Raw genomic sequence first — 144179 nt, 5'->3', positions numbered from 1 at the left:
TTTATGAAGTGTTTTCAGATTCTAGATTTGCGGTTCAAAGATCAAGAACACACAGCACTGTTCTAATAATTCTGTGTGCCCACACAAAAACGATTATACAATCACCTTTCCCTTTAGATATACCGTACATTAAGTTTCTAAATGAAATAGAAAATATCCTAGTTTATTAATTTAAATAAAAATACTAAAAATAAAAATATAAATCAACTGCTTACTTTTTAGGATTTTAAATTGGTTGTTGAAAAGCCAACATCTTGCTCTTCATCCCTGCAAAAATGACTGTAAAATGTAATTTTTAATCCAGTAAATAAAAAAAAATTAAAAATCACACACGTTACCCCTGAATATTTGAATGTAATGTATTAATCCATTTGTACATTTTGCAGAGGGAAAGTTTAGTTATTGTGAAACATACTGAAATTTATTTAATGGACTTTGTGTTTTGAAGATATTTAGTTCATGATTGCATGCCATAACAGTATTTAAAACATTCTATAAGTATAGTTTATAATACTCATTTTCATGACTTGTTTGAGCTGTGTTTGTATTTCGCCATCATATCACATGATGTTAAGGGGCCAACACTATTCTTTACCTGGCGATACTGTTCACACTTCAACAAAATGCAAAACTGAAAATTGTAAAGTGACATCGATTGAAAAAGTCCTACAATAGTTTTGATGATAATGTATTGATGCATTCACTTTAAAGAACAAATAAAATATGTATTATACAATACATCTGTGCTAAACATAGAAAGTTTTATTTTGTGTGGTTTAATTTAATGCTTCATTCAAGTCAGATCATGAACAAGCAAGTTTGTTTCACATTTTATTTAATCACTTCACACGATCTATATATATATATATATATATATATATATATATATATATATATGTAGTTGTTTTCCTTATTTGTTTTACTAAAATATTAATGTTTTTTTGCAGGTGCCATTCTTTACTGCATTGGGACATATATACACAATTCATTGGAACTTTTATATCTTTAGGTTTAACTTAAAACTTTTTTTTATTTCAAACACACAATGCAACTATAAAGAGAATGGTGGCAACTAACTTTATTTTTGCAATATTTGTGAATACATTTTGAAAGTGTCTTGATAGATATATATATAATTTCTTTTAATGATTGCTAAATTACAAAATAAATTAATTTCAGAAAAGAAAACTTGTAATGATGGACTTGTCATATGCACAAAATTCAAGTCTGCTACATTACATTTCTATTTAGAGTAGTATTATTGGCAGTTTTGCTTAAAATATATGTTTTAAAATGAATATTGTTCGATAAAAAGTAACCATATGTTCATATACGTACATTATATTTTATGTTGATATCATGTTGAGCCTTCTAACATTAGCTTCCTTGTACTTCTCACTTAAAAACCAAGATTGTCATCATGCTAAAAATACACTCAATTCAGGAATAAATCTAGACTCTGCATGTATGGTTATAGAGGTGCAAAGTTCAACTTTAAAAATCAAGTCCTGTGGGTATCAACAGTAAAGTGATGCGATTATTTTCACAATGGCTAAAGATATAATTTAGTTATCAGTAATAAAACTAATTAAATGAAAAATGCCACCTGCATTCAGGCTTTTTTTTTTGTTTCCAAATAAATGCAGCTTATATGTGCCACACTCACAGTGTGTAGTAAACATATGTAGTGGTTAGAATTAGTTTGGCTCCTTTTGTTCCTGTATCATTAAAATTGAGCACCAATTACATAAGAAAAAGAGGAAAATGTATTATATATTAACTTCAGTGAATATATACCGGCTTTTGTAAAAATTACAGATTGTAGTAATCTCTTGTAGTTTCGGCCGAAATGCTTTAGACTTGATAAAAGGTAGGATCTTCGCGAAGATTGGTTTTCCAAAATTCTGTTAGTCAAAAAAGTAAATAAAAGATAAGATAAAGATACAATAAACCGTTATATTACATCTGCATCACTAGACCAACGGCTACTCTGTCAACATTAATACAATTGTATTATAAGGAATCCACAGGTATACCATAAAATGCTCTTTTATTAAATATTTGTGATAGTCACGGGTTTATGTGTATATTTTTTTATAAATCAACAATGTTTAAGTTGGTTTGATGTTATAAAAAATATATATATTTGTGCTCATGGAGCATGTTTTGACTATTGCACTGTTTATCAAATATACTGACCCTGTGAAGCTTATTTTTTTAATCTTAACACTGATCATTACTAAACATATATAATGTACTTTCTTTGTCTCCTGCGATTATGATCATATACTACAAACAAAAACACATTTTAAGCCATAGAAACTGCAGTGGGACTTTAAGGGGGACATCATCACATCTCTAGAAATTACTTTGAAAAACACAATATGTGTAGTCTAGGCACAGTCAGGGCACACTTTGCAAATGAGGTGGGGAAATAGAAACATTATTTAATTTCCCTTTTTTTCTGTAGGTGTAATGATAGATCTTAAATCATAAATTGACAGGGAGCAAAGAAGGAGATGCCCAGTTGTAGTATAAAAACATGTTGATTTCTACATTTAATTTTATTTTTCACCCTTTACAAATGCATGTGTTAAATGTCGGCATAAGTAAATATAATAACTTCCTTTTTAAAACATACTAACATTCTTATTTGTTGTACATAAACTGTAGGTAATAAAAGAGAAACGCATACAGTCATGACTGACAAAAAATGTTATGATTCAGAAATTTATCTAATGCTTAACAGTAATTATGTTACCCCGTTTCTGTGTTGCCCAATGAAGCAAATAAGAATTTACCAAAACTCTTAGAACATCAAAATGGGTCTGTCACCCGGAAGAAAAACAAACAAACAAACAACACTGTTCGAGAATCAAACAATTGTCATACTCCTTGCACAACTTTTAACATTCAGGAAATAAAACACAATATGTGTACATTATCTGTCTAGCACTTAGAACTAATAAATATACACGTAAGAATCGCTTACAGATTGGCAGTTGTTTTCTACTGCTTTCGAGTTTTGTTGATTGCATCATAATTTGATTAAAACAACAAACAAACGCATAGCAAATGTTATTTAGTTCAAGACTATCACATTGTTAAGTAAAAATGTGTTATATATGTTTCTATTAACATAAAGTTTTTGTTTGGTTTTAATGTCAAACACACTTTAACATGCCACTGTAACAAACATTATTTAGCTCTGATTGTGGGAGCGGGGGAGAGGGTGCGGGGGGTTATTTACTAACAGCAAATTTTTTTGAATTGAAAACTAAATTTGGAAACAAATAGCCAGTTTGGTAATGCAGTTGGAGTTTTGCTGTTTAAATACTACATTTTTATTTCTGTATTCAGTCAGGCATATATTAGTGTTTAGCAACTGAAATTGTGTTCGCAGTACTTTACATAATTGGATGGTCCGTGGCAGCCTTATAAATACAAACAAAGCACCAAAGCAAGTCCTAATTAAATTCTTGTAAATTATGATTTATGTTTGTTATCTGAGTAATTCTGTATAACTACTCATTTATTTCATTGGCGATATTAGCTCTGGGTTTATCTGACTAGAATGTCATCATAAACAAAGCTTTCTGATTTACTTTACTAAAACAATACTATTGTTTGATATGGCTAAATCCATACCTCCCATGCTGGCCTTATTTATAGGGTTACTCAGAGAACCATGAGCACTTCATTAATTTGAAGTGATCATGGTGCCCGTAGTCTCTATGTAAAGCATTTTGCTTTGAAGTGCTGCACATACGGAGCTTAGCCCCCTTAGTTCCCGTAGATGTTACACCTCTGGCAGTGTCCTTAGCCGACCCAGAACAATGTTCCGGTCTGGCTAATGTAAGTTCTGTGCAAAATTGGCATTTGTGCCAAATAGCCAATGATAGAATGCCCCACGCCACCCAGACCACCATTGTCCTCCCCTCAGTTCACCCTCCCTGATCTCCCTCTCTTTTCGGACAGGGGGAGGATGTCAACCAAGATGGGTAGGACTGAGGGGTTAACTTTGACTTTTTCATGGAATTAACGTGAGTTTTAGAATTGTTTCTAAACCCTTTCTGAGGGGGGGAAACCAACTCATAAAGGGTTTTATTTAAACACTCTTTTTTGTTGTTTTGTTGGAGTAACTCTTTTTTTGAAACAAAAATACCACTTACTTTCCTGCTCTGGCTCTGGTGTTCATCATTTCTAGGACCTCATAATGTATGATACAATTGTAAAGCTCACCGGAATATGTTGGGGCTACAGTGCTCAACAGTCCTAAAAATTAACAGTATGTGTGCTTATGCTGTCAAAATGTTCGTTTGCAACACATAATATTTTTAAATATTTTTTTTCTTCCTTCTAAATAACTTGTTTAAATTACTATTAAGTCATTTCTGTCTTACCAGCAATAATATCTTTCTCCATGACCTCAGTCCTTCAAGCCTAAGTCTTCCGCTTTAGCCATATATATTAGGATATATGGTTCGTTGTGTTAGTTAGTACAACAAAGTAAAGCAAAGTTAAGCTGAATAAACATTATTGATGGTGTGGACATAGATAAAAATGGCAAAATAATGTACGGGTCTAAGCTGATTTCAAGAACACCAACAGAGAATGGATTTACGCTGTATGGGTATGTGGGTATCCACTGACAACACAGACGTAATTGAGTAAAATCCTTAAGTCTAGGTCAGGGCTGTCCAACCTGCGGCCCCTCAGATGTTGCTGAACTACAACTCCCATGATTCCCTGGCTATCTTTTTAATTGAAAGAATCATGGGAGTTGTAGTTCAGCAACATCTGGGGGGCCGCAGGTTGGACAGCCCTGGTCTAGGTGAAGAAGAAAAAAAAAAACTCCACTTGTTAAAAGCACCACTACTTTCTATTTTAACCCACTATACACCCTCGCAAGCTTTGATCATATAATTACAAATCTAGGTATTGTATACACTAACCTGTTAAAAATCATGCCGAATTTAAAAAAAATCACTATTTAGGATATATTACCTCAATGAACGTATGCATTTTTAATGCACATATTAATTGGGGGTACATCTTAAAACCGCTTGCAAAAGCTGCAGTGCTTATGAATTGCAGCCTTTGCAAGCCCTCCTCTTTTTCCCTGGAAGAGACTAACAGGCTCTAAATGAGGAAGTAACCAATCAGAGGCTTCTTATTGAGAAGCTTTTTAAGCCTCTCCCCCAACGCGTGTGCCTCCACGTGTGCACACGCAAAAACTTCACAGCATTAAGAACTCAAATATGAGGTCTGAGAAGGAGGTATACCTCAAGTAGAGCGCGCCTGCAACTTCCGTGAGCCTTCCTCGCTGTTTGACAGTTACAGGGGTGCTCCATTTTTTTTTAATAATAAAAGTGACAATTTCTCATGGAAATTCAGCACTTTAATAAAGTACCTTTTTAATGGGATATTCCTCACCCGCAAAGCATTTCAGCAAGCTGAAATACTTTATGGGTGTGAAGTGATACTTTATGGAGCAGTTATATAGGTTGTATATCCTAGTGGTTAAAGCAGTCAACTCAACCTTTACGAGGTTCATAAAACGAGCACTTTTAACTTGGTTGTAAGAAGAACTATTATTTACCCTTTCCTGGTTTAATACTTGTTCATAATGACATTAAAGATCATAACTGGTATTGAGGCATCCTGTCAGACTCATGTAGTTTTACCAAGGCTAGTTACATCTGCTTATGTTACATAATTAGGACATTCATTACTGGCATTGAGTATTTAAGACTTTGTTGGCATTTATTTTTAAAAGGGAACCATCACCCTACTTGAAATTACACCATTAAATAAAACATTAAAAAACATCTTGAACCTTTTTTTTTTCAAATGATGCTCCATCTATTAAAGATGTAACAAAATACATCAGTGTATGCATAGCCAGGGCACACAGTGTATTGGAGGAAAATAAATAAAATTGTACCATTACATAAAACATTAAAAACCACCGATAACCATTTTTTTCATGTGATGCTCAAACTATTAAAGATTTAACAAATACATCAGTCTAGGCCAGGGATAGGCAACCTTCGGCTCTCCAGATGTTGTGGACTACATCCCCCATAATGCTCTTACACACATAATGCTGGCAAAGCATCATGGGAGGTGTAGTCCAAAACATCTGGAGAGCCGAAGGTTGCCACCCCTGGTCTAGGCACAGCCCGGGCACACATTTTATTGGAAAGAGAAAAATTAAACAAATTCAGGTCATGTATGCAAAATTGTCACATTTGCTTTTTCAAGTGTAGCTCAAAATACACAGATATACCTTAAATCTAGTATAGAGCTAGAAAGGTTAGAAGACTGTAAACAGGTGTGAGTGGAAGGAGAAGGGAGGGAGAGATCAATAGGGGTATCTCAGTACTAGAGGTAGAGTTTACACAGATAAAGAGTAGCGATAACAGATCCCAATAACAACTGTCAGTCACCCCCACCCTCTAGAAATCTCAAGGGAGTATAAAACTCTTACCAATAAACATGAACCCCCCTCCACACACACAAACAGGAAGCCCAATATTGGGTATAGGTGGATACAGGTGATAACAGCCTCACCTCAAAAATAAGGAAAGTTAGCCCTAGTAGTACTGGAGTACCTAGAAGAGCTGTACTAGACCGACAGGACCCACAAATCCCCCCTGTACCTGCAGGCATATTAGGCATCCTGTTTGGGTGTGTGGAGGGGGGTTCATCTTTATGGGTAGGAGTTTTATTTTTATACTCCCTTGAGATTTCTAGAGGGTGGGGGTGACTGACAGTTGTTATTGGGATCTGTTATCTCTACTCTTTATCTGTCTATACCCTCCCTCACGTACTGAGATACCCCTATTGATCTCCCCCCTCCTTCCACTCACACCTGTTTACAGTCTTCTATCCTTTCTAGCTATATACTAGATTCAAGGTATATCTGTGCATTTTGAGCTACACTTTAGGATCCCATTTTTTCAAGGGTCTCCTCTCTTTTCTCTTGTACTATAATTGGGTTTCCCCCTTCTTTGTAGCTCAACGTTAGGCTCTTTTTAGGACCCTTCTGATATTCCCACGATTTCCTTGTGGCTATACAGGTTGTCCCTATTTCTATTCTTTTTATTCTACATTTGCTCTCTCGTTTGTTGTCAGCTAATTCTAGTTTATGATCTATAAAACTCCCCACCCTTCCTTACACTTTATATGTCGCTTTCAGATTTGTGTCCCTTTTTTCCTGATGATTTTCGCATTGACTATATTCACAAAATAGTGTACATTTTCATTATTACTAGGGAAAAAAGCCACATTAGCAATTTGAAGGATTTTTGTTATTGTAGGAAGACGGTAAAAGCTGCTTACTTGTCACTGAAACTGTGCCACTAGCAGTGGTGGAAACATTTCATGGAAAGAACAGGAATATGTTCTCATTATTTTTATTTTATACATTGGAAGTGACAAATTTGTGGGGAAAGAAAGAAAATGGAACGGAAAATAAAATAACAGTAGAAGTGCAGTAAGGAATATTCTGGCATAAATGAGGGAATAAATAGGCATAAGTAGATAACGCGCCATGACCCTCATATTTTGATAAGTCCATTTTATTTACTTTCTCTATGCTTAGAGCTGCCATATCTATCAATGTTTGCTGGACAAACACAATTTCATCATGTTGATTGGCAGCACATGAAAATGCTGCCATGTATTCTGGATAATGTACAAAACACAGTATTCCTGATTGATTTACCGCCCGATTTACTACATTTAGCGTGTGACTTCTACTTACTGCAGGGCAGCACTTTCTGTATGTTGCCCATCAATTTGCATAAAAGATATGTGTCCTGGAAACATGGTGGCTATAGTATTGATATGACTATGCTGTATGTCAGGTGCAAAGAACAGGTCCATATCAGTGCATCTTAACAACATTATGGGCCCCTGGGCAAAGCAGTGAACTTGGGCCCTGCCTACACAACCACTCACAGGAATAAAAATGTAAATTATCGGTAAAATTAAGCTTATATTTATTGGTACTTCCAACAAATGCAATACATTCAAACAATACAAACACACGGACTGCTGAATAGACACACACAGAATGCAGAAGACACACAGGCTCCTGAATGCATACACAGAGACAAATGCATACACAGACTGCTGAATACACGCACACAGACTGCGGAACATATAAACGCAGAGATTGCTGAATACACACAGACAGACAGCTGTGTGGGGTGCCGTGTGTGTGTGTGAGGGGTGCAGTGTGTGTGTCAGGGGTACTGTGTGTATGTGAGGAGTGCAGTGTATGTGTCAGTGGTGCTGTGTGTGTGTGAGAGGTGCAGTGTGTGTGTGAGGGGTGCTCTGTGTGTATGTGAAGAGTACTATGTGTGTACCTTTTGTGAAGGTGTGTGTGTGTGGGAAACTGCAAGCCCTGGTGGTGAGTAGTGAGAGGTAGGTCGTTAGTGAGAGGTAGAACCTGGGAGGCAGTTTCTTCCACGAGCATGCTGGTCAGAGTGTTGCTGCGGCAATGTTCTAACACAGCATTATGCTCGCGGGAGGAGTCAGCCTGCAGTTCCTCTGGTTGCGAGAGGGCCCATAGCAAGTGAGCAGGGCCGGCTCCCTCAAAGGATCTCCCCTGTCGGCCCCAGCATATGGGCAAAGATGTGGGGCACACATGCTTGTGCATGTCCCTACGGCTTCTTAATGTAAACACTGTCTTATCAGAGAAAAGGCAGTGTTTACATTGCTGCCTAGGAACATCTCCAGTTGTAGTGACTCAGACAGCCATTACAGGTGCTTTCTGGGTCAGTGCTGCACATCGTTCAGTGTCTCCAGGTGCTAAATGTTCCTCATAGAGATGCATTGATTCAATGCACCTGAATAAGGAAATGTTGATTGTGGCATTTTGTCTCTCAATGCATTCCTACTGTAAAGCATTGGATTGGCTGAGATCAACAAATATGATGATCTCTCAGCCAAGGATGCGAGCCAGTCATGACAAGACCAGTGCAGCGCTGGAAAAAGGTAAGTAAATCACTTTAGTAACAGGGGGTAATGGTTGCTGGCCTCCTAAACTGCACTTTCAGATCTACAGTGTCAATAATACAGGTTTGTATAACACTCCAAGCACCATAAACACTACAGCATGCTATAGAGGCCATGGTGGTAGAAGTGGCCTTCCAGGGTAAGTAGTCAAACTGTTCGATTACAAGGAGCTTCTGTTGGCACCACAGCGCTAAGTCCTTCCATTCAGGGCTGGCTCATTAACCAAGAACATCAGATGATTGCTCTTAGCCAATAAACACCTCCCAACAGTGTTGAGCTTAGAACAATGCAGGGAGCTTTTTGCTCGAGAGGATAGGACAGAGGCACTCAGTGAGGTATAGTGGTTATGGTGCTTTGATTGTTTGTAAAACTTAGCAGATAAGTAAACATAATAATAAAAATCGTGGGAAGTGACAATTTCACTTTAAGAAATTAGGGAAAGGATTTTAGCAGGATTTTGACAAAGAAACAGAGGACTCTTTACTTCAAATAAACATTAATCTTATGCGGCGGCGGGTGGGGGGCCATAAAAAAAATGTCCCCCCCAGGTGACTAGGGGTCCCCAAACCCCTAGTCACCCCCTCCCCGCAAATACAACTTATCCCCCTACCTATCCCCCTCACCCTAAAAACTAATGAGGGGGGGACCTTTAACGAAGTACCTGTAAAAAAAAAAAAAAAAACTTACCATTCAATGTTTTCTTTCTTCTAAAATCTTCTTTTTTCAGCCCCAAAAAAGGCCAAATAAAAAACCATAATAACCGACGCAATTATAAAAAAAAAAAAACAGCGCAAAAAAAAAATTAGCCATCTTCACCCATGGAGGGCTCCGCGCAGACTGAGCTCTGCAGGGCGGGGGAAGGCTTTTAGGCTCAGAGCACTCTGATTGGTGGGTTTAGCCATCCAATCAGAGTGCTCTGACAGGTAAGTCTCTACATTTACCTGTCACAGCACTCTGATTGGTTGGTTTGAAATCCACCAATCAGAGTGCTCTGTGTCATTTTACACAGCGTGGGAAAGTTCTTTGGAATTTTCCCACGCTGTGTAATTTGACTCATAACTCTCTGATTGGTTACTTAATCCACCAAAAAAATAATCCATCTTCAACCATGGAGGGCTCCGCGCAGACTGAGCTCAGCAGGGCGGGGGAAGGCTTATAAAGCCTTGCCCCGGCCTGCAATTAGGCTCAGAGCACTCTGATTGGTGGGTTTAGCCATCCAATCAGAGTGCTCTCACAGGTAAATGAAGAGACTGACAGGTAAGGTTCGCTGGCGAATAGTTCCTGGCGAACATCGCGTGCTCGCGTTCACCACGGACGGCGAACATATGCGATGTTCGGTCCGCTCCCTATTCGTCATCATTGAGTAAACTTTGATCCTGTACCTCACAGTCAGCAGACACATTCCAGCCAATCAGCAGCAGACCCTCCCTCCCAGACCCTCCCACCTCCTAGACAGCATACAATTTAAATTAATTCTGAAGCTGCATTCATTTTTTTTTTATTTTTTTTTGTGGTCTTTCAGCCAAATTTACTAATACTAAGTAAAAATTACTTAGTATTAGTAAATTGTGACCCTACTCGCAATACTCCGAGTAGGGGCATGTCTATTAAACAGTGAGCAGCCTGTGGCTGCTCACTGTTAAAAAAAAAAAAAAGAAAAAGAAAGGGTCCTAAAGTAAAAAAAGGGGACTTTGGGGACCCCTAGTCACCTGGGGGGGACATTTTTTTAGGGCCCCCACCCGCCGCTCAGGGGTGGGGGCCGGGGAGGAGGACAATAGGTCCCCCCTCTATTGGTATTTAGGGCCCCCACCTGCCGCTCAGGGGTGGGGGCCGGGGGGAGGACAATAGGTCCCCCCTATTGGTATTTAGGGCCCCCACCCGCCGCTCAGGGGTGGGGGCTGGGGGGGTGGACAATAGGTCCCCCCTATTGGTATTTAGGGCCCCCGTCCGCCGCTCAGGGGTGGGGGCCAGGGGGGAGGACAATAGGTCCCCCCCTATTGGTATTTAGGGCCCCCACCCACCGCTCAGGGGTGGGGGCCGGGGGGGAGGACAATAGGTCACCCCCCCTATCGGTATTTACGGCCACCACCCGCCATTCAGGTGTGGGGGCCGGGTGGGAGGACAATAGGTCCCCCCTTATTGGTATTTAGGGCCCCCACCTGCCGCTCAGGGGTGGGGGCCAGGGGGAAGACATTAGGTCCCCCCTATTGGTATTTAGGGCCCCCACCCGCCGCTCAGGGGTGGGGGCCGGGGGGGAGGACAATAGGTCCCCCCCTATTGGTATTTAGGGCCCCCACCCGCCACTCAGGGGTGGGGGCCGGGGGGGAGGACAATAGCCCCCCCTATTGGTAGTTAGGGCCCCCACCCGCCGCTCAGGGGTGGAGGCCAGAGGGGAGGACAAGAGGTCCCCTCCCCCTATTGGTAATTAGGGCCCCCTCCCGCCGCTCAGGGGTGGGGGCCGTGGGGGAGGACAATAGGTCCCCCCCCTATTGGTATTTAGGGCCCCCACCCGCCACTCAGGGGTGGGGGCCGGGGGGAGGACAATAGCCCCCCCTATTGGTAGTTAGGGCCCCCACCCGCCGCTCAGGGGTGGAGGCCAGAGGGAGGACATTAGGTCCCCCCCCAATTTGTGTTTAGGGCCCCCACCCACCGCTCAGGGGTGGGGGCCAGGGGGGAGGACATTAGGTCCTCCCTTATTCTTGTTTAGGGCCCCCACTCACCGCTCAGGTGGGTGGGGGCCCATCACTATTGTGGCCAGAAAGAGTCCCTGTGGGTTTTAAAATTCGCCTGCTATTGAAGTCTATGGCGGTTCGCCCGTTCGCGAACATTTGCGGAAGTTGCGTACTTCAGCAACTTCGGAACTTCGGCACTTCAGCACTTTGGAACTTCGGCACTTCAGCATTTCGACACTTCGGAAATTCTGTAATTTCGGAACTTCGGGACCTCGACAATTCGGCAATTCGGAAGTACCCGAATGTCCGAAATTCGTCCGAATTCCTATTCGGACCAAAACGAATTGCACATGTCTACATTACACTGAGCTCTGCAGGGCGGGGGAAGGCTTATAAAGCCTTGCCCCGGCCTGCAATTAGGCTCAGAGCACTCTGATTGGTGGGTTTAGCCATCCAATCAGAGTGCTCTCACAGGTAAATGAAGAGACTGACAGGTAAGGTTCGCTGGCGAATAGTTCCTGGCGAACATCGCGTGTTCGCGTTCACCACGGACGGCGAACATATGCGATGTTCGGTCCGCTCCCTATTCGCCATCATTGAGTAAACTTTGATCCTGTACCTCACAGTCAGCAGACACATTCCAGCCAATCAGCAGCAGACCCTCCCTCCGAGACCCTCCCACCTCCTAGACAGCATACAATTTAAATTAATTCTGAAGCTGCATTCATTTTTTTTTTTTTTTTTTTTGTGGTCTTTCAGCCAAATTTACTAATACTAAGTAAAAATTACTTAGTATTAGTAAATTGTGCCCCTACTCGCAATACTCCGAGTAGGGGCATGTCTATTAAACAGTGAGCAGCCTGTGGCTGCTCACTGTTAAAAAAAAAAAAAGAAAAAGAAAGGGTCCTAAAGTAAAAAAAGGGGGGTTTGGGGACCCCTAGTCACCTGGGGGGGACATTTTTTTAGGGCCCCCACCCGCCGCTCAGAGGTGGGGGCCGGGGAGGAGGACAATAGGTCCCCCCTCTATTGGTATTTAGGGCCCCCACCTGCCGCTCAGGGGTGGGGGCCGGGGGGAGGACAATAGGTCCCCCCCCTATTGGTATTTAGGGCCCCCACCCGCCGCTCAGGGGTGGGGGCTGGGGGGGTGGACAATAGGTCCCCCCTTATTGGTATTTAGGGCCCCACCTGCCGCTCAGGGGTGGGGGCCGGGGGGAAGACATTAGGTCCCCCCTATTGGTATTTAGGGCCCCCACCCGCCGCTCAGGGGTGGGGGCCGGGGGGAGGACAAGAGGTCCCCTCCCCCTATTGGTATTTAGGGCCCCCTCCCGCCGCTCAGGGGTGGGGGCCGTGGGGGAGGACAATAGGTCCCCCCCTATTGGTATTTAGGGCCCCCACCCGCCACTCAGGGGTGGGGGCCGGGGGGAGGACAATAGCCCCCCCTATTGGTATTTAGGGCCCCCACCCGCCGCTCAGGGGTGGAGGCCAGAGGGGAGGACATTAGGTCCCCCCCCAATTTGTGTTTAGGGCCCCCACCCACCGCTCAGGGGTGGGGGCCAGGGGGGAGGACATTAGGTCCCCCCCTATTCTTGTTTAGGGCCCCCACTCACCGCTCAGGTGGGTGGGGGCCCATCACTATTGTGGCCAGAAAGAGTCCCTGTGGGTTTTAAAATTCGCCTGCTATTGAAGTCTATGGCGGTTCGCCGGGTTCGCCCGTTCGCGAACATTTGCGGAAGTTGCGAACTTCAGCAACTTCGGAACTTCGGCACTTCAGCACTTTGGAACTTCGGCACTTCAGCATTTCGACACTTCGGAAATTCTGTAATTTCGGAACTTCGGGACCTCGACAATACGGCAATTCGGAAGTACCCGAATGTCCGAAATTCGTCCGAATTCCTATTCGGAACAAAACGAATTGCACATGTCTACATTACACTGAGCTCTGCAGGGCGGGGGAAGGCTTATAAAGCCTTGCCCCGGCCTGCAATTAGGCTCAGAGCACTCTGATTGGTGGGTTTAGCCATCCAATCAGAGTGCTCTCACAGGTAAATGAAGAGACTGACAGGTAAGGTTCGCTGGCGAATAGTTCCTGGCGAACATCGCGTGTTCGCGTTCACCACGGATGGCGAACATATGCGATGTTCGGTCCGCTCCCTATTCGTCATCATTGAGTAAACTTTGATCCTGTACCTCACACTCAGCAGACACATTCCAGCCAATCAGCAGCAGACCCTCCCTCCCAGACCCTCCCACCTCCTAGACAGCATACAATTTAAATTAATTCTGAAGCTGCATTCATTTTTTTTACATTTTTTTTTGTGGTCTTTCAGCCAAATTTACTAATACTAAGTAAAAATTACTTAGTATTAGTAAATTGTGCCCCTACTCGCAATACTCCGAGTAGGGGCATGTCTATTAAACAGTGAGCAGCCTGTGGCTGCTCACTGTTAAAAAAAAAAGAAAAAGAAAGGGTCCTAAAGTAAAAAAGGGGGGTTTGGGGACCCCTAGTCACCTGGGGGGGGACATTTTTTTAGGGCCCCCACCCGCCGCTAAGAGGTGCGGGCCGGGGAGGAGGACAATAGGTCCCCCCTCTATTGGTATTTAGGGCCCCCACCTGCCGCTCAGGGGTGGGGGCCGGGGGGAAGACAATAGGTTCCCCCCCCTATTGGTATTTAGGGCCCCCACCCGCCGCTCAGGGGTGGGGGCTGGGGGGGTGGACAATAGGTCCCCCCCCTATTGGTATTTAGGGCCCCCGTCCGCCGCTCAGGGGTGGGGGCCAGGGGGGAGGACAATAGGTCCCCCCCTATTGGTATTTAGGGCCCCCACCCGCCGCTCAGGGGTGGGGGCTAGGGGGGAGGACAATAGGTCACCCCCCTATTGGTATTTAGGGCCACCACCCACCGTTCAGGTGTGGGGGCCGGGTGGGAGGACAATAGGTCCCCCCTTATTGGTATTTAGGGACCCCACCTGCCGCTCAGGGGTGGGGGCCGAGGGGAAGACATTAGGTCCCCCCTATTGGTATTTAGGGCCCCCACCCGCCGCTCAGGGGTGGGGGCCGGGGGGAGGACAAGAGGTCCCCTCCCCCTATTGGTATTTAGGGCCCCCTCCCGCCGCTCAGGGGTGGGGGCCATGGGGGAGGACAATAGGTCCCCCCCCTATTGGTATTTAGGGCCCCCACCCACCACTCAGGGGTTGGGGCCGGGGGGGAGGACAATAGCCCCCCCTATTGGTATTTATGGCCCCCACCCGCCGCTCAGGGGTGGAGGCCAGAGGGGAGGACATTAGGTCCCCCCCAATTTGTGTTTAGGGCCCCCACCCACCGCTCAGGGGTGGGGGCCAGGGGGGAGGACATTAGGTCCCCCCCTATTCTTGTTTAGGGCCCCCACTCACCGCTCAGGTGGGTGGGGGCCCATCACTATTGTGGCCAGAAAGAGTCCCTGTGGGTTTTAAAATTCGCCTGCTATTGAAGTCTATGGCGGTTCGCCGGGTTCGCCCGTTCGCGAAAATTTGCGGAAGTTGCGAACTTCAGCAACTTCGGAACTTCGGCACTTCAGCACTTTGGAACTTCGGCACTTCAGCATTTCGACACTTCGGAAATTCTGTAATTTCGGAACTTCGGGACCTTGACAATTCGGCAATTCGGGACTTCGGCAATTCGGAAGTACCCGAATGTCCGAAATTCGTCCGAATTCCTATTCGGACCAAAACGAATTGCACATGTCTACATTACACTATAGCGCCAGTAAATGCCGCAGCGCTGTACAGATATGCAACCTAGAAATTTTGATTTGGGGTGCCTTGGAAAAATACAGAAATATTAAGGGCACTTTAAGTTAAGTTTGGGAACCACTGCATTAACCCCTTAAGGACAAAGGCTATTGTACACTGCTCAAAACAAAACATAAACAAAACCTGGAATGTCTGTTCAACCATAATTTCACCTCTTTCATGTGAAGTGCATCTACACTTATATATTATGTTGTTAAGGAGAAACAAATTGGGAACATTACTGTTATACTCAAGAGATTTTGCTGTGTTTCAAACAGTTAAATGTATCACAACAATAACATCTTCAGTTTCGAAAAATTAAGGGGGGAAAACGGCACTTACACTGACAATATCAACGTTCTGATAAGTATTACTGTTTTGAAACACTAATATTTGTGTTCAACAAAGTCTCCTGAGTATAACAGCACCCAACATGTACAGGTTTTATGGTGTCTTGGAAGGTTACAGGGTTAAATGTAGTGCTTCCGAACTAAATTCTCTGGACTTTCTGCTTGGGTTGTCAGGCAGGTCCGTCAAATTGTAATTGATAAAATGACATAATTATATAAAAATATTACATAAATATATATGTAGAATTTAAATATATATATATATATATTTAAAACTTAATTATAAATGTATTTTGATATCAATATATATTTTAATATCACAATATAGTTAGAATGAACTTACATGTGTAAATACTTTTTTAAATATATATATATATATAATAGATATTAATCTTAAAATACACTTAGAATGATAGTGTGTGTATGTGTATGTGCATATAAAAGCACTTATATATATATACATATATATACAGGGAGTGCAGAATTATTAGGCAAGTTGTATTTTTGAGGATTAATTTTATTATTGAACAACAACCATGTTCTCAATGAACCCAAAAAACTCATTAATATCAAAGCTGAATATTTTTGGAAGTAGTTTTTAGTTTGTTTTTAGTTATAGCTATTTTAGGGGGATATATGTGTGTGCAGGTGACTATTACTGTGCATAATTATTAGGCAACTTAACAAAAAACAAATATATACCCATTTCAATTATTTATTTTTACCAGTGAAACCAATATAACATCTCAACATTCACAAATATACATTTCTGACATTCAAAAACATAACAAAAACAAATCAGTGACCAATATAGCCACCTTTCTTTGCAAGGACACTCAAAAGCCTGCCATCCATGGATTCTGTCAGTGTTTTGATCTGTTCACCATCAACATTGCGTGCAGCAGCAACCACAGCCTCCCAGACACTGTTCAGAGAGGTGTACTGTTTTCCCTCCTTGTAAATCTCACATTTGATGATGGACCACAGGTTCTCAATGGGGTTCAGATCAGGTGAACAAGGAGGCCATGTCATTAGATTTTCTTCTTTTATACCCTTTCTTGCCAGCCACGCTGTGGAGTACTTGGACGCGTGTGATGGAGCATTGTCCTGCATGAAAATCATGTTTTTCTTGAAGGATGCAGACTTCTTCCTGTACCACTGCTTGAAGAAGGTGTCTTCCAGAAACTGTGAGTTGAGCTTGACTCCATCCTCAACCCGAAAAGGCCCCACAAGCTCATCTTTGATGATACCAGCCCAAACCAGTACTCCACCTCTACCTTGCTGGCGTCTGAGTCGGACTGGAGCTCTCTGCCCTTTACCAATCCATCTATCTGGCCCATCAAGACTCACTCTCATTTCATCAGTCCATAAAACCTTAGAAAAATCAGTCTTGAGATATTTCTTGGCCCAGTCTTGACGTTTCAGCTTGTGTGTCTTGTTCAGTGGTGGTCGTCTTTCAGCCTTTCTTACCTTGGCCATGTCTCTGAGTATTGCACACCTTGTGCTTTCGGGCACTCCAGTGATGTTGCAGCTCTGAAATATGTCCAAACTGGTGGCAAGTGGCATCTTGGCAGCTGCACGCTTGACTTTTCTCAGTTCATGGGCAGTTATTTTGCGCCTTGGTTTCTCCACACGCTTCTTGCGACCCTGTTGACTATTTTGAATGAAACGCTTGATTGTTCGATGATCATGCTTCAGAAGCTTTGCAATTTTAAGAGTGCTGCATCCCTCTGCAAGATATCTCACTATTTTTTACTTTTCTGAGCCTGTCAAGTCCTTCTTTTGACCCATTTTGCCAAAGGAAAGGAAGTTGCCTAATAATTATGCACACCTGATATAGGGTGTTGATGTCATTAGACCACACCCCTTCTCATTACAGAGATGCACATCACCTAATATGCTTAATTGGTAGTAGGCTTTCGAGCCTATACAGCTTGCATAAAGAGGATGATGTGGTCAAAATACTCATTTGCCTAATAATTCTGCACACAGTGTATATATATATATATATATATATATACTTTTTATTGCATTAATAAACTGTTTTATAACTTTTATTTTACTTTTAAAACATTTTAACAGGCATTAGTGGGACATTCCAGGTGGTCCCCCTGCAGGCAGAGCTGCAGACAGCCATTCCAGCCATGTAATTGTGAGGACTCCACGATTACATGGCCCAAATCTGCCAGAGGGGGGACTGGGTCTGCGTACTGTATGTTTAAAAAACAAAGACTCACTCATCTGAGTAATACATTGTTAAAAAAATGCATTAATACTCAAAATAAAATAACAATTACAAAATTTAGAAAATTAAAAAAAGAATACCTTTCAAAGTTCTTAATGCTACTAATAGTTGTACAGCAATAATAAGTATCATATGCTCCCCCACCCTTCAGGAAGAGGTGCAACAATTTGGATCCCAGGACATACTTGAAAACTCAATGTATTCTTCCTGGTAAAATATTTTATAAATAAATAAAGCATTATGGGGGAATCTGATGGATAAGTAGTTTATCCCACCGGACCCCTTCCAATAACCACATAGAATGGGCAGATCTGCCCCATATAAAATTATAGCACACATATATTTACACAGTTTTGTAAATTAGGCTGTGTGCATCAAGCAGTCTGCTGTTCTGCCCTCTGTCCTGGTAGGAGTGCTCAGTTCTGGTTGTGTACTCTGCTAGCGCATACAACATGTCTGTTATGGACAAGATTGATACAGGCGCATTAGAATGGAATCTTACAGTAACTAACATCCTGAGGAGCGGGCAGTAAGCCCTAGATGGCAGCTGGTAGAGGGTGGCATACAGCCGACTGAGTGGGACCATGAAAGAAACTTTGGAATCTCCTCTACCCTGCCTAGCGTTGGCACTCCATATGGTGTGCAAAATGATTTGAGGTGGCAGGGATATGACTTAAAGTTCACAGGTCACTTTTCTAGCAACTTACTCTATAAGCTGCCCGGAGCTTCAGTGGCAGGCAACTTAAAGGAACTACCTGCCAACAAGTGGAATAAGAGGGATGCTTTTATTTTAGGGGTGTACGAGGGTATATGGTAAGGGGTGGGCTGGTCTGGGAAATTTTACATGACTTACCAAAGAGAATTTATGCAATAAAATGTAATTTAGAACAAGAACAATGTATATGATTTACACAGACTGATTTCTAAACACATTTATTACATTTTTTAAAAGACACATTACTGTGAGTATTATTGCTGTAGAACTCTGTTATTCACTCAGATACACCAACAATATGGAGCTCCTAGAAACGAGGTATATTAGGGTAGAAAAGAGGAACAGAAAGCTTTGGGCACAAAATAGGAACTGTCCCCCTTAAATATGAGCACTTGGCCGGTATGGCACATGCAGGTTGCCTGGCCATGCAACATTACTGGCAGGTTGGATATGGGAAGTGAAAGGGTAAGGAACTGGTTAGAGCAGGCTTCCCCAAACTCCAGCCCTCCAGATGTTGCTGAACTACAACTCCCATGATTCTCAGCCTATTTCATTCATAGAATCATGGGAGTTGTAGTTCAGCAACATCTGGAGGGCCGGAGTTTGGGGAAGCCTGGGTTAGAGAGAGCCTGGAGAGCCCCTTGCATCATATTCTGTTCAAAACGTACGTCATTCAAACTCCACTTTACACAGACAAGTCCCAAGCACTTAAAGTTAGTATTTAGATCACAGTAAAGCTAGGTCTGACGCTTTGACATGATTTCAATTAATGTTTATGGTATTCTCTTGGTTGAATGATTCCTTAATTGCAAAATTAGTTCTGTGACCCATTCTTCAACTGTAATATAATATGTACCGAAATAAATTTAGCAAATTACCTTAATTAGCCTCTTCCGAGTGTCATAAGGGTCTCTAATGCATAGGAGAAGGCAGTGTTGCTAAAGGAAACAAATTATTGTGGGAAGTTGCCTGAGGCCTGACAAAAAAAAAAAGAAACAGGCCTCAAACGGGTACTCTGTAAATCGCTTTGGAAATTACAGGTATAAAAAATCAAAAACAAAACTACAACACTGCAATCAAACAATGGGTTTATTCACTAGATGGCAAATTGTAAAAAAAAAAAAAAAAAAAAAAAAAAAAAGAAGATAAAATGCTAAATTCTGAATAAAACACCAACTTGTGATTATAGCAGTCCTAGAGAAATTGTCCAAATTAGCAGTTGCCTAAATCTTGCAGTCAGGTTGTTGTTTTTTTTTTTTAAATTGTGTTTATTTAGTAAACTAAAATTTGTTTATCAACTGACAGATCCATGTTCTCTGATATTCAGCATATAATTCCATTTGACAGCCTATTACACATCATAAAATGTAATAATAATAATAAAAGTTTAAACTGATAGGGACATTAGAGAGATCATGCCAAACTAATCTTATTGATTTTTTTGATTGGGTAACTAAAATAATAGATCAGGGTGGTGCAGTAGACATTGCTTACCTAGATTTCAGTAAGGCTTTTGACACTGTTGCACATAGAAGGCTTATCAATAAACTGCAATCTTTACGTTTGGATTCCAATATTGTTGAATGGGTAAGGCAGTGACTGGGTGACAGGCAACAGAGAGTTGTAGTCAATGGAGTATATTTGAAGCATGGGCTTGTCACCAGTGGGGTACCTCAGGGATCTGTATTGGACCCATTCTCTTTAATATTTTTATTAGTGATATTGCAGAAGGTCTTGATGGTAAGGTATGTCTTTTTGCTGATGATACTAAGATATGTAACAGGGTTGATGTTCCAGGAGGGATAAGCCAAATGGCAAATGATTTAGGTAAACTAGAAAAATGGTCAGAGTTGTGGCAACTGACATTTAATGTGGATAAGTGCAAGATAATGCATCTTGGGCGTAAAAACCCAAGGGCAGAGTACAGAATATTTGATAGAGTCCTAACCTCAACATCTGAGTAAAGGGATTTAGGGGTGATTATTTCTGATGACTTAAAGGTAGGCAGACAATGTAATAGAGCAGCAGGAAATGCTAGCAGAATGCTTGGTTGTATAGGGAGAGGTATTAGCAGTAAAAAAAGGGAAGTGCTCGTGCTATTGTACAGAACACTGGTGAGACCTCACTTGGAGTATTGTACGCAGTACTGGAGACCATATCTTCAGAAGGATATTGATACTTTAGAGAGAGTTCAGAGAAGGGCTACTAAACTGGTTCATGGATTGCAGGATAAAACTTACCAGGAAAGGTTACAGGATCTTAATATGTATAGCTTTGAGGAAAGACGAGACAAGGGGGATATGATGAAAACATTTAAATACATAAAGGGAATCAACACAGTAAAGGAGGAGACCATATTTAAAAGAAGAAAAAATACCACAAGAGGACATAGTATTAAATTAGAGGGGCAAAGGTTTAAAAATAATATCAGGAAGTATTACTTTACTGAGAGGGTAGTGGATGCATGGAATAGCCTTCAAGCTGAAGTGGTAGAGGTTAATGTGAGATAGGCATAAGGCTATCCTAACTATAAGATAAGGTTAGGGGCTAATGAAAGTATTTAGAAAATTGGGCAGACTAGATGGGCTGAATGGTTCTTATCTACTGTCACATTCTATGTTTCTATTAAATACTGATAGAAATATAAGATAGAACACTTGTGTGTTCTATTAATAAAATACCTTTCAGGGTACAACTCCACTTTTTATTGTTTTCATTCATTTTAAATTTTTCACTTCAATACTAAACCATATTATATATGCAATATGCCTATTATTTTCAAGCTGCCTATAACAGGCTGGTATTTTGAGCAGGCTTGGTGGGGCCCTTGGGCCATAGATGGTAAACCCCTGCACTAATCTCCGGTTGGTCAGGACATTATTATCATTGGTTATTATTTACATAGCGCCAGCTTATTACGCAGCGCTTTACTATAAGAGGGGGTTTACCAAATGCGAGAAAGCCTGGCGCTGGAGACAGGTGAGTGTTTAACCCCCTTCCTGCTCCTTCTGCCCGACGGGAGTGGGACCCTGAGGGTGGGGGCACCCTCAGGGAACTATAGTGCAAGGAAAACTAGTTTGTTTTCCTGGCACTATAGTGGTCCTTTAAGCCTTGATATGATAGATAGATAGATAGATAGATAGATAGATAATGCACTTTGTGTATTTATTCACAAAGAGCACATTTTAAAATGAACACACCAAGCACCATAATTTCTACAGCACACTGTAGTTGCTATGGTGCTAGGTGTGCACCCCCCCTCCTCGTATTTTAAGTAGTTCAACCATTTTTTATTGATTTGACTTCTTACCTAGAATCCACCAGGCACTTACAGATTGGCAGAGAGCAATCACGTGACACTCTTAGCTCTCCTGCCCAAAGCCCTGCAGTGCAGAACTAGCTCATGGGCTCTCTGGCTGAGGTAATGGAGGCTGAGGCGTGCTGTAGTGGGTATGTTGCTTAAAATGTTCCTCTGAATGCAAATTAAAAAGTTTTAGTATCACAAACCAGTTTAGTCCATACACAGCCAGGGCAGCCATTGCATTGGAGTATCTCCTCCTCTCATAATGCCCTTTCTATGCTTTCTGATTGGTGCAAAAATAGAACTTATAACAGTGATAGACTAGGAGCCAAGAAGAAGACTCTTCATTCCAGGATAGACCTAATAAAGATGTGTGAATTTCCTCACCTCACAAAACACAAAGGGGGTAATGTCAAAAAGTATGTAAAAATACTCAGCCATATTCAGCTGAAGCAAGCTCTAAACATAAACGTGTATTCGTCTCTCCTTTTTTACAATGTATTTTTTTTTTGCACATTCATATTTAGCTTTGCCATGATAATGCTTTGCAAATACTACATATTCCTTCTGATCCCTCTCTTTACTTCAGGAAATCCTGAACTACACTGCCTGATAACACCAGGACTAAGCTGAAAACGACTCAGAAGACTACATAGGTAATCACCTTAAATGAACACAATATGAATATAATTACATAAACTTGTATAGAGTGGTGTATTCTGGTTTTGAGCTGCCGTTGGCCCGAAAAAACTTTGGCAAAGCCCTAATTTAAATTTGTCCCACCCGTTCCTGTCAAGATCATACCTCTACTGGTTTAAAATCAACACACACTTTGACTGACAGACACACGCCCTGATTGATACATATACAGTGAGGTAAAAAAAAAAAAAAAGTATTTGATCCCATGATGATTTTGAACGTTTCTCCACTGACAAAGAAATGATCAGTCTATAATTTTAATGGTATGTGTATTTTAACCCCTTAACGCCGTTACGGCGCTCCATGCCGTCCCGCATTAAAAGGGCTTTAAAGCCGTTGCGGCGGCATGGAACGCCGTAACGGCTTTGAGCTCCTGAAGGAGAGTTGTACTCACCTCCGCCGCGATCCTCTTCTGGAGGGCTGCCTGACAGCCCAGGCAGCCCTTCCCGGGCAAATGAGGCCCCCGGGGGCCATGTGATCGATCTCAAAGAGAAATATCAGACAGTCCCCCTGCTGGTGGGAAAGTAAAAAAAAAAAAAATTAGACAAGTGTAAAAATAAATTAAATATATTTATATATATATATATATATATATATATATATATATATATATATATATAATATGTATATATATTATATATATAATATATATACACATATTATATATATGTAGCATCATACAAAGTGTATTTTAATATTAATATAAGTATATATATTAATATTAAAATACACTTAGAATGACGTTACATATATATAAATACGTATAATTAAAATAATAAATAAATAAAATAAATAAAATATTGAAACAAAATGTAATATAAATGATATATGCATATGTAATTTCATTCTAACTGTATTTTGTTATTAATATATATATATATCGGTAACAAAATACATTAAGAATGACATTCTATATATCTATAAATATATATCTATACATAAAATACAAATAACCGCAAATATATATATATATATATATATATAGATAAATACATATAATTACATAAAAGATTACATTAGTATACACGTAGAATTTAAATACCTATAAATGCATATATATTAAAATTCTACGTGTATATTTAAATAATCTTTTAACATAATTATGTGATTTGATTAATTAAAATTTGATTGACATGCCTGACAACACAGGGAGAAAGTGCAGAGAATTTAATTCACAAGCACTATATTTGACCCTGTAACTCTCCAAGAAACCATCAAACCTGTACATAGGGGGTACTGTTTTACTTGGGAGACTTCGCTGAACTCAAATATTAGTGTTTCAAACTGGTAAATTGTATTACAACGGTTATATTTTAAGTAAAAGTGAAGTTTTTCGCATTTTTTACAAACGAACTGCACTTTTATGGTTGTAATATGTTTAACTGTTTTAAAACACTAATATTTGTGTTTAGTGAAGTCTCCCGAGAATAACAGTACCCCCCATGTACAGGTTTTATGGTGTTTTGGAAAGTTAGAGAGTCACATATAAGGCTTGCATTTAATTTTTTTCACATTGAAATTTGCCAGATTGGTTATGTTGCCTTTGAGAGCGTATGGTAGCCCAGGAATGAGAATTACCCCCATGATGGCATACAATTTGCAAAAGTAGACAACCCGAGGTATTGCAAGTGGGGTATCTCCAGTCTTTCTTAGTAGCCACTTAGTCACAAACACTGGCCAAATATTCTTTTTTTGCTTTTTTCACACAAAAACAAATGTGAACGCTAAATTTGGCCAGTGTTTGTGACTAAGTGGCTACTAAAAAAGACTAAACATACCCCACTTTCAATACCTTGGCTTGTCTACTTTTTCAAATGCTATGCCATTATGGGGGTAATTCTCATTCCTGGGCTACCACACCGTCTCAATGGTAACATTACTAATCTGGTAAATTTCTATTTGAAAATGGAATGTTCTATATTTGACCCTGTAACTTTCCAAAACAACATAAAACCTGTTAATGGGGGGTACTGTTGTACTCGTGAGACATCGCTGATTACAAATATGTGCATTTTTATGCAGTAAAACCTAACATTATTATGACATTCACAGTTAAAATGTCAGGCGGAAATGCAAATTTAAAAAAAAATCTTATTTTCTCACATTTTTTTTAAATTTTATTCATAATAAATTATGTTCCATATATAAATAGTTAATGATAAATTAAAGCCCTGTTTCTCCTGAACAAAATTATATATAATAAGTGTGGGTGCATATAATTTGAAAGAGGGGAACTACGGGTGAACAGACATATAGTGCAAATTCTAGTTTTTGTTTACGTTTTGTTTTGATCAGAACGTGCACTATTGACTCCGTCCTGAAGGGGTTAACAGTGAGAGACAGAATAACAAAAACAATACAGAAAAACGCATGTCAAAAAAAGTTATAAATTGATTTGCATGTCAATAAGTGAAATAAGTATTTGACCCCTTCGACTTAAAGGTAAGACGTTTCTTGTAGTTGGCCACCAGATTTGCACACATCTCAGGAGGGATTTTGTCCCACTCCTCTTTGCAGATCCTCTCCAAGTAATTAAACGTTAGAGGCTGACGTTTGGAAATTTTAACCATTAGCTCCCTCCACAGATTATCTATGGGATTAGGGTCTTGAGACTTGCTAGGCCACTCCAGGACCTTAACCCCTTAAGGACACATGACATGTGTGACATGTCACGATTCCCTTTTATTCCAGAAGTTTGGTCCTTAAGGGGTTAAAGGGACAATATAGACACCAAAACAACTCTAGCTTAATGAAGCAGTTCTGGTGTATAGAACATGCCCCTGCAGCCTCACTGCTCAATTTTCTGCCATTTAGGAGTTAAATCACTTTGTTTATGAACCCTAGTCACACCTCCCTGCACGTGACTTGCACAGCCTTCCTAAACACTTCCCGTAAAGAGTCATCTAAAGTTTATCCTTTCTTTATTGCAAGTTCTGTTTAACTTAGATTTTCTTATCCCTTGCAATGGTAATAGTTAGCTAGACCCTGCAAGAGCCTCCTGTATGTGATTAAAGTTCAATTTACAGAGCAAGAGATAACATTGTTTAAGGTAAATTACATCTGATTGAAAGTGAAACCAGTTTTTTTAATGCAGGCCGTGTCAATCATAGCCAGGGAAGGTGTGTCAAGGGCTGTATAAACAGAAACAAAGTGATTTAACTCCTAAATGGCAGTGAATTGAGCAGTGCAATTGCAGGGGAATGATCTATACACTTAAACTGCTTCATTAAGCTAAATTTGTTTAGGTGACTATAGTGTTCCTTTAATGTGCTTCTTCTTGAGCCATTCCTTTGTTGCCTTGACTGTGTGTTTTGGGTCAATGTCATGCTGGAATACCCACCCACGACCCATTTTCAATGCCTTGACTGAGGGAAGGAGGTTCTCACCCAAGATTTGACAGTACATGGACCCGTCCATCGTCCCTTTGATGCGGTGCAGTTGTCCTGTCCCCTTAGAAGAAAAACACCCCCAAAGCATAATGTTTCCAACTCCATGTTTGACGGTGGGAATGGTGTTCTTGGGGTCATAGACAGCATTCCTCCTCCTCCAAACACAGCGAGTTGAGTTGATGCCAAAGAGCTCAATTTTGGTCTCATCTGACACTTTCACCCAGTTCTCCTCTGAATCAGTCATATGTTCATTGGCAAACTTCAGACGGGCCTGTACATGTGCTTTCTTCATTCAAGTTTTCAGTCCTTCAAGGTGTAGTGTGTTACCAATTGTTTTCTTTGTCCCAGCTGCCTTGAGATCATTAACAAGATCCTCCCGTGTAGTTCTGGGCTAATTCTTCACCGTTCTATTGATCATTGAAACTCCACGAGATGAGATCTTGCATGGAGAACCAGACCGAAGGAAACTGACAGTTATTTTGTGTTTCTTCCATTTTCAAATAATCTCATCATCTGTTGTCACCTTCTCACCAAGCTGCTTGGCGATGATTCCGGCCTTGTGTAGGTCTACAATCTTGTCCCTGACATGTCCTTGGATAGCTCTTTGGTCTTGGCCATGGAGGAGAGTTTGGAATCTGATTGATTGCTTCTATTGATTGATGTATTTTATACACATAACAAGCTGAGATTAGGAGCACTCCCTTTAAGAGGGAGTGATATAGATATGCTCCACCTTCACAGTGAGTCGTGGAAGGATCCGCTCAGTGAGTGTAGGGGCGGGGCGGCTGGTGCTATGAAGTCTGAGTCACTTGGACACTATCAGCTGGGTCAAGGGAGCAGCAGGCTTTAATGTGAGTCTACTTGTTTCCTACGATTTCTTTTTTTTTTTTAAATTGATTAGATTTTTGTTGACAGTGGGCAGGGGTTTGTTAAAAGTTGGCAGGGGTTTTGGTGAAGGGGCAGGAGTTTTGGTGAGGGGGCAGGGATTTTGCTTTTGGAGGTAAGAGTTTTGGTGAGGTGGGGAGGGGTTTTGCTGAGGGGGGAAGGTGTTTTGGTGAAGGGGCAGGAGTTTTGTAGAGACGGCAGGAGTTTTGGTAAAGGGGCAGGGGTTTTGGTGAAGGGGAATACATTTTAGTGAGGGGAGAAGGGATTTTGTGAAAGGGGGAAAGGGGTTTTGTAGAATGGGGCAGGGGTTTTGTAGAAGGGGGAATGGGTTTTGTTAAGGGAATGGGTTTTGTTAAAGTAGGGTTTTTGTAAAAGGGGTCAGGGGTTTTGTAGAAGGTGGGCAGGGGTTTTGTAGAAGGGGGCATGGGGTGAAGGGGTTTTGTAGCAGGGGGCAGGGGTTTAGCTGAAGGGGCAGAAGTTTTTGTAGAAGGGAGAAGGGTTTTATTGTTGAAAAAGGGGGTGGTGTCACAAAACTGGTATGCACAAGGCGCTTGAACACATAAGGCTGGCTCTGTCCACGGCACACCACACCACTACACCAAAAAATAGCAGTAATAAAGTGTATACACAGAACAGTGTCACGTTGCCCCACAGAAGATGCCACAATGGGTCAGTTAATTATTACCACAGTCTGTTTGCCAATTAATAAATATCACAGACAAAGTGTCCGTTAATTAATACAACAGTATGTTTGCCAATTATTAAATACTACTAGGCATGTGCATGGGGAAAATTTTTGGTTCGGTTCGGCATTTCGAAATTTGGGACTTCCGCAATTCGGACTTCAGCAATTCAGCACTTCGACACTTCGGAACTTCGGCAACTTCAGAACTTCGACACTTCGGCACTTCGGCATTGAAACTCCACGAGATGAGATCTTGCATGGAGAACCAGACCGAAGGAGACTGACAGTTATTTTGTGTTTCTTCCATTTGTGGCGGGTGGGGGCCCTAAATTGGAATAAGGGGGGGGGACCTAATGTCCTCCCCCCTGGCCCCCACCCCTGAGCGGCGGGTTTGGGGCCCTAAATACTAATAAGGGGAGGGGGACCTAATGTCCTCCCCCTGACCTCCACCCCTGAGCGGTGGGTGGGGGCCCTACAGTAAAATAAGGGGGGGGGCCTAATGTACTCCCCACTGGCCCCCACCTCTGAGTGGCGGGTGGGGGTCCTAAATTGGAATAAGTGGGGGGGACCTAATGTCCTCCCCCCTGGCCCCCACCCCTGAGCGGCAGGTGGGAGCCCTAAATACTAATAAGGGGGGGAACCTAATGTCCTTCCCCCTGGCCCCCACCCCTGAGCGGTGGGTAGGGTCCTAAATACTAATAAGGGGGGGGACCTAATGTCCTCCCCTCTGGCCCCCACCCCTGAGTGGTGGGTGGGGCCCCTAACTACCAATAGGGGGGTGACCTATTGTCCTCCCCCCCCAGCCCCAACCCCTGAGCGGCGGGTGGGGGCACTAAATAAAAATTCTTTAGAATTTCCCCACGCTGTGTAATTTGACTCATAACTCTCTGATTGGTTACTTAATCCACCAATCAGAGTGTTATGAGTCAAATTACACAGCGTGGTAAAATTCCAAAGAACTTTCCCACGCTGTGTAAAATGACACAGAGCACTTTGATTGGTGGATTTCAAGCCAACCAGAGTGCTGTGAGAGGTAAATGTAGAGACTTACCTGTCAGTCTCTTCATTTACCTGTCAGAGCTCTCTGATTGGATGGCTTAAACCCACCAATCAGAGTGCTCTGAGCCTAATTGCAGGTCGGGGCAAGGCTTTATAAGCCTTCCCCCGCCCTGCAGAGCTCAGTCTGCGCGGAGCCCTCCATTGGTGAAGATGGATTATTATTTTTTTCCGCTCGTTTTTTTTTGCGTCCGTTATTATGGCTTTTTTATTTGGCCTTTTTTGGGGCTGAAAAGAGAAGATTTTAGAAGAAAGAAGACATCAAATGGTAAGTTTTATTTTTTTACAGGTACGTTAAAGGTCCCCCCTCATTATTTTTAGGTTGAGGGGGGTAGGTAGGGGTTAATTTTTTTTAAGGGGTTTATTTTACTGTAGGGCCCCCACCTGCCGTTCATGGGTGGGGGCCAGGGAGGGCTATAGGTTCCCCCCTTATTACAATTTAGGGCCCACACCCACTGCTCAGTGATGGGAGCCAGGGGGAGGACATTAGGTCCCCCCCTTATTTTACTGTAGGGCCCCCACCTGCCGTTCAGGGGTGGGGGCCGGGGAGGGCAATAGGTCCCCCTTTATTAGTATTTCGGGCCCCCACCCATCGCTCAGGGGTGGGGGCCAGTGGGGAGGACATTAGGTCCCCCCTTATTAGTATTTATGGCTCGCACCCACCGCTTAGGGGTGGGGGCCAGGGGGGGGGACATTAGGTCCCCCCCCCCTTTTTTACTGTAGGGCACCCACCTGCCGTTCAGGTTAAAAGCCCCCACTCTCGCAGCATGGGTGGGGGCTCGGGATGGGGGGACCTTTTTTTTTTTTTTTCAAAGTGAGCAGCCATAGGGTGCTCACTGTTTAATAGACATGCCCATACTCACAGTATAGCGAGTAGGGGCATAATGAACTAATACTAAGTAGTCTTTACTTAGTATTAGTAAATTTGGCTGAAAGACCAATTTAGGTATTTCAGCCTTTTAGTAGATAGCTCCCTAATACTATGGGAATTAGGGAATTATCTACTTATTCATTCCTGTCATTACACTGACTGGCTAAGTAACTTACATTTTATATGAATGTATGTTACTTGATTGTTGCAAGTGTTGCAAATGCTTACAGCTGAATCCTGGCTATGTTTGTATACTTTTTATTTAAAATTGTATATAGTGTAACATTCTTCATTCTTCCACTGGGTAAGTATATTAGTTCTTAGCGAATACTGTGCTTCCGAACTTTGACACTTCGGCAACTTCAGCACTTTAGTAATTTCGGAACTTCGACCATTCGGCAATTCATCTATTCGGACATTCGGAAGTACCCGAATGTCCGAATTGCCCGAAATTCTTCCAAATTCACATTCGGACCGAAACGAATTGCACATGTCTAAATACTACTGTCAGTTTGCCCATTAACAAGTATCACAGTAATTGTGTATGAGAGATAGAGTCTGTGGGATAGGACAGGGGCTGAGTTTTGCGGGGGGGCAGAGAGGGATGCAGCCTTTTATCTTGTATTATTATATTTATTTTTGTTATATTATTTTATTTCTTAACTGTGGCAAGCGAGTGAGTGGAGGCAACATATTCCCTAGTAGTCTGGTGGCACTGTAGAGGCTCTTAGCCTTTCCCTCAGGCCCGCAAGCCCATGCACCCTGTGGAAAACAACAGTTGCAGTGGTTACTGCAACAACACTCTGAAAGTCAAGACTCAGGCCAAGCACAGAGGTAAAGGCTTAGTGCCTCCAGCACTCCTTCATGCTGCGGAACTCTGCAAAGACCCAGGAAGGAGATCTTAGATCTCTTACTGCGTCTGCGTGTTTGTAAGGGGCCCAGGCCACTGTGGATATTGGGCTTGGCCCCCTTACAAGTTAGGGGTTGTATCCCCCTGATGGTGGCACACCTTGCACACTAGTTGCAGAGCACTGCTTTAGTGAATAACACTGTTAGAGTACTGAGTGTATGTGAGCCAATATAACATGGGGGAACAGGGAGAATGTTTTATGTAACCATGGCTAGTTGGGTCAGTCCCTACAATCTGTGGTAGTTAATTAGAGACTAGTTGTTGATTTTTCCAGCTAGCAGGCAGACAAGTTTCTCAGCACTTGGTCCCATTTTTCTGTCACGCTCCTGGATTTGTTGATCCCTGAGCTGAGTGTATGATTATCTCTCTCCGAGAACATGAATATTACAAATGCCCAAGTTATTCTACTGATAAATTTAAGTGGGTGGTTTTCTTTACTCCACTCATACATGAAACCTTGACTAACCAGTGGGTTTAATATTTGTAGTGTTAGAACATCACTTTGTAGCGAAGTAGTTAAATTGCAGACATGCCGAGCATAGTTCCTCCCTCCTCCCCTAGGTAAGGATTGGGCTGTCAATATAGCGATCTCGCTGCCGATACTATATCAATGATAGAGTGAAAGAAGGAACCATTGATCAAGAACTATCAATAATGCACGAGATCTGCATTTTTTCTGTCACTAAAGTTGTTGGATGCTATTGATTGGATATTTGAGCAGTATGCCCAGTCAAATGACATGGAGCACATGTACCCAATGCAGAAAAGACTAATTAACATGATCATCAAGAGCCCAATAGAAGCTCTGCATTATTTCTATTGACCTCTTTCTGCAGTATGGGCAATGCCGAGGAATAATAACGCGTCCTCTAGTTACTTTTTTTGCCATCAAATATTAATAAATGTAAAGAACACCTTCTATTGTGCAGCCAATCTGAGGTTTTCTGCTGTAACACCATCTATTGTATGCTACAAGCTGACAATAAGCTGCCCCTTTTACAATGGGAGGGTCTGTTTAATTAACACTGTCTTGTATCCGGTGTATATGGTGTCAGCCATATATTCTTGGAGATCTGGGTAAGTTAAAAATGAAATCATTTCACAAGATACAATGTCCTGGTTTGTAATGTGAATGAACAATTAAAAAGCAGCACAGAGCAACTGCCATTGTACTGACCTGTCATCTGAATTCTAGGTTCTACAGAAGATGCTCAGACCTTCCAAGGTGTCCAAGGCTCCAGGTCAGTCAATTTCCCATATATGTATGCTTTAGTACTCCTTCCCCTTTTCTATACTAATATTCCCCCAAATAATGTTTCTTCAGAGTGTGGGGTGGATGCTGTAAATAACCTTTTGACAATGCAGCAGACTATCCTTTCTTTGCATCATTAACTTAGTAGTGTGTAACACACTTGTGAAAAGGGCACTTTATCACACACAGCTTGCAGATGGTGACTATTTGTATTTACCCCTGTTACTAATGAGATTGGTTTTTTTTTTTTGCTAAAATTAAAAATAGGGTAACATTTGTCCGATAGATGGTATGCATTGCTAGCAAGCATACAAGAGATACAATCTATACTGTTAGCTTGTTTGAGCAGGGTCATCTTCAACCTATTGTTCCTGCAAGTTTTTGTAATTGTCTCATTTATTGTTAAACCTCCCCCTCTTGTAATATTGTAAAGCGCTATGGAATTTGTTGGCGCTAAATAAATGCCAATAATAATAATAAAATAATAGTTTAGTGTATATGTATTTATATTCATGGATAACGAATGTATACATAACTTACACCTATGTAACGCTGCATATCTTTACATTACTGAGGGGATAAAACATTTTAAATATGGTATGGTATCCCTTATTTGGCAATGTTTCAAACTGAAATTTTGGCATAGAAACAGAAATACCATAAGAATGATATAAATAGGTAAGGTAAAATGGTCAAATACTTAGCTTACCTCCATTTGTAATGATCCTGGTACCTTCCTAAAATTTACACCAGAATGTAAAAATGATGTCTGCATATGGGGTTAATGCTGATCGTGAATACAATTGCATCTAAACTATAGAGGATAATTCAGTGTACCTTTAGTGTACTCAGTGACTCTCCCCCCTCCACCCTGTGTGTGTATATATATATACAGTCAGTATATATGCATGTGTGTATATTATATGCATATGTATAAATATATATTAACTTTCTGCTAATCCTGTTATATTACTTGGGCTCCTATATTTTCAGTTGATGATGTGCATATCCCATAAACTTGTGTGCTCCAGGCGATTTAGGGAATTTGTAGATCAGTTGTTGGCGGCTGCACATACAGTTGCAAATAGTTTCATATGTAAAAAAACACAGAATTAAAACTAATTGTACAAGATAATGGAAGGCAACAGCCAGTGGCTTGTTTTGGGACAAGTGGCTTTGTTTTGGGTCAAGGGACATCAGTAACAGTTGTTATGGCCTTATATACTAGAACACTATCTGCTCACCGCCACTGGTTGTTGTGTAAGAGAATAGGATAATTGTAAGTTCCTCTATGAAGATCCAATCCTCTGCCAGCAATTACACTCAAACATACTACACGCTACATGGAGTGACAGGCTGCAGCGGGAGCTTTGTGCATCCCCCTCCCACTGGTCAACCTGGACATTGCAAACCCCTAGGCCAATGTGTCCTAAGGCACGCAGTTGTAATCAAAATTATTTACCCCCATTTAAAATTAGGTATATATGTATATATATATATATTATATATATATATATGTATATATGTATATATATATATATATATATATAAAACAGTCTTGATTTAGGCACTCACCCCTGAGTAGAATACCGATGTATCCTGCCTTTGGTGCATCCGTCGTCCAAATATATACCAAAGATAAAAAGGAGCACTCAAAAGGACTTTTCCAAAGTGGGTTTATTGGTGCAAAAAAAGTTACATCAAAATGTAAATCCTCTGTTTCGACGTTTCGACCCCTCAGGGTCTTGAAAAAGACCCTGAGGGGTCGAAACGTCGAAACAGAGGATTTACATTTTGATGTAACTTTTTTTGCACCAATAAACCCACTTTGGAAAAGTCCTTTTGAGTGCTCCTTTTTATCTTTGGTATATATATATATATATATATATATACACACACACACACACACACACACACACACACACAAACACACACACCAGGGATGTATATTTCGTGAGGCAAACAAGGCATTTGCCTTGGGTGGCAATTTCCAGGGAGCGGCAAAAAACGCTGCCCCCAAATGCCCAGGCTAATGCCGTGTTTGCCTCGTTTTATGGGGGCCCAAGAGTTGGCCGGCTGGCCACCTTTGGGCTCCCCCGGGGCTGACGGCCAGTTGTTGCCCGGGTGGGCGGCAAGGGAGCACTTTCTATTGAGCTTTCTCTGCTTAGCTCCCTTGCACGGCCCGCAGTGATGCCGGGAGCTGGAATATGACGTCAGTCCGGCTCCCGGCATCACTCTGCGGCGCGTGAGGGAGCTGAGCAAAGAGATCACAGCTCCCTCGCTGAAAACTTAGAGCGCTCACCTGCCTACACGTCCGGCTGCCTTCCGGCCCAGCAGTCCCCACTGGACCCCAGGTGAAAAATCCACCTAGTTATCCCAAAAATAGGGAGGCTGGGTGTATTTAAAAAAATAATAATAATTGTGAGTGTTGGGGAAAATGTGTGTGCTTGTCAATGAATGTGACTGTGTGTGTGTGTCAGTGAATGTGAGGAAGTGAGTGTGTTTGTGTGTCAGTGAATGTGAGTGAGTGTGCATCAGTGAATGTGAGTGAGTGTGTGTCAGTGAATGTGAGTGAGTTAGTGAGTGTGTGTCAGTGAGTGTGAGTGAGTCAGTGAATTTGAGTGAGTGTTAGTGAGTGTGTCTGTCAGTGAATTTGAGGGAGTGTGAGTGAGTGTGTCTGTCAGTGAGTGTGTGTGTTTCAGTGAATCTGTGTGTCTGTCTGTCAGTGAGTGTCTGAGTGTGTGTGTCTGAGTGATTGTGTGCGTCTGTCAGTGAGTGTATGCATCTGTCAGTGAGAGTATGCATCTGTCAATAAGTGTCTAGATGATTGTATGTGTGTCAGATTGTGTCAAATCAGTCAGTGCATGTGTGTGTATGTCAGTGTATCTGAGAGTGTGTGCTGGTCCGTGAGTGTGTGTCTGTCAGTCAAAAGGTCTGTAAGTTAACAGGAAGAGGTGTGGCCTTGGCAGGAAGGGACAGATACATTTAAATTAGGGGGTGCCCGAGATCTGTCATGCCTAGGGCAGTACCATTTCAAAATACATCACTGACACACACACACACACACACACTATATGGACAAAAGTACTGTGACACCTGACCATTACACCAACAGGGACCTTTATGACATTGCATTCTAAAAACATAGACATTAATATGTAGTTGTTCCCCCCATTGCAGCTATAACAACTTCCATTCTTCTGGGAAGTCTTTCTGTGGGAATGTTTGCCCATTCATCCAGTAGAGCATTTGGGAGGCCTGGCACCAATGTTGGACGAGAAGGCCTGGCTTGCAATCTCCATTCCAGTTCATCCTCAAGATGTTCAATGGGGTTGAAGATGTTCAATGGGGCTTTGTGCAGGCCATTCAAGTTATTGAACATCAAACTCGTCCATCCATGTCTTTATGGACCTTGCTTTGTGTACTGGGACACTGTCATGCTGCAATAGAATAATACCTTCCCCAAACTGTTCCCACAAAGTTGGAAGCATAGCATTGCCAAAAATCTCTTGGTATGCTGAAGCCTTAAGATTTCCCTTCATTGGAATTAAGAGGCGTAGACCCACCCTTGAAAAACAGCCTGACACCATTACCCATCCTTCAGCAAACCTAACAGTTGGCACAATGCAGTCAGGCAACGTTTTCCTGGTGTCCATGAAACTCAGACTTGTCTATCAGACTGCCAAATAGAGAAGCATGATTTGTCACTCCACAGAACATGTTTCCTCTACTCCAGTGGCAGATTGCCTTATACAACTTGAGCTGATGCTTGGCATTGTACTTGTGGATGTGAGGATCTCATGCAGCTGCTTGGCTATGGAAATCCATTCAATGAAGCTCCCACCACACAGTTTTTGTACTTATATTAATGCCAATGGAAGTTTGGAACTCTCCAGCTATGGAATCAGCAGAGCTTTGGAGCCTTTTGTGTCACTCTGTGACTTTATGTGTTCTTCTGCTCCGTAGCCGAGTTGCTGCTCTTCCTAAATGCATCCACTTTCCAATAATATCTCTTACAGTTGAATGTGGAATATCTAGCATGGATGAAATTTTATGAACTGGCATATCACAGTACCACACTTGAATTCAGAACGACCAATTGTTTTCACAAATGTTTGTAAACATATACAGACTTTATGGCTAAGTGCTTGATTCTACATGCCTGTGGCAATATATCTGATTGAAACACCTATATTTAAATAAAATAGGTGTCCCCAAATATTGGTACAAGAAACTGCATCCTATATTCCTAAAAATATATAATATGGGGAAAAGTGGGATGAAAGACACATGTTGGGCTTTACAGGATGGAGTATGTGAGATATACAGGAGTGGGGGTGGATGTGGCGACCAACAAACTTGGAAAAACATTCCTTTTTGACCCCTGAATGGCAGTCAGATTAATCCTTGGATTAAGAAGCTATTACCCTACAGTTGAAAAATGATATAATTGAATATTCTGTTTTTGCAAGTATGCATCTAGTAGCTGTTTGAACATCTGTATGGACTCTGATAAAACCACTTCTTCAGGCAAGGAATTCCACATCCTTATTGTTCTTACAGTAAAAAATCCTTTTCTTTGCCTTGGATGAAATATTCTTTCTTCCAGTCTAAACGCATGGCCTTGTGTCCTATGTAAAGTCTGGTTTGTGAATAGATTTCCACACAATGGTTTGTATTGGCCCCGGATATCTTTGTATAATGTTATCATAACCCCTCTGAGGCGATGTTTTTCTAAACTAAAGTGGTTTAATTTTGTTAACCTTTCTTCATAGCTGGAATGTTTTATTCTCTGTATTCATTTTGTAGCGCGCCTTCATTAGCTACACATAGATAATGGAGTCTATGTGGAGCTGAGTGAGCTAAAATATGTTTAATGCAGCAAATTTTATTATACCATATATAAAGATTACAGATAAATAGGAACAAAGTGAATTTAGAGGAGGAGGGACTTGGAGTAGCTGTACTCTTGGGCACGTTGCGCTGTAACTACTACGGTAAGCTGTAGTGGTTATCGTATGTGCAATATCCGTTTTATAACGGATATTGCACATAAGTTGTAACATTTTGGGAGCGGGCTGCCAATAGAAATCTAAGGTACATCTGAGGGCTCAGAATGCCTCTAATGTCTTCCTGCCATTTCACAGAGTTTGCCTCCGTGAAAAGACACTAGACATTTAGTGTCAAGCAAAACCCCATACGCAAGCATTGATTCAATGCTTTCCTATGGATAATGTCTAATTTGCACGGTGCACACATGCATTAGGTGTCCTCCTCCCCTTCAGCTTATGTTAGGGACCTTGGTGCTAGTGTCAGGTTAATGAATGAAAAGTTTTTTTTAACCCTTTCATGGACGGGGGGAGGGAGCCGCGTGGGTAGAGGACACAGTGTTAGGAATACATCTTTGTTTTCCTAACACTAACGTGTTCCTTTAATTTTTCTTCTGATAATTAAGTGTATTGAGGGTGCAGATTTATGGCAGAACAGCATTGCAAGTTGTGAAGTACAGCTGTAATGTATTAATATAAAAAAAAACAATACTGCAGAAATGAAGAGATGGAAGGTAATAAAATAATAAAATGGTTTCCTTTGTTGGCATTAGCAGCTTAATAGATGAAGATTTTTATAGTAGTGCAGTCAGTCATGACTGAGGGTGCAATCATCTGCAATTTCTTATAACAACTTCAAACCTTCCATGTATTCCACTTTGATTGAGATCAACCCTGTCCTTTTTTTCTGGTAGCATGTAAATATGTGCTGTGTGGGAGTATATAACAGAGTTATACCACAATAAAACTTACAATAATGTATTCTTAGATATCATTAATAATTTTTATATATAGACAGATCAGTCACAACAATAAAACCACCTGCTTAAGGACTGAGCCAAATGTACACGTTGTGAGCAAAACAAAACGTAAACAAAGCCTGGCATTTGCGCTATATGTCTGTCCAACCGAAATTCACCTCTTTCATATTAAATGCACCCACCCTTATTCTATATCATTTTATTCAGGGGAAACAAGGCTTTCATTTAATATCAAATATTTAGCTATGAAACATAATATAATATGAAAAAAATGGGAGAAAATAAGATTTTTTTAGATTTGTTTAGTTCTACATGACATTTTAACTGTCAATATCATAATACTGTTTGCTTTTACTGCAATAAAATACACATATTTGTATTCAGCAAAGTCTCACGTGTAAAACAGTACCCCCTATGTACAGGTTTTATGGTGTTTTGGGAAGTTACAGGGTCAAATATAGCACGTTACATTTGAAATTGAAATTCGCCAGATTGGTTACGTTGCCTTTGAGACTGTATAGTAGCCCAGGAATTAAATTTACACCCATAATGGCATACCATTTGCAATAGTAGACAACCCAAGGTATTGCTAATGGGGTATGTCCAGTCTTTTTTATTAGCCATTTGGTCACAAACACTGGCCAAAGTTAGCGTTAGTATTTGTTTGTGTGTGAAAAATGCACAAAACGCCAATTTTGGCCAGTGTTTGTGACTAAGACTGGACATACCCCATTTGCAATACCTTGGGTTGTCTAGTATTGCAAATGGTATGCCATCATAGGGGTAATTTTCATTCATGGGCTACCATAGGGTCTCAAAGGCAACGTAACCAATCTGGCGATTTTTAATGTGAAAATGAAACACAAGCCTTATATTTGACGCTGTAACTTTTGAAAACACCATAAAATCTGTACATGAGGGGTACTGTTGTACTCGGGAGATTTCGCTGAACACAAATATTTATGTTTCAAAACAGTAAAAAGTATCACAGCAATAATATCGGCAGTGTAAGTGCTGTTTGTGTGTGAAAAATGCAAAAAAAATCACTTTTACTGGCGATATCATCGTTGTAATACATTTTACTGTTTTGAAACACTAATATTTGTGTTCAGTGAAGTCTCCCGAGTAAAACAATAAATGGAGGAATAGTGTATCTGACACTGGGAGAAAACTACATGTGCCTGTACTACATAGTAGCCAGAAGGTATATGAAGATAGAAGGCACGAGCAAAAAAGACCAAAAGGTCAAAAAACAAAAAATAATTTATTATATACTGAATAGTATCATAAAAATAGTAACAATAACCCAAAAGTGCAAAAAAATCAAAAAGTGCTAGATCAAAGAAATCGCTAAAAACAAAACAAGATACAATGTTTGTGTAACTTGAATAAGCTCTAATGTCTTAGTGGTGTAAAGATAATGAGCTACAGCACACGTCTGTGTTGTTTGGGAAAGACATTTACAGTGGAATCTCGGTTAACGAACGCCTCGGTAAACGAAAAATTCGGTTTACGAATGAAAATTCGTAAAAAAATGCCTCGGTTTACAATTTTTTTTCGCAATACGAAACAAGTGTCCCGGTTTATAGCTCCGCCCCCTGCATACTGAAGTGTGGGTAGCACGTGAGTGTGTAGTGTGGAAGAGTTGGAGAGGTTTTGGAGCCATTTGCAGCAAGTTGTGGAGCCTTTTGAAGCCACTTGCAGCAAGTTGTGGAGCCTTTTTGAGCCATTTGCAGCAGGTTTTGGAGCCTTTTTGGTGCATCTTAAGAAGTGGAAAGGTAGGGAGCTGAGCTTAGTTGTTTGCATGCCTTTTACTATGTGTTGATGTGTGATGTTTTAAAACATAAAGTTGGATGTTTGAAATGTTATTGCTTGATTAATCATGTCCCTGTACAGTATTTATGCCTTTAAAGTGCACTTTATAAAGAGTTTTGAACAGATAAAATACTTTATTTGACTTTTTTCTCACCTCCGGAACGAATTAATTGGTTTTCAATGCATTCCTATGGAAAAACAGGGTTTCGGTTTACGAATTTTTCGCAATCCGAAACGTCCCGGAGAACGCATTAAATTCGTAAACCGAGGTCCCACTGTAGCTGGAATAGCAATAATAATGGGAGAGCAATGGAATATAAAGAAACTGGTCTAAGTGCAGAGATTAATAATAGTAAAATTAAAAGATGGTATAGAGCATTTGTATGCTTGCAGGTTCTATCGGTATAGCTGCACCAGCGATCTCTATTTTTGACTTATCATAAATAGCTTTTGGAGCTGTTGTCTATTGTCTTTTAATTTGACGATTAATTTGACTATTGCAGACAGCTGTTTGAACTACCCGTCCAGTACACTCTCTGCACTTAGACCAGTTTCTTTATATTCCATTGCTCTCCCATTATTATTGCTATTCCAGCTAAATGTCTTTCCCAAACAGCACAGACGTGTGCTGTAGCTCATTATCTTTACACCACTAAGACATTAGAGCTTATTCAAGTTACACAAACATTGTATCTTGTTTTGTTTTTAGCGATTTCTTTGATCTAGCACTTTTTGATTTTTTTGCACTTTTGGGTTATTGTTACTATTTTTATGATACTATTCAGTATATAATAAATTCTTTTTTGTTTTTTGACCTTTTGGTCTTTTTACTCGTGCCTTCTATCTTCATATACCTTCTGGCTACTATGTAGTACAGGCACATGTAGTTTTCTCCCAGTGTCAGATACACTATTCCTCCATTTATTGTTCACTTCCACTAGGGGTTACCCCCCTGTATTCAGTGTATCTCATTTGGCTGCATCCAATTTGTCTCCCGAGTAAAACAGTATCCCCCATGTACAGGTTTTATGGTGTCTTGGAAAGTTATAGGGTTAAATATAGTGCTAGCAAATTAAATTCCCTACACTTTCGGCATTGGGTTGTCAGCCAGGTCCCGCTAATTGTAATTAATTAAGATACCTAATTATGTAAAAATATTACATAAATATATACCGTATTTATCGGCGTATAACACGCCCCGGCGTATAACACGCACCTCATTTCCAGAAGGAAATTCCAGGAAATTTCCACCTCTCCCATAGTATTCCCCCCCCTCATCCCATAGTGTTCCCCCCCCTTTCCATAGTAATCTCCCCCCCTCCCATAGTATTCTCTCCCCCCTCCCATAGTATTCTCTTCCCCCTCCCATAGTATTCCCCCCCCCATAGTATTCTCCACCCCCCATAGTGTGTCCCCCCCCCCCTCCCATAGTGTCCCCTAGTGCACTTTCCCTCTGTCCCATATTTACTTACCTGTCTTGAAGCGTGGGCCGGCTTCACAGCGCGCACCGCGGAACTGGAACTTAAATTTCAGGTTCCGGTTTCCGGCGGGACTGAAAGGAAGTGTGCACACAATAGTGTGCACACTTCCTTTCAGTCCCGCCGGAAACCGGAACCTGAAATTTAAGTTCCAGTACCGGCGGGACTGAAAGGAAGTGTGCACACAATAGTGTGCACACTTCCTTTCAGTCCCCCTGGAAACCGGAACCTGAAATTTAAGTTCCAGTTCCGCGGTGCGCGCTGTGAAGCCGGCCGACGCTTCAAGACAGGTAAGTAAATGTAGGATATCGGCGTATAACACGCACCCATGATTTTCTCCCTATTTTCAGGGAGAAAAAGTGCGTGTTATACGCCGATAAATACGGTATGTAGAATGAATGTATATATATATATATATATGTATATGTATATATATTTATTTATTTTTATATATTTTTATTTATATATAGTGATGTATACGTATATATTTATGTATATAGATATATATATTATTTCGTTCTACGTGTATTTTGATATAAATATATATATTAATATCACAATACAGTTAGAACGAAATAACACACATCTATATATTTAATTATTATTATTTTTTTATATTTTATTTTTTAACGTATTTACATATTTTTTTATATTATATATAAATATATATATAACAATAATTATATATATATATATATATTTAATCAGTATCAGTCTACGTGTAATTTGATATTAAATATATATATATAATTATATATATATTAATAGTAAAATACACCTAGACAGTGTATGTGTGTGTATATGTGTATATATATATACTTAGATCATATATATTTGTATTCAGCAAAGTCTCACGTGTAAAACAGTACCCCCTATGTACAGGTGTATTTTACTATTAATACACCTAGACACTGTATGTGTGTGTGTGTGTATATGTGTATGTGTGTATATTTTTTTACACTGTTTTAACATTTATTTATTTTTTTTCCATCCAGCAGGGGGACTACCTGTCATTACAGGCAGTCCCCCTGCTGGCAATGCAGCAGGCAGCTAACCCGGCCATGTGATTGTGAGGTCCTCGCAAGGACCTCACTTTCACATGGCGGGGGGGCTGCAGGAGGACGGATGTGCCGCAGGGGGCTCCCTGGGAGTCCCCCCCAACCGCGATCGCCGGCGTGGGATCGCCGGTGACCGGGTAAGTAAAAGAAAAAACGGAGGGCGTACTATTACGCCCTGCGGCGTTTAGAGCCGCTTAGAATAGGGCGTAATAGTACGCCCTCCGGTTTTAAGGGGTTAATATCATGTAGGTCAGGTTCCCCTCGGTCTGCCAAAACAGCTCTGATGCGTCAAGGCATGGACTCCACAAGATCTCTGAACATTTCCTGTGGTATCGGCACCAAGACATTAGCAGCAGATCCTTTAAGTCCAGGAAGTTGTGAGGTGAGACCTCCATGGATCGAATGTGTTGCTCCAGCACATCCCAAAGATAATCGGATTGAGATGTGAGAATTTTCGTAGTCAACGCAACACCTTAAACTCTATGTCATGCTCCTCAAACCATTTTCCTTAACAAATTTGCAGTGTGGCAGGGTGCATTATCCTGCGGAAAGAGGTCACTGCCAGCTGGGCACACCATTGCCAAAAATCTCTAGGTAGGTGGTACATGTAAATGTAGCGTCCACATGAGTGCCAGGACCCAAGGTTTCCGAGCAGAACATTGATCACAGCATAACACTGTCTCTGCCGTCTAGCCTTCCTCCCATAGTGCATCCTGCTGCCATCTGTTGCCCAGGTAAACGACATGCATGTATCAGGCCATCCACTTGATCTTAAAGAAATTGTGATGCATCAGACCAGGCAACTTTTTTCCATTGCTCCATGGTCCAGTTCTGACACTCAGGTCCTCACTGAAGTCGCTTTAGGCAGTAAACAGCAGTCATCATGGGCATTCTGACCGGTTTGTGGTTACGCTGCCCCATTTGCAGCAAACTGCGATGCTTTGCTTGTTCTGATACCTTTCTACCATGGCCAACCTTACATTTTTCAGCTATTTTAGCTACAATATCTCTTCTGTGCGATCTAATCAGACGGGCTAGCTTTGGGCGCTTTTGACCCTAAAGCCGGTTCACCAGTGGTACTTCATGGAACCACTTTTGGTAGATACTGCATACTGGGAACACCCCACAAGACAATATTTTTGGACATGCTGTGATCCAGTGGTCTAGCCGTCATTCTTTCGCCCTTGTCATAGTCACTCAGATAGATCCCTTCACTTGCTAGTTTTTAAAGCTTCCAACACATGAAATTTAAGAACTGTTCACTGTTCACTATGATCTTTTATTTCCCACTCCTTCATGGGTGCCATTGTAAAACCTATCAGTGGTTTTAATGTTGCGGATGAGCAGTATATATTTATTTATTTTAGGTTTTTGTTTAGTAGCAGTTAGATTGTAACAGTCTTAGTCAGGGATGCAGATGTAAAATAACTGATGAAATTCGTAATACCACAATGGTTCAATTTTTAAACAGCCAGAACAGAGGACTAAATGTGGACTTGGGTTGTCTGCCCCCCTATCAATGTTTTACATGACCCCCTCATCATTATCTTACTTTTCTGTCATATGTATCCACATGTTAAAATTAATTATAAGTTTATTATTATATATAAATAGTATTATGTACAGACATAGGCTTTCACATAGTACTGCATGTAGGTGTATATATCGTGGTGTGCATTTCTATATGTGTATCTGGGTTCATGTGCATGTATGTATGTATGTACGTATGTATGTGTGTGTAAATATATGTGTATGTACGGGTATATATGTATGTGAATGTATATGTGTACATATGCATATATATGGCTCTATGTATGTGTGGGCACATTTTTACATATGTAGGTATATGTATTGGTGCTTGTGAGTGGATGTATGTATAGGTGTGCATACACATATATTTGTGCATTTGAGTGTATATAAATGCATGTGTATATAGTTGTGTGTATATGTATATAATTTACATGCATATGTAGGTTGTATATAGGCCTTCATGATTTTTTTGGACTCTTGGATATAAATCCATGCATTTGTAATCTGCGTAATGTTTTTGTTTTTTTTTACTCTCCCCCTTCTAACAATCTATATGGTATTTTGTTTTTCTCTCCTTACCTCCCCCCCCCCCCCCTTCACACTGTGATCCTTGCACAAGATATTTACCACCCTCTGTAAGAATGGTGTTTATTTTCTATTAGAATTGTGCCTTACCTGCACTCCTGTCCCTTGCATCCCAGTATCACAAAACAACTTTGAATTCTATGTGTCGTTTAACTCAGAACATTTTTAGACTTGGGAAACCAAGCTTCTCCTGAAAGCTTCTCATTTCAAAATTCTGTCAGTCCAATAAAAAAGGTATTACAAGATACAAATTGTCTCTGTTATTTTACGCACGCATACACACTCTCTTTCTTATCTTGTAATATATTTTATGATATTTATTTATATATATAACAGTATGACTTGTGGGTCTAGGTCATTATGATAACGAACAAGTGTCCATCTTTGATCATGTAAAGTGCTAAAATGGTTTCAACTGGGAGCAGCCCACATGGCTGCATATTTATGTAGAAAATTGATGTATGCTAAAATAAATGTTTTAGTTCATGCCCACAGTATAACTAGAGAAGGGGAATTAACTCTGAATTGACAAGGGACACAAATGTAAACAATTGTTTTATCATGCAATGCATTTCCTTGACCCTCCATCAGCTTTTATATTATTTACCTCTGTAACATGGTTACCATTTCTCACTTTTCACCAAGTGGTACTTGCAGAAAATGCATATAGCAGCATTTATCAAGGGTAAGGGGGGGAGGGGTGTAAAACGCTGTAGTATGTATATTTTATCAGTGCCTATAATTAAAGGGACAATATGAACATGGAATTTGCATCACAACAAAAGGTGGAGCCTAATTATATTTTTAAAAGTATATCTTTCTAGGACTTCACAATGTTTTATTCAATTAATCAATCAGGAAAAGGTAATGCTAACGACATTTATTGCATTATGAACAAATCAAGGACAGTGGGAGAATTATAGTAGGGAACCTGAACAGGCCTGTTGAGAGTCCCAAGCTGGATTACCATGGGAGATCCGAGACCTCCTGCAGATTTTTCCGATTTATCCCAACTCCTCTTGGAGGCTAAGCAAGTTACAGTGAGGGAAAAAAGTATTTGAACCCCTGTTGATTTTGAACGTTTGCCTACTGACAAAGAAATAATCAGTCTATAAGATGAATAGAAGTAATTAGAGCATATATTAAGAGTCCTGGCTACAATACAAAGCAATGGATGTGCTACACTCGGAAGACTTAGAAAGACATCCACCTTTACGATGCTAATACATCTACATCTATTGTAATTATGTTATTAAACAAAACATAAAGCCTAGTTCATCAGAGTTAATTGAGCTCAGTGTCTTGTGTGACTAGCATCTCCACCTTAATACCATCTTCCACCATTCCACTCAGCCTATATGTGAGCTTTCTGCCTAGAGTACCTGGTTAAAATACAATAAACAGCTAATCGCACCACCTTAAAATAAGAAGATAATCTGACTAAACAGTATGTGCTGGTATAGTTAGCGACAGGCGTAATTGCTCCTCCTGTGTCTGCAAAATAACACTTAACAACCGTTACGCTGTATTTAAATGAGTTCCCCCAGTTTTAACACTATTTTTTTGAGGAGGGGTTCTGCTCCCCCATATTGTTCCCTTTGTAAAATGAATACATAAAGTCCCTGCAATTCAGATTTTAATGAAGTTGAACATCTTTGTGTGAGGTCTGGTTTACTTAAAGGTATTTCATGTACTCTGCCTTGTGTAAGACATTGTTCATAGCTGATTAGCCATTTCTGCCTGTGAAAGTCTGTGCAATTTATTAGAGGTTACAATGATCTTTTTACTTGGTAAAATCTCCTACATATTTCTAGGACATACTTGAAAATGAAAGAAATCTTAATGTAGCCTTCCTGGTAAAATAATGTTGTGTTGCAATGTCTTGCATAGTTTCCTGTACCGTTAGTAGATATTATTGGGAAGCTAAGTTGTAGCCAACCAAAGCAAATTCATTTTTTTCTGTAAGCAAGGATTGGAGAGCAAATAAATGATAAAGGAAACTATATGTATATATGTTGTTGTTTTTTTATAATTGGTTGTGTGGCTTATTATTTTAAGAATACTGTACACTTGAAAAAATTAAAACAAAATTAAATTAAAAAAAATTAAATAAAAAAGCTTAAAAAATCTGTATTTATTCCAGAACCCAGACAATCTCACCACTGCAGCCTTTAAAGTATTGAGGACACTCAACACATGCATAGCAGTTACTGAATGACAAATAGATTCAATAATTGAATCTATTTTAAACAATTGACTCTATTTTAGTCTGAAACCCTAGTAGCTGTCTAAATGACAGACCCCAGTGGGTGTGGAAATTGCAAAATATAAAAACAGAGCTGTGTCTGAAAAATGACGGTTTACCACAGTAAGGCTGCAAATGCAACGTCTATCCACCAAAATGGCTTTGTTTATATGAAGTTGTTTTGGTGCTTAGTATGTACATTTAAGAACAATCTTGAAGTTGAGAGAAATTTACGTGTATTTGTCTTGGTAAGCACTTTTTAAATAAATAAAAGTACCAACAAAAATAAAAACATAGGCGTTATATAATATACAACATTATACTAAGAAGACCTAACAATTTTGTAAATAAAGATTACAAATCATAAAAATAAATATAAATGAGGTCACTTTGTAACAGTGGAGATGTACATCATATAAGTGCAAAGTTATTGCTGCAGTTTACATACTTACCAGCTATCACTGATTATAAATTTATGAAACTATAGTTATTTATACCATGGATAACTGTTGTAACAAAAGCAGTGGTCGAGTTGTGTTGTTACGATTGTCTTCATATAATTTAGCTCCAGTAATTTAGGACCAAATTGTAGCTGACCTTCTTTATAATGCTTGCTGTTGAATGGCGATGATTCATGGGCATTGTCATTTATATGTTAAATAGCACTTGTAGGACAAATTTCTAAAAGTGGAGCAGTCACCAAGGAAACCAAATTAATCTTCATAACACATTGAGCCATATTTTGTATTCCACATACTCTGGTGATGCTCTCATTTGTGATCTATATAGAAACATTTATAGAGACCTATACCCAAATTTCCAAAGTGCTTCCCTCCAATACAAATCATTCTATTACTGCTAGATTTCTGCTATACATTGAGAATTGTAATGTCTCCAGTGGCTTCATTTCACTTTGATAGATTGTGTAAAAAGGTGATAACATATGATTAGGCAATGTTAAATATAGTGTAATAAAAAAAAAAATAGAGCTGTAAACCAAAGATGGAAATTATGGTAACTATTATTGAATCCATATGTTGTAATATCTGTAAACATTTGGCAATAATACAATAAACAAATACACGTGAAATGTCCTTTCACAGACGTAAAACGCAAAATAGTGCTTTATTACTGCTGAAAAACACACACAGGCATTCTTTAGCAGGAAAACCGCTTATGAAAATATAATCATAATACCAAAAAACAACGAGTTGAGAAAACAATGAGATGTTTAAGTGTTAACCTTATTGCAATTCTGTCCTTGATAATTTTGTTTTGGTGCAATGTGATACAAAGTTAATACTTCATTAGGTTATTCAAAATCTAATGATAGAGAAAATGGGAATTTGATAAGGCCATTAATTTAATTCATGGTGTAAGCTGTAGCATAAATGAATAAGAGATGCTCAGTGAAAGGACAAAGTTTAAGAGCTTAACCAATCAAATAGAACTCAATTGTCATAATTTCATATGGTGTACATTTTCACTTACATCTCAAACACATTGAGATTATAAAGATTGTCAGACTTTTGAGGCATTGATATTAATTTAATCTTTCATAATGTGCAACGAAAGGGGCAAAAATAAAACGGTGAAAAAAAATCTGCAATACCACCTAATTTTCGAATTGTAATTAGAGCCAAAAGTTAATAGAGTGCAGTTAGAAAACATATGACGTAATCATAATCTTTATTTATTAAAGTTCATACTGGAAATTGTATTGGAAGTAATGGCAAATGTGATAATGAAGGTTATATAACTAATATTTTCCTTACAAACTAACTATAAATGAATACAAAACTTCATCTAAATGCAAAGTATTAAAAATAAAAAAATCTTCAAAAATATTGCATAGTATTCAGCGTTTTATTATCTAAATAGCAATTACTATTCTATTCCAGTAACTACATATGTATATATGAATAGCTATATTCCAAAGTAATGTGTATGTTCGTTTATGTGCATTTATACAGAAAAACATATAGATATGAGTGAAGAATCTATAGATAATACCAGTCTCTGTGCCATATATTATATATATACACACACACACACACACACACACACACACACACACAATATATAAATATATATATATTATTTTTAAATGTGGATAGTAGTATATATATATATATATATATATATATATACACATACACACACACACATACACATACACACACAAACACACACATACAAATGTGTGTGTAGGTCATTTATAGATTACAAAAAGGGTATTTATTATAAATTATAATGGTTTGTTGATACACAATCCCCTACAACTAATGTGTGAGGGATAATATTGTAGCTTGTGACATCAGTATTGAAGGTGGCTTGACAAATTAAATTTTCTCAGAGTGGAAGTTGGGCAACTAAGCATGGAACACTTAAGTCTCCTAAATAACTACAGACATTACTATACATTTTTAATTGTTTTTAACAATATGTATATATATATATATATATATATATATATATTTTAGTAGTCATTATATAAACGTTTGTTAGCTGGTAATTTCCTTTAACTAAATACACTAAATGGTATATGAGCCCATAGGACAAAACTGGTTCATGTTGAAAAATAAAAGTTTCCTTCAATAAGCTGTTTATGAATTTTGGCAACTATACAAGAAACATTGTGAGATTGTGGTTTTTAATGAATGAAACACAGATTTAGGTCTAATGAATGAAACTTTACAAAAACACTAAGATAATTGTTTATTATGGATATATATTGTGATATTGTGAATATATTCACACACACAACAATTAGATACAATACAAATTGTTGACATATTTATATAGTTTTAGTTTTTACTCTGCAAATGCATAAACAGTAGTTTTTAAATGTACATTCTGGATATTTAGGAAGATTAGCCAGGGTAATTTAAATGTGGATAATATTACAAATCTAGACACCTACCTCATGTAGTTTTGCTTGTAACAACCAAAAAGGTTAATGCACATGTTGGTAAAACCTGGTGGGTATTCATAATTGAGAGATTTAAAAAAAAAAAAAAACGTATAACTTTCTGGCAAGACTAGTTTGCCAATTGTAGGTTTGGTCAACCCTCCCCCCTCTTGTTTTATGTAGAGCTGCTTTTAAAGAGCATTACAATAGAGTAAAATGCTAATTTTATTCAAGCCTCCATGGAAGAATTTAGAATTCAAAATCTCCCAATTAAAAGGTATACTAGTTTTTTTTTTTTTATCTAAATATTTCTCTACATGGGTTAGGAGGTTCTAAAATGTGAATTTACTACTTGAACAACTATCTCTTTAGTTGTAGCAACATATAAATCTGTAGAGTACTCAATATATTTTTTTGTGACAAAAATTGTGTTTAACTAAATAGTTTATATTGGTTATAAGTGCTTTAAACAGTGGTCTCTCCATGTCTCGGTTGTTACTTTATGTCCCTAGCAAAAAAAAAAAAAAAAAAAAAAAAAATTGAATTCATAGAATTTATAAAAGTACAATGAAAACCAAAAAATAACAATACATTCAATATCTAATAACTAGTTCAACTGTGTATCAAGTTACTGTGTATCAGTTTCTTACTGGATTGATTAATATTTGTGGACTTAAATAATAAAGAATTTATTATTAAATATAAAGAATTTGACTTGTATACTTTAATAATGTGTTCTGAGAAGTGAGTTTACATAATAAGGGTATTCTCTTGAATAGATATGTTTGTTCCAGATCTGTTATACTAAGAAGTCTAAAATGCATGGTTCAAATGTGTAACACTCATGAACAGATAGTCTAGAGATAAAATCAATTGATAAGGAGAGTGCTACAATTATTTAACTATAGTGTTGAAAGTCATACACATCTATCTAATTAGAATATTTTAAATATCAAAATACTCAAATGCATTATCACTTGTAAAACAAACAAAAAAAAAGTATCAGTTGTTTACAGTTTTTCTATTTTGATAGTGAAATCTTGAGGTGGCTGGCAATTTACATGTGCTGATCTACAACAGTTATTTTCACCATCTGTGTGTGTTTTTTTTTTTTATCAGTCACTTTCCCCCCCTTGTTTAAATATTCATTAGCAATGTATCAAATCACTCAAAAAGTGTTCTCAGTTTAATGTCATAGATGTATCTAGGTAGAATATGTATTTTATTTAGTTTCAGGGGTAATACGAATTAAATCCCTGGGAAAAAAGGATTGGTCTTCCTATAGGAAACTAGAATTTAGAAGTTATGCCATGGAGCAATATTATATTTGAATTATTATATTTATGAAGTTCATGGAATTGTTTTATGAAACGTATATCTATATATCTTTTTTATCCTGCACAGTCTGCTTTATAAGCTTTTTGTTAATAAAATGCCAAAATTAACCTAATGTGAAGTTAAATTATTAAACAGGTTTTCCAATGTATTTTACTGGTAAAACACATACTCAAAAAAAAAAGTAAAAATGTTAGCAGATTTGAAATAATAAAAAAAAAAAAAAAACAACAAAGTATGTAGTTTAAATATAGTGACAGCTTGGCTATTTTAACATACAATTTTTAAATTCAATTGTGACTAAAGCCAGGCTTGGCCACCTCCAGCAATCACTAGTGGGAGATATAGTGTAAATACTGTGATGGCAATATTTGAATGGAAACACACCCCCAGTGCTAAGCCAGGAACCCTGCAGACAAAATGACGTCACGGAGCAGTGGGTGGCACTGAGTGAATGTGCAATAATTGGGCTTATCGCCTGTCTGGCTGTATGAGAGCTAAACCATGGACCGCGAGCTGCTGGAAATGATTAACCCTTGCTGCCAGGAGTAGTGTGATCACACTCCCGACCATTATAAGACAGCAAGTGTGGGAGTGCGGCGCAAAGGACTACGGGTAGCAGTGGGCAGCGGTGGACAAGCAAGAGTCACGTGGTCTGTGCATTAGCTGCCCGTTCATCTTATATATTAATTAACACAAATTAATACTAGATAGATAAGAGTTTATGGGGTCTCCGTTGTCCGGCGTCACAGCACAATTTGTAGCAGTTGCAATGAAATATAGGTTAAAATGTATCTATAAAGATTATATTAGGGGGGTAGCTGTAAATGAGGTGTTTTAAGATTAGACCTTAAATATCATATAAATATGGCATAGTAAAAAAAATAATCCGAAGCACAAATCGAAATGATTGATGTGACTGCTTGAAGCCATTCAATCCCTCATTTAATAAGACAAACCTTACGTTATAAACTAAGGATGTTGGCACAAAATGGAGACTGGTCTTGAATTAATGGCAGATAGTAACACCCCATGCTAGCAAATGGCTGTAGGGGCACAAGCAGATCTTTTATCAATGAACCCGATGTAATTGCCGGGTACCTGTGGAGAGCATTTTCGGCGCGAAAACTCAAATGTATCAATGGAGCTGCCAGACCGCCTTATGTCTACGACATGGGTGTGGTTATTGGTTCAGCCTTGGAATGTATAACAGGGCAATTTACTTATCCCTTCCTCATATTAACTTTTATGTAAATAATGCATGCTCCCTTTAAAATCAGCTCTGGGTATAATATCTGCAAAGAGTTTAGTATTTTCAGAGACAGACTTTAAGGAGAAGCTATATAGTAAAAGTTTAATATATATATATATATATATATATATATGTATTAAAAGTATTAAACCATTGAGAGCCAATGAATGTTGGTAGATTTTTCTGAGAACGTTCAGAAACACCGAAACGTTCTACAGAGGCTGGCGGCGTTCTAAATGACGTCACATGCACAAACCATTCTCTAAACAGCGGATTAAAAACCGGATTGCGACTTTGAGGCAAAATATCCGATTTAGAAGAAAAACATTTACAAAAAATCTTCCACTCGGCTGCAGTCATGCTTGGCTCTTTTAGCATTCGATTTTCTGTGCATCTTATTTCATGTTGAGCGAATAAACTGTAGCTGACCATTCTTTAGATCAGCTAGACCGCAAGGCTAAGATTTGCAGGATATACAGTCAGCAGCGGCGATCAGATGCCTTTTAGCTGCATTACTTCTTATTAGGGTGTACATGGGATAAATATTGATATCGATATAATCTCAAAATATTGATAAGGCGTTGCTTGGCGAGCGATTTCGATGCGATATCGGTACAACTGCGAGCCAATACAGTAACATGTATTTGTAAGCGGTTAACCTAAAATGACCTCGGTGACTTGTGTAAAAAGCATAGCTGTCTTGTTTTAGACCCATGTAAAGTTTGGCTTACTTGATTCCCGGAAGCAAGATGATACCATGCATAGGGATCCAGCGCAGATATTCTAGTTATCTCATATGAATCAAAGCATTTGTGGAAGATTTTGTGAGAGCTTCCATTTGCTGATTGATGTACCTTTAAAAAAAAAAAAAAAAAAAAAAGGAAAAACTTGAAAGGCTAATGTTCCACGCAGGAAATGAATGAAGCCGATAACATCTGACACCAATGACCAGTCCACTGACCCCGACCTTAATTCCAATAACAGTGGATGCCTGCTTCTCATCCCATGATCTCTAGTGATCAACTGAGTGAAACATGCAGGGAGCACATTACACACACACATATATAGATAAATGTGTGTGTGTGTGTATATATATATATATATATATATATATATATATATATATATATATATATATATAAAATATATAGGGACATGTGGGAGGCAAGGAAATAATCCGCTGCCCTCTCAGTGGTACATTGTTGCTTTTCTGAAATAAACTGAGGTTAAAGGTAATTGTTGTTGATCTCATTTACATACCATTACCCATAATCCTTAGCTGCAGTGTCAATACTATGCTGTGCTGTGGGGATATGTGTGGGAAAAAAACAAGTCTGCTGACTTGTCTGGGATGTGGAGCTGGTCTCAACAATGCATTTACTGACTTAAATTGGACCAGTGGGTAATCATCTGTCGGTTCTCATACAGGACATTGCGTTGACACCAGATCCACTGTTTTGGTACAAATGATCTGAATGCCAGATTTCTTTATTCTTTGTTGGGTTTAGTAGAAATTACGTTAGCTCCAGTAATGTCAATGTTTTTCTAAGCAAATGTGTTTGAGGACATAAAAGTTACAATGGAGATCTAGAGAAATGTTCATTAGCGTGAACTTTAAACTAAAAACCTTAATAACTATAATGCATGTAAGTATAGAGAGTCACTTTATAATGGTACAGTAGTGACAATTATACATTGTATACGGTATATTTTAACCCTTTTCTGATATGACTCGTTATAATCTTTGATAGACATAACTTGTTTGAAACTTAAAATTATTTTTCACTTTATTACCTGCACATTGTATGTTCTGTCTAGAATAAAAAGTTAAATAAAAATTTAGTTGAACACAGTTTTATTCACACACTCTATAAGTGAAAAAAACAGCTTCATTGTGGCATTACAATTAATTGCCTATTTTAATAAGTGGAGTTCTTTCAACCAATTGTAAACTTTCTTCTAAAAATCTATTTTTAAGATTTTGCATTTCTAAATGAACAACCAACACTCTCCTTATTGTATCTTGTATCTTGCAATTATAGAAAACGTCATAAACCTAGTGCACCTATATAATCTCCTAAAAGATCGTTTAGTTGGTCTAGTGGGTTTGCACTCAATAGTGCTGCTTGCTCAATACATTATACACAATTTATTATTATTATTATTATTATTATTTTAATTACAAAATGTACTGCATGTCGAAAACACGTTTCCCTAATCCAGAGAGCACCAGTCTACATAAACATCCCCCCCCCCCCCCAAACCGCAGATTACCCGGTTTGCTCTGTTTAATGGAGAAACATACAAATATGTCATAAATAAAACTTTCATGCTCTTAAAACACAGTGGAACCAAAAACTGTTTGCCATGTCCAACTTCCGTTATTTTTTTTTTTTACAACAAAAATAAATAAATAAAACAACGTGCACACTCTCTTAAAGTACTTTCCTTCTTTTCTAATAAGTTTTGAAAAAAACAAACCTAAACTACTTTGACCTGATTCTATGAATGAACCAATTGAACATGTCCCATTCTATAATGTAGTGGGGAGTGTTTTGACTCCGCCTATACCAGCAGCGCTGGATAGGGAAATCCATATAGTATGACTATATAAGCCACAACCTATTGCACATTTACGGTTCAAGACTGCAAAGGAATTTCAGGATTAAGATTCTGCTTCATGTGCCTCATCGCTGGTTTTGTTGTCCCCCCAACCCCCTTCATTCCCACCCGATCTTGCTCAAAATAAATATTTTTGTTTCCCCTTTACATTTTCTAGTTTGATCGTAACAAATATAGGCAGATAGATAAATATGTGCAATATAGAACAGCATGAAAAATAGAATGTAGCATTTAGATAAACCCAAGTATTTAATTCATACATGTCGGATTACAAATACTGTCTCCTGTTATAGAAATAATGAACAATAGAAGTGCCTACCTCAATATAAAGTACAAACAATAACATTTTGTGAATTGGATCTGGAGCACGTCATTTCAATTTATTCTAAAAAAATCCAACTGAATATGTTATAGAATTAAAAAAAATAAGTAGCAATACTCCACTAAGTAGTGTGTTAAATAGGCATCTAATTAATCTAATTTACACTCAAAAGAAAAGGTTCCCAGCACTGTCATTCCCATAAGGGGTTCATTATTGTACCTAGAGGCGTCCTTATAGTGTTAGTTATTGAGGGCACATGCTTTGAACTCTAGTCTGTAAAAATGCTTATTTGGTTGGTGTTGTCAGAGGCGGTTTGAAAGGTATTAGCTCCCCTCCCCCCAGAGCTGTGCCTTGCAGATCAATTCAGACAAATACCTCCTAGCATTGCATTTAGGGAGGGGACTTGGATTTAACAGGAGGCTCAGTACACCGTCCAGGGCTGGCTGTAGCCACAATCACTCTACTGACTCTGAGCTGGCTTCCAGGGTGATTGAGGTGTCACCTAATCCCCCTTTTTTCACCCCCCACAGAGAAAGACTCTTTTAAGGGTGATGGATATATCATGATAAACAACCACACGTGATATCATAGTAAACGTTATTGTATATAAAAGCAAGACAAATATTATCACATATTTACATATGCATAAACACATACGTGCAAACAAAAGTATGCATGGCGAAGAAGGGACTATACACACTCTCCAGATATCGCCATATGCACAAACGGGCGAAGCACCATCACATTGTCATATTACAGTGGCATGGTACTCCTACAGATTCTACATTGCCCCTGGACCAACCTTCCCCAGTTTCTGTGTGTATGCATTTAAAAATACTAATCTATAAATATATATTTATATCTCCCTTCTGACTAGGAACGATTTTTGTTGATTGTGGTTCATTCTACCCTCCCTTCCCAATGCTGGACTCTTATTTAGGAAGTCATTAATCACATCCCCTCCCCCGGAAAGAGATGGCGGAGAAACCTGTGAAGTCCGATCCAGCACCCGCCTCTTCCCTACCCCCCTTCTCTAAAAAAAAAAAAAAAAAAAAGTGCCAAAGCAAAGCTCCACGTTAACCCAGCATGCGTGTTGGTGGTGAAGGAGTTAAAGGTTATGCTGGACGTTCCACGTTCTAAATAATCTATCATCTGTCATTCAGGCTCAGTAAGGGCTAGCAAGCTCTGACGGGTGTCACCTCCACCCTTGTCCCCTGGTGGTTTTTGGGGACTGCAACTCCCATCATCAGCCCTGTGCCAGCCCACTGAGCGTCTGTAAAAGTAACAGGACGGCCGCAGAATTTCCAAAACAAGGTCTACATAAAGTGTTCATGCTTTGTCGCATTATAACATATATTATATGTTATAATATGTAAAAAGCATTGCCGCATTTCATCTTGAATTGGCAGAGGTGCCCATGCTGTCACAACCTGCTTCCCCCCCAAAAAATCCACAAGAATGGGGTGGGGGAAGATAATTGCAAAATGTAGGCTGATGTGGGCGCTTATTTACTAAACTACGAGTTGTAAAAAATTTAAAACCAGATTGCAAAATTCAGGGTGAAATAACATAAAATATTTGGCTAACGCCAGATTCTCCAGATGTGCTGTTTAGGCTTCCATGCAGATTTGAATTCGCTACATGTAAGAGTTTAGTGAACAATCCCTTTAAATTTCTCAAATTCGGCTATAGTCACAGCTTGTCTGTCTGAATATTTTCAAATTCGCTGTTTAGTGAATAAATCCCTTGCTTGTGGGAAGGTGCCTGGTCTCCAAACACCCTCCACACTGACCCCCATGGCTCTGTGTGTGGTTATAGTATGTGTGTAACGTCAATCTGTGTGTAACCAGTATACCACTATAACGTGCCATGTGCACTGTGTGTACAATGCACACTGTGTATGTGTGTAGTATGTGTATGCATAGTGAAGAGTTCATTCATAAATGATTTCCGCAGCAGCCTGTCCCAGGCCTCTGATTGGCCGAGAGCGGCTCCTGCCAGCCCCCTTCCACGATCCGTGCTGAAATTAGTAGCAAGAAGGCATGTAATTGACAGAGTCACGTGTGCACGAGGGGGCCAGGGAGCGAGCCGAGCAGGGAGAGAGAATCACAAGAGGGAGAGCACGCTAGACCATGCGAGCTAAATTTGGGATCGCTCCAAATCAGGATGTCACGTTGATGCAGCAGACCATACACCTCAAAAAGGAAACTTTTCATCTATCTTTTCTGGAAAAAAGGGCGTCATGGCCGAAGGTTCATAATATTAATATATTTAATAATTTCTTTTTTGTTGGGGTGGGAAGAGGAGAGTCAGAGAATCATACGCATAATCGGTGTCTACGGCTGCTGATATCGGAAATATTAGGGGGTGGGGGGGATGGATGAAGAGGGTTGTTAATGGGGTGGGTAACTCATGCCGATCTGCTAAAATGGTACGCGTGCCGCCTTCTGTGGAGTCAGAAAGCTTTGATGGGGAGAGAGAGAAGGGGGGGGGGGTCGCTTTTGTTTGAATTGTTTCTGAGAAGGCGATCGCTTTTATTGTAATGTATGACCTTTGAAGAAAAAAAAAAAGGAATCCACCTGCCCAGCTTTTTTTTTTTTTTTTTTTTTTGTGGAAATAAGTCACTGCAGGAAATTCAACACAACAATCGTGGATGCCGTACATGTGCAATAACAAACTGTTGTGCAAGAATTTTTCTTATACCTCGCTTCACCTCCCTCCCCGCGCCTCGCATATCCAGTCCCCCTTTTTTATTTTTACTGTTTTGTTTTGCTGGTGGCTGCTTTTATTTCCCCTGTTTTATTATTATTATTATTATTATTATTATACTGCCTAACAGTAGATGATAGGATGGAGTAGAGAGAACGGCGATCGTCCCAAATCTCCTTTGTTTCTCAATTTTGATCAGCTGCATTGCGAGCACATGGGGGTATAAATAAAGCACCGAAGCTTGGAAGGAAAATGAAAGGGGCTTTCTCTCAATTATGCTCTTGGCATTGAATATCGTCTTGTGGGAAAGCACAGACCAGCCCCTTGGCACTGAGCATGCAAAGGACGTGTGTGTACTGTCATAAACTCTGCTTGTTGTTGTTGAGCTTGCAACATTGTGATTTTTGAGTTTGTGTCTCTCTTCTCATCCCCAGGAGGGGCTGGTAAAGGTACAGGAGAAGAACAGGGGAAATTGCCAGAACAGGAAGAAGAGGAGGAGAGCATCCAGGTCCTGCACGGTGCTGGCCATTGCAAGTGGTTCAATGTGCGGATGGGATTCGGTTTCATCTCTATGACCAGCCGGGAGGGAAGTCCCTTGGATAACCCGGTGGATGTTTTTGTACACCAAGTAAGTTGACCCTAGCCCCTTCTCCTTAACCACCCACAAGCAGAAGGATAAGCCACCCACTTTGACCCTTTCAGTACCAGTTGTACCTCACCTCATGCATTCTCTGACAAAAAACATATGGAGGGAGGTAGACTCTTCCTGTTTCAATACTCTTTAGAACATTCTCTCCTCCCCCCTCCCTTCACTCAAATACTGTTTTTAAAATATGGTGATTTTCTTCATGGATTGGCTCGATCAGAGAGCCGTGAAAATGGCTGTTACCCCATCACTTTATCTTACAAGTTCATCAGATAATTCATCAGTTTTTGCGCTTCTGTGTGTTGCCCTACTAATGGTTTGTGCCCACAGTATTCTTACTAATTGCAGTTAATACAAGGAATGGGTAAACAAGCAAGTGTTTATCCTCTCTGGTAATGATTTGCACAGCTAATGCACTTTACAAGGTTTCTGCAGCTCTACTGTGAAGGAAGGCCCAACAGCAGCCTAAATATCCTGCAGTCCAGAAGAAAAAGCAAACAGAAAGTGCTGAAGTAAACACTGAAATCAGCTGTATATTGTTAGGTATATCCTGGGCATGCATCCTAGGTAGCAATGTTAGAAAGGACAAGACATGAAGAGAAATTCTAAAGAACTCCCTGCACTAGTATTTATTACTGTCCTACAAGTATAAAAACTCTACTTACTTTGCAGTGTGCAGTTGTCCATTAAAGTATAGGTCATTCATTGAGACCTATTTGTGAAATATACAATGTTGCCATTTTAGCTTTATACATGTACACATGCCCTTGGAAACATTGTATTTAGTGAAAGCACATCATATTCAAAAGTGGGAATGTAAAAGATGCCTGCCTAATTATCTCTGTTTCTTGAACTAATTCTAGTGCAAGAGTAAACTGCTGAGGTAAATCCACATAAGGTAAACGGCAGTAAATTGAGAAGCATCCCCAATAAATAAGCAGCCAGAGGCTATATGCCTGGTGGAAGAAAACGCCAGGAGTTACGAAATAACCATTTAGGTGATAATACCCACATATAAAATGGGTATCACCGGTGTCTAAATACCTTGTAGCTAATATAGTAAAATTACCCAGTGTAGTTGCAACTAAAAGTAAAGATTGTAATGGAATCTGCACAAATCACTAGGGTTGCTGGGTCTAAAGCAAACTATAAAGGACATTTGGGGGCAGGGTGGTGCTGTCTCTCCAATGCACAGTAAAAGGGTAGACACAAGGGTAATAGAGTCTGTCAGCTCCGCTACATGATCTCTAGAGTATATACCTGGTATTTAGTGACCTACAAATACCGAGTCTCATTTAGTAAATGAAGTTCATTAAAAAGATCTATTCAGCTAGTTAAACTAATATGTCTTGGGTAGACTTGGTCCCTCCAACACTGGTCACCTCCAAGCATCGATCTACATGGCTGGCAGAAATAAACATGAAAACGTGACCATCATTAAAAAAGGAAGAAATCCTCACTGCTTCTGTTACAAAATAATAACCTGAATAAATAAACCTGACATGCATTTTGATGCTTGTGTGCACCTTCTTCTTGTCCTGTCCTTTTTCTTTCTATTACATTATTAAGAATAGCAAAATCAATGGCCACGTTTTAAAATGGTACTGCTTTTCCCATGAGTTGTTTATGATCGGTAGGAAACATTGTAAGAGGTTCCCTTCTGTTTCTTTAAGGCACTAAGTTCAACATAGCATGTGGCCAGAGACTCTTCGTGTTTATACTTACACTATATTATACTCAGAGCCTGGGTTCTATTTTCTCACAGGCCCTTGTGGAGTCACAGCAATGCAGCACAGTGTAGTCCCAGAAAACAGACAGCTTTAGTGACTAGACTCCCTGTGCTCTAGATGTTATGGTGGCTGCAGGATTTTGCAGATATTTGAAAGTGGCTGAGAGTTTAAATCCTCCTGCTAGTTTGCTTACAACACAATGCAAGCAAAGGGATGTCTGATCAAGTACAGCATGCATTAGGTTTCTGTAATTTTCACTGACCATCTGGGAGGGAAGTCCTAGGGATAACCCAGTGGGTGGGTTATGCTCAATAGATTGACTAAGGGTTAAAGGAAGTTGTGTTTCCACTGCCACCTGCATTTACTGTGTTCGCATAGTGCATCGATTGTGGCTCTGGCAATGTGTTGGTTAACTAAAATTTCCATAATACGTTAGATACTGGAATGCAGCCTTTTCAGAGTTTACTTACCTATGACCCTTAATCTGTAGGCTCCAATTTCATGACCCTTACTCTCATGAAGGCGTTTACATTTCCAGAATGAATTGGTTCATTTTCTTTGTAATTTATTTGTCAATTTCCACCATCTAGACTCAAATGCTTGTCACTTCATTAGGTAGCATGTACACTGTAGATGCAATGGCAAGTAAACTAGGGAATTGGGGGTTTCTTTAACCTTACTTTTCTTTTTTCCCTACAAAGATTTATTTTATTTGATATTGCTTTGTCCTTGTCCCTCCTGTTGTATTCGTATACCCTCTTTTGATTGCTTTGATTGGGGCCATGATCCAGCCCCAAAGAAACAAAGCTCTGGTGACATGGATCTTGATGGGTCACATGGGGACATCTCCCATCTTTTTTTTTTTTTCTTTTTTTTTTCCTGGATGGCTTTCCCTCAGGCCCCACTCAATGCTTTGTCTGTTTCAACAAATAATAGGTGTAAAGTGTTAAATAAAATGTGTGGGGGATTATATTTATGGATGGGACTTGCTTTATTCTTCCTTTTTCCTGTGTGAATTTTTTTTTTATTCCTTGATGTGGACCAGCCTATTTTCTTGTCATGTGTTTGATATTTATTTAGCCCATGAGATCTAGTTACCCAAATCTTTGTAAGATCTCCTTGCTATCAATTGTCTGGTCCCCTTTTTTCATTTGAACCTCCCTTAGGTCGTTAAATAGCTTTTTACGATCTCATAAATTTACTTTATAGATGAATAAACTAAAAAAGAGAGGGAAACAAAACAACTTCCTCTCTGGGTAACAGTATCTTCCTATTCTAAGTCTCCTAAATATTAAAACACGTTTTAACATTATAAAAAGAGATTTTGACTAAGATCTTTAATTACTAAAAACAGGTGATACACTTGATTAGTATGTGAATGCACAGAAAGTAAAACATTTTTATTATTAAAACCATATTTTTTTTTCTATATTTTTATGTGACTTTTCTTTCATGTATGGATTTTTTTTGTGTTTAAATCCAGCACTTACCTCTAACCTTAAAGATGGCATTTGTCAATATCAATTGCCCAGTACTATATTATTTTTTTGGAGCATATTACCTGCAAATAGCTAAAATCTATTAGTAATACAGTATGAAAATGAATCACTTATTGATGAAACGTAAACGTAGATAACGTTCTGACAGACATTTATTATAGATTCAATATTATTCTGGATTACAGAATTTCACAATATATGTCTGTGCATTGCTGCTAGCAGACACAAAATTTAGCTTCCTTTTTTATTTTTATTTTTTTAAATATCCTGTTACATATTTTTTTTTCATCATTGTATACTTGAATACCTTGTATTTTACTCTTAAATATGTGGCTAATTATATATTGGCTTTTAGGACTCTAAATCTATTTGATTTGATTTGAAATATAGTGCCATTGATCTTAATTATTTGGTGATGGAAATCTGCATAAGAAGGACATGACACATTTTAATTCATTATAAGGAATTCATTATAACAATACGTGTGTGTGTGTGTGTGTGTGTGTTAAAATAATAAAAAAATACGTTTTATATATATATATATATATATATATATATATATATATATATATATATATATATATATATATATTCACTATATAACATCATATTGTGAGGGAATGACATTGAAATCATTATATATAATTTTTTTGCATAAGGCAGTAGATTATTGCAGTTTTAAGATGTTCTTACTCTGCAGTTTTATTTATTAACCATCTCTTTTGTTGTGTAAGCATTTTATTTAGATTTTTTTGTATTTGCTTTTGAGATAACAGGTTTCCTATGTTATTGCACATTCATCTATGGCCAGTGAATACTCTGTACAGCCATATAAAAATAAAAGAAGCAAAAAGAAGAAACACAGTACAAATATCTCCATCCTCCTTTTAAATGCAAAAGACAAATCATTCTTATCATCTTACTTGTATGTGTGGGAGGAGATGCACACATATAAAAAAAGGTATGCTTGTGTTTTAGACCCCATCAGTGTGCAACTCATCCTTAGAATGGCTTAGTGAATTATATTTTTTTCAGAGGTTTTAACCTTATTGATATTAATAACTTTTCATTAAATATATTTTTATTCATTGAGGAAAGCAAATATCATTATCTGTATAAATTACAATCCATATATTTCTTGCAATATACATATTTCAAAAAGAAATTGATAACCAGGTGTAAATGGAGATATTCAAGATTTATGTTCAATCAGATAATGAGCATTCTTAACAAACACTGATGCTATGAGCAAGAAGGCAGGAAAGACAAATAAGCACCGGATTATGATGTGCCCGGGTATATATGGCCACATCCCTTGCAAACACAGTTTTTCACAATATTGTGCCCTTTTTGTTTTTGTAGTACATTCATGATGTCCGTAAATAAATATGATCTAGAAATGCAGACTTGTGTTTGTTTTGTTTTGTATATGTTGGTTACTTATCGGTTTTGCATTTCGTTGAAGTACATACATTTAGCTTTCCAAAAATATATTTTTAAATTTAAGGTAGTTGTATTTTTTTTTTTTTAAGTCCTTTTTACATTTTTCTAAAATGTTTATTTTGTATTTTTTGGTTTGTTTGTTTTTGTGTCTTTGCTCAGCACCCTAGTTGCTGTTTCATAATGTTGTATATTAAATGACATTGAAGAGTTACCTATATTGCTTGTGTTTAAATCTCTCCTTATCTTTTTGACTCTGCTCAGCAAAGCCATTGAAAAATCTTATCAGAGTACCTTGCTGTAAACATAGTTTAATCACCAACATCTCTTTGATGTTGACATCTATTTAAACCTTCAGTAGAACAGAATGCCATGAAGCAAGGTTTAACTCTTGCAACACATGGCATATGCGTTGCCATATTTCTCCTAAAGCCTTTAGTAGCCTAGGCTTACCACCACCATCACTGCAAACACTTGCTTTTTAAAGGAATTAAAATGGTGGGCATTGGTTGGTCATTGGTAACATCTTCATGCGAATACACATTTTTACATTGACTATTGTGCCTCATTTTAAAGCTGTCTGTGATGTTCTGCGATTCTTTAGTGATTGACTGTTAAACATTGGAGAGGGAGTGAAAGCTTTTAAGGCTTTCAAGGTTTTCTCAAACTTTGTAACAGCTTTACTTAAGACCAAGTTGTCTCTAATTTGTCTTGCCTATAACATCTGCATGTAACACGTGGGACGACAGAGAAAAAAACAAAAACACAATGTATTGTTTTGATAAAGTGTCCTATTTTACAAGCACACCATTCATTAACATATTGTTGTACAGCATTTAATTATCCAGTTATGGTACTTATTGTAAAGATATAAAATGATCTTATTGGACTGACTAGACAGGACACAGTGGGAGTGAGTAGAGGGCGTAGTGCTGTGCATGCTCTTTAAGAAGCGTCTTGCGCGTTGCACTAACACAAACTCATGAATGAACACTGCTTAACCGAACACCTTCATAAGCAATTGTATGTCCTACTGTCAATTTGACAAGTGGGTATTGGCAATGACAAGTGGGTTCTGCAATGAATAATTAAAGCTACTTCTCAGGATGCATTTACTTTACATAGTTGGTGCATTAAAAAAAAAAAAAAGCAGGAATTACTTAAATGTAAGTAGTAAACATTTCTACTTGTCATTAAACCTACAAACTGTTTGATATCCCTGACCTTCCTATGACTTAACCACTAAAGATTTACTCAGAAATTTGCAAGAGTAGTTTTTATGGTTTTTTTTCCTTCCATTTTGTTCCATTTTGAGGTCATATTTGAAGCAGTGTTGTCCATGTGTGGAGTGCCATTGGTTGTCTAAGAAATTAGTGGGTGGAGCCAGATTGGATCTGTCCCTCCACCTTAACCTCGACCATTTTGATAATGCGTATTAAGCCATCTTGTCTCTTTAATGCTGGTCAATATAAAGTTGGTTTGAAAACTAGCTAAGTGCATTTAGTCACACAACCAGACACATAGATTAATGGTATAAATCCCAATTCTAATCTACATATATTGAACTGGAGCAATGACTTTAGGGGAAAAAAAATTGAGTTTAGTTTAAGAACTTTGCACTGAATTGCTCCTCGGCCATAACACATTTTGAACCAAATTATTGCTTTTACTGTCAAATGCAATATAATATTAAACACAATATTGTCCTTTCCTTTGAGAACACGACTTCATATTTTCTTACCGTTGTCTGTGTTACTACTTTATGTAAGGTTTACCTTTTCTTTGATCCTAACTTGCGATTTAAGCAAATGATATGAAGAGGTTCAGAGAAGACCTTTGTGAAATACTATCATCCTAGCAAAATAAACAATGTATGGAGGTGAGCTTCCTATCCTGTGCTGCTTGATTTAAGTGCAAGCAATAAGCACATTCTTGTATGTGTATGTATTTGTAAGGACATGTAATGCTTTGAAACCAGACACTCTTCTGATTCTGATGACAAAATATCCTATAATAAACATTTCCTTGCTAAAATGTTTGTGTGTGTGTGTGTGTGTCTGTGTGCGTGTGTGTTTAAATCCAATATCAGGCTCTGATATGTATATATTTACATTCTATGGAAAGGTGAAATTATCATCCTACTGTAATATATAAAGCGTTAAACACATTATGATGCAGAGCAGGCAGGCATAGCTATTTAATGACCTTGGCTTAGCTGTACGGTTTATTGCATCCAAACGTTTGTTTGCTTGAACCATAATATTCCATACAATATTATAGGTCACAGAAGAAGGTCTGCATCTCTGATTTTTATTTCAAATAATATTACCATGTCTTGTTTTTTTTTGTCTTGATTTCCATTTTTCACAACTGTTAATGCAGCAACAATCATCATAGTTCAAGAATATAGTGATGCTATGTATATCCCAATGCAGTCCAATCTTTCCTGGTGAGGTTCTGCCCTGTGACATTTGACACATCCTTCAGCACATTACAATGAAAGAGATGTTCTTATAGCTACACTTGTCAAGTTATTTCCTTTCTTTAAGAAAACCCTTTTGCAATCTCCTTGCTTTCCTAATAATGGATTCTAGAGACAAATTGTTAACAAGGCAGAATATTTTAATTGTATTGCTCTGTGATGGCATGTTTCTGAATGATTGCAACTTCTGTTTTGATGCTCGTCCGTTTGATTTTGGGTGCATTTAATTTATTTTTGGATTGATATTCATTTAATAGCCTTTAGCATCAATTATGGATACTGATATATGCCCTTATACATAATTTATGTGCATTCATTGACAGGTATTCAATGCTCTATATTTTATTTTATTTTTTTTCCACCCCATTTTAGGTTTTATTTTAGCCGATTATTAAAAGGGGGTTTGAAACATTACATATTGCACAACAGTGTATAACTAATAATATTCAGTTTTTATAGATGCATGGCATTGTGTACTAGTTGTCAATTAATAGTTAAGGTATTGCTAAAATGCAAAATAAAATAAGATCACAAACTATTCAACCAATGATTGCAGACTGTAGATGACAATAGAATGGGTTTTAAAGAAAAAATATATTTGGACAATTTTTTTTTCTTTTTACTATGTTCTTTCAACTGTAGAGCAGCTAATGTAAAATCTCAGCATAGTAATATTATAAATGAATTGATCATGACTTGTCCATCTGCGTATGAATGCAAATGGCTTTTCCTACTGTTTTGATATAAAAAAATATATAATTAATAATCAATTACATTGTGGTGAAACAACTCCTTATGATTTTTATTTTTATTGTTTAAATATTTTGAAACTATTCTTATTGGCAGTATACTGATTTTGTTTGTATAGATGGCCAATTCATGTTTACAAACCTAATCTTTGTGAAGATGTTTGCATTTACTTGTCAAAGCCTTTTATTGTCAGCATTCAAATCAGCCCTGTCTATCTAGCTTTTATTTAAGAACAGGTTACAAGTTGCAATCTCCTGAAAACCTAGCCCTATTTTTTTTTTTTTTTTTTTCCCATGCATTTTATTTATTCTCCCCTAAGGGGAATTTTATCAATAGGCATATATAACTACAACTTTTTTTTTTATTTTGGACCAAGGCAAAAACAAAGGATAAATTGCCTGTGAATAATCTGCCTTCTATCAATGCATTTTCTGAGTGCAAACTAGATTTCCTTTCCAACATTTTAAGGATGCCTTTGAATGTTAAATAATATGAAATACCTGCTAGATGAAATCAAGGTATTGGCCAATGAGAGAAGAGAACAGGAAAATCACTTCTAAACAGCTAAATATTTTTCCTGGTTATATAAAAAAAAAATCACATTTCTTTTAATCTTTAAAAAATAATTTTGCCTGGCTAAAGGGTACAACTATAAGGTTCTCTTCACAGTATATCTTGAGATTTCTGTGACAATAAACATTGTGTGTAAGTTGTAACAAGTCAAACAGTGTGGCTTGGGAAAAGGATGTCTGGCAGAGTACAAGGTTCTGCCACATAGACTTACATCAGCAGGGAACTGGTTAACTTTCCTTCCCCCACTCCATTGAAGAACTTTGAATGGGAGGAATTTGTACCTTTGGCTCAGGTTGCAGATTCTCTTGATCAAACCAGGGAAGTGAGGGTCATAGCTGTTCTTTGCTTACCACTTCCTTGGGCAATTTCTTTTTTTCTATATACATCCTTCCAATGAACTCTATTGCCAAAGGGGTCCTTACTGTGTGCCTTGCTGACCCTAAAAACCTAGCTAATGTTTTTTTTCTATACTTTTTAAAATCGACTTTTTACATTTTTTATCATTTTTCTTAAGCTGTGTAGCGCTTGATTAATAAACAAACACTTGAAAATGGCTGCATCAATAAATAAACGCAAAACATACTACTGTCTTCTATATTTGCATTTTTCTGGATTTAATTTTTTTTTTAATCTCTATTTCCACCTCAGATATTCCTATTTTAGAATATTTTTTTTACTATTGCAGTATTTGTTTTATGTTGTGGTTGGCGTCCCAATTGTACATCATTTTATTTTTTTCCCCTTAACCGCCCATTAATTTATCATTCTAATATCCTGTTTTAATAGCTGATGTTTGGCTATGGCACATGTTTACATCTGTTTTTATTGATGTTGTACTGGCAGTATTTATATCCCTAATTGGAAATGGGTTGCATCAAATGTGTTACATGTTTATAGAGAGATGTAAACACTTTTTAATCTGCGCCTTGTCTAAAACATACTCCTAGCACTTTGTTATCTATTCATTCTAAATAATGTACACAATACTGTTTGAGGAACGAAAGGACCACCCATCACTCTAGTCAATGGATACTCCTATGTATTCATGCTAATTCTGAAGTGAATCTGCTGTGTGTATGGAGAAGCCATATCTGTTGTGTGTGGGTTTTTTTTTTTAATTCTTTTTTTTCTTCCTTTTTTTTTTTTAATATTAAAAATTAGCATGACTGTTTATTACACATTAAAAAAAAAAAAGTAGAATCTGAAAATCTATATCAGCATGGAATCAGTCTGGTAGAAATCTTGTTTTCACCGGGTGTAAGATTGATGCAGGAAACCTGGTGGGGGAGGTGCATGCAGTTTTCACATTTTTGATGCATTCAGAAGGTTAAAGTGGGCCCCCATTAAGATTAACCTCAGCCCATTACAGCTTTTTTGGCATGCAGGCCCCACCCAGGAATGGCCCTGGACAGTTAATACCAGCTTTTGTTTCTCCTGCAAAAAGGATTTTTTTTTTCTAGCAGAAAGGAAAGAAAACTGTTCTCTTTCTGTGTTCTGGTCATGTGACTTCCCTTTAGTGAGTCATAGATAGGGGTTGAAGGTGAATCATAGGAGGAATCAAGATTCAAGAATCCCATTTTTATTTATGAATTTGTTTACTTGCTTATCTACTCGTGTGTGTTTCTTTAAAAACCAAAATTAAATGCAGTGGTTTTTATTTTTTAATAAATAAAAATAATTTTAATATAATTTGTTTTCCTTTTTTTTTTCTTCATGATATTTGTTTTCCGTGGTTACTGAGGTGGTCTTTTTATTCCTCGTCTTTATACTTTATTTTACATCTTGTTTTATGTGTATGCAACCTTTTTATGGTACTTTTTCAAATGGAATCTTTATAATTAGGTACATTGTAATACATTTCAACAATTGCTACTTGTATAGTTTTTTTTAATTTCTTTTATTTGTTTATAAATGCCCACTTTATGCAGGGATCTACATAGACAAATTCAATATATTTGAATATACTTGTACTGCTGTATAAGTAGATGTTGTTCCACAGTATATTCTGAGTGTTTGTTTGTATGTGACATTTTGAAATAACAGTATGGCAGCAATTTGTACTTCTATGTTTTTTTCTGTTTGCTTTAGTGGAGACAGAGCTTTCTGAAGTCACTGTCACCAACAAGAGCAATTAATAAACTTAACAAAATGTTAGCCCAAAACTGAAGGATAGAAGGTTTTACAAAATGCTAAATATTGTTATTTTACATCTGCATTATTGGACAGCTAGACCTCTCCAGGCTATGTCTGATTGCTTGTTTGTGTGTGTGTGTGTGTGTGTGTATGTATGTATATATATGTATATATATACACACACACACACACACGTAATGCTAAATATTGTTACATCCAGATTTTGAATCCTGCATTGTGTGTTTGTGCAGCTTTTGTGTCTTGAAATCTGTATATTCATTAGGAAATGAAGCATGAAAAAATAAAATAAAAATGATTTCTTCCCTATCCACCACCACCAAAAAAAGGAAAATAAAATTATACAGACATAAAATCTATTCTATACAATAGCAACGTGCTGGTTTAGGTAGATGCGGTGAATAGTCATTTGATAGTTTTAAACTGCCCATTTAATAGTGGAAAATTAAATGTTTTTGCTCTTTTTCTAATTCCTTGTCATGCTAGCTCTGTTTTTGAGCAGTAGTGAACGTTACCATATTTTCTCTGAACTCACATGGCCGCTACGGGGGGGGGGGGGGGGGAGGGGTTCCCACCCACCAAGCATCTGATGGTTGGGGGGGACTGGGATTCTTGTTCGAGAGTTGTAGTGATAAACCCTCCCAATTTTAACAGAGGAAGAACATATCAAATCCACATCTCTTGTATGTAACATGTGAAAACAAGATGATTCACTGATTAGCCATTCCTGCCTCTCTTGTCCACACATGATGGCATGGCTGCTCGGAACAAGACATTCCTGTGGCTTGTAGCCTTAGATTTATTCAGACAGGCTTCGTGATGTACCACAAATTGTGTTGAGAGATTACAATGGAGCATTCTACATTCAGCATGCAGTGTTTTCGTCTCTAACAACTTGTTTACAGTTCTATATTCAGTTGTTTCTCTCATATGTACTTAAGTAAAAACGAAATGGTGAAAACTAAATGCAAAGCATAAGTTATCTTGCTGAAACAATTTTGTAACTAACTGTATTGACTGCATTTTGTTTATCAATGCACCTGTCTCTTGTGTTGTCTTGTGGTTTTATTTATTTATTTTTGTGATTTTTTTTAAAGAAACGTTTTGTGTGTATTTCAGGCAAACGATGAAAGTCCTCAAACACAGTTTATCTTCTTGAAAAGCCCAGAATTTCCTTATTTTTCCATTTATGCGATTTGTGAAATCTGCTGTTGCGATAAGTTATAAATACTTTGTGTAATATTTCACATACCTTCTAATGCCTCTGGGTATGGTGTAAGGCAAGGACTCACAGTGATAGGTCCACAATGTATATCAGGTTCTTTGCTTTTCTTTTGCTAGCATTTTTTCTTTGGGACCAGTGACTCACATTTTATTTTAAATAGAAACTAGTGGGTGCTTTATGTTGTGTTCTTTTGCCATTTTATTAGACACCTGTTTGTTAAAGAGGGACTTAAAGGAACACTGTAGTGTCAGGAGTACGTGTATTCCTGACACTGTAGGTCTAAATGCACACTTTCGCCTCCTAGCCCCCCATTAAAAAGGTGATTTTTCTAAAAAATAAAAAAATTAAAGCTCCGTTGGTTAACTCGCTGGCCCCGCCCCCGCTAGACTGAGACCATTAAATGTGATGAGCTCTGCCAATTCAATGTTTTCCTATAGGACAAAATCAGTGCATCTCTGAGGAGCGTTGAGCACCTCCATGCAAAGCGGGGAGACGCTGAACGGCAGTGCTGCACATTGCACGTCTGAATGACGTCCCTAGCGGTGTTCCAAGGTAGTAATGTAAACACTGCCTTGTCTCTGAAAAGGCAGTGTTTACATTAAAAATTTTGCAGGAACAGGCAGTAGACACCAGAACAATTACATTCAGCTGTAGTTGTTCTGGTGACTATATAATGTCCCTTTAAGTTTAAACACCAAAAACATTGAATCTTCTGACAACGTAAAACATTGTCATTTTAGAGAAATAGCTTTGTTTACGTTTTGTCTAAACCATAAAAGTGACAAGTGCTTCTTCATTGAACACCTTACATTTTTGAGGCCCATTTGTTCTGCATCATCACATGCAGCATGATGACACCAGACTCCACTAATGCTTTGAATAGAGAAATATTGGCTTTAGTGCTTATCTATGAGAAACATCATATTGGTGGAGTGCAGCTGCCTATGTCCTGTAGATTTTAAATGCCTCTCTATGACAAGCATTGGATTAATCTGACATCATCGACACTGATTATCTATCTCAGAAGTGGCAGAGTAGTGAGTAGTACTAATGTTTCATAAATAGTTTTTTTTTCTTTTTTTTTATCCCCCATAAAAGGTTAATTGTTACATATAAACAAAGTCCTATTATTATTGTTGTACCTACTTTTGAATATTTTATCTATGTAAATGTATGCGTCTAATTATCCTTTGTAATAATGATAATGTAATGCATATATTGTTATAAAATGTAAAACTTTTCATAAAAAAAAATATTTGAAAAGAAGTGGCAGAGGTGCTGCAAGGAGATTCCCTGGCGCTGGATTATAGGCAAGGTTAATGACTTTATATTTTCCCCCTTTATTCCTTTCATAGAAATAGTCAATACTTATCCAGTATAAAGCATGCAGTCCCACTCTGGATTTGTTTCTTTAAACCCCTTAAAGACACAGCTACAGAAGTAAAAGGCCAGCATTCTGGAATATTTCCATCATGTGTCCTTCCATCATGTGTCCTTAAGGGGTTACGAGGCTTAAAATGCATGAATGTTTTCTACTTAGAAATTTGTTTCTGATACCTTGTCATATTGAGGAGAAAATACTGTATTTTATTGAATACTTACTAATTATGCTTCCTGTTTCACATATTGGAAAGCTACAGAATGAGTACCAAGTAGGAAGCCTGGTAACACAGAGAAGGCATGCCAGTTGTCTGGTGATAAAAGCTCTGTGTGTGTTTGGTATTGGTTTCATGTGAGTGCTGTTTAGAATGTCTGCTACATTTGTGTCCATTGTGTGATTTTAGTACTGCGTATGATAGTGGTGTTGTTTGTGTTGTGACCTAGTGTTTTTTTTGTTTTGGAAGCTGGAGCTGTTGGTGATGTGGCTACAGAAGGATGAGACTCCAAAAATGTGTTTATCGCCATTAACAATGCTGTTTATGCTTGTCAGAGGAAATATTGGCTAATTAAATGCTAATGTTAAGGAAATAATACTCATTTCATTTATAGATGAGCTAATTTAAAAACTATATTTCTTTTGATCTGCACTTGCTGCTCAGAAGTAAATCATGCATACAAAACCATTTTAATGGCTTAATAATCAAAATCACATTGTTGGGTTGGTTTGTTTTTCAAATTATTTATGAAGCATTATTTTGAACTGTCTGGAATGTAGTGGCTTCCAAAATAAAATATAATAAATATTTTTACATAAATTTTTCGAAAAATGTGCAATTTTTTTGTTCATTGAATTTTTCTACAAATTTTGTATCTTAATTCTATTATCATATATTAATGTACTCCTAGAGGAAGAAGAATTAAGAGCTTTTGTTTGTTTCACATTTCTTAAACTTTACACGGTTTTATACATTTTTAAAACCTTTTTAAAAATAGAATATTTTTCTGTTTATTTATTTTTAAAATATATTATCATTGCCCTCCCTTTTACCCCTCCGTTCTTTCGTTAAACCCATGCTTGCGGCATGCTTCTATTTGGCTGTCTAAACTTTGCCATGGTGAAAATTCTGGTGAATGCGCACGGTTAAAGTAAATAAACCATTTCTAAAATTCTTCCCTTATTCCTCTTGAATTGTCACATGTAAAAACATTATTGATGAACATTCTATCTGAATGGACAAAATAAGGTAGACTATAGTTCTGTTTTGTTAAAAAAAAATATATAAATTCAAATAAAACCAAAAAAATACCAAAAGTTCAGGAATGTTTTGTTTTAATGTATATTTTGGAGTTATGAGATGGAATGCAGTTAATGGTGGCAAAATCCTTTTCATGGTTGCCCTTGAAGGTTTGTAGGTTGACCTAGGAAGACCTTTCATGAAGCTTTGTTTTGTTCTGTAGTGGGGATAAGGAAATGCTACTTCACTGAAGCTGAACAAAATATGCTGTAGGCATTTTTGCTAGTTTTCCTTCATCTTCTCAGGGTGCCCCCTCCTTTTCCCCTCCTCCATTTTGGTGTGTTTTTCCCTCTTTAAATTCTAGCTATGCTGTATCATGACCTTGCAATGTGAACCTTTTTAACCATACAGGACACTCATAAGATCACAGTATTATTCAGGTTTCATATTTGAACTGAAGATCACAAGTTTAGAAAAAGGGAAAAAAAAAAGTTCAAGCACCACCAAAGCAGCACTGAGAGTGTTCCATGGTGGAAGGAACACTATGTGCTCCTGGCTGAGTTTATGCTATGTGGCCTTGAGCTTTTTTTTTTAATTTTTTTATTAAATATAAAAAAAAAAACTGTCCTCAAATGGACTTCATCCATTTCTAAACCTTTTTAAGATTGAACATTTTATATTAACAGAACCTATAAGGAAATTTGTTAATACTTTGAGAATTAAATGTAACCCGCGCTTCATTTGACTTTCACCAGTGGTTTTAATTTATTTAGATACAGTGGTGCTACAACTGCCTATTCTTCGAGCAAACCGAACACTATCTCTCTTTATTGTATTCATTAAAGAAAAATCACTGCGGCTTCATACCCATCTCGTCATTCACTGCGATTTCTTGTTGGTGCACTTCTCAGCCACTTCCTGGTCTGTACACAATCTAGGCTGGAGATTTTCAGCCAACCAATTCAATTTGGATATGAAAAATGTTGTGCATTTAATTTTTTTTTGCTGCTGGGTTAGATGTACCACAGCAGGTGGCAGAGTAGAGATTTTGAGAATTGTTGCGTCTACAGTAGGGTTTGAGTTCCTGCCCAAGAAGTTCTGTTCTGTGTGGTTTGCTTGTATTGTAGTATGTTGCTTTGCTTGTCTTATGATAAGCTATAAATATGTTTACAGTGCTGGCGACACTTATATCACTCCTGTGAATGTATAGCTGGTGAAACGATATGCCATTTCACAAAATATCTACGCGAGATAACAAAGGATACTACTGCTGTACAACTTAATTGATCCTAAACCTTTTAAGTATGTGAAACGCTTCCTGTTCGCATACCATTCCTCTGGTATGAACAATAAAATGTTATTGTATCTAGTATCTCAGGGGAGTGACCCCTGAGTCTCAAGTTTCAAGAATTTCACTCTAGTTTCAAGAAGCGTGGTCGAGTTCTGAGGGCCACGTCTGCATGGCTGCTTACCTGTACGTAGTACTGGCACCTCTGCATGTTTATTGAAACTATGAGAACATTTTTCTTCCCCTCCCCTCTTTGAGCAGCAGAGTATAGGAACATTTAATCCTTTAAATGTTGCAAAGGAAAATACACATTGTAAGTGATTGCTGGTTGTTTAGAATGAGTTCTATATGATTTATGGCTTTTTAAGGTCTCACTTTAATGGTATTTGAATAGCGTTAAAGTAAGGAAAGGAGAAACTAATCTAGAATTTTACTTTCCCAGTACACTCACCACCCCTATGCTATTTGTTCTGGCGAGTGTGTATGTGACAACACATACATGACCCAGACTGGTATGACTGGTGATGGAGCATTACAGTTTGCTTTGACTTAGAATAATATAATGCTGAGGTATATACCACGGGTTATTCTAGTTCTACATTCTATTTCCTTTTTTTTTTTTTTTTTCTGTATGGGATATGTACTTTATTAAGAACAGACTAACCTAAGAAACAAAAGTATAAGGTAGGGTAAATGCAGTAGTTTATTATGCTAGTGCCAGAGCCTGCAGAAAAGGAGAGGCAGTTGACACTTGTGACGGTTTGACCTATTTTTTGGTCCTTGATAGCAATCAGATTATTTTAGGACTTAAAGGATTATTCCAAGCACCACGACCACTTCAATGATTTGAAACTTTCAATATCAGTGTCCGGGCACTCCATGCACAACTGCTATACAGATTGTTGCATAACCCCCCACACATGAGCCAAGGCTTAATGCTGGGAGAAGAATGGTTTATTTGGAGCCACACACGGCTTTTTATGCAAAATTCCCAACACAGGGTTTCTAACACAGAAAAACAGGAAAATCCCTCCCATGATCCTCTGTGCCTGAGAGATAATTATCAATAATTATTAATACAAATCGCTATTATATTATCTCTCTGGGACAGAAAAATCAAACATATTTTAACCACCCCAAAAGTACCCCCCAAAATAGATGGAAACCCCACAAATGTCACATCCCGAGATAGCCCGGATCTAGGCAAACAATATATCCAAAGAATCACCCAGATCCGTTTGGTAGTTTTGGATCGCCATGGCGGGGAAGTTTAGACCGGTCTGCCACAAGGTTAAAGCCTAAAATAGTTTCAGGAAAGTTGTGTCAAGAGCCGGTCTCCGTTCGTGGGGTTTTGTACGAAAACCACATAAGTTAGATGAAAGCTGATTCGTGTAGAATGCTCCCCGTGTTCAGTAGTCTATAACTCCCGAACGCTGTTCATGGAGGTGTAGTGGAACTGGACGGGCAGCAGGTCTATGGCACTCGACGACCAAGTCCGGCTGCCAGCGTTCGGGAGACAAAATGGCCGCCGTCCATTGTCCCGACCACGTGCGTTCGCATGCACGAAATGACGGTCACCCAGTGGAGCATTCTATTAATTAGTTCCTTTGCGATTTTTGTACAAGATACTCAACGCTCCACGTCCTAATGGGTCTCTGAGGTGGTCTTGGTTCAGGAACCGAACAAAATAAACAAAACAAAATTAAGTACGAATCCAGTTAGGCGAAAGGAGCCAAAAGTGATGGGGTATTCCTTCACACAGATGTAGTTCAATTTACAGTTGGTGTTCTTCTCAGCCACTTCCTGGTCTCTGCACACTATACAAATGTAGTGATTATGATGCTTGGAATGTTCCTTTAAACATGTAAAAGCAACTTTTCATGAGCACCTCCAAAGGTGGCAAAAGTATGGTAAATAGTTGTGGAATTAAATGAGGGACCTCCACATCTGATTCCCATGAACGCTGAACAGTTTGATACTTTACTTACTGTGTTGGGTGTCACTGTCCTTTCAGTCTAAATTGATCTGCTAAAGCAGACTTTCAGCCCACATGACAAGGTAAGTGGCTAACTGTTTGTAAACCGTTTGACATATTACTGTTGGACAGTGCCGTGGGCACCTGGTGCCATAACTGCTACAGCGCTTTAGTGGTTATGATGGTCAGTGTCCCTTTTAGCTTTTCTGTTGTGTTTGAAATTGAAATTTGCCAGTTTGGTAATGTTGCCTTTGAGACCGTATTGAAGCCCAGGAATGAGAATTACCCCCGTGATGGCATACCATTTGCAAAACTAGACAACCCAAGGTATTGCAAATGTGGTATGCCCAGTCATTTTTAATAGCCACTTAGTCACAAACACTGGCCAAATATTAGTTTTTTGCTTTTTATCACACAAACAAATATGAATGCTAATTTTGGCCAGTGTTTGTGACTAAGTGGCTACTAAAAAATGACTGGACATTTTCAATACCTTTTGGTTGTGCACTTTTGCAAATGGTATGCCATCATGGGGGTAATTCTCATTCCTGGGCTACCACACGGTCTCAAAGGTAACATTACTAATCTGGCAAATTTTAATGTGAAAAAAATGAAAAATGGAATGTGTTATCTTTTACCCTGTAACTTTCCAAAATACCATAAAATCTGTTAATGGGGGGTACTTTTGTACTTGTGAGACTTTGATGAATACAAAAATGTGCATTTTATTGCAGTAAAAGCTAACAGTATTATGACATTTACAGCTAAAATGTCAGGTGGAACTACAATTTTTAAAAAAATCTTAGTTTCTCACAGTTTTTTTTATTTTTTTTATTTTATTCATAATAAATTGTGTTTAATATATTAATAGTTCATGAGTAATTAAAGCCCCGCTTCTCCTGAACAAAATGATATATAATAAGTGTGGGTGCATTTAATATGAAAGAGGTAAATCACGGTTGAACAGACCTTTAGCGTAAATTCCAGTTTTTGTTTACATTTTGTTTTGATCAGAACGTGTACTATTGACTCCGTCCTGAAGGGGTTAACAAATATAGTCTTGTTGTTGAAAAAAAAGCTTTGTTAGAAAAAAACTAAACAAAAAAAACCCTAGCTCCTAACTTTTTTTTTTTTAACTGTTTTGAACCAAATTTGTCAAGACTTTATTTTTTTCTATCTCTCCATCTCAAAGTAGGACTATATTGTTTGATGTATTTTTCCTCCATTTGACAAAAGGTGAGTTTCCTCTGCCAAGCTTTGCTAGCGATGGCTGAGTTAATATGCATTTATTCGCTTTTTGTGTTACAATATCTATGGAAGAGCCTGTGAAATCGTATACCATAGAAATTAGTGCTGTGTACACGCATGCATGAGAGTACGGCACTGACGTGTGCTCTTTGCGGTAGAAGTCCCAGTACCTGTGTCATTGGTAATTATGGTTTTAAAAATATCCGTTGAGGGCAATTAGGCATGTGTAGAACTTTAACATATTTAGTCCTAACCAAGAAGGGTATTTAGAAGTGCATTCATTTAATCTCCAGTATGGTGTCTTGACTTGGATGTCTTTTGTGTAGCAGCTCAAAAGTATTATGCTAGATTATCACTTAAAGGAACTGAATAGACACCATAACAATTTAATTGAAATTAGGTTATAGTGCCCAGAGGTCCGTGATGCTTTCATACCTGAAGGGGTAAACCGTTGGAGAAGTCCGGTGACAGTCATAGCCAATCAGTGGTGCTCCTGCCCGGTAGCACTCCGTGCTTCCTGAAACTACATTGAATAACCTGGATGTCGCAGGGGACAGAAAGATCTGGCCCTGGAGAGAAAACCTTGTGGTTAAACCGTTTTGAAAATGTTTTTGTTCTCTGCCTGGATTCCCCCCCACCACCAATGCTGGAGAGCCAGAAGTTCCTTGGTGATAGCTGAATACTTAGCTCAGACACAGAGCTTCTGTCACTCCATAGTTTGTAGTGGATGCAGACCCCAATTAAGAAGTCAAAATAAGTTTGATTACTTACAAAAGGGGGGAGATCAGGGCACTTCTGGCTCAATAACCACAACCGCGAGCTGTTGTGGTTATGGTGCATGGAGTATCTTCATTTTTTAAAATTTATCCAAAGCTTGTCATTTAAAGATTCGCGTTTAATCCCTGCATGATTCTAATTTCTAAGGTTGTTTTTATTTATTTACTTATTTATTATTATTTTTTTGACAGGTGTATTGTAATTGGAAATTTGTAGCAATGCCATATACGTATATACGCATATGTATTGTTTGAATATGTTTTTGTCATTGCACTGATTTATACTTGGGCAAATGACATTAAAGGAACACTACGGCATTGGGAATACAAATGTAATCCTTTCTTGGTCCCTGACGGGTGCATAATTAAAAAAAAAAAAAAAAAATATTTAAAGTGTGCTTCACACATTGCTTTACAATATGCTGGTCATATCTCTGGTACATAAGAGTTAAACAAATTAATGTGATTACTTCTCCCCTCTCCCCCCCTTCTTTTGACGGCCATTATTATATTTAATGAAGAGACAAAGAGGTGTGGAGCCATATTCTGTTGGTAAAGTCTGGCTAATACGGTCAGCACAATTCAAACCTTCTCAGCACCCAATTCCATAGCAAGTGGGATCCAACCATAGTCCGCAGTCTAGCTATCACAATAACATAACAGTGTTTAACTGCTACCTTATTGTGTATAATAACACATTTTTTCCCGGTAGTAAATTAATATTTTTACAGATGTTCATGAACATACTCTACCGAGAGTGTGACCATCTGTTTACATGTTGCTATGGATGTTATTTTTAAGGAACCTAAATGTAGGCTTTAAGCATTTAATATTCAGCAGCACAATTTTGCATTTGATGCCAACAGAGATTTAGCAGTGCGCCTTATTCACATGAAAGCTGAATCCTTCATGAGTCAGTTGTTAAATATGAAAAGGAAATCATGAGTGTTACTGACTAACAGGGTGTAAAGAGGCCAGTGGAATTATGGAATTAATTTAGTGTGACATATATATTTGCTATTTAATAATAAAGTTAAATGTTTTCCAAACGTATTATATATATTTTTTTTGTTGCTTTTTTTCCGGTGGTTTAAAAAAAATGGCTAGGTGTCCAATTACTTAAAAAGGATACTCCGGGCACCAATACAACTTTAATGCCTTTTGATCGATGTTTGCCTATTTAAAGGAACACTATAGGGTCAGGAACACAAACCTGTATTACTGACCCTAAACCCACCATTGCTAAACCCACCAAAAGCAATGAAAACTCACCTTATATTCAGCGCCGCGCAGGTCTGCCGGCACTGGCCCCGCCCCCTTGATGACATCATCACAATGGCTGATTTTTAGCCAATCCCATGGGGAAAGCATTGGATTGGCTGAAATAGGCAAGGGGGCAGGGCAAAATGCCATTTTGGCCAATTAGCACCTCCTCATAGAGATGCATTGAATTAATGCATCTCTGAGGAAAATTCAGCGTCCCCATGCAGTGCGTGGAGATGCTGAACGGTAGAGCTGCCTACTGTGCGGCACTGAGACAGGAAGCACCTCCAGTGACCATCTCTCTGAAAAGGCAGTGTTTGCATCAAAATGCCTGAAGGCAATGATCATACTCCCCAGAACAACTACATTAAGCTATAGTTTTTCTGGTGACTATAGTGTCCCTTTAATATGTAGTTTTTGGTTGCTCAAATCTTTATAGTTTTTGCACACAAAAGTAAATGTTATGAAGAATTCTGCCACCTTAGCCACACCCCCGCATGCCTGAAAGACTTCCTTATCAAATTTATGCACACAGACCCAACAGCAACGGAGTGAGCGGCTTTTCATTACATTGCAGGTTTAGGATAGCCACTAGAGGCACTTCCTGGTGAGGAGGCAACTTTTGGTCACCTAACTGATGCTGGACGTCCTCACCGCCTCATGACTGTCCAGCATCAAGCAAAATCCCATATGAAAGCATTGCACCAATGCTTTCCTACGAGGACGACCCAATGCACTCGCCGCTTTAGTACAATAGGCTGCAATGCCTTCCTATAGGGTTTTGTTTGACTCTGGACATCCTCATGAAGTGATTAAAGTCATCCTGTATCCAAGTTATCTCTTAAATGGTAATGGCACACAATTAATTACCCATTTATAGTTTCTTTTATTAAAATTTTAATGTGGCTACTTGATGACGTTTTATTGAATCACATAAGTATCTTAATTCGTATTTTCCTTAGAATTAATCAAACTATGTCTAGGTCGAATGTGTAATGTACAGCTTTCAGTAGGAAATTAAGATTAAAGGAACACTATAGGATGAGGCACACAAACGCGTATTTCACTTTTGTGCATTGAAAAACCTTGGATTGGCTGTGAGTGTCAATTCTGATGATCTCAGCCAATGGGATGGGGGCAGAGCCAAACACAACCCTGGCCAATCAGTTTTCCTGGCACTGCAGATCCCCTCTCCGTCCCACCCCCCATCTCCGGTTGCTGAAGGGGTGAAAACCCCTTCAGTGACTTACCCGAGACTCCGCCGATGTCCCTCAGCGGTGGTTTCTTCTCGCCGCCGCTCCTCCCAGTCTTTACGTCGGCTGGTGGGCGAGACTGATCCCGCCCCCCCCCCCCCCCCGCCAGGGGAGACCTAATGCGCATGCACGGCAATGCCCTGCATGCGCATTAGAGCTCCCCATAGGAAAGCATTGAAAATGCTTTTCAATGCTTTCCTATGGGGAATTGAGCGACGCTGGAGGTCCTCACACAGCGTGAGCACGTCCAGCAACACTCTAGCACAGGTTTTCTGTTCTATAGAGCAGGAAGTGCCCTCTAGTGGCTGTCTAGTAGACAGCCACTAGAGGTGGAGATAACCCTGCAAGTGTAATTATTGTAGTTTTTTATAAACTGCAATAATTACACTTGCAGTGTTAAGGGTAGTGGGAGTTGGCACCCAGACCACTCCAATGGGCAGAAGTGGTCTGGGTGCCTGGACAGTCCCTTAAAACATCAGCACTAACCCAGGAAGCACCATTAGTGGCCATCTGAGTGACTGCCACGGGAGATGTCCCTAGGGAGCAATGGAAACACTGTCTCTGAAAAGACCGTGTTTACAGCAGAAAGCCTGCCGGGACCTACTATACACACCAGAACAACTTCATTAAGATATAGTTGTTCTAGTGACTATAGTGTCCTTTTTAAATTATCTATAAGCTCTTGCATCCTTTAAAAACTATGGAAGAATAACAGCTGTGTAAGTATTCTCAGGTGTGTATATATAGGTGACGTGTTACGCCTTGAACAAATAGAACCATGCATACAGAGAGGGCATGTATGGAGCAAAACTAATATCTCACTAATGGGTATTTAAAAACATAATTAAAGAAACTAGAGTTTCACCAGAACAACTACAGCTTAAAGTAGTTATTTTGTTGTCCACTGCCTGTCCCTTCAAGATTTTTAATGTAAGCACTGCCATTTAAGAGAAAAGGCAGTGTTTACATTACTGCCTAGTAACACCTCTAGTGGTAGTCACTTTCAGCGTGGAGATGCTAATCGTTCCCCATAGAGATGCATTCAGGGCCGGTGCTAGGATTTTTGACTACACAGGCGAAGTTGCATTTTGACGCCCCACCCCACGCCTCTCCCCAAAAAATAAACAATGCATCTTCACCTCTGTGTCTCGTAGCCCCCTTTTGAATTTCTTAGCCCCCATTAGTGTTGCATATCCAACCTCTTCAATGTCTTACCCCTTTGGCCCCTTTGTGCCCTTTAGTGTGTCTCCTACAACCCCTCTTATGTATTTCTTACTTCCCCGCCAGCCCATTTCTGTCTCTTTCTTCCCCTCAGCCCCTATCTATCTCTCTTTTTTTCCCCACATAGACATGGATACAGGCAAAAATACATACATGCACAAATACACAAACATACAGACACACAACCATACAAGCACACAGACATAATTATTCAGGCACACAGTCACAAAGATATACAGACACACAGTCATAAAAGGCACACAATCAAACAAACACAGTCATACAATCTACACATACAGGTACATTGTCGTGCAAACACAGACATACATTCATACAGACACAGGCACACACAGAAATACAGACACAGACATAAAGAAACAGAGATGCATATAGAGACATACATACACAATGATACAGACAGACATACACACACACACACACACAGACATATACACACACACTGAGACATATACACACACACACACACACTGACACAGATATACACACACACTGACAGACATATACACACACACACACTGACAGACATATACACACACACACACTGACAGACAGACATATACACACAAACACTGACAGACATACACACACACAAACACAGACAGACACACACACTGACAGACATATACACACACACACACACACACTGACGGACAGACACACATACACACTGACAGACAGGCACACACACACACACTGACAGACAGGCACACATACACACACACTGACAGACAGACACACACTGACAGACAGACACACACTGACAGACAGACACACACTGACAGACAGACACACTGACAGACAGACACACACTGACTGACAGACACACACACAGACAGACACACAGACAGACACACAGACAGACACACAGACAGACACACAGACAGACACACAGACAGACACACAGACAGACACACAGACAGACACACAGACAGACAGACACACAGACAGACACAGACAGACAGAGACTGACAGACACACACACTGACCGACACACACACTGACAGACACACACACTGACAGACACACACACTGACAGACACACACACTGACAGACACACACACTGACAGACACACACTGACAGACAGACACACACTGACAGACAGACACACACACTGACAGACATAGACACACACACTGACAGACATAGACACACACTGACAGACATAGACACACACACTGACAGACATAGACACACACACTGACAGACATAGACACACACACTGACAGACATAGACACACACACTGACAGACATACACACACACTGACAGACAGACAGACACACTGACAGACAGACACACACAGACAGACAAACATATACACACACACTGACAGGCAGACATACACACACACTGACAGACAGACATACAGACATACACACACTGACAGACAGGTTCAGGAGGGTGGCTTACCTGGGATCCAAAGTGCTGCCTGAGGTAGTTGGGAGTTGGAGGAGCTGGTCCTGCCCAGCCCCCCTCCTCTCTGCCTCCTCTCTGCTCTCTTCTTGGGGGGACTTCCTCCCATGCTGAAGTGAGGGGCCGGCGGTAGCTCTGCCCCTGCTGGGCGCCAGCCGCGCTGTGTGCTACAGAGGGAGCAGGGATATGACGTGTTCATATCCCCGCCCCCTCCACACAGTCCGCGGCACTGCCGGCTTGCGCTCGGTCACGCTACAAGAAGTGACCGGCAGGAGAGGGGAGCTGTGCGCTTCCCAACCTCCTGCTGGTCACCCGGACTTTTGCGCCCCCCGGGCCGGTGCGCCCTAAGGCGGCCGCCTGAGCCGCCTTATGGACGCGCCGGCCCTGGATGCATTGACTCAATGCATCTGTATGAGAAGATGCTGATTGGTGCAGCATTGCATTTTGACTACCATGTGCAATATCCTAACAATGCTTTTCAATGGGATATCATTGGATTGGTGGAGACTGTCAGCCAAGGAGATGTAGCACAAGTAGAGCAAGGAGAGACGGACCTGCTAGACACTGGACAAAAGTGTTGTTTTTTGTTTTTTTAATACCTTTTTTTTTTTTTTTTTACATCAGGGGTGGAGGGGAAGGGGGCATTGGTGGCCACCTAGAATTGTTTTTTTAACACCAGAGTGTAAGCAATACACATTTGTATCACTGACACTATATTATTCTTTTAAAAGAAAACCCTATCCAGTATATATGTGTCTATTTTTGGGGTGGATTTGTTATTACTGAATGATAGCTGTGCATAAATGAGTTAAAGGGACACTATAGTCACCCCGACCACTTCAGCTCAATGAAGTGTTCTGGGTGCCAGGTCCCTCAGGTTTTAACCCTTCAGATGCAAACATAGCAGTTTCAGAGAAACTGCTATGTTTACGTTTGGGGTTAAGCCAGCCTCTAGTGGCTGTCTTCCGGACAGCGACTAGAGGCGCATCTGCGACTTCCATTGCGCAGAGCGTCCATAGGAAAGCAGGGGCAGAGGGAGCTGACGTAGGCGGGGGAGGAGAGGTCACCAGCGCTGAGGGAGCCCGGCACTGGAATAAGGTAAGCTGCTGAAGGGGTTTTAACCGCTTCAGCGCCACAGGAGGGGGACCTTGAGGGTGGGGGCACCATCAGGGCACTATAGTGTCAGGAAAACCGCTTTGTTTTCCTGACACTATAGTGATCCTTTAAATGCATGTCAAGACGTTTGGGACAATGTACATATAACATTTTCTGCAGCATGGATGGAAGAATTTTCTATGGAAAATTGACTAGTTTTTATCTGATTTATTTTTTCTTTTTTTTATCTGCTAGGCTAAGGCAATTAATGAAATGTGTATCACTAGTTATGATTAATATAATTTCTAAGTGTTTTGTTCCCATATCCCCCTTTGAAGTCCTAGGAGATTCCCTCCCCAGCTGTTAACTACAGGTTTTGTTACCAGTATCCCGGTGCTTAAATGCATTGGATGGGCCCTTAAAGAATGAAGCAAATACTTTGCTCTGCACCTGTCGCTGTCAGGCCATTTGTGCTGCCATTGTGCTGTCTCTGTAAACACCATATAAAGGCACCTCTGTCTATGGTGATAACTAAATGCATGTTGTGTAGAGGTACAGAGAGTCACAAGACACTAGGCAGATGTCTCATAATGGGACATCTGGCCCTGGATGAAAGACCTATCGTTGGGGGTTGATTCATGTACGAACATGGATCTAAATGAATGAATTGCCCAATTACACACGGGCAACTAAACCATGACACAGAAACTAATTGGTATTCTTTGCCTTTGGGGGTTAAGTGGGGAAATATATATATTTATATAGAAATATAGAAACGCCTTACCTTTTTAATAATTCCTCCTGTATGCAAAAGATTAAATAAGGCCAAAAAAATATAGATTTGTAGAATATTATTGAAAATCATATTTGCAACATCTTCCAGAGTATCTATTGCTTGGAGTTTACAGATCATAAAAAAAATAATATTCACCCAGAGGCCTATTGTCCTTATCTACGTATTTTTTTTTTTTTTTTTTTTACAGTAATGAAAAAATGAGTACTCGCACAGCAGGATCCCTTATGTGACAAACTTCTACATTCGTCAACTGCCTTATTTACAGTGGCAGGTCAGCTGTCGTCAGGCTGCTGCGTACTCTGTGGCAGCTCATCTATTCGGATTCCATTTGATTTTTAAATATTTATCATTCTCATTTCTAACCTTGTTTAATCCCCATCCTTATATATGTGGCCTAGTAAAGTGCACAATTTAAGCAGCGTGTATGTATACACCTTTTAAATAAGTGCTGGAAAATAATTGTTTTTAATCGATAAACCTAGAATTCTGGAGAATTGAAAACAGTATTTGCAAATTTTAAGGTATAATTGCCATATTGGGGAGAATAAATCCTTCTCAGGCCGTTTGTTTTCTTCATCTCGGATATTTTGGTCTAAACTTATTAATTCCCCTGTTAATTCTCACTTAAAAAAAAAAAAAAGAAAATAAACCCGGATGTGTCATAGTAAGTAGTTTGGTTGTTTGGGTTGCTGACGCTCACTGCTATGTGTTTTCTCTCTCGGCACAGAGCTAAGAGGACCAGATCACATGTGCATTTACTTTAACTTTAACTGCCAAGATTACTATTGTAGTAAATAGCAGATCTCATGCAAGAAATATTTTGTCTGGGATGATGTCACAGATAATATGACCCATAAGCACAGAATTTAAAAGGAAACCATCCTTTTGGATCGTTTCTGTGCAATGTTGTAAAAAAAGGACTTCAAACCAAACCAAAACACTCATCAACATTTTTTTAAAATGCGTTTTATTTAAAGAGACACAGTTTACAAAAATCGTCATTGTAAGAAATTTAATAATTCACATGTGATCTAACGTATCAATTAGGTTTAATACAAGAGCATCCCAGATTAACATAGCTAGAAGGATATTATAAAAAATGTAAGTATACATTGAATTTAATACTGATGGTAAAGGAGTTAGGCATATAGCAAAAAAGAAAAAAAAAAAAAGTTCTGACCAGTACATAGCCTTATAGGTAAGGGTTACTGCAGTACCCAGAGAAAATCCAAATACAAACATTTCCCATTGGGCTTCTGACACCTCCCTCTGCAGCTCCAAGCAGGGTAAAGTAATCCACAAAAATAGCAAAAATTAGGGCAGCGCAAACAATTGCAAATGTGCACTTCAAGTGCTACAAAAATATTTATTTTTTAAGGACATAAAGTACAAACGTTTCAGGTTATCCCCTTTATCAATTCATGTCCTTTGGAAACGTTTGTACTTTATGTAATTGTAAAAAAAACTTTATGTTGCACTTGGTGTGCACATTTGCAATTGTATGCCCTGCCCTTATTTTTTCTATTTTTGTGGATAACTTAGAAACATAGAATGTGACGGCAGATAAGAACCATTCGGCCCATCTAGTCTGCCCAATTTTCTAAATACTTTTATTATTCCCTGGCCTTATCTTATAGCTAGGATAGCCTTATGCCTATCCCACCTTTCCTTAACTCCTTTACTGTGTTAACCTCTACCACTTCAGCTGGAAGGCTATTCCATGCATCCACTACCCGCTCAGTAAAGTAATACTTCCTGATATTATTTTTAAACCTTTGCCCCGAACAAAGTATTATAAAAGTTTTATTGTAATACAATCTTTTTCAAAAAAATGTATTTGCTTACCTTTCCCATTTCCACACTCTGACCGCCATCTTTATGCACCTGGGTGAGACTGTCATTTATCCCAGTTAATGCTCACTATTTTGCAGCTGCCCTGACAAAAGGTGCTGCAGGCATAAATCGCATACATTTTATAAAAGCAACCGATGGTTGAAAAATATTGATTGGGTACGATAACTATCAAACCAGCCAAAGTTGGCTTTCTGAAATGGTAAGTGAACAAGGTAGGCTAATGATTTTAATATACATTGATTAAAAAGTGATGATAATATAGAGGTTGAATATCAATAATATTTTAAGATGAAGGTCAATGACATGTTCCTTTAACAGTTGATGTGATAATCCCCCCCTTCCCCCCTCATCCACTCCTCCCTGCAAAAAGGCATAACTTCCCCTCAAAGTCAAAGCTTCTTTATAGGGCACTATAGGCCTTCCAAGACAAGTGCATAATATACTTGCACATTCGTTTTTATAAGTTATTATGCAGATTTCATGATGCCAAGTCAGTTTGTATGAATTTTGCTAGGGAAACTTGGTATGTTAACAATATTAAGACCTGTACCCAAAATAATTAATAAAAGAACGGGGGCACCTTAAAGATAGGTGGTGACCTACTCAGCAGTAGTCCAGCCATCACCCTCATCCATGTGTGATCGGTAGTACAGTTGCAAGGATGTCCACTATCTGGTGGAGTGCCCGCCCCCCTATTAACTGCTTCAGGTACTATACCCAAATAGAAGTGCCAGTTCTCTCCATTTCATAATAAACTGATGAAGGTGCGCAGCCCCTGGCACTATGCAATGCCAACCTCCCCCATTCCACACGTCAACTAATTAACAGCCATATCTTTGATCCACATCACTTATTTATGCTGACTGTCCAAATAAGAAAAGTCTGCTCATCTGTATGCAGACTTCACATGCTACAAGAAGGACTTTTTTTGTTTTTCATTTTTATTGTGCACAATATGAATTGTACTTACTATCTGGAAGCACTTTTTATGTACTGCCTAACCGCCTGATGTAATCAGATGTTTCCAGTAAACATGGTCTATCTGATAACATGTGATAGCGTGGGGAGAAATATAAATAGAAGATATAATGAACTTCAGGAAAGGATTTTGTCAAGGCTTCTGAAGTGTACAGCAAATGTTAGTGATTGATGGCATTACTTGCTTTCTCAAATGTGACATTATCTTACTATTGCCTCTAAAACTTGCTTATGGCTTTGTCACCTGACCTTTTGGTTTCTCTTACAATGAGAGATGTCTTGAAAGAGGAACAGGAAATCTGAGACCAACCTGCTTGGTGATAAGAGCAGCAAGCAGTGCTAACAAGATGGCGTGACTATATAATGAATTCATCCATAATTAACAGGATTTCCAATAATGTAAGCATAGATTTCAAATGCCATTCACATTCAGATAGATATATTTGCTGCTCTCTGCAATGCTGCTTCTGTCTCCCCCCACCTCCAATATCTGTCCCTATTGTGTGTAAGAGCCAGCTGTTGGCATAGATCACAGCTGTCCAAGTCAATTCCTCAAAGATTGTCGACTCAACAGGTTTTTAGTGTCATACTTAATAAATTTAAGGGAAACTGGGTTAAAGTGGACTCCATACATGAAAAAATTGCATTGATCAACAAAGAGAACATGGTCTGTAATATTGTCTTAGAAACACAATATTCATAATGGCTAACCTATCATTTTTTCTATGTATCAGTTCTTTTTTTTTTTTTCTTTAATGTAGAAAATTGATGGCTAGCCTTTGTACTGTGGATGTTTAAAGGTATTTCGGTATTTCAGTTGACGCCTAGCCAACTTTCAGGTTAGCAAAGCATTATGGGAAATGCAGTACACAAACATCTGCAGTGTTTACTTTTTTTGGCTTCTACAGGACCCCCCCTGCACTTGCAAGATAAATGTAAATTGACAAAAGCTAGATAGCATTGATATGGGCGATTGTCTCCGTGCCATTTCCTTCTTCTCTGCCTCCCATACAGACCTGCCCCGATGCATGCCTCTGGCTTCCTGTTTTTGTCCCCACATTCATTACTGTCATGTTCTTATTTTATTTTCTGTGTTTTGTATTTTCTGGAATGGTCCTTCCCTTATTCTAACAGTGGCTACTTGGTATCCGTAATGAGAACAATATAGACTAGTAGTTCATGTACAGCAGGGGTGCCCAAAAGTTAGATCCCCAGATGTTTTAAAACTACAACTCCTGTGATGCTTTGTCATGCCAAAAGCCTGCAAAGCATTGTGGGAGATTTAGATCTCGTACATCTGGGGTTTTGCCTTTTGGGTACCCCTGTTCTACAGCATAGTTGGATTGTAGTCTGGGCTGGATTTGACCTGTTGTGTTTGTGTCTGTGTGTGGTTTTTATTTTTTTTAATTTTTTTTGAAAAGTTTTTTTTTTTAATATATATACTTTATAATGTAACAACATATATGTGTGTGTGTGTGTGTGTGTGTGTATATATATATATATATATATATATATATATATATATATATATACACACACAAGAATAAAAATAACGGGGAAAAAAAAACCAAAACACTCTTGACGTTACCCTGCTTATATCTTTCGCAGTGAGATCTGCCCTGTCTCAGAAGTGACTCATCCTATCTTGATGCCTAGGTATTTTGCTATAGCACTAGTGAGCTTATCTCTGGGAGTTGTACTTCACTCGTCATCTTTTACTGTAGAAGAGTTACAACTCAAAGAAGCCTAAGCCATGACCTCATTCACAGGAGCATTTTGGGCTTGGGTTGAAGGTCTTTGCAGCAGTATTTATAATATGAATATTCATGGGCAAAATCCACCCAGATTGTGAAGCATACCTTAGCCTACCTATTGCAGCCCCTAGCAATCATGATGTTCATTATAAATGTAGATGAGGAGGAGGTGGTCTCTATTTTTGGTTTACTGCTTCAAAATATGTAGACCTAAAATTAGAAGATGACACCTAGATCCTCTTTGCAACAACTGCTACTCTTAGAGTTGTATGTGGCAAGTGTGCTTAGTATGCTGCTTTAAAAAAATATGCAAATAAATAACTTATTTACCATTGTAAGATCATTATGCACTTGCACAGCAGGTGTTGGTAGCAGGCTGATTCATTCATCACAAGGTAGAGACTCAAGCAATTTAAAGCTTCTCATTCAGGTCAATGGGGCCTGATCTTATCCTATGAACAAACATCAGCAGCTCCACTTCTCCCTTAAGATGTATGGCACTCCAAGCACCATAACTACTACAGGCCTCTAAGAGGACTAGATGATGCAGCCCTGGAACCTGACAGGACCCAGACAAGTTGTCAGAACCATGCTAAAATGATTTGTCATCTTACCATGGGACGGTGCCAGGCCACTCCTAGCACCGTAATCACTGCTGCCATCTTTCTTTAAAAACTTCTAGCAGCCATACGGAAAGATAAATAAATTCAAGTTGTATACATGCGGAAACTACGCATACATTTTAAACAGATGCACCATTGCCTAACTGACAGCTATATGGGTACCAAACGCTGCAGTTATAGGCTACTCTCAGATCTGCAGGATTCTCACTACACTGTTACCATAGAAATAATGCAGATTTCTCAAATGATGCTCAGAATGACTCTTTACATTATAGTACTTTAATTTTGATCATTCATCCAGCCCAGTAAAGATGGTGTGTAGTTACTGGTGAGATGAGTGAGCGATTGAAACATAGATCACAAGTACAGTAAATGTAAAGTACATTTTTTTTATTATTAAGTAGGTCTCTCTATCTCGCTCGCTCACTCTCATTCTCTAATTTTTTTTTTTGTGCCTGTTTATACCTTTTGATATGAAACCTCTATGGTATTATACCCTTAACTTACATACTTCATTGTTTAGATGGACTGTGGATTAGTTTTAGACAGCAGGGACACAGGCCATTTGATCATTTACCTGTAACCGTGTGAGCTGCAAAATATTCTGTTCATGAATCCAGCTTCTAGAGGTGTCAGTAGACCTTCACACGTTCAGTAGAAATCAGGATAGCTAACACATTTCCCGTACAGACTTGTACTATGATTATTATTTATAAAGTGCCATTATATCCCCTTGCTCTGTATCTAGTAAGCTGGTGAAAAAAGTTAATCCTTGTTATTGACACCAATTTAAAATATTAAACTGGCTTATTTTACTTTTTTTGTTCTTTCACTTGTTGCGATAAGTAGGGAACGCAGCAAGCATCATAATAAACTAAAAACTTTTTCCATGAATTATTATGATGCAAGAAATCTTCTCTGCCTATAACTGCATTCGTTTGTAAAAATAGCTGTAACTAAATGCACTTTCCCCGCAAACCTCTTTAGAAGAAATGAGTATACAGAATGTATACTGTACATGTATACGGTATGTTAAATATGTAGCGGACAAACTCCCATATCCTCTGATGGACTAGGAGGCTGTGCAATACGATTTGCTCCATTCATGAACTAAAACATGAATGGAATAAGGCGGCAAGCTCACAAGAGCAACATTATATGCCATGAAGGAATCTTCTGCCAATGCTGATGTATGGAATGTACAGGGCTTAATATTTCCACTCGTCACTAGCCACTTGGGGAGTAAAAATTTAGCAGTGGAGAGTATTGAATAAGGCCCGGCTAGTTGAGTAGGACATTACTTTTTATGTCCTGGAATGTCAATGTATGAAATCAGAATGAATCAAGTGTGCAACATACAAGAGCATATTCCATGTGTTTTAGACACGAATCCCTGTGCTGTTGAATATGGGAATAGCTTGATTCTCTACCTTTTTTGTGTTATTTTTTTTTTTAATAGTAAATATTGAGTTGCAGTCAATTGAAACATACTAAATTGTCCTAGATAAAGTAATGAACTAAAACGAGCTAATTACCCATGACAATAATGGGGAATTACCATCTTTTCTACTGAGACAATGGCTTGGTGTTTACTCGTCTTTGACATGTAGCAAAATAATTGTTAATCCTTAATATAATCTGTGTTCTGACTGTCCTTAAGCACTATATCATTTGATGTGCATAAAGAAAACAAACAAAACCTTAATGTAATCTTTTGCAGACACTGTATTTGTAAAAGAAAAACAAGCCGTTCGTTTAGACTACAAACGTGTTAATTATACAGGTCCAGACCACAATCCCTGGAATCTGGCACTGCAAATATTTTATAGCATGCATCTAAGTTTCTTATTAGAAGGTTGCATTTGTATTTGGAAACAGCAACATGCCATCTTTGTGTAACAAAACATATTTACCAACTGTTCACCATTTTGAGGGATGTACACCTTTAGGAGTATAACTCCCTGACGTTATTGTAGAGAAGCCTTGCGCAACTTGGCAATTGGTAGTGGGGAAAATTTAAATAGGCTAAACTTCTTTGGGACACAGATATTTAGAGACGCCCTCACTCTCCTGGAGGATGACCTTTTATTGTGTCCAGGCTGTGGCTGTTGGGAGTTAGGGGCTCAGCCTGCACCCCCTTCTCCGATGCCTTTTCCTCTGTCCTCTTGTCTCTCTTCTTGGCCTTGCCCCCTCCTCACCTGCCGCATGGCTCCAGTCTATCTGGGAGGGAGTGACTGTCCCCCAATGCTGCAGTCAGGCAAGGGGGCCATGCTGTTCAAGGGCCAGGGGGTGCCAGTATGCTGTAGTTGTTTTGGTGCCTAAAGTGTACTTTTTAAAGGGGAACTGTCACTTTCCTGTGTTTTTAATATTATGTTTACTAATCAAGTGGATTTTAACAAATGGCTCTACATGGTCTTAACTGGATTCTCGTGTAATTTACAAAGTCTTTCATATAAAATTTTAGAAGGGGGAAAAAAAAGTATTTGTTTAATCGGGTTATTTCTAGAGAAGGGATGTCTCACCTTATTATATTATTCAACAATGGGAAGCAATTAAATGTTTTTTTTTTTTACCCTAACATAATATATGTGCAGTTTAAAAAAAAAACTAAAATTAATCTGGTAAAATGAGTGTTGAGGACCCATACTTTAAAAAAAAACTATCCTTTACTTCATGTTCCACGGCAGTGGTGTCTCTGACCTAATCAAGGTTAATTTAAGAATCTTGGGTTCAAGATTCGCATATTCTTCCTAACCATTTTCCTGCTACTGTCTTATCTGCTGTATACCGTCTTTGTGATTCTTTATATACTATGTTACTTTGGTGTAGGCGAGTACTGTATTTTTGTTCCCTTAAATTAAAAATGTGTTTTCTGTTTTATTTGTTTTCAGAGCAAACTTTACATGGAAGGATTTAGAAGCCTCAAGGAAGGGGAAACAGTAGAGTTCACCTTTAAGAAATCTTCCAAGGGTCTTGAATCGCTACGGGTAACAGGCCCAGGAGGGAGCCCCTGCTTAGGAAGTGAGAGAAGACCCAAGGGAAAAACCGTTCAGAAAAGGAAACCAAAAGGAGATCGGTAAATGCTTTATCTACCAACTTGATTTTAATTTTGGACGGGGGAAGAGGGGGTTGTTGTGAACAACAGGGGTAAATTCTCAATTTCTACTGAGGATTATTATCTATCATTTAGAAAGCAAAGCACATCCTTGTTATTCAGGAAGGTGTTGATAACCAACTAATTATTTTATAATGTTCATAGATGTTAATAAATAGCGCACTTGGACAACTTGGTATGCCTATATGCAAAGTCAAAGTGGTCAGTAATCAGCTACTTATTAGAATATGGTTTGTAAGTGAACATGTATTAATTAAGCTTAGAGCTAGTGGCTGGCTGCTTTGTAGAAAAAGAACAATGGCCAATAAGAACTAACCTGTTTATGTAGTGTAGAGTTGAGTAGAGTATGTAGAGTTGATGAAGTATCTAACTGTTGATGCTTATTTTATGTATTTAAAGGAACACTATAGTCACCTTAATTACTTTAGCTAAATAAAGCAGTTTTAGTGTATAGATCATTCCCCTGCAATTTCACTGCTCAATTCATTGTCATTTAGGAGTTAAATCACTTTGTTTCTGTTTATGCAGCCCTAGCCACACCTCCCCTGGCTATGATTGACAGAGCATGCATGAAAAAAAACTGGTTTCACTTTCAAACAGATGTAATTTTCCTTAAATAATTGTATCTCTATCTCTAAATTGAACTTTAATCGCATAAAGGAGGCTCTTGCAGGGTCTAGCAAGCTATTAACATAGCAGGGGATAAGAAAATCTTAATTAAACAGAACTTGCAATAAAGAAAGCCTAAATAGGGCTCTCTTTACAGGAAGTGTTTATGGAAGGCTGTGCAAGTCACATGCAGGGAGGTGTGACTAAGGTTCATAAACAAAGGGATTTAACTCCTAAATGGAAGAGGATTGAGCAGTGAGGCTGCAGGGGCATGTTCTATACACCAAAACTGCTTCATTAAGCTACAGTTATTCAGGTGACTATAGTGTCCCTTTAAGTTGTCAAAGCATTTTCAAATTCCTTTTTATAATAACAATTTTCTTTCGAGAAAGCCTTATTAGTTATCTGCTACCATTTTTTATTATTATAGTGCAATTAACACTGCACTGAATATTCCATTGAAAACCGCCTATAACTTTGCTAACCTTTTTTTTTCTTTCTAATGCAATGCTCTATTTTCTTTTATAATGTATATCAACAATTTAGCAAGTGACATCACAATCCAGTGCAGACCAGGCAAAGCCAGATCACACTGTGTAAATGAGGAAGACAACAGAAGCATTACTTAGTTTATCGTCTTCCGTTAGCTAAATTTAGTGGCTGGACGTTCTACGTTTTTAGTTTTCAGACCTCACAAAAGCATTTATGCTAAATATAGGGTAGAAGCAATTATTTGACAGCTACCGCTTAGTTTAATTCAGGAGTGCCCAAAATGTAGATCCCCAGATGTTTTCAAACTATAACTCCCATGATGCTTTACATGCCTTTAGATTGACTTTAGAATGACAAAGCATCATGGCATCTATCTTTTGGGGACCCCAGCTTAGTTAGTTTTTTTTCTCCTGCCATTTTTTTCCAGTTCCTAGTTCTGTTTTGTATACTGTTGTTTTTTTGTTTTGTTTTTTTTTCTTAAAAGAAGCATAATAGTTTGAAAAACATAAGCGTTTCCAATTTAGGTGTATGGTTTGTAAGTAACTTAGAACTGAGGTGGGGCACTTGTGGTTCAACAGTTGCTTTCCTTATCCGTTGCTGGACACAGTAACAGAATTGTTAGTCGTGGTTCACCTTTGTTTCTGTTACACCAGTGATAGTAAGTTGCAGAGTATTTTGGTATTTACATCTAATCTTCATCTAGTGGGCTGCACTTCATTTATTTGCCTATTTCTGTTGACTTTAACTATAAATATAATAAAACAGAAGTTGCCTCTTTATTAATCTTCTAAATAAGAATTGCATTCTATAACTATTCTATAATCATTTTTCCTTCCCAGAATATAGAATTAAGTTGAGTTGTTCGTTGTCATTGTTTGTATTACTTTAAGGGACACTTCAAGCACCATAATCACTTAAGCTTAGTTCAGTCCTTATGGTGCAAGTACACACAGTGTCCGGTATCTGCATAGTGCACATCAAATAGGTTAAATAAGGGCCGCATTTAGATCATAGCCCTTAGTGGCTCTCTGTTTGACAACCACTAGTAGGCATGGAAATCGCAAATTGTAAGCTGTATGGTTTCTCAGAAATTGCATTGTTTTCATTTGTAAGGCCTCGTGGCAGTATTGTCCCAAATCACCTATTTATGAATAAATATATATAGAAAGCTGGAGCATTTGTGTTTACTATTCAATTATTCTCCAAAATAATCAGAAACTGCAATTATTACATTTACCAGTTTGCACAGATAGGGTTCTGTATTTATAAGATTAAAGGATTTTAGTGCTTACAGAGTCCCTTTAAGAAAAATTAAAGTAGCACTTCCACCTTCTGGGGTCTTTGCATATTTTGCCGCTTGTAATGTGATGGCCTGTGGGTGCTGAGGAGGGTACATTTTTCTCATATCAAGTGGTCCCTGGTGTCTGCTGCCATCTTCATCCAGTTAATCCTGTTCAGCTCCTGGCTCTTCACCTGCCCGAAGCCCACATCTGTCCTGTATTCTTGCACAGGTTTCCATATACTATTCCTTTTGCCTTACAGCCATAACTAGTGATAGCTGGGGAAAATTACAAAACTTGAAGGTCAGCCGTAGGAAATATACAGACATTGTCTTATGATCTCTTTTAACTATGTTGGAATTTCAGTGAAATTCTAACACAGTCAAAGTGAGTATTTCATAAAGAATTTACCTTTATAAATGACTCATTTTTGGGGGAGGGTAAAAGAGCTACTTTAAAATAATTTCTTTCAAATATTTTTAGAATTTAAATTTTGAAATAAATATTTTAAATTAATAATGAACAGTACAAATGATGTACGTGGACCATTAACAGGCTTGCAAAAACTGACCCTTACATGCGACAATAAACAAACAAATAATACAGAAAAATATGCTTAAAGCGGATCAGAAGAACCTTGCAGTCTGGGACCTATGGAGTGTATGCCATTATTGTATGGAATGCTTGGATTAACCTGAACGGAGATTGCTGCTCTTCAGTGACTGGAAGTAATATGTGCCGGTATTTCCATGAATGGAGTATAGCAAGTCCAGATGTCAGGAAAATGATTGTACTTCAAAGCATCCTACTGAACTGGCTCAGTTGGTTTGCTTGGTCTCGATGGAATAGGTGCTGTCAGCGCAGAGTATCCAGAATTAGCTTGAAGTACAAAAGCACACTTGAGAGAATATATAGTGTTGTTATTTCCAAAGCATAAGATTTGAGAATCGGTGAGAGTGTTAAATAACCTGTGTCATTGTACTGTACTGTAAAGGAATTGGGCATACAAATTAGGGATTGACAGATTATCAGTTTTACCGATATTATCGACTAATATTCCAATAGTTTTGTTTTGTAAGTATCGGTATCGGCCGATAATCACCGGCAGTACTGATAATGGATGGGCTGGCGTGTCCAAAAGCGTCCTGGGGGGCGCTAGATCGGTGTAACCGGCAGGAGGTGGGTGCACAGCTCTCCCTCCTGCCAGGCACTCTGTGTAGCATGGCCGAGCGGAGCAGTGCGCACCGCCGTACAGGAACTTGTGTTTCCTGTACCCTGCTGGACTGAAAGGAAGTGCTCACTGAGAGAGCACTTCCTGTCAGTCCGGCCGGGTACAGGAGACTGAATCTCCTGTACCGTGGTGCGCACTGCTCCGCTCAGCCATGCTACCAGGAGACACACCGGGGAGCAGAGACCGAGGAGAGAGAGAGAGAGGGGCACTAAGGGATGGGGTGGGGACTCTATGGGACAGGGGGGGGGGGGGTGGTAAGGATCACTATGGGACGGGGGTGGTTAGGATCAGTGTGGACAGTAACACTATGGGACAGGGGAGGGGGGGAAGGAACACTATGGGACAGGGGAGGGGGGGAAGGAACACTATGGGACAGGGAAGGAGGGAGGAAAAACACTATGGGGCAGGTGAGGGGGAGGAAGAACACTATGGGGTAGGGAAGGGGGGAGGAAGAACACTATGGGGCAGGGGAGGGGGGAGGAAGAACACTATGTGGCAGGGGAGGAAGAACACTATGGGGCAGGGGAGGGGGGAGGAAGAACACTATGGGGCAGGGGAGGGGGGAGGAAGAACACTATTGGACAGGGGAGGGGGGAGGAAGAACACTATTGGACAGGGGAGGGGAGAGGAAGAACACTATGGGGCAGGGGAGGGGGGAGAACACTATGGGGCAGGGGAGTGGGGGAGAACACTATGGGACAGGGGAGGGGGGGAGAACACTATGGGCATGGGGGGAGAACACTATGGGGATGGGGGGAGAACAATATGGGACGGGGATGGGGGAGAACACTATGGGGATGGGGGAGAACAATATGGGACGGGGATGGGGGAGAACAATATGGGATGGGGTGGGGGGAGAACAATATGGGACGGGGATGGGGGAGAACACTATGGGGATGGGGGAGAACAATATGGGACGGGGTGGGGGGAGAACAATATGGGACGGGGGTGGGGGGAGAACAATATGGGACGGGGGAAGAACACTATGGGACAGGGGAAGGGGGGGTGAAGAACACTAGGGGGGAGAGAGGAACATTAAGGGAGGACACTAAGGTACAGGGGATGGAAGGGAAAGGGAACACTGAGTTGGGGGGGTGCTAAAAGAGAAGGGAGAGGACCATTAAGGGATAGGTGGGGGCACTAAGAGACAGGTGTGGGGGGGGGGGGTGGAATTCCTACCGCACATATTTACACACACACACTGCATCCACTACACAAACACACTCAATCCACTACACACACACTACATTCAACACCCACACTACATCCACTACACAAACACATTGCATCCACTACCCACACTGCATCCACTACACAAATACACTGCATCCCCTAGCAACACTGCATCCACTACACAAACACATTGCATCCACTACACAAATACGCTGCATCCACTAGCCACACTGCATCCACTACACAAACACATTGCATCCACTACCCACACTACATCCACTACCCACACTGCATCCACTACACAAACAAGCACACTGCATCCACAATACACACACACACACACTGCATCCACTGCACAAACAAACACATTGCATCCACTACACACACACACACACACACACACGCTGCATTTACTAATAAAATCCACTAAACACATATAAATATTCTTGAAAACATAAAAAAAAAAATCTGTCTGGCATGTATATTTTGTGCATTTACCACTTAATAAAAGAAAAAGTACAAAAAAAATATATAATACGTTAAATGTACAGAATATCGGTAAGTTATTGGCTATCTCCCTGAAAGTTATTAGATGATCGGTATCGGCTCTAAAAAAAAAAATCAACATCGGTCGATCCTTAGTACAAATGATCGGGAACCATTCCCACCTCTGTAGTGATTACAATGCATTTGAGCAATGTCCCAGAATTAAACGTATCCTATGTGCTGTTTCAGTTATTTTGACATGAAATGGCGGACATTTTCTAAAAAGAAGGAAAACCAATATGGATCTCATCCAGCAGTGTCTGTTCATCCTACTGTCTTTGTTGAGACAAACTGCAATTGCAATATCACACTGTATTTATCCAGCCCTTCACTAAGAGAGAGCAATGTTACGTACTCTCACAAGAAGAACATTTTAGGCAGCTATGCAGGTCTTCTCTAAAGTCTATCACTTGCCATCAGGATAACCTCCTCCCATTGAATTTCTGAAATACTAACATACATTTTTTTTTTTTGCCCATTATCAGATATATTTTGATAATTGAAGCCCTAGTTTAACGTTGAATACGGTGTATATTTTTCCCTTTATCTCAGTTTTATAAATGTTTTTTTATAACTATATATTTGTTTAAAGTATTTTTTTCTCCTATAATGCCATACATCCGTCACTTGAAGTCTTTGTCTTGGCTGTGAAAATAAACTCCTTTATAGAAAATAGAAATGTAAGCAAACAGAATGCACTGTTTGTGCACTAAAAAAAAAAAATCAATAGTATTCCTTAGTCATGCTCTTTATTCTTTATTTCTTAGGCATTTTCTGAGCTCAAATGTTATTTCAGCATTGCACTATGATTGTATAATGTAGGGGTTGCTCGGCAACCTGAAAATGCAGGTCTTGCGTAATTTGCAATGTCAGGTGGAGCTTTGAAGACCTCAATGCTTCTGTTGCTAGGTAACTCAAGGTAATCACAAGACCCTATATAAAAATGCATGCTATTGAAAATGAAAGCCAGTGTCGCGTGCAGAGAATTATACAGACAACCTGTTGCTGAGCACTGACAAAGGATGGTTGATATTTTGTGGTGCATCTGAATAATTCACTCTTCCTCTTCTATAATGATTAGCATCCCATGGGGGAGGGGGATATATATCCCCACACTTGTGGTCTCTTTAAATCATGCATTCTACCTTTTTGACACAGCACTTAATTAGCAAAATTATTCATATTTTTCTTTAGCACTAGGGGCCATGACGGTGTTAATAGAACAGGTTTTGTGTTTTCCCTAGGAGTCTGTAATCACTTATGTAAGTAACATTAAGGATAAGACTAAACAAATGAAGTAGACTGTTTGTAGAGCCCGTGGTTTTGGTGTTAATTGTGTATTTTTAACCACATGTAAAAACGTATTAGGCTCTTATTGCCATTTCAGCTGTAAACAAATGTTCTTATTCATCCCCCATTTTATTCATGGTCCTTTTTCACAGCTTTCAAGTAGAAAGTCTATGATTCCTGGTGGGGGAGGGCTTTCTGTTGTAACATCATGCAATACCAACTTGAAATTAAAATGAAAAGTACATGAAAGACTTGGCTGTGTAGAATAAGCGTATAAGCAGTCCAGTTGTTGAACTGCAACTCCTATCATCATTAGCTAACCTAATAGAATCCATAGACCCTTAATATTCTTAGCAAGCCAGGTGGCTTTCAGGTGCAAAGTGCCTAATGTTGAGAGGCATTCTGTCGCTTTCCCTGGTGATTTGTGTTCTTTAGCACTTTCTCCTCACTTTTTTCACGTTCTCAGGTGAAAAGCATCAGTTTTCACTTTCATAAATTTGACCGATTTTCGTCAGCTAGCCTCTTGCCACGAGGAATAATATAGATCGGTTACTTAATAACGGAACATCTGTGGGGGGCTAAAGAGACATCTGGGGGAACTATAGAGAGCGAGAGAGACACCTGTGGGGAGGGATATAGAGAGACGCCTGTGGGGAGGGATATAGAGAGACACCTGTGGGGAGGGATATAGAGAGACACCTGTGGGGAGGGATATAGAGAGACACCTGTGGGGAGGGATATAGAGAGACACCTGTGGGGAGGGATATAGAGAGACATCTGTGGGGAGGGATATAGAGAGACATCTGTGGGGAGGGATATAGAGAGACATCTGTGGGGAGGGATATAGAGAGACATCTGTGGGGAGGGATATAGAGAGACATCTGTGGGTAGGGATATAGAGAGACATCTGTGGGGAGGGCTATAGAGAGACATCTGTGGGGAGGGCTATAGAGAGACATCTGTGGGGAGGGCTATAGAGAGACATCTGTGGGGAGGGCTATAGAGAGACATCTGTGGGGAGGGCTATAGAGAGACATCTGTGGGGAGGGCTATAGAGAGACATCTGTGGGGAGGGCTATAGAGAGACATCTGTGGGGAGGGCTATAGAGAGACATCTGTGGGGAGGGCTATAGAGAGACATCTGTGGGGAGGGCTATAGAGAGACATCTGTGGGGAGGGCTATAGAGAGACATCTGTGGGGAGGGCTATAGATAAACCTCTGTGGGGAGGGCTATAGAGAGGGAGACCTCTGTGAGGAGGGCTAGAGCGAGACAGACATCTGTGGGGAGGGCTAGAGCGAGACAGACATATGTGGGGAAGGCTAGAGCGAGACAGACATATGTGGGGAGGGCTAGAGCGAGACAGACATATGTGGGGAGGGCTAGAGCGAGACAGACATATGTGGGGAGGGCTAGAGCGAGACAGACATATGTGGGGAGGGCTAGAGCGAGACAGACATATGTGGGGAGGGCTAGAGCGAGACAGACATATGTGGGGAGGGCTAGAGCGAGACAGACATATGTGGGGAGGGCTAGAGCGAGGCAGACATCTGTGGGGAGGGCTAGAGAGAGGGAGACATCTGTGGGGAGGGCTAGAGAGAGGGAGACATTTGTGGGGGGCTATAGAGAGAGAGATCTAAGGCCAAGGAGAGAGGCAAGTGTGGGTGGGGGTCAAGGAAAGCAGCGGCTAGGGGGAGAGAGATATCTATTCAATGTGCACACAAACTGACATTGTGCATATACACAAACACAGATAACCACTAGAGTACGAGACAGTCAGCGAGATCTCTTGCTGACTGTAAGAGCAAAGGAAAGAGAGAGAGCCTCTGTGGGGGGCAAGGGAGAGAGATGCATCTGTAGGGGATAGAGCGATATCTAAAAAGGGCTAAGGAGAGTGACATCTATAGGGGGCTATAGGGAGAGAGAGTTTGTACACAGGAACTCTTATATCTACACACACAGCACACACAGGCCACAATGATACATATATTCACAATGGTTCTACACTTAGAGACCTGCACCAATAATGCATACACTATATGACATTAATAGTGATAATACTTGTTTTTGTCACTTTAGTGAAACAAAACATCTGATTATCACTCATAACTGAGAACTTGACAGAGACACTGGACATATAATTGAATGTTCAGTATTCACATTCCATTTAAGAAGAACTATTCATTCACAACATTGTCCTAGTGCGGCTGTTACACCACCTCACATACTCACAAAATGACACCATTGGTATTTGTGGAATGTTATAGTCATTTGAATATGAAATGAAACGTTTGTTGATACAGATTTAAGAGCAATTTATTATACATGAATTTTTGTTGGCTGTTTGTAATTTTGTCATGTACTGTGTTTGCTGGTGTTGGAAACATAGATTGCAAAAAATAAAAATAAAATCTTCTTAGGCAAATGTAGTTTGTTTTTTAAAAAGAACTCTTAACACATCCAAACAAAAGGAATCGCTGGCCCCCAAAGCCAACCCCCTTATTGGGAAATCTCACTTACGTGTGTGTGTGTGTGTGTGTGTGTGTGTGTGTTGTCAGAATGTTGTGTACTGTCAGGGAGGTTAGGTCTGTGTGGGAAAGTGTATTTTCCCCCCCAAATGCCTCCTTCTTGCTTACAGAATGGAGTTTCATCCCTGGCGGTCCAGTGGAGTACACTCTTGGGGGTCTTATGCCTAGTGATCGGGTTGGGAAGCTTTGTATTCTACACCTAGATCACTTTGAAAGCTTCCATGCAGTTTCCAGCACTTATTTAATGACACCGAGATCAAACGCAAGGAAATTGCGACTGAGCACTTAAAGGATCACTATAGTGTCAGGAAAACAAACACGTTTTCCTGACACTATATAACTCTTAGGTCCCCCCCACTGTAAGGGTCCCCCTCCCGCTATGCTGAAGGGGTTTAAGCCCCTTCAGCTACTTACTTTGATCCAGCGCCAGGCTCCCTCGGCGCTGGTGACCTCTCCTCTCACTCTGACGTTAGCCTCTGAGTGGAGTGGAATGCGCATGCGCGGCCAGCATTTCTCAATGCTTTCCAATGGACTTTCTGCATGCTGAATGCGATTTTCAGATTCAGCGTTGCAGAAGCGCCTCTAGCAGTTGTCAGGCAGACAGCCACTAAGGCTGGATTAACCCTGCAGTGTAAACATAGCAGTTTCTCTAAAACTATGTTTACATCTGAAGGGTTAAAACCTAGGAGACCTTGCACCCAGACCACTTCATTGAGCTGAAGTGGTCTGGGTGACTATAGTGTCCCTTTAAGATGAAAAGAAAAGGAAATTTAAGGATATTTTTAACGTTCAGGAGACAATCGGAAATCTGAAGAGTGAGGTATGACATTATGTAAGAATAGGGTAGCCCTGGGGTGCTATAAGAAAAATCTGGAGATGGGAGCATTAAAACGATCCTATAGTGCCAGGAAAACAAAGCAGTTTCCCTGGCACTATAGGTTTAATATGTCCCCCCTCCCTCGCGCCCTCCCCCCTATATTTTATATTGAAGCACTAGGTGCAAAAGGGTCACAGCACCCAGACCACTTCAAGGAGCTGAAGTGGTCTGGGTGCCTACATTGTCCCTTTAACCTGGTCAGCTTTTTTTTTTCTTTTTTTTTTTTCAACTCTTTCTTAACAAAAAGTTCAGCATTGTCTACAATGGATATGATCTGTTACATCTGCAGCATTATGTCATGTTTAAAAAACAAATAAATAAATATCCTTAAAATCCCACCCCTGTAAGAATGTGTGCTCACTTACGAATTCCTCTCCCTACAGTACTCATCCCTTTTCTCATCTCATCCCATTGAATTTGTTCTCCTAGTGTTTTCTAAAACCTTTTTCTATAATGTCTACTTACTGTACAACTACTGTACTTGTTCCTTAGTTTTTACAAATATTTAAAGGAACACTCCATGCATGTCGTAGTGGTTATATTTCCAGGAGTGCCTTTGCGTCCCCTATTTCAGTAGTAAAACCATTTGCCATTAGTTTCACTTCTTACCTTCGGTTTGTCAAGCACTGCTTCCTTCCTCCGTGAGACCCTGGAGCTCTCAGTTCTGAGCTAAATCAGGTGGTACAGGGCTTAGCTGATTGGCTGAGTTCAGCCAACGACGTTGTGTTTAGCTCAGGAGAGCTAACCAAAGCTTCAATCAGCAGCTTTGTGTTCTCAAGGTAAGGTGCAGAGAGCGGACCCCAGCAGAACTTAATTAAGAATTAAAACCATTAGGAAACCGTTTCACCAGTTACATTGAGGGAGGGAACAGGGCACTTCTTGCACTATGACCAGACAACATACTGTAGAGGTTCTTTTTTTTATTGGCAAAATTAAATCTCCAAAATTTGCATGGGTGAAATTCGTATCACTATGACAGGGATACAAGGCTTTGTTTCTGTGTACAGTAAAGATGTACCTCGCATCTTTGTCGCAATGCAAATTTTGCCCCGGTCAGAGGGCAGTCCTCGCTTATCGACTTATATGTTGTATAGAAGTATCTTCTTGTACTGAAGTGCAATACATTCGCCTGTGAAACATTTTCGCACCTTCCAGGTTTCAAAATTTGAAATGCACATTCGATTTGATGGCGCATTCGATTCGAGTAAATCCGGTATGTTGACCATAGCTGAAATGAGTGATTAGCTGATGGATGTATTTAATATCCTGAATACAAACTTGGCGAATAACCCTCAGAATATAATACCATTTGTTAATTTAGGCATAGTTAGAATGCCTATATTTTATTCTATTTATACTATATTTTATTTTCTCTTATTATCGGCCACTATATTTTATTTTCTCTTATTATCGGCCACTATATTTTATTTTCTCTTATTATCGGCACTATATTTTATTTTCTCTTATTATCGGCCACTATATTTTATTTTCTCTTATTATCGACACTATATTTTATTTTCTCTTATTATCGGCCGAGCCGGATCATCGCTGGACTTTTCACCTGCACTACTTGCTGACCAGCGTCACCCTATATATCCTTGAGTGGGGATCATTCCACTTCACGCATATAATATCAGAGCTGGATTTTAGCTCTGAAAATTGTGAGTAATTTTCATTATCACTATTTTATCCCCTTTCACCTTGCTGACATACTGTACCATTGGGATTTTTGTTTTCCTGCTTTTATCTTCACATATCATCACCGAACTACAAGTGCATAGGCGTAAAGACTGACATCATTCTCAAGCATCCTCCATACTTTGTGGAACTTACCACTTCGGACTTATTGTAGGACTTTGGACTATTATTTTATTATTATTTTATTTATGCATAATATTATTTTTATGTAAGTTAGGCGCACCCTTTTCATTTCTGTTTTCGTGTTTTATAGTTAGAAACTTGAAGGCGATGATAAAACATCAGTATATTTTGCATAGGTTGGTTTGGTAGACACAACACACAATTAATTTTGGAGACCACTGTACCAGAACAGGTGAGTAAGGCTCAGCTAATAAAACATTACAGTGCAGATTAAATTACTAACTTGATACTAGAATATTCTAGCGGTGACTAACTCAAATGTTTGTTATAGAAACTGCAAGTGTTTTACATTATTATGTAACCAGGAAGGAAACTATTTGAATCCAAATGTAATTGTATTAATTGTGTGAGTCGAAAATTGTTTTTGTCTGTCAATTACTTAAATAATCCCACTGTGTAAAGCGCTACGGGAAATGTTGGCACGATATAAAATGAATAATCATAATAGTTATTTAATATTTATATATAATATATATTTATATTATAAAAACCAAAGAAAAAAGTTACTTGCACACTATCCCAAATCCCTATGTACATTTAAATAACGTTTTTAGTTTCATTCCAATGGCCATTCACGTGTAAGTCCCACTGCCACATCAAGGCAAAACCTCTTAGATGAGTCCTACACTAACAATTCACCGCGCTGCCTTCGGCTAAAAGGTAAAATCTCTAATGAGGCTGAGAGGGGTATTTTCCTAATCCCCCACACACTTATTAACCCTTAATAGGGAAGAGATGGGACCGAATTAATTTAGAGTAAATTTTACCCAAACATTCTATGAAAAAAATAAAAAATATATATATATATATATATATATATAAAACCAATAAAATTTCTATCTTGTAATACCTTTTATTGGACTAACATTTTTATGACAAGTTTTCGGGAGAACCACCCTTTCTCAAGTCTACAGCATTTCTGAGCAAGACAACGCATAGAATTCAAAGATATGCTGTGATAGAGAGGTTAAAGCGTCATGAGTGCAGATAAGACACAGGTTTGATAGAAAATAGACACCATTCTTGCAGAGGGTCGGAAATATCTTGTGTGAAGATCAGAGTGAGGGGGGAGAGAGAGAAAAAAAACAAGCAAACAGTGCAGAAGATGGTGCTAGAAGGGGGGTGAAAAAAATAAAATTATTTACTTATATTAAGAATGCATAAATTTCCACCCAAGAGTTGCAGGGTATGCATGAAGGCCTATATCCAGCATACACACACACACACACACACACACACATACACAAGTAGTGTATATGTACAAGTATACACACTATACACATGTACATACAAGAATATACATATAAAGACAACCAAATGCTCAAATATATATACTTGCACACGTACACATACAACCACACACAAGCACCAATACATGTACCTACACATATACCTATGTGCCTACACATGCATAGACGCACAAATCACAGTATGCTGAAAACCTGTGTAAACGCACTAGTGAGAAAATAAGGAACCATCTCATCTACAACAAGAAATGTAGCATACAACATAAAAAAACATATCTACTCCAAAATCTATGTGAGGATAATATATATTGCTGAACAGCTAGAACATGATCTACACAATTTTTTTAGAAAAAGCAACAACAGGACCTTTTTAAGAAGAAAAATAATAAGTTCAGACTCCAGCAGGATTATCACAAACATCTGACAGAGAAAGAGAAATGGCAAGAAAAATCTGGTATTGTCTACTCTGACAAGGAAAAATTTTTCAGAAGGATGTGATTTAAGGAATACTTCTTCAACAAAGAGAGCACTGAAACAACAATGGATTACAACAGGAAAAGGAACACTAATTTCACTCCAGTACCAGGACGAAATGCCAACCTGGACCGTTGCATTGAAAGTTTGTCTAAGAACAGTATCCTTGGCAACCAAGCAAAATTAAAAGAAAATGTTTTATAATCTCTCAGTACAGGAACAAATAGCTATGAATTACTTGAAAAATAATCATGCTATCACCATCAAACCAGCAGACAAGGGAGGAGCAGTAGTGATAATGAACACCCAGGACTACATAAAAGAGGGGGACAGGTAATTGTCAGATGACAAATACTATAGAAAACTAAATGAAGACCCCACCAAGGAATATACATTACAACTTGGGGAGCTCATTAAACCCTTCCCTGAGAATTTACATCTAGAACTGCAATCACTCATACCAACTAGTCCCTACATGGGCACTTTCTATATGCATCCCAAAATTCACAAAGCAGGTAATCCTGGAAGACTCATAATAACAGGAATGGAATATCTCACAGAACAGATCTCTGGACTGGTAGAAAATACCCTAAAACCCCTAGTCACCAACACAAACCGTTTCATAAGTCACAACTGACTTCCTTAACAAACTTGCCAACTCACCAATTTCCCTGCTAACACCATCCTTGTAACCTTGGATGTGGAAGCTCTGTACAGCAACATGCCACATACAGATGGCATCAATGCTTGCTTCCATTTCCTCTCTTAAGCCGACAACCAAAAATTCAGCCCTCGAATTATCACAGAACTGGCATTATTCATCCTCACACATAATTATTAAGATTTAACAATGAGGTTTACCTGCAAACTATGGGCACTAAGATGGCACCCCAATATGCTAATCTGTTTACGGCAGATCTTGAACAGCAATTTCTAGAAATATAGCACTCCAAACCATACAAATATCGCTATATCGATGATATCTTCATAATTTGGACTGAAAGCGAAGAAAAACTGATGCGGTTCCATGACTCTTTTAACACATTCCAATTATCAAACAAAAAATGGCATATTCCACTAGATCTGTGAATTTTCTGGACACCACTGTGACATGTAACAATGGCATAATCCACATCTCAGTTTAGAGAAAACCCACAGACAGGTGCAGTTACCTTCAGAGCTCCAGCAACCACCCCTCCCGTACTAAACAGGGCATCATCTACAGCCAAGCCACTAGGTACCATCGCATATGCTATGCTAATGACCATAATTCCCATCTAAATGTACTCTCCCAATCTGAGACAGGCTACAAACCAAAGACTATTACCAAACAAATAAACTCTGCTGTAAAAACTCCACGCACGCGCCTACTTCAGTACATAGAGAAAAAAATATCTACACGAGTGCCACTTGTGGTCACCTACAACCCAGCTCTTGAGGAAATACAAAAAATCAAAAAATTAAAGACCTACAACCAATGTTAACACCCATTTTGGCCTTCAGACAACCACCAAACCTACAACAAAAAATAATCAACAGGAAGCTACCCACTGATGGGAAGAATAAAGAAAACTGGACCAGTCAATGCATAAAAAAACCTTGCTGCAATCTGTGTCAGCACATTATTATTATTATTATTATTATTATTATTATTATTATTATTCCCCCCCGACAGACACACATACATAGAGACACACACACACACACACACTGACAAATACACACAGACACATACATACACACAGACCCATACATACAAACAGACAGGCACACATGTGCATACAGACAGACACATACAGACAGGCACACAGACACATACATACAAACAGACAGGCACACATACAAACAGACACGCACACATACAGACAGACGCACACAAAGACACATACATACAAAGACACATACATTAAAAAACAGACAGACACACACACAGGCAGACACAGACAGACACACATACATACAAACAGACAAGCACACACACACAGGCAGACACAGACAGACACACATACATACAAACAGACAAGCACACACACATACAGGCAGACACACACAGACAGACACACATACATACAAACAGACAAGCACACACACATACAGGCAGACACACACAGACAGACACCCATACATACTAACAGACAAGCACACATGCATGCAAAGACATACATACACACAGGCAGACACACAGACATACAAACACACACACATACACACAAAATGTTTAAGCCACCCTCCTGTTTCCTACCTTTAAGGTGCAGGAGGGTGACTTACCCTGGGGTCCAGTGGTGGCTCAGGTGGATGGAAGTCAGAGTTTGCCGCGTGGGCCGGGGCCGCAGAAGATGATGGCGGCGGATACCCGGTCACAGGGCACCCTGGAGTGGCGGGCCCGGTCGCAGCTGCGACCGCGGTATGTACGCCGCTGGTATGGCATGAGTAAACTTTTTGTTATTTAGTAATTCAAGATGTAGCATAACGTTATAACGTTAGGAACAACATTAAACAGTACCAGAGCTATACATTCGGTGTGAGAGTGTGGTATTCGCATGACCAAATGCTTGTTTAAGGAAACTATCTCTCAGAGCAGAGAAGCGTGAGTGTGAGGTATACAATGCATAGGTACGATTGACATTTACGTAATGAACTGAGATTGATACCCCCCTTTGATCCCCTGGTCAGTCAAATATTATCTATAGATTCACTGTATCTAAAGCTAAACGCATGTGAGTGTACAATTTGAGTGCTTAGAGGCATGAAGCAATGAGCACTGTGCCTGTTGTATACACCCTGTTCCAAATTATTCTGCAAATTATATTTTTCTAATTTACCTAAATAATTGATGTAAATAACAGTCAGCATAATTCTCATGTTATCAGCTATTAAGAGTACAATTCAAATTTTATTGAACAAACATCCTAATGATAATAGTATTTTTTTTAAACATAAGCTTACAATGCACTGTTCCAAATTATTACGCACAGTAAGTTTCAAAACACTTTATAGGTTGTAAAGAACTGAAAATTGTCATTTGTTGTGTTTGCAGCATATGTATTGAAATCAAAAGCTATTTCAATCAAACTTATAACAACATTTTAACTTTTTAAACTTTTTAACAGGTCACGTTACATTTTAACATAGAACCCCTTATTTGATAGCAGCTTCACAAGTCTTGCATCCATTGAACTTGTAAGTTTTTGGACAGTTTCTGCTTGAATTTGTTTGCAAGATGTCAGAATAGCTTCCCAGAGCTGCTGTTTGGATGTAAACTGCCTCCCACCCTCATAGATCTTTTGCTTCAGGATGCTCCAAAGGTTCTCAATAGGATTAAGGTTAGGGGAGGATGGAGGCCACACCATGACTTTTTCTCCTTTTATCCCCATAGCAGCCATTGATGCAGAGGTATTCTTTGCAGCATGAGATGGTGCATTGTCATGCATGAAGATGATTTTATTACGGAAAGCATAGTTCTTCCTTCTGTACCAGGGAAGAAAGTGGTCAGTCAGAAACTCCACATACTTTGCAGAGGTCATCTTTACACCTTTGGGGACCCTAAAGGGGCCGACCAACTCTCTTCCCATGATTCCGGCCCAAAACATGACTCCACCACCGCCTTGCTGAAGTCGCAGCCTTGTTGGAACAGGGTGGCCGTTCACCAACCATCCACTACTCCATCCATCTGGACCATCCAGGGTTGCACGGCACTCATCAGTGAACAAGACTGTTTGAAAATGAGTCTTCATGTATTTTTCTGCCCAATGCAGCCGTTTCTGCTTTTAGGCATGTTAGTGGTGGCCGAATAGAAGGCTTATGCATAGTTGCAAGACTCTGGAGGACCTTGATGTCTGTGGGACTCCAGATGCACCAGCAGCTTTAAATATCTGTTTGCTGCTATGTAATGGTATTTTAGCAGCTGCTCTCTTGATCCGATGCATGGATCTGGCAGAATTCTACCTCAATGTGCCTTTATCTGCACGAACCCATCTGTGCTCTGAATCAGCCACAAATCTCTTAATAGTGCGATGATCACGCTTTTTTCTTGAAATATCTAATGTTTTCTAAAATATCTAAAATATCTAATGTTTTCATACCTCGTCCAAGGCATTGAACGATTTCACTCTTTTCGGCAGCAGATAGATCCTTTTTCTTCCCCATATTGCATGAAAATGGTGCTCTGCTTAATAATGTGGAATGCCCTCCTTTAGTAGTTTTACCTTAAATTGGGCTCACCTGGCAATCTAATTATCACAGGTGTCCGAGATTGTTTTCAGTGATCAAAAGAGCCCTGAGACACAATGCCATCCATGAGTTAAACTGAAAAACAAAATATTTAATATTTGTGACACTTAAATAGAATTTGCATAATAATTTGGAACGTGGTGTAGTCCCAGTCTGGATTCTTGGATCATCCTTGCACGGGCCGAGTGTATCCCCGCTTTGCTGATCGGTGCTTTCAGCTTGGTAATCCAAAAGTAATGGTGTATATGGTTCCTGTGCCGTGAGGTTGTGGGCTTGGAGGGGTACATAGAGTCCACCTTGTAGTTCCTGGTGCTCGGTGCGCCACATGTCCCTGTCGCGGGTTGTCACGGCTCCGGGATGGCTCCTCTGATGCTGTCTCCTTATCGGGTCTCTTGCCCTGCTATTTCACCAGTTGTTTCGGGCTAGTTATGCCCCACCGGGTCTTGTGCCCTGTCTCAGCGTGCAGGTGAGGTGGCCTGGGCGATATCTCTTGGGCGCCTCCGAGGCTCTGGGCACCGACCCCGGTCCGCTTCTTCTCTCTGTGAAGCTCCGCCTCTACTTTCTGTGTGGCGTGTAGCCCCCAGACGGGTCCTTGCTGGTGCTGGTCGCTCGCGTGTGTATAATTAGGGGGGGGTGGGGGTTATTGCTTCCCTCTGCTTGTCTACCCATTTGGGGCTCTGTGGCAGGTCATAGGACAGAGACTCTAAAACCAGAGGTCGCATGCGAGCCTCCAATTTATTCCAGGAGGAGGGGAAAATTCTGTTCAACCGGAGCTCCGTTTCCTGCCTTGCACTACATGAATCTGTGGTGCGGGAGGCATCAGCCATTTTTGTAAAACTCGTTGGTGGTAGACTGGGGATTCCATGTCACAGTCGTGTTCTCACTGTTTTGCAGGGGGTTCATGTGGGGGTGGACCAGGATAACCCCCACTGGTCCATAGGGTGGAAGACGAGGGCTCTGGGTCAAGTGCCAGTCGTTCTTGGTGATGAGAAAGCGTCCGTCCCTCCCGCGCCTGCCATCATCAGTGTGTCGGGTGCGTACCAGGTCAAGTGTCGCTTGTCTGGTATCTTCCTGTGTGTCCTGGTTTCCTCTTTCACTTGGTGGCCTTTGTTTGGCTTTTTAGGGCCGTTTCTGTAGTTTCAGAGGCAGTTCTAGACTTTATGAGGCCTTAGGCGAAACTCAAACATGAGGCCCCACTAACAAAAAAGTGTCACATATACACATTGATGCACAGTTTACCTGTGAATGTGCCTGAGAGTGTGTCTGACAAAGTGTATCCTTGTGTGTAAATGTATGTCTCTGTCTCGGTGAGCATGTTTGCGTTTTTGTCTGCGACCCTATGTGTATGGGGTAGCTGCTTGAAGTGTGTTGTGTGTGTATAGGGGGGGGGGTGATGGTGAGAGGGAGAGGCGGGTGATGGTGACAGGGAGGTGATGGTGAGAGGGGGTGATGGTGAGAGGGGGTGATGGTGAGAGGGGGTGATGGTGACAGGGAGGTGATGGTGAAAGGGAGGTGATAGTGAGAGGGAGAGGGGGCTGATGGTAATGTGAGAGGGAGGGGGGGTGATGTGAGAGGGAGGGGGGGTGATGTGAGGGGGGGTGATGTGAGTGGACCAGTGGCCATTGCTTCCGGTCTGCATCTCCGCAGAGCTGCAGACCATGTAATCTCGCGAGACCATCAAAGCGTTGGCGTGGTAACCCGCGGCAACGCTCTGATTGGCCAGTTCTCGAGAGACACATGGTCTGCAGCTCTGCTCACTGCGGAGCTGCAGACTGGTGTCTGCGGTGGCTGGCCGGGCAGCCAGGAGGGGCTCCCTCCTGTTGTCAGGTCCTCGGTCACTGACCGAGGACCTGACACAGTCTGCCCACAGGCAGTTTAGGCGGCCGCGAGGCCCCAGCCAGCGCGAGGCCTTAAGCGGCCGCCTAAACCACCTAATTAGAGAGCCGCTTCTATGTAGCTTTATTCTTCTTTTTCAGTTCTGATTAGCAGGAGCTGTTGAGGCTTGCTTCCTCTCAGTCCCACGGTCAGACCCCGCCCCCTCGTAATACATCTTACTGTTTTGAAACACTTATGTTTGTGTTCAGTGAAGTCTCCCAAGTATAACACTTCCCCACCATGTACAGGTCTTATGGTTTTTGTCCAGACTTTTTTAGTAGCCACTTATTCACAAACACTGGCCAAATATTTGTTGTTGTTTTTTGCTTTTTTCACACAAAAACAAATATAAACGCTAACTTTGGCCAGTGATTGTGACTAAGTGGCTACTAAAAAAGACTGGAGATACCTTGGGTTGTCTACTTTTGAAAATGGTATGCCATCATGGGGGTAATTCTCATTCCTGGGCTACCATGCGGTCTCAAAGGTAACATTACTTATCTGGCAAATTTCAATGTGAAAAAACAAAAAAATAAAATGTGCTATATGTGACCCTGTAACTTTCCAAGACACCATAAAAACCTGTTAATGGGGGGTACTGTTTTACTTGTGAGACATCACTGAATACAAATATGTGCATTTTATTGCAGTAAAAGCTAACAGTATTTTTGATATAAACAAAAACAAAACAAAAAAACACCTTTTTAAATTTCACACTTTATTTAAATATTTTATTCATATTAAATTGTTTCTTATATAAATATTTTATGTGAAATGAAAACCCTGTTTCTCCTCCTGAACACAATTATATATAATAAGTGTGGGGGCATGTAAGAGGTGAATTATGGTTGAACAGATATATAATATATATATATATATATATATATATATATATATATATATATATATATATATATATATATATATATATATACTTAATACAATGTTAAACAAAAATCTGCACACCAGTCAAGCCATAAGACTTGCTTTTCCCACAGAAATCCCAAAACTGCAGCGATGTTGCAACCGCAAAGAATCCTTTGCGGTTGCAACATCGCTGCAGTTTTGGGATTTCTGTGGGAAAAGCAAGTCTTATGGCTTGACTGGTGTGCAGATTTTTGTTTAACATTGTATTAAGTATCCACAGACTTCAGGTGGAAGGGGTTTTCAATCACAATTTTTCCCCACCATAACCTAATTTTCAATTTTGATATATATATATATATATATATATATATATATATATATATATATATTGCAAATTTAAGGTTTTGGTTAGAATTTCTACAATTGTTTCAGGTTAAAAATGAAAAAGATGTATTTTGCTGTTTTTTTGTTTTTTTGTTTTTTACAATGAATAAGTAAAAGAACAGTCTTATTTGCTTTTGGTCATCCAGAAAGGATAATAAAAATATGATTTTAATACATCTTTAAGATGTAAAGTTGTTATTGTATAAGTAAGGAAATATTTAGTCTCTTAACTTTTAACATCAAGCAAGACACTATAGGTATACATAAAGTGAAAAACATTCTTGGTGTGTATGTGTGTGGGGGGTTATCCATCCACCCCCAATTCTGAGTCCTCACCTAGTTCTTGCCTTTAGCAAGAGTCTCACATCTGTTTGACTGTAGTTGCTCTGACAACAGCATGCAAGTTAATTGGACGTATGCCAAGATGGGTAGCCTATTATGGGAACATGAAACCAGAAGGTGAAAAATCTCCACTATTTGCTTTTGCCCTGTTGATTTTGATGGTAACCTGTTAGTTTCCAGGAGGAATATTTACTAAACTGAGTAAATAAGCTTTTAGAAAAAATACTTAAACTAGATGTTTGTTTGTTTTTTCCTCTTCTTTTTTTTTTTTCCCCTCTTTTTTTCTCAGTAACTTATTTTGAATGGCAGGTGCTCATATCATGCAGTGCTAAGCAGTGAGCCCCATATAACTGCCACCCATTATGTTCAGCCGCTTTGCCATTATTGGAATATTTGCATAGATAAAATTAAATCAAATTCCTCATTAAGCTATGGGAGGCAAGAAGAGTCGGCTTTGTAAACTGAGTGAACACCTGATTTATGTTAAACCTAAAACAATTTCCTAATAAGTAGAAGAAATTAAGGTGTTTAGTATCCCTTTCCTTCATTTAAAGAGGAATGTTCACAGCTTCTTATTTCCTTACCTATATAGTACTCATGGGGGCAGGTGCTGCTGTCATTTCCCAGTGTGAATGCGCATGTATGCTCTGACTTACTTTCCATACTGTGTCCCTCTTATGCTTGGTGTATGCTCTTACTGCCCTTGTATGCTCTTACTGCCACACCACCTGCCATGTGGTGCAAATCTAATATGGCGTGTGTGTATTCTTTTTATTTCTAACCAACAAAGCATTGGTTATTGAAATACAAAACGCACAACGCAGCAGCTCACAACATCCATATATTAACCTCTCAAAAATACACTAAAATTCAGTTAAGAATATTAGTGATGATAAAGTGGGCACTGCAAAATATGGACTTGTTTGACATTACAGTTGCTCTCAATCTTTCACACACAATCAAATTATAATGCAGTATGTATAAGTGTCTATTACTCAGTAGATTAACTAAAATGTACTAGAACTTGTATTGAGCTCGTTCTAGGTATGTGTCATACACATATGGACAGAGAAAGAATACGACAGGAGCAATATTGGACAAATACAGCGTCCATCTTTTATGCTGCACTATACCACTATAACAATGTTACTATTTATACCTGTAATTCATTAATAATCTGGTTGATAGTATTTGGGATGGCAAATATTGTAATTGTATGAGACAAATGTCTAGTCCGCTCAACCATTCCCCCTTTCCAATCCCCCCCTTCCCCCTTTGCTACACCTGGCCATATATTTGTTTAAATAACTATTTCTCTACTCTTTAGGGCCAATCTTCTATCTACCACTGCAACAAACCCATTTAATTTTACTCTGCTCAACCTACCCTGGTTCCTTCTACCTATATAGCATTCTCTTCCAAATGTTTGGAACCACAGTCCATTACCACCTCATTACCTTCAAATGCTATCAGCTGCTGCAGTTATACCATTAACCAGGGCCGCCATCAGGGGTTGGCAAACATGACGGTTGTCACGGGCCTGGGGGCCCGGGCCCCACATGTAGCAGCAGGGCCTGCACGCTGCGTTCGTGTAATAGCTCGACCGGGCCCCTTTAAAAAATGGCAGCTGCAAGTTGTGCTGGGAGGTAATGACTGCCCAGCTGGAGGAAGCAGACTGGAGGCAGCGAGGAGAGGCTGCCGACTCCCATCATCCCCCAGCCACCCTCCTGCAGCGTAAAGCTAAGGAACAGGAGGGTGACTGAAAAATGAGCGATTTATGTATGTAGGTATCTGTATGTCGGTGTCTGTATGCCAGTATGTATGTGTGTCAGTATATGTATGTATGTGTGTATGTATCCGTATATATGTATGTCTGTATGTATGTGTATCTATGCCAGTATGTGTGTATGTATGTATGTGTGTGTCTGTATGTCCTTATGCATGTATGTGTGTCTGTATGTATCTGTGTGTTTGTATATGTGTGCGTGTCTGTTTCAGTATGTGTGTCTGTTAGTGTGTGGGTGTCTGTGTTTGTCTCTGTGTGTGTATTCCTGTGGGTGGGATTGGAGGCGGGCCCAGGGGGCAGGCTTGGAGGCGGGCACCCGGAGGCCCAGACCTTGAGCTGTGTTAGGTGCCCCAAAATTTCTGATGGCGGCCCTGCCATTCACTCTCTCTACCATCACATACAAATTCCTCTCCACTCCCCAGTTTAACCTTTTGATTGTAAGCTCACGGGCAGCACCTGCTGTATCAGTCTTGTATTGTATTGTCTTTTCCAATTGTGCAGCGTTGCGGAATATGTTGGCACTTTATAAATACCAGTATTAACCCCTTGAGGACGCATTTTTCCCTTGCCGACCGACGACGGTCCTGAACCGTCCTAAATTTAAAATGTACTTACCCGATCGCCGTCGTTCCCCCGGCGGCGATCGGCGGTGCTCCCGGTGTGGGGAGACTGCCTGTAGCCCAGACAGTCTCCCCATGGCGGTTTAGGACCCCTGGGGCCATGTGATCGCCCAACAGGGCGACCACATGGTCACAATAGGTGTCCTAGTCTCTGCCTGCAGGGGGACTGTCTGTGCTGACAGGCAGTCTCCCTGCAACTGTAAAATCAAAGAAAAATTTAAAGTGAAAGTTAATAAAAAAAAAAATATTATTATATATGTGTATATATATGATATATAGACATATATTATACCTATATAATATATGTCTATATATCATATATATAATGTCATGCTAAGTGTATTTTTATATTAATATGTACATATATTAATATAAAAATACACTTATAATTAATTTACACACGTGTATATATATAATATATATAATAACTATATATATTGTGTATATATATATATATTATTATAAAATACGAATAATAAATAATTTAAATTAAATTAAAAAAATTAAAAATAATAATAAAAATTTAAAAAAATTATATATCTATACGAAATTTTATTCTAACTGTATTTTGATATTAATATATATATATTTATATCAAAATACACTTAGAATGAAATTGTATATATATCTATGTATATATAAATAAATAAAAAGAATGCAAACTATTCATATGTCCATATACAAAATGACATAAATAATTATATAAATATACACGTAGACTTCAAATATATAAATATGCATATATATTTAAATTCTACGTGCGTATTTATGTAATATTGTTACACAATTAAGTTATTTTATTGATTGCAATTTAAGGGACCTGCCTGCCAACCCAGGCCGAAAGTCCAGAGAATTAAATTTGCTATCACTGTATTTTACCCTGTAACGTTCTACGACACCCTAAAACCTGTACATGGGGGGTACTGTTTTACTCGGGAGACTTCGCTGAACACAAATATTAGTGATTCAAAACAGTAAAACATATCACAGCGATGATATTGTCAGTGAAAGTGACTTTTTTTGCATTTTTCACACACAAACAGCACTTTTACTGATGATATAATTGTTGTGATACATTTTCCAGTTTTGAAACACTAATATTTGTGTTCAGCAAAGTCTCCTGAGTAGAACAGGATGGCATACCATTTGCAAAAGAAGACACCCCATTTGCAATACCTTGGGTTATGTCCAGTCTTTTTTAGTAACACTTAGTCACAAACACTGGCCAAAATTAGCGTTCAACTTAGTTTTTTTACTTTTTTCACACACAAACAAATATGAACGCTAACTTTGGCCAGTGTTTGCGACTAAGTGGCTACTAAAAAAGTCTGGACATGGGGGCGGGGCTTGACCTCGGAGCAGAGTGGAAGCACACTACAGCAGCTCCCGCTGCAATCAGCAAATTTCTATGATTTTCATAGCCCTAACGGCACATAACCGAGTCAGAAAGGCCACCCAGAGAGCAGTGACATCGGGGTGCACTAATCGAGTGACACATCAAACCCCAATCACCCGACACGATGGTGAGGCCTACAAACATGGCGGGTGCGGGAGGGACTGCCGCTCTCCTGACCCCACGACTGGTAAAGAGCCAAGACTTGGGCCCTCGTCTCCCCCCCTCTGGACCGGTGGGGGTCATCCCGGTCCACCCCCATCCACTCCCACTACAAAGCGGTGTACAAACGACAGGGACACAGGGTCCCAAACCTACTGGTATGCAGCCTCCCAAGATGGCGGATGCTGTCCCCACAGCCTATTCACAAAGCATATGGCTGGACACTGAACGCAGGTTGAATGTTATCTTCGCCTCCTTTTGGAAGCAGCTGAGGGCTCGCATGCGGCCTCAGGGGCACGCACCACTGATCACCGAGAGGCCACACAACTCACCACGAGGAGCCCTGCAGAGTACAACAAAAGCTCCCCCTACTACTGCAACCGGGAACACCCAGCTCCGGCGAAGGGCTCTCTCAGAAATGCGCAAGGTGAGCAACAACAATCCAGTACCTCCACGACACCCTCGCCGGCGACTCGACCCGAGACACAAGACTCAGAGGGGCAAGCCCAGCCCGACCAAACAAGCGACACCACGAGGTGCACAACCCAGAGAGACGACCACATCGGGTAGAAGACCTTGGAGCTACCCTGACTCGAGACAGGTGAACTCGGCTCTGACCACAACATGGAGGTCCTCACACTCACCGACAAGTAGACATTCCAGCGACTCCGGGGTGCCACACTCCCCCGCATCTGGGAGACTGTGCAAGCTGACAAGCATAGTATGCCGTGCCGCCAAAGCATATTCCCCGACCGTTCCTGCACACGCATCAACCCGGCCGATTGCAGGAATTGGATGATTCCGGGACTGCACCTATAATCCGAGCCTGGCTCAGACAGCGGCGGCAGCTGCATACCCAGATGACTCTGCATTGCTTATTATGTTTTCAGTTTTCTGCTATCGATTATTATTATTTTTTCTTTATATTATGTTTATTGTGTTCCGATCTATTTCATACCTAGACAAACACTATCCCCAGTGTGGAGTACCCGGGCGTTGGCGCTAGTACGCCCCAGGGTCCAGCGGCCTTAAGCGATAATTATTAGTTGGTTAACTGCGTATGAATATTAGATTTTGATATGCAACACTAATGTGTATAGAGTATAGATTATATAGTCATGAGTATAGCCAATCTAGCACCGTAACGCGACATTTATCCTACAACATGTGTTAATGTTTCTAGCATATTACTGCCAATAGGATTGCCCATGGCGTGGACATCGCACCACTCTAACAATGCTATTGTATATAAGTCTTGTATATATATAAGCATAGCAAATCTAGCAACATGAAGCGAGGGTTAGTCTACATCATATACTACGTCACATGTTCAGGTCTCTAGCATGTTACAGCCAATGATACGCAATTACGTTACTCGGACTGCTTATAGCATCGTTCTAACTTACTTATACTTACTTATATATGTCTAAAGCTAAATGTTTAAGCCTGATTTAAAAAAAAAAAATTGTGCCAGTCATTTATATGCCCCGCATGTAAAGCGTGGGACAAGACGGAGGATTGCTTTGGGGGCACCTCTCGCCACTCTGTACAATTTGCGTGCACAGCAAAAATAAAGAATTAAAAAAAAAAAAAAGTCTGGACATACCCCATATTGAATACCCTGGGTTGTCTACTTTTAAAAAAATATGTACGTGTGGGGTGTTATTTAGCAATTTATGACAGATAATAGTGTTACAATGTCACTATTGATACATTTTAAAAATGTATGTTTTGAAACCGCAATATCCTACTTGTACTTATAGCCCTATAACATGCAAAAAAATAGCAAAAAGCATGTAAACACTGGGTATTTTTGAACTCAGGACAACATTTTGAATCTATTTAGCAGTTTTTTTCATTCCCTTTTGTAAATGAGTAAAAGATTTTTCACATAAAATTCAAAAAACGTGTATTTTTTTCAATTTTTCATCATATTTTTTTAAAATTAAATTACATGAGATTATATAAATAATGGTATGTAAAGAAAGCCCCTTTTGTCCTGAAAAAAAACAATATATAATTTGTATGGGAACAGTAAATGAGAGAGCGGAAAATTACAGCTAAACACAAACACCACAAAAGTGTCAAAAAGATGCCTGGTCGCAAATGTACAACATCGCAAAAACAGTCCGGTCCTTAAGGGGTTAAATAAATATATAAACCGTAAGCTAAGCAGCACTGTAACGTGGCAGCCCTTTAACTTGGGCCGCTCACAAAAATAAGCAGTACACAGTGTGCTGATCAAGTCAATCTCCACCATTTTAAAGTAAAAAGATGGTGCACAGGACTGGTACTACTTCTAGAGCTGCTGACTTGTAGTATGCGTTAGGGCGTGCACTCACATATTTAAGATGCATCTAACAAGAAATGGCAAAAACTATCAAAACAGCATAGTACTATGTGCATATTTCTCTGCCCATATATGTATGCTTGCTGAATGGGAGAACTTGTTTTCTGGTTATCCATCCATACTCTACTCCAGGGATAAATTGGGTGCTACCTTGTTAAAACAGAAGAATTACATACCTATAGCCAGGTCCAATTTAGTCTCTGGTACATGTGATCTCATCAACAGTGATATACACACTTTTTCATTTCTAACCTACTGTACTATAATTTGAGTTTTATTGTTGCACGTGAAAACTTTACACTACAATTTGCATACATTGTCTGTATTGCTGATCATGCTATAATAACGTTTAAAAAATCTAAATTAATTCTAACACATTGTGTGGCAATTTCTTTTTTTTTTTTTTATGTTTGAAATAGGAGTCATAATATTTAGTACACTACAGCTTGCCTTAACAGAAACTTTTGAAACCAGCTGTTATTCTAGAGCAGAGTAGACAATATTGCATAAAGTATTGGCTATCTAAAAAGCACAACATTTCATTTGATTTAACCCAAGATAGGATAGTCTAATCTCGATTTCCTAATGTTGCTGGGAGGCCATTCCAGGCGTCTTAGCAACTTTTTTTTTTTTTTTTTACCCTACAGAAATGTCAAATTCTTGTTAGGGCTAATGAAATGTATCCGTGAAATTTGAAAATTTGCATTCTGTCGGCATTCTTGCTGTGAGTGATGTAATTCTAAGTGTTTGTTTATTGTAAAAATATGTTCTCTATGCAGTAAATATTTTCTCTGAGGCAGTATTCATTCATCAGAGCAGTACATTTTGTCCTTCTACAGATTTGTTGTCTCCGTAACGATTTTTACATGTTCTTAGAAGCCTATTTGAAGTCCACCATTTTACACATGTATGTTTAATGTTACATGTGAAATCTCATAACACAGACTGACAGTGCTGTTGAAAAGTGCAGCTGGTGTAGGAAATAAGCACATCAGTGTTTGTGCAAATATTTTAGCTGTGTGGGTAGCCCTGATTGATAAGTAGGGTGAATAAAAATCAATGATATAGTTTATTTAATTTTTTTTTTTATTGAATCTCTTTTAATAAAACAGTTTATTTAATTTTTTTTAATCTTATTTTTAGGAAAGAGCTGTCTAAAGATCGTTTACTATTTAAGTTATTCATCATGAAATATGCGCAAGGGTAGGCAACCTTTGACACTCCTGATGATGTGGACTACATGCTATTACAGCCATAATGGTGGTAAAGCATCTAAGAGAGATGGAATTAGATGCATTCGATTGTTAGGATATGGGGTACATTGGCGTTGTGGCAGGTTTATGAAATGTATGATTATATGCAGTAACTAAAACTCCATTATTTTTGTTAGGTGTTTAAAATGAAAAAACAAACAAAAACTATTACACTCTATGAGCTTTGAAATTGATGTTTAGTGAATGATAGAGAACGCTGGTTCTTGTATGAATTGTGTGTGTGTGTGTATGTATGTATGTATATGTGTGTGTGTGTCTGTGTGTATGTATGTGTGTGTGTGTGTGTGTGTATGTATGTATCTGTGTGTATAAATAAATCTATATGTATAAATCTAGAGTACAGTATTGAATGAAGGTTAACTGTGCAGGAATGCGTGAATTATGCAATGCATGATAGAGCAATATTGAAAGGCCCACTCTTGGTAAAGAGGCTTAAAAACATTCAACAGATACAGCTACCAGAACTTGATAGGCAACATCTTTTATATTATGTGGGGGTGGGGTTTGTTCAGTTTAACAAGGCACTCATTTTAATTATAATTAGTGGAATAAAAAAAGTGTATTTTTTGGCAGTAACAAAGTGTATTCTTTTGAGGTTTATTTTGAGAATGCCTGGTAATTGTTTTTCTGTTTCTGACTGATAAAGAATTTTTTCAGGCATGAGTTTATTGTCTAGATCTTTTGAGGTCTGTCTCTTTATAACCTCTGACCTCCGTTTTTTATAAAGTCAACATCCGAGGACAGGAGATTAAGGCAGTTTAAAGACTAGAGTGGCAAGTGAAATGGAAAAATATGCTTGCATATTTATGGTGTAACATCAAAGTAAAAAAAAATGTGATTGTTGTGATCCTTATGTAAGAACTTAAACAAGTTATTATATTGTGTTTTAGTTTCTTGGTAAATAACTCTCTTGTAAAGTAAATCAAATATAATCCTATGTGTGTATTCATATTATGTCATGTTGTGCAAGAACATCTCAGTGTACATTGGTGACTAGCAGGATAAAAATTGTGATCAGTGCATATATAAGCAGCTATCAAGTTTGAACTTGTAATTAAATAGCACTCATTCATTTTATACAAATACTGTTGTAGCAGACATGTCCCAGGTCTCTAGATCTCATGTTGTACAAAGCATTAATGATGGTGTGGAATTTGCTTTGGTAACATCATTGTTTGGGTTCAAAGTCAATATCATATACATGGGTATCATATGATCTTTAGATTTATTAATTGTAACTGTTGTGTCCTTAAAGCAGCCAATCATAACTTAAAACAAGGGTTGGCAACCTATGGCACATGAGGCTGCCAGACCCAAATGGAGTAGATGGGGAGGTCTTGTATCTTTGCAGCTAACCCAGAGCACCCCAGGGTTAGGGAGCCTGTGGGCTGCATCTCCAGCATGTACAGACACCACAGGGGACTCGTCTTTGCAATCCAGTGTTTCTCGGTGATTTAGGATATTGCTGTTGGTTACTATAGCAACGCTTTGACTCACTGGTAAAGCGCCAGATCGATGTGAGAGGCAGGTGGTGTCTGCACCCGTAAAAAAGGTGCAGACCACAAGTTCCTCCAGGATTATCAGGGATTTATGCCCCCCTCGCTGACTAGAGGTAGACAAGAGGAAAGGGGCAAAAATATCGGGCTCGTCTTTCCTCCAAGCTATACATGTTAAGTTCTTATAACCTTTCCTTGTAAGTTTTATCCTGCAATACATGAACCAGCTTAGAAGCCCTTCTGGAGATCCGGTCTCCAGTACTGCATACTGCATCCAGTGTTCTGTACAATGGCATGAGCACTTCCCTCTTTCTACTGCTAATACCTCTCCCTATACAACCAAGCATTCTGCTAGCATTTCCTGCTGCTCTATTACATTGTCTGCCTACCTTTAAGTCATCAGAAAAAATCACCCCTAAATCCCTTTCCTCAGATGCTCGAACTGTAATAACCCAAGTACATACACTATATAAGTCTATATACTTGGGCTATTACAGTTAGAGCAGACGTATTTGCTCTTTGCTTGTGAGTTTATTTCCCATCTCCCCCAATATTTTAAACATTTGTATTTGACAATATCACACTATATATGCCTTTTGTTCCTTTTATGTTCCTATATTTGGAGCTTTGGCTTATCTGAATATTGCTGATAGTGTAAGTTACTCTTCTTTATGCACAATATCACTTTAAGTGGTTTCTGCGGTTTGCACTAGTGGATATTTGTACACACAACAGTTGATTATTTATGCAAATTGTATCACATGTAAGTGAGTAAGTCTATTGCACTTTACATTGCACTTTATGTTGTTATATGACATTGCACTGTATATTTGCACTTTATGTTGTTAAATGATTTTGCACTTTAAAGTTTTAGCGCACCTATTTTCGCTTTTAGTAACTATTGGAGTGTTTTTTGGGCTACTACCCTGTAAAGGTGCTCCTCCGTTTTAAAGAATTTTTAATCTATTTTTATAACTGATATTCTTAATTGGAAGCGCCAATTTTTTCACTTGTTTTATTGTATTTCTATTTTGAGTTGGAAATCTATCCTGTTAAAGTTAAATATTACAATTTGGTTTTAAATACACTACAATTCTGTGTTCAATGAATAAGCCCCTTGTAAAACTGCAGATGAAGCAAAACAATAGACCCGAAATGTAGGTCTGTCCCTTTAAGAGTGTATAGGGCCGTGATTTAAGTAAGGGAATGCGGGGAATGAACCTTCCATTGCCATGGAAACAGGAAGTTGGCCACCAATTAGTATATTGTCAATCAAACTGGCCTGCACTGCAGGGCAGGGAGAGAAAAGTATGTAGTTTCTTCCTGTCATGAATCACCTCCCCCCTAGCTCTCTTCGATTGGACAGATTCGGAGTGGTACATTCCGGCTATAGGATCGACTGGCACAACGGTCCATTGCAAGCAGCAAGGGGGGGTGGGTTCTTGCCTAGGTCAAGGCTGAGGGGCCTGACTGGATTTGTGACTTTCTTCACCTCTCTGTGCAGGGGAGAGCAGTGGAGCAGGAAGCCAATCGTAGGATCGGTAACAAGCCGATGAAAGACTCTTAGAGACAAGAGACATGGACAGCCAGGTATTGAAAAAGAAAGGCAGGTACTTTAGCAGAATTACGGCCACTGGGTCTCAGGGAATCCAAGAGCAGGTTTGAGCGAAGCTCAGGGCCAGAGAGCAGGACCCAGGAGACAAGGGGACTAGGAAGATGGCACAGACAAGGGAACATGGACTTAGAGAGGTTTGGGATGGGGTATTGGTAGAGAGGACTATGGGTTGTAATTTTTGGCAGATTAGACCCATTTCGGCCAAAATGGGATAGGCCCGTTTACATCCGAAATGGGATAGGCCCGTTTACATCCGAAATGGGATAGGCCCGTTTACATCCGAAATGGGATAGGCCCGTTTACATCCGAAATGGGATAGGCCCGTTATCGGCCGAAATGGGATAGGCCCGTTTTCGGCCGAAATGGGATAGGCCATTGTTTGTGTTTAGGAAGGCTGTGCACATCACATTCAGGGAGGTGTGATTAGGGCTTCATAAACAAAGTAATTTAACTTCTAAATAGCAGAGAATTGAGCAGTGAGACTGCAGGGCCATGATCTATGCACCAAAACCACTCAAATAAAGTAGAGTTGTTTTGGTGCTTATAGTGTCCATTTAACTGTATTAATGACATGTCATAGTTTTCTACAGTATATTTAGATAGAAAGATTAACCGTGTTAATGTGTAACCATATAAAGGAAGGCTTTCAATCTGTCAAGTTCAGGGAACTATTAGACAGATTGGTTCAGGACCGTATTTGCTATGACTAATTAATTTTTCAGTTCCTATAATCATATTTACAACTGTAGTTCATGCAGCTCCTGAAATACATCATGGTAATTAGACTTTATAGAATCTACAATGTTTCTTACATGTTGTTAATTAAGCTGTGCTATTCTGAGAATTATTTACCACTTATTATTAACATTTTACTTATTTATTTATTACACAAAGCACGTCTCTTATCTGCTTAGTAAGGTTTTTTGTTTTTTTTTCCTACAACACCCCATCACCCGTTATTTCAAACCAAATATAAATAAAATCAAGATAAACACCAAATATAATAATGATTTACTAAAGTGGGAATTCAAAGTGAATGTAAAATTTTAGGCTTAGCTAAACTAAATACATAACGGAGTTAAAGAAGTTTTCCTACTCAGCTATTTTGACCTTAACTTTAAAATTGACTTTAAATTGAACTTTAGTAAATCACTCTGACTCACGGACTCACTCTGAACAGAGAAAATGTATCACATACGTATATGCCAAAATGTATTGTTCATAGATCAACATTGAAATAGAATTATCACTGTTGACATTCTTTTAAACAGCAGAAATATTCATCAGTATTATTTATATAACCAAATACAAAACTTGTACATAAATTCAAGGTCTACTAATGACTCCAGTTATGTTTGTATGAAAATATTGCAAAATGTGTATGCACATCTAAATTAACAGTTTTTATTGTGGGTGTATTTTCTTTTTTTTTTTTTTCTCCTCGTTTTTGCAAACTGAAGGTAGAGAGGTACAGAAGGCAAAAAGGGAAGGGTGTGGATAAAGAAAACAAAAGTAAAACTGCAAAAGTGTGAGGCATAAATTATGTGTCTAAAATTATATCACAACAGTAAATTTAATGAAAGAAAATAAGATTTTCTTTCTTTTTTTTTTTTTAAGATATATGTTTAAGTATTTATATTTAAAGTCTGAAATTACCCCATATTGTAGTAATTGGGGAAAAAAAATAAAAATAAAAATAAATGATTGGTCTCTCTACTGGTCTCTGTCATTGAACATGTATTTGTTTATTTGTATTAATAGTGTGATAAATATTTAGAAACAAAAGCTTGCTGGCCAAGAGCAATGGGTAACTTAGCATTTACTAAAATTAACCTAAATTCCTTCTGCCCTTCCCCCTCCTTTTCTTCGATTTGAAATTTCACCATGCATGACCCCACACAGCTATCTAGATTCTTCATTTAAACTTGTTGCTTTTTTTCCTTCTTCACACTGTTGTCTCTGTCCCTTTCACTTTGTTCCCTAAATTCCCAACTAGAGTGCATTTGAGTGGTGGTGTAGTATCAAAATGTTTCTATCTCTCCGTCTTTTTATATAAATTCAAATAAAATTTACAGCTACCTCTGGGGCTTTCAGGCTAAAATTCTTTAGCAAAAAATGTACTAAATATCGCCCAAAATTACCCAGGATTTAAATATTAATCAAGTACATACTCCCCCCTCCCCCCATTAGCCATGGGAGTTAATCAATTGCCCAAATTCACCCTTGTCTGTTACCAGTACTGTCAAAGGCAGTGTAAATTGAACATGCAATTCCCCTACTTCTGATTGTTTCATTTTGTCTTTGGCATATCTAGCGTTTTTTTTAAAAAAAAATGTTTTATTATGTTGGTAAACAAATACACTCTTTACATTAAATTTTTTTTCATTAAGTGCTGATGTACACAACAACTTTAAACTACTATTATTGTAACATTTTGAAAGCAAGTAAATTTGCTTATGAGGTGTGTGTGTGTCTGTGTGTGTGGTACACTGCGGCCGTTTTATTTGTTACACCTTTTTGTTTACTCAAACTATAAATAGTATGGCTGCAACTCTGTATATGAATGAACAGCTTTAGTAATAATTTGATCATACATTAAATAAATGTAAAAACTATCGTCATGGCCTTATTGTGATCAAATGTATTAATATATATATATTTGGGTCTTGCAAATCAGAATCGGTTTGCATCTGAGAATTTTCTGCAATGCCGTTTCTTAACTTTTACAGACAGTGGTACAATAAAACGTCCAATTAATTGCAAAAACACCCTGTGAAGGAGGCAGTTCAGAGGAGAATTATTTGGTTTATCCAAATACTAAACAAAATAGTGTTTACTATTTTACTACAGAGTAAATACACAATGTGTTAAACATTGACGTGAATGGGCTATATCAGAAGAAGAATATGCTGAGTTATAATAGTTTGTAGCTAAAAATGGGAAAATATACAAACTGCATGCGATCATCAAACTTAGATCATTAGAATATTGCAAAAATGCCACCCAAATATTTTTTATTAATGTTCATATTTGCAGATTGGTCAGAATGTAGGGGTTCCAACAGTAGTATATATATATATATACATAAAATAATTTGCGGTTTTTATAGCGCTTTTCTCCCTGTGAGACTCAAAGCACTTTACAAATAAACAAACATAAAGACATAAAAGTTAGAAGTTTCTGAAGGTGAGATAAGCGGACTGAATGCCTGATGGAAGAGGTGGGTCTTTTGCTTTATTTCAAAAAACTGTAAGGACGGTGCCTCTCTGATTGCGCACGGTAAATAGTTCCAAAAGGTAGGGGCAGCATAGCTGAATGCCCTGGAACGTGAGTCTGTCTTCATTCTTGGCACTGACAGGAGGGATTTGCTGGCTGACCGAAGTGAACGGGATGGACTGTAGGGTGTCAGGAGCTCTTTCAGGTACTGTGGGCCTTGATTGTTTAAGGCTTTGAAGGTCAGCAGGACAATTTTAAAATATGTTCCCCATTTAATTGGAAGCCAATGCAGGGAGTGGAGAACAGGTGTTATGTGGCAGGTGCGAGTTTGATTTGTCAGTAGTCTGGCTGCTGCATTTTGTACTGTCTGAAGGCGATATAGTTCTTTTTCTGGGAGGCCCATGTAAAGAACATTGCAGTAATCTAGCCAAGAGGATACAAATGCATCGATTAATGTTGGCATATCATCCAATGGAATTAAGTGTTGTATCCTTAATTAAGTGAGGTATATTTTTCAGATGAAAGTAGGCAGATTTTATTACAAATAAAATCTGCTGTTTAAATGATAGTCAATCAGAACTCAGAGTCAATCAGAACTCAGAGGTTTCGTACCTTTGAACGAACGATTTTAGAGCCTCTCAAGCTCCAGGCCAATTGGGTGATCTTGGGATATTTTTGTTGCCTGGGGTCCCCTCACCAAGAGTAACTCTGTTTTGCCCGGGTTCACTTTAAGCCAACTAGCATTCATCAATTCCATTAGGTCTTCTAAGCAACTGTTGGTGTGGCATGTTGGGTCTGTGGTGTCTGAAGCAAAGGAGAAGTAGAGTTGTGTGTCATCAGCATAACAGTAATACCTTAGGCCATGTCGCCTAATGATGTCCCCCAGTGGTAACAAGTAAATTGCGAATAGCATGGGAGACCAGGTGGATCCTTGTGGAACTCTGCAGGTCAGTACTGTTGGTGCCGATGAGCTTGATCCTCTTACTCTCTGTGATCTACCAGCGAGGAAAGATTTAAACCAGTTAAGGACTGTGCCTCCTAGACCACAGATGTGCTGCAAGCGCTCTATTAAAATCCTATGGTCAGTGGTGTCAAATGCAGCTGAGATCCAGGAGGATTAGGATGGAGTAATCACCTTTGTCTCGCGCCATAAGGAGATCATTTAGCACTCGGACTAGCGCTGTTTCAGTGCTGTGGCGGCATCTGAAACCTGACTGGAAAGGATCAAATATTTTCAAGCTTGATAAATGGGCCTCCAGTTGAGTTGCCACTAGTTTTTCAATTATTTTCCCCAGAAATGGAAGGTTGGATACTGGTCTGTAATTAGCCATGCAGTATGGGTCTAATAAAGGTTTCTTTAGGAGTGGTTTTACCACAGCTTCTTTTAGAGGATCTGGGAAGTCTCCAGTTTTTAGTGAACACTGCACTATTTTTGTGAGGGCTGGGGCGAGTGTTTCAATGCATCCAAATATAAGCTGAGTTGGAGCAGAGTCTAAGTCACACGTAGTAGGATGTAACCTTTGCATGGTTCTTTTAACCCCCTTTATATCCACATTTGTAAAAGTGGACCATAAACTGGGACAATCTGGCATTCCATTGTAGTGGTACTGGTGTGTAACTGTTTGGCCTGCTGTGATAGAGGCTCGGATTAGGAAATCTCGTTTCTGAAGAAGATTGCAAATCCTTCACACTTATCCTGAGAAAAGTTTGTGGGAATATGCATGCATGCTGGTTTGCAGAGCTTTTCTACTGTGCAAAACGGTTGCCTGGGTCTATTGTAGGAGAGTGTAATTTCACGTGATAAAAATTAAGATTTTTTCTGAGTTATCTTGAAGTGATATTCATTTAGATGTTTGGTAAGAGCTGATTTAACCTCTAGATCATGTGACCTCTGCCACTTTCTCTCGAGTTTACGGCCTGTTCTCTTCATTTCTCTGATGGTGCTATCAAACCACGGTGCATTGTTTTGATAGTACGTATGTGTGTTGGTGCAATGCTTTCTAGGGTTTCTCTCATGGTTTTGTTGTAGAGTCAGACTAAGGATCTGGGGTCTTCACAGGTGCCCATTAGTTCACTTAGTGTGACATATTCATCCTCACCTTGTGCCACTCAGCAGCTATGCGCCAGTATTCCTGACTCCTGCAACATGTTGTGGACGCGGGCCACGGCAGATCCATGCCATTTTATAGCCCCACGGCAATGACTGTCAACATGTATGTGACGTCACTCAAAAGACGCACAGGCACGTTCTGGGGTCAAAGGCCGGTTACGGCCAATGGGATCCATAGGAGGCTTATTTAAACACAGTTTTACTTCTTCTCATTGCCCTGTCGTGGTTTCCCTAAGGTTATCTGAGAGTGTGTTCGTGAGTGAGCGTTTATTTCTGGTTATTGACTTTAGCTTCGTTTTTGACTTCCTTGTATTCTGGTATCCTTGACTTTTGGCTTTCCCTAATTGTTGTCTCCTTCTGTGTCCCTGACCTCGGCAAGTATTCTGACTACTCTCTGGTACGTTAAGTAAGACGTTACCTTTAGTCCTAGCTGTGATATAATTATGCGTGCTGGATCTACTAGTAATCCTGACACTTAGATCTATATGTGATGTTACATCCAATGGCGTCACCCATTTTAAGGAGCAGTGTTTGACCAGGTTCTGAGGCTGGGGTCTGGTTGATTGTGATACAATGGAGAAGTAAATGGAGTTGTGGTCTGACCAAACAACTGGATTTACAGTTACTGGTGACACTTCTAGTCCAGACTGGAACACCAGATCAAGTGTATGACCTTTTCTGTGGGTGGAAGTGGCGACTATTTGTGTGAAGCAGAGTGCACTCATCAAACCGAGGAGATACTGCCCAAGCAGGGATAGGGTGTCATCAATCCAGGCGTTGAAGTCTCCCAATATAAGCTATCTGGGGTGTTCAAGGATTAAGCCAGCCAAAGGTCTGATGGTTTCTGAAAAAATCTCTTCATATCTCCTGGGAGGCTGTATATTATTAGTATCCGGAATCCTCTATCTATTGAGAGGCTGACAGCTATGCGTTCAAAAGATTGGGGTTTGTGGACTTAAATTAGTCTGGGATTTAAGGATGATTTTGCACAGATCATAACTCCACCTCCCTTGCGATTTTGTCTTGGGTGGTGGAACACCGTGTAATTGCCTGGCATAGCTGCTCCTAGAATAGACCCCGCATTTTCATCTAGCCATGATTCTGTAATGCTAATGCAATAAGGTCGGCAATAATAGCTGTTTTGTTCCTTATTGATTTGGCATTGCACAGGATTGATCTGATAGGACAGTCTTGGGATTCTGAGTTTTTGCTCTGTACTTTAGAAACAGTGTGTCTTTTAATGGGGATCACACAAAGAGGTTTCCTTGATTTTATAGTGCGGTTTTTGTGGCTTCTAGGTGGAATCACTTCAATTGGGCTTGCGGGTAGACAGGGTGGTGGAGTGGCTGTGATAGAGTCAGGAGGATATAGAACTTTTTGTCCTCCACGACAGCCCCTTTCAGTCCTTTTGAAGTAACCACTAGCGAGGGACTGAGTGCAGCAACAGCCTTTTGGGGTCTTAGGGAATACAGATATGAGGGAGTATAGGTGATCATTCCCTCAGCAGTGAAGGAGTTAAAATTGCTTCTAGTGTTTGGTTTATAGGTACTATCTTATATCTGTTACATTGGAATGTTTTCGGGGCACATATTAGACCTGTTAAGTTTAGTTGAGTATTATTTGAAAGCCACTGCATACCAAAAACCAAAACCAAAATACTGTAACATGTTAGATTATAAAGCAGGGGTAGGCAACCTTCGACACTCAAAACCACATCTTTCGTTGGCCATAATTATAGCTATATGAGCATTATAGCAGATGTTGTCCAGAAGATCTAGAGTGCGGAATGTTGTATACCCCTGCTTCAAATTTTAACATGGCAACCTATTCAGAATTTTTATTTTTGTCGGTGTGGTGGTATGCAGTTTCAGTGAAATAATGCTTGACTGATCTTGAACAGGTCTAATATGTGCTCTGAAAATATTCCTGACACTGTTAAGCATGCATCATCATCTCATCTTCGTTTCGGGTTGAATGATAGGTCTGCAGTTTGAATGTGCATCAAAACCTCTTTTGGAATCGGCATGGACCACAATCTTTGCTTTGGGTTTCTTGCTGGATCCATACCATAAACCACATGCAATAAATGTATGTTTTTTGTTTTCTTTTTTTTAATGATAAATTAACTTTGATATAACTTTATGAATTCCTAGCATTTTCTTGTTGAACTTGTGATTCATTTTCCCACTAGACAGAGTAGCTAAGGTTAACTATATTTCATATGTACCATTAACTAGAACGTTTCAATGTAGCCTTATTTATGCACATTGTTTAATTATAGGTTCAGTATGCGTTCTGAATGGCTGTTTTTGTAGTTTTTCTAAAGGAATTCTCACGCCCACCCACATTTTTGTTTTTTATTTATTAATTTACATTTTAAAAATTTATTTATTTTTAAGTAAAGGTCAGTGTGGGAGTTACTAAAAAAAATACTGTGTTGTGCTTAAAACAAAAAATCTAGTAATGTTCACAGCCATCTTAGAAGATTTAAGTGCTTTCATTTAAGTTGGCAATATTCCTTTCCAAGAAACTGTATATTGTTGCAGCTGATGTCACAAACTGTGATGTGATAGCCCCCTCCTCCCCCCAAAAAATATATCTTTCTGAATAAGTATACACAGAAGCATAGCACACACCTATTTACTTGACAACATACACCTATATAATCTTCTATCAAGAATGAAATATATAAAAAAAAATTCCTTCAAATATCCCGGCTTTCATTAGCAAGTCTGCTTTACCAATATGATTTCAAATGTACTTTTTCTGACTTCTATTTGTTGATCAACGCGCTGTAGTATTAGTATATTGAAACAGTTGTGATACATTTATATTTGCATTGAAATTAATTGTAAACTCTATTTCCAGTGAAGCACAGCATCCTAAAGACTGGCTGGGAATCAAGGCAAATTTAGTTCAACAGCACATATTCAGCCATCACTGTCTTAGAAGTGTTTATTGTGAGGTACTTGCCTCCTTAAGTATATTTTGGTGCAGAAAACATGTCCATCTATTTAGATACCATTATATCTAGCAAGTATACATGGCAACCACCCTTCCTGTTTGGATTTTTAATATTTCATTCAATAAAAAAGTGGCTGAAGTATACTATGCTGTAAATAAGCATAGAACGAAAATTTGCTTAGTTATATAACATTTGTATAATTCGATTTTGGATGATCTATTGTTTTTTCAGGCAAGTGACCAGGATGTGGATTAGTTTTTAAAATGGTAGCGTCATGTGGAATACAGTATAACCAAACTAATAAAATGTATGTATGTATGAAAAAAAAAAAACCAATAAAATCTGGATTTGTGCATTGTTAAATTTGGGAATATTTTCTTTATTAGACTGTTGGCATTAATGTGGTATTTTTTTGTTTATTTTTTTAACAATTGGTTGCAGTGAAATGATAGTTGTTTTTTGTTGTTGTTGTTTTTATGTGGTTGCAGTTATTTTTGGAAATGGAATGTAGTTACATTTATATTAAACAATGGTGCTAAAATCATCCCTACTTGGGTTTTTATTTATTTTTGTATAATGCATGTCTCTGAAAATACATTATATTGCATATACATCATAAAGAGAGATTTGGCAGAATATATCAAGGAAAAGAAAAGTAAGGATAAAAGTTAAAAGAAAACAAAAAAGTAACAAACAAAAACAAAACCATCCTCCTTTTGAGAATGTTTGAAAAATAAGTAAATTCCACAACCACTGTTTTGAATGTGAAACTTGCAGAATGCCTATTTTTGATTATTGGAGATGGTGGTGATTATTTTTTTGTGAATCAGGTGGACTCATGATCTTTTCTCAGTATTCTATAATCTATTTTCACTATTTTAGTTTGCTTGCTTTCACAAATCTAACATGTCTGGGGGGAAATGCTAATAATCATATTTAAAAAAAAATAATTGTAAAAACTAAAATTAAAAATCACACTATTTTAAAAATGATGCTAGATTTGTGTTAAGACAAACTACTTCCGGATAAGACAACTACAGGGCTTAATAATAACAGGATTTTTTTTACAGAACGCAGCACTGTTACAGTGAAATTTCTATCTAGATGCTCAGAAATTGCAGAATTTTTGCTTATAATAATAAAGCTTTATCCTGCTTGAGAACATTTAATGTAATACATTTCTTCTGTTTAATTCTACATTAGAAGTTTCCCCTCTCCATATATTTTCTAAAAGAGCCTGGAAATGGTGCATAACCATAACCACTTGTAGCCTGAATATATCAGCTAGTGTTTTTACTCACCAACAAAACACAACATATTTTTATATGTCTTATCTCTTAAACATTTTCCTAATCTAGAATATAAATGTATTGTAGCATTTAGTGAGATCGTGTTGAAGGCTAATACGTTAAGAATTATGGAACTACAAGATATTATTTGAGAGTCCATTTTTTCCTTTTTAATAAATTAAATCAAATAAATACATTTTGGTTGGATCTTTTTTAATTTTTTTTTTTTTTAAAGATATTTAACGTTTTGATTCTAAATAATTTCTTTTTGTTTTTACTTCTATTTTAATAATGAAACCACATTGATCTTTAACAGCTGGACTTGAGTTCTATTTGATATTTAGTGCCACTCACTGTTTGTTTTGTTTTGCTTTTTTTTTATTGTATACTTCAATCGTATGACATCCAAGACCCGATAAACCTGCGATGCACCATAATGGAATAGGAAAAGACCATATGAAGACTGTGACACTCTTATTACGTGTTCTCCAGGACATTTCTCTGTGTGCACCCTAGTAAAACTCTTTGTAAATAAATGTGTCTGAGTGCTTATGTAGAAACAAATTATCCATTTTAGTACACATTTGTGTTTATAAAATGCAGGAGCTAGTATTCGTGTTGGAAGAAATATGCTTCAACTACATGTGGCATAAACACCAAAACAATGAAGCTTTGAGTCAATCAAGTGAGTGACTTAGGTATTTGCAAATGCATAAAGCTTTTTGGTATACACACATCGGTACAATATCTGTTTTTGGTGTATTTGTTGTGCATGTGCAAATTTTTACTGGATTTATTTTTCTAACCGTTAGTACTTGTATCATGGCAGGCTATATAGCAAGGTCACAGGAATGTGTTAGATACGTATGTAGATTCACTTGTTGCTAAGGAACTAATCGAATTTCGATCTGCTACATATAGTTGCACAGTTACATAGCTGATAAGGGAGATTCGTCCATCAAGTTCAGCCAGCTCACATTTATTTTTGCTGTTGGTCCCAAATATGCAAAAAAAACTGACCGAGTGCTAAATGTTACTGTATGTGATATGAAACTATTACAGCACTGAATGATGGAGCAGTGGTGACTCTTTACTGTTAACCAGCTATTTATGGGCATTCTTTGGGTCTGCCCTGTGATTAAACACTCTCTTTAGGGCAGCAGCCAAGTCCTACTTGCATACAAACTCGCTTATGATAATTAAAATCATCCTGGGAATTAGGATTCTGTATGCATTTATGCGGGACTTTGATGAATGGTATTTCCAAGAAAAGGAGGGGGAGGGGGAGGAAGAAGCGTATTTGTACACAACAATAAATAAAATATTGGGTTCAAGGTGCTGAAGTTTCTGGGATTTGTTGGACATATGTAAAATGCAATCCCCTGCTTAGATTGTTCATATTTATCTTTCAGCTAGATTGTAGTCTATGTAGGGTTATTGGAGCAAATACTAATGTTGTATCACAATTCATTTTTATAGCAATATGCTTGGCATTGAGAAATATGTATTTATATGTGTGTTTGTGTATGTATATACACACATATTGCAGGCATGGTTCCTATCTCTTTTTTTTTTTATTGAATTTTTTATAAAATATAATCTAAATATAATAATCTCATGGATGTGATAATTTTTCATCTGGTGTGTGATTTACTTTTTTTTATTTTTATTTTTTTATTACTATTTTTTATGTTTAAGGGGCATTGTTTATCTTTGTTTCCCATTTCTTTTTTTTTCCCTGTTAGTAGTGTTTCCCTTGCTAAAGGGAAAGTGTTATTCCCTTAGGAATGCTAACATTTTAGAACAGTGTTGCACTTCCTGCCTCTTCTCTACTGCTCTGTTTTAGAAGTCATGTTAGTGCATGTCCCACGCTAAAAAAAAATGGCAGGGATTTGAATGCTTAAGTGTAGGGGTCCCACCTAATGCTTAAATGATCTAGTAATACAAATAATTGTGTGCTGAACTGCTGTTTATTATCCTTTCAACAATGTAGTCCCTAGTAAGCATCCATGACGTTACATTGCTTAGGAGAAAAATTACAATTAATATGCTGACAGACATCTTAAAAATATGTGTGAGGAATGGTTAGATTTCCTACACAAATTGTATTTTCCAAAGATTTTTTTTGACACCATTTGAAGCCTTGACAAACATCACAATGTGGTGCCAAAAGCGTATTATTATACCATTGCAAACTGTGATTACAACACAACTCTTACCATGAATGTACACCCAGTTTTGTCTGATTCCTTATTGGCTTTTTTTTGTTTTTTGTTTTTAAATATATATTTATTTCATTCATAGACATAAAGTGCAGTTGAGCTTTCTTAGCTAATCAAGTTCTTATTTTAGTTTAGTATAGCATAAACAAATGACTGACTGACCTTTTTTTAAAAAATTTAGAATCGTTATTTATTGGTCTCTTTCTTTAAAAAAAAAAAAAAAAACTTGTGTGAAAACGGAAAGAGTGGCTTTTTGTTCTCGTGTTTGATTTTACAATCACCAGCATAATTCCCCCGCCTCCCTCCCCCCCCCCACTTATAATTTGCTTACATTATGTATCTCATCTCTTGCATCTTTTGTTTTTCTTTTTTAAATATTTTTTTCCTTCTACGTGCAGTTTTGCACCTGTTGTGTCTCTATATGTACTTGGATTTAAACAACATGTATATTCTTCACGCAGTCTACTATAGCTATCTGGTACCCACATGTATCCGTATTCTCCTGTTATAAGAAACTTTCCTGGTGTGAAACAAAAAAAAAACCCACAGTGCTACCTTGTTTGACTTTTAAACTACACATGACCCAAATGTCTACTGTAAGTTTACCTGTTCGTGGTTTTAGAAACCCAAGAATTTAGACATGTTTGTTTCCTGATTTATAATAACCATATATTAATATTCCTAAGTGTAGCAACTGACAAATACAAAGCAGCTTTTTATATATTGTTTGTGGGTTGTTGTTTTTTTTAATACATTTGTCTGGGTATAGATAAATAGTAAGTGTTGTGTATGTTTTATTTTTAAGGTTGATCGCTATATACCTCCTTTTCCTTGCTCATAATTATCTTCCTTTTAAATAATTTGAGTAAAATGCATAAAAAGAAAATAGTGTGCGAATCCCTATTATGATCAGTCCAAACACAAGACTTAATTACTCGAAAAAATGGATGTAGTGCCTCCTCTTTCCATTTTAACATTTACACAGTGAAGCAGTAACATTGAAGCCATTGCATCAGTAAGGAAGCACATTTGATCTGAGCAAGCATCAGTAAGGCTTGAGTGTAAAACAAGACTATATGTCTTTCACTGCTTCCTTATTGCAGATTCCAGATTGCCCTTGTAGTTCTTTAATTCGTACAGATTGTCCCAATGTATGGAAACTGAAAGCTGACAGCAGGTTTTTGGTCAATTGGTGATGTGAAATGGTTCACTGATTCGAATAACACAGTGCATGCCATAGTGACTGATTAAATTGATTTATCCATTGCTGCAGGCTGCATGCACCTCTACAGAGACTCTGCAACACCTTTCTCATTAGAGCTGCCTGTTAATCTCGGTTTTAACAAGAGAGATACATACAAACGCTGAAAAACACAAGATGTCCCATGTCAATCATGCAGTTCAAATGGAGCTGATAGTTTTGCAGTCTTTTGATAACATTTTTCAGTGTCTTTAATAATTAGAAATTAGATGTATATTCTGAATTACAATTCGTATCCTATCATTCGTTCCAGGTTGAGCTTATAGTGATTTTCCGTTTTTTTGTTTTCTTTCTTATCCATTCATTGTCTGAAATCTGATAATCATAGTTGTATGACAGCAGTTATTGTCAATTTTACATTTATTTTGTACAGATGTATTTGAACATATCTCTGTGGCACGAGAGTAAATTCAATCTGTGTTTATTAAAAGTGTGTTGGCTCTTTTTCGCAGGCCGATACGTCTTTCTTAAACAAATATCACAGGTTTTTTTTTGTTTTTTTTTTATATTGATAATGTGTGCAACCTTTTTAAGTTTTGATTTAAATTACATTTTATTTTATGTTTGAAAATACATGTAGTTTTTGTACTTGTTACTCTGCAATTAATAATGTTCATTAGAGGGTTGCATTTTTGTATGGTGGTATTTTACTGTACAAAATGCAGAGTTTTAATACATTTAATGCAAAGTTAAAAAAAAAAGTTATTCCTGCTTGTATTTAAAAACCTAAAGATATAAAGAATGTAGACATTTCTGTGTTTTATTCATATGTTCTGTCTTTGTTCTGCTGCAAAATTAAAAAAAGATCCAGTGATAATTTTTTGAATTTTATTTTTTTAAATAGGCAGACCCTTTTTCTTTTTCTTATACTTTTGATGATGCTATATGGCAACTTTGTGGCAGGCAGTACTTATTCTTATTTTGAAATTTTACAGATATAAAAATAATTTGGGACAAAAAGGTTATTACACTTATTTCAGTATTTCATGTACTAAATACAAAGTTATACACTAATTTAAGTTTTCCTTAACTTAAAAACATGGAAATGTATTTTTTGATTTGAGATTTTTTTTTAATTAAAAATATTGGTATGTGACTGGAAGTAAACCTGCTCTAATCTTTGTATACACTAAATGCAATTTAAGAATGATTTCTATGTTCCTCTTAGAAAAGAATATTCGATGTTATAAATGTGCAAGTATATAATTTTACGCTGGTAATAACTTTGTTTTCTTTAAGATAACATTGTTGTAAGGTGATCTTCAAAATCATTTTTTTATATAATCCAAATCTGCCAAATAAAATTTAATTAAATGTGTGTGATCTACAACATTTTATATTATAGTTATATACTTTTTAAATTCATAATAAAATTAGGTATTATATATATATATAATACATATATATATATAATAATATTTTATATATATATATATATATATACACCATTATCAAATCTGATAACAAGTCATTGTAAATTAATTCGTTTTATGATACTAAAGGGCAAATGCACATATCCATAAATGTTTACAGAACTCAAGCTCCCCCTTGTGGATTTAAAAATTCAAGCAACATGTATGCTTTTGTGTTCCATTTTTCTTTTACGGCTTTTATGAGGCAACATTTAAAAAAAAAAATTATAATAATAATTTTATTGTTCGGTGCGCCGCCTGCGCTAAAGATAATTGTTTAAAATCAGATTCCCAAAACTGCACCTATCACTTTTTTAAATTAATTTGTGGCCACATGCTTTTGCAATTTCCCATCATTGACGTTTCTGAGTTTGACGTTTAAAAAAAAATTATAAAAAAATAGGAATGTGGGTTGAAAGTGGTATATGCTTTTAAAACTACACAACCTGGGCTATCTGTTCAGTGGTCAACTTACGTTTAGAGTACTAGATAAAAATAGCAAAAAGTCAAAATAAATAAACGGTCAGTATATTCACCTTTTTCCTACCTCTGAGATACCGACCATTAAGTAATTTACCTTCCTTTGAAGCTATGACACTAATGGGAAAAAACTAAAACAAAAAAAATAGTTTATTATAGTGTACTGTCTTGTTTCAGAAACCTCAAACTAGTCCTCCTATCAAGTGTTGTTTCACAAAAAAAGTTAGTCCTACTGTATTTCTTGACCTCCCAACAACGTGTCCATTTATGTATATTATATAAAGTAAAATTACTTGCATTTATTGGCATGGTTCACTCATATTTATCCTCCGTGATTTCCCCACAGTATAGGAATAATTTAGCAAAAAAAAAAAACATAAGCAATGGTTCCCAAATTCCATGATTTTTTTTATTGTGTAACCTTGCAGCAGTGATTACCACTAATCATTTGCACTCATAAGACTTCCTAGTTGCTTGTGAATACTACCGCTCCTTTTCTTGAGATTGCCTCCACACACAGGAGCTAAACATAGAAAATATATCAATATATCATCTTCATTCCTTCACAGCACAGTTTAATGTGACCCTGTAATATTTTAGTCTTTCATTTGGGTTTTCTTTCATTACTCACCTTGTATCTTATTGACTCGATTTCCCTCTCCTTGCCACTTGCTTTTATGTATATTTATTATAATCACAGTGAGAAGACGCTGGACGTCCATAGGAAAGCATTAAGAAATGTTTTCCAATGGACAGTTTGAATGTGCGCGTGGCTCTTGACACGCATGCGCATTCGATGCTGACGTCGGCAGGAGGAGGAGGAGGGTTCCCCAGCACAGAGGGAGCACGGCACTGGAGAAAGTTAAGTGGCTGAAGGGGTTCTAACCCCTTCAGCCCAGCGGGAGTGAGACCCTTAGGGTGGGGGGGACCTAAAGACCCTATAGTGCCAGGAAAACGAGTTTGTTATAGTGGTCCTTTAATCATCTTTAAACTCAACAGAGTGGGTCCGGAGTCCTAAACATCTATTCCAGCACTATAGCGAAGTATGACCAATGATGTGCTGCTGTTCTTTTTATGTCCAATTAAAGCCTTTCATTTCAGTGGTAGACCATTATATTAAGATGTTTTATTATCTTTATAGTTTACGTTTGGAGCTTTTAACAGTACAATTAAAAAGTAATAAATGAATTTCAATACATGTAAATGTTTAGTTTGTGTGTGTTTATAAGGTTTTAGATTGGAGTTGTGCTGTCTTTTGTACTGTTTTGGTGGTAATCACTGTCTGCTTCATTAAACGTTTGTTATTACTAATTTCAGATGCTACAACTGCGGAGGCCTTGATCATCACGCTAAGGAATGCAATCTACCTCCTCAGCCAAAAAAGTGCCATTACTGTCAAAGCATAATGCACATGGTAGCTAACTGCCCACACAAAACGGTTCCACCTCATCCAACAACTTCTCAGGGAAGATATGAAGGAGAACCTCAGCCTTCAACTTCAACATTTCTGAGAGAAGGGGGAGGGGCGTTTGGTTATTCATCTCCATCATATTCTCAAGAGGGAAGATCAGAGCTGTCAGAACATTCAAGCAGGTCACCACAAGAATCTTCCTTAAGTAAGGTATCTGCATCGCCTGAAGAACAAAGCAGAAAGGGGCCTTCTGTTCTAAAACGAAAAAAAACTTAAGGTTTTGTCTCGAATCCCTTAGATTTGCCCTCTATGGGAAGTTCTACCTCATGCAAGTACAGGGGAAGTCATTTCACTATTCGCAACTGACCTGGAATCTTAACTACTGTTCAGGAAATGTGAATTAACGGATGAATCAAATCTACAAAAAGACAAATCACTCCGAGCAAACTGAATATGCAGGGTGTCTTGTGTTTTTACCTCATTTGTGTGTGTGTGTGCATGTCTGTATCATGTCCTTTTGCATATACATTCCCACCTACGATTTTCAGATGGAATATGTATGTATGGGAAGTATCTCTTCAATGCGATTTGCCTCATTCACAGGACACATCGGAGTATGAAGCAATACCCTTTTTTTATTATTATTCCAAGATTTTTTTGGGGATTTTTTTTTTCTGGAAACAGCTTTTCTGGATTTTGTGCCCTGAATCATTTTATTTCTAGATCCAGTAATCAGATGCTAATATTTTTTAATTTGAGACTGAATTTGATTTTTAACATGGCTTGATCCAATTGTTCCAACAGTTTTAACGTCCCACCAAAAGCAATAATGTAAGCCAGTTATGCTTTAGGTGTCATTTTAAAAATATGTTCATCTGTAAGAAATCAAGAAGAGACCATAAATAGTGTCTTTTTTAAAATTTTTATTCTGTTCTGTGAGCCCCCCACTTTTTCGATTATGTCTAATATTTTGTAATCGTGAAGATAAATTGAGAATAACCATTTCAGTTAAATGAACCTACGGCTACCCTTTTTGTGAGCCAGTGTGTTGAGCATAGCAATTCAAACACGGTTTATCTCCATGTTTGATGGTGCTGGATAGCATACACTTGTTGAATATACTTTTGATAGGTCATTAATGCCAATCAAATCTAGTTAATGATCAGAGAATATGTTGCCAATTAGGTGTTCGCCAGCTCCTCTGTTGAAATCAGAGATGCTGTAAATAAAGCACATTTTGCTTTTTTTTTTTTTTTTTTTATAAAAACGCCTAATTTTAAACATTAACATGTCAGTAATAATGCAGTGTTTACGGCACTAAAAGGGTCAACCTATTGTATTTTTAGATCTCTTTTAGCCCATTTTGAGTAAGAAATTACGTGTGGCACATATGTCTGGCACATGTAAACTGTTTTAACTGCTGCTTTTGGAAGCAGGCTTAAATTTGTTTGAAAGGATGATTACTAGTTATCAAAGTGTCTCTGAGAAGCGTGCTGCAGTAGAACAGTGATCCATCCCAGTTTAGTTTCCTTTATTTGTTTACTCACATCGCATTTTAACTTTCCTTTTATTTTACTGAAACATTTGATATGATCTTTTATCACATACCTGTCCTTAGAACACTCATTTGTGTAGGACGGATGATACTAATCTTCTTGTAGAGCACATTTTCCGTAAGTAATTCAGAAAATAATCAATGCATATGGGCATTTTAAAGCCTGTGATATGTAGGGTGACTTAAAGGGACATTATACATTTAGCATGATATGACACTACAAAGTCATATAGCGCCTTGTCTCTCCAAAATGAAGCTACACAGTCCATTAAGGCCAGTTTATGATAATACGATTAAGGTATGATGCCACTTATTAAACTTGTAGACAGTACGTCTGTGACATTCTATATATAAGTTTTTATATGATATAAGGCTGCGTGGTTTGTTATAAGCCGAGGCAAGTTTCTCAATGGAACAAGCTGCTTATTTTTCATTGTTGCTGTAATTAATAACAGCAGCAACAATGTATTTTTACACTTCGATAAAGATAGTGTTAACAATAGCAATAGTGACCAGGTTTACGGTTCTTCCTACTAAAGTTTTTTTTATTTTACAGATTTTGAACCATTTTTTTTCCCTTTTTAACATTTTTTTTATAATTTGACCACACATTTCTTCTCTCAAATTTTTCTGATTGGACCAAAGAAGACATTTTCTACCCCTAAATCACGTTTTCCAAAACTGTCTTTGTGAATTCTGTTTCCAGACTTGTGAACTATGAATAGGACTCGAGGCATTTTATGTACTTCAAAAGACTAAAAGATTGTAGAACATTTTGGATGTTTATTACCCTTCTCTTTAAAGCATATATTCTGTTCAGTGGGAAAATATGCTTATATTATTAGTACTATGGTTTGGATGTATTTGGCAGGTTTTACCTTACTTAATTGATAGAGCTTTATTGAAAAACATGTATCATCTCCAAGACAACTATGTCATTCTTCAAACATAAAGTG

The 144179-nt window shown here is 38.8% G+C and overlaps 1 protein-coding gene across 1 annotated transcript; it reads left to right on the top strand.

Moving 5' to 3' along the window:
• Positions 1-56989: 56989 nt before the first annotated feature.
• On the top strand, positions 56990-142016 carry LIN28B (lin-28 homolog B). The gene is made up of 4 exons (XM_063443552.1): positions 56990-57039; positions 57931-58124; positions 93058-93242; positions 141575-142016. The coding sequence occupies exons 1-4, from the start codon at positions 57030-57032 to the stop codon at positions 141942-141944; spliced, it is 759 nt and encodes a 252-aa protein (XP_063299622.1). The 5' UTR covers positions 56990-57029; the 3' UTR covers positions 141945-142016.
• The last annotated feature ends 2163 nt before the right edge of the window (positions 142017-144179 follow it).

The sequence above is a fragment of the Pelobates fuscus genome, chromosome 2 (genome assembly GCF_036172605.1).
Source record: "Pelobates fuscus isolate aPelFus1 chromosome 2, aPelFus1.pri, whole genome shotgun sequence".
NCBI lineage: Eukaryota > Metazoa > Chordata > Amphibia > Anura > Pelobatidae > Pelobates > Pelobates fuscus.
The sequence above is the reverse complement of the archived record's forward strand: the minus strand, read 5'-3'. Positions and strand labels throughout refer to the sequence as shown.

Coding starts and splice junctions, on each gene's coding strand:
- LIN28B (XM_063443552.1), top strand. Junction 58,125..93,057: donor TGGATGTTTTTGTACACCAA/GTAAGTTGACCC, acceptor ATTTGTTTTCAG/AGCAAACTTTACATGGAAGG. Junction 93,243..141,574: donor AGGAAACCAAAAGGAGATCG/GTAAATGCTTTA, acceptor TACTAATTTCAG/ATGCTACAACTGCGGAGGCC.